Consider the following 144,179-nt stretch of genomic DNA (forward strand, 5'->3'; position numbering starts at 1 on the left):
GTATTCACATTCCCCAAATTCTAGATCAGTGCAGTTCAAGCTCTGTACCATTCAATTCAGGTTCAGTTTGGCATTACTCCAGAGATAAAACTTCAGGAAAGAGAGAACCCTCTGGTTTGAGACCATCAATTGACAATGGCTTTCACATCAGGACTGGACCAAGACATTTTGCTGTTTGAAACAAAGGACTAAATTGTGGAGTTGTCTATTCTGCCATCCATTCAATGTGCAGCAGCTGACTAATGACATCTTATTTCAACACTGGCAATGGGTTGGGTCAAGGAGAGGGCATCTGCAGATAGCCAAGTGAACTGGGGAGTTTTGGAGTGGAAAGCAGGTTGTGGACTACACATGACTCTGTCCTTGAAGGGAAGGGAATGGTCAGGGGGCCTAGGGTGGACAGCTGGGAAAGCTAAAGACAGGACCAGCCCTGTTTCTTGTTAGGAAAAGCAATGCTGCTCCATCTCTGGTCAGGTCCCATTAAAGAAAAGTTCTTAAAATGATGCAGAGCTTACATTAAACACAGAATATACACATCCAAATTTCTGTGAGAGACATCTATATGATGGAATAATCTTCCTTAGGAGAAGGGTGGAAGACTCTGGGGACAACAAAATTCACATACAGCTGAAATTTCCAAAACATCCATCAACTCCAAAGTAGAGTTTCTGCATCTCCCAGTGGATAAATACAGCAATTTTCCTAAAAGTGTTACATCATTTTTAAATGGATCCTTTTCCATTTTTCCTACCTAAAGATTGCTGTCAGACTTTTAAAAAACAGCTGGACAGCCAAGAACATTTCTTTTAAACACCCCATACTATGAACATCAGGGAGACTCACCTGTTTTAAAACTAACCAGCCTGCATGAGGTAATTCATAGATTGACCGGCTGTAAGCCATCACTAATCACTATCTTTTCACTCTTTACTAATCCCTTAGGTCACTAGAAGTCTGAATTCCAGACATGTTTGTGAATTGAAAGCTCCGAATCTGGAACAACAAGTTAAAATTAAATCTTAACTTTTCTTGGGCACAGAGTTTCCATTCCAAGTTGCCTCTTTCCAGTCGGTTCTTATTATCTTTCTCTCACTGCATTTTTGAAAGGATAACCAATCTTCAAACGGTATCTCTCCTACCTCAGCAACCCAATGTTTGGGATTGTTTGGTACAATCAAGGAGGTTCTCGCTTCCTGTAATGAATGGACATTAGTTAACGTGGAACAAATCCTTATTGTGCCACCCTTTGCAGTTTTTTTAAAAAAATACACTGGGAAGTGCCAGGGTCCATAAACTCCCTCTGATTTGTTTAGTTCATAGGCAGTGGTGTGGCTATATGTGTGTATGGCTCCCTTCCCCCCCCCCCCCCCCCTCAGAAACAATGCTCTTCTCAGAAGGCTAGTGGTTCACACTATTGTGTGAGATCCCATCATCTACACAGGAAGAAGCAAGATCCTTATCGACCTCAGGGAGTTTGCTGAACAAGTGAGATCATGCTGTCACCATAAAAACACATTGCCTTTCCCTGTCATAACTGCTGCTGGCTAGAGAAAAACTCATTTCCTTTTCTCTGTTGGATGGTGGAGATGTCTTGTTTTGGGCTTCTGCTCTCATCTGTCACTGATTCCATTACCTGGCATTTGAACAGTCAGATTACATTCAGAAGGAGTGAGACTAAGGCCTCACTACTTAGGTGTGCAGAAGTACACTATATTAGAGATTCAAATAATAATGATTTGTTTCCCACCTAAGAAAGAGATTTCCTGCCACTCAGAAAACCCTGTCGGAGGGGATAAGGTACTCACAGCAGTGATGTGAGATTTTTTGAAACTTGGTATCTATTCATCTGTACAGATATAAGCATGATTTCTCTGTACATGAAGCATATCATAGCACAGCAAAGAGGTTTCCTGCACTGGATAGAACATGAACTGCTCAGGAAACACTGTTTAGGAAACATCTCTTTTTTTTGCACAGAAATGTGTTCTGTTACAAAAAAAAAACCCTATATGTATTTCTATATAGATCTTCTTCCTCTTAATTGCTGTCAAGTCACCTGTGCTGACCTTTTGAAAGAGACCTCAGCAACAGCCATGCTCAGGTCCTTCAAACTCAGAGCTGTAGCTTCCTTCAATTAGTTAAACTACCAGTAATGGGGGTTTCCACCTTTTTATTGCCTTCCACTTTACCAAGAGCTTTTTTTGTAATGAGTCATATAGTACTTGGATGGGAGACTATCAATGAATACGGGACGCTGTAGGCTACGTTTTCAGAGGAAGGAACTGGCAAAGGTAGTGAGGATTCCTTGCCAAAAATACCCAACGAAATTCATTGGGTCAGCGTAATTTGACCGGTGACTTATAGGTGCACACATCCTCTCACGCTCTCTCACACACATGTATTGTCTCTTGTTATATCCAAAGTGTAACACTCTCCGTTTAACTATCTCTCAAGAGTTCAGGTTTGATTTCTTCTTGGGCTCATAGACTTGTCTTTTTGGCTGTCTATGGTATCTTTACAATTCTTCCCCAGTGCTAAATTTCAAACGTGTTGATTTTTCCCCCGTTAGCTTTCTTCATTGTTCAGCTTTCACAACAATACATAGATCAATAGTTCCCAAATTATGAATTGCAGTCAAAAAGTGTGCAGGAATCATTAGGTTTTTTTGTCTAGCAGTTTGAATATTGCAAGAGTTATTTTGTCTGCAAAGACAAAGAGTACAAAGATAAAAATATAGAAGTCTCAGCTTGTCTTCCTTTGGAAAATTCTGAATATCCTTGCTATCATCTACTCTAGCCAACTGGGTTGTCAGCTAATGATAGATTACGTCTGGCGCTAGGATTAAATAAGTAAGTACATTGTCAATGTTTTCATACACATACACACCCTGATTGTTAACTCTGGGTTTTTTTTTGGGGGGGGGGGTTGCAGCACTTTGTAGTAATGCTGCAAAAATTTTAGCAGGGAGTTATGTGTTGCTACATAAAAACTAGAAGTGAAAGTATGAAAATTAAAGAAGAGAATAAGGAAACCAAGCAAGAAGGAGGAGAGACACCTCTCCCCCCCTCAGAGAAATAATGATGATGCCAGTGTCCAATCTCAGTACTGGATTGGTTCAAATTGGACCTGATCATGCTGTCCAGGCTGCCCTGAAGCCCGGAGAAACTCTGAAGTTTCCAGCAAACCTTTTTCTGCTTTTAGCAAACTCACACTGTTCTCTTTCGCCTCTGCCAGAGATTATTTATCAAAATGAGAAGGAGTTCCACCACCATATGGTATGGTCATCACATACAGCCAGCTGCTATTCCAAACATAGTGAACATAAACATCTCAGACCAGACACCCAAATAATGTTGTGTTATAGGGAGGGGGTTCCTATTCTGAGAGAGTTGAACATTATGGTGACAAAAGGAGGTGGGATAAGCCCTTTTCCTGGAGCTCTAGCCCAGGGCTGAACTCAGCATTGACTTGTGTTGCATGGATGGCTTAGTATGATTTATTACCATGACTATGATGTTGAATCCCTCGGGATCTACTGGTGTGCTCTACATTTATAAGACAAAAGAGTTCAAGTTCATAGAATCTGTGAATATTAATGTGTAATTAATTATAATTATTCCAGATATGCTGAATATTCATCACAAAACAAGCAGAAACCATAATAAAAACAACCATGACCCAACTAGCCCACCATTCTTTGTTGGAATCTCAGAACACAATCTGGTGGCCCATCAAATCTCAGTTCCTTGAGATCGTTGGTTAGTCAGTCTTCCAACCACACTTGATATGCTAGTTTCTGGGATTTTGGGCTGCATCAGAGGGAATATAATGTCTAAATCAAGGGAAGTCATGGTGCTTCTCTACTCTGCTTTGGTTAGACCTCACCTGGAATCCAATTTTGGGCACCAAAGTTCAAAAGAGATATTTACAAGCTGGAAGGTGCCAGGAGGGCAACTAAAATAATTAAATAATTAAATAAATAATAAATAAATAATTAAAAGTCTGGAGACCATGCCCTATGAGGAGCATCTTAAAGAACTGGGTATGCTTAGTCTGCAGGAGAAAAGGTTGAGAGAAGACATGATAGCCATATATAAACATGTGAAAGAGTATCATAAGGAAGAGGGAGCAGGTTTATTTTCTATTGCCCTTGAAACTAGGACTTGGAGCAATGGGTTCAAATAACAGGAAAAGAGATTCCACTAGAACATTAGGAAGAAATTCCTGATCGTACGGACTGTTCAATAGTGGAATTCCATGCCTTGGAGTGTGGTGGAAGCTTCTTCCTTGGAAATTTTTAAATGGAGACTGGATGGCCATCTGCCAGGGATATTTTGATTGTGCTTTTCCTGCATGGCAGAGGGTTTGACTAGATGGCCCATGTGGTCTCTTCCAACTCTATTATTCTATGATTCTTTGGACTACTAATATCCAGTACAATATATCATGTATAACTTCCAGGAACTGATATGTGTGTGTATGTTGGTATGTATGTATGTATGTATGTATGTATGTATTTTACAGTATTTATATTCTGCCCTTCTCAACCTGAAGGAGACTCGGAGCAGATCACAGAACACATATACGGCAAACATTCAATGCCATTATATACTGACAAAGCAGACAACTGTACATAGATAGATGTGTGTGTGTGTGTATAGGCTTTCCAATCTTCGGCATCTTGGAGGATGTGTGGAAGTGTGGTTAGAAGAGGCAGGGCATGAGTAATATAATGTGAGCCAAAGTATGAGAAAGAAAAATGAGAACAAAGCAGGATAGTATAAAGGAATCTCGTAGCACTTTTTTGACAAGCGAAAAAAGAAATTTCTGACATTAAGCGTCCGTGAACCAAATCCACAAAATCTTATGCCAGAAATTTATTCTGCCCGCTTATTCTCAGAATTGCTACTCAGAGTTGCCAGTTATCAGGGCTTGGCTTTTCTTCTCCAGATGAAAGGTAAGGAGAACAAATCTCAGGGTGAGAGAGCTGTCCTGAAAAATCTGAGAATAAACCTGCAAAGGTGGTGGAAAATGAACACGCCAAAATACTGTGGGACTTTGGAATCCAGACTGACAAAGTTTTGGAACACAATACACCTGACATCACGATTGTGGAAAAGAAAAAACTTTGGATTATTGATGTCACCATACCAGGTGACAGTCTCATTGAGGAAAAACAACAGGAAAAACTCAGCAGTTATCAGGACCTCAAAATCGAATTGCAAAGGCTCTGACATAAACCAGTACAGGTGGTCCCAATGGTCATCGGCACACTGAGTGCCATGCCAAAAGATCTCAGCTGACATTTGGAAACAATAAACACTGACAAAATCATGATCTGTCAACTGCCATAGGCCACCTTACTTGGATCTGCACGCATCATTCGAAAATACATCACACAGTCCTAGACACTTAGGAAGTATTCGACTTCTGATTTTGTGATACAAAATCTAGCATATATATCTCATTTGCTGTAACACACTGTGTTTTGTGTCAATAAATAATAATAATAATAATAATAATAATAATAATAAGAAGAAGAAGAAGAAGAAGAAGAAGAAGAAGAAGAAGAAATTGTTTTTACCATTGTGTAAGAGTGCTGAGTTTGGAAAAGTTACTTTTCATAACCCTTATCAATACAACCATTATTCTGGGAGATATATATCTGGGAGATATATCAATATTCTGGGAGATATAGTCTTTAAAATGTATCACTTCTAAACTTGATATTCCTTTATAGGCATAATTAACAATGGGTGTCTCCAAATGAGGCAATATTTGTTGCCAAATGTTAAAAACATCCAAGCAACCTTTTTGTTTTTCTGAACTATTTTCTGGCAACTAACTGCACCATTTGCAAAATTTTATTTCCACCTTCAAATTGTTTCCTTTTAAATTCTCATTTATCGGGGGGGGGGGGGGGGGGGGACCCTGCATCTTGCTTTCTTTATTTGCATTTTTAGAGCTATAGTGCTATAGTGCTAGACTATTACTCTTTCTTGTCACAGAAAAACCATTTCAGAGAATGGAATAGCTCCACACAGGGATTTAGCTTTAGGGTGCGAGCAAAATGAGAGCATACCCCCCCCCCCCAAAAAAAAATAATCCTTTCCCCATGAACTATGACTTTTGTCCTCAAATTTTTAACATTGCAGTAAATTAAAGCTTCAACAGATCATTTAAAAACATAGCTGAGGCATCCAAAACAAAGGGAGGCAATGTTTCCAAGGGGAAAATGAACACTGCAAATATAGGTGTGAATGATTTCCAACCTCATTTTCTGCAATGCTAAAAAGGGAGGGGGGGGGGCTTAAAGAAAATTCCATGGGGGGACAGAATCCTTATATGAGGATGCTGCCTTCATTTTGTCTACCTTGACTACATACTGTTTTTTTTTACTAGTAGCACTGGGAGTCATCCATCAAGTAACACCACATGAAGCATTTATTAGTGGTAAGGTGCCACAAGACTAATGTTGCTGAGTTGATGTTAAAAAAGGTGTTCTTGAGTTGCAGTATGCAATTAATTTACTTAGAGGTCTGGCAAAAACGTGCTTCTCCCTTCACTACTTGTATAAAGATATCCGAATAATGAGTTTTTTATGCTGCTTTGAGAACTGAGAAGAATGGCCCCGGGAGTCTGAGGAGGCAACTAGTAAATGGAATGCTATGGTTCAGGCCTACGCAGCATGGGCTCCGTGAAGCTCACTGACTCCGTTTGTTATTTTACCTCATGTCATGCTCACTTTCCACTTTGTAAGGCATTTGTAAAAATAAACTCTGTGTAATTACACCCTGACAGATGCAGAAAAGAAGTTCATTGTCTGCCTGCCTTCTCCCCTGCTCCCTTTGCACACCCAGCTTCAAAGAGCCACCCGGTGCAGGAGCTCCTGGGGCAAGAGAGAAGGCCACGATCAAAAAGGCGGCCTCTTCTCTGAGGGAGTTTTCTCAACAGAAGAGAGATCAGGCCACAAATATACACTGGACGCCTAAGGCTTGAATTCCCATCTCTTTCCCCAACAAATACAATGGCAGCAGTAATGCCTATCAGTCTCTTGGAAACCTGTAAATGATAAGTCCTTTGGCTTTCCATAGCAAAATGTTCCAATGAATAGACAGGTCAGTTCTTGGCAAACTGAAGCAGAGGGGGAAATGGCTTAATCCATGACTCTGCAGAACCTAGGGACTAACCACCATTCACTCTTTGAGATAGTTAATTCACCATTAAAACCACCAATGGAATATGAGATGTTTAAAAATAACTCCAGTCACTAATGTGGTTGTTAACATCCAGAACCACTAGAAAGCCAAGCCATGAGCAGGTTGTCAGGCAACACATTACTCATACAGCATGAAATGTAGGGTCATTTAGTAAAAGGTATGAATTGATGTGAGTTCCTACACTGCACCTCAACAGTTTTCAAACTGCAGGAAGGTGTTTTCCCAGCAGGCAGTGAGGTGGATCTTATTAATATTTGCAGAATCAAAAATGCATTTCAACTCAGCCTTAAAAGAAATGACAACTCCAGGAACTTTCAACCATTATGCCATCCTGTTACTCATGTGCTCAGAGTTTATATCATGATTTACACCTTTTACATTCTGTTTATGTGCCTTCAAGGTGTTTGTCAACTTATGGCCATTCCATGAATTTCTGTTTTCTTGGGCAAGAAGATTCAGATGCAGTTTTGCCAGTAATGTAGCCTACACCACCTGGATTAATTGACAGCATCCAATCCACAATGGTGAAAGGTCTGGAAGCCATGCCCACTGAGGAGCAACTTAGGGCCCTTCCAGTCAGGCCCTATATCCCAGGATCTGATCCCAGGTTTTCTGCTTTAGACCTAATTATATGAGTCCACACTGCCAGATAATCTTGGATAAGCAGAAAACCTAAGATCAGATCCTGGGATATAGGGCTTGTCAGGAAGGGCCATCAGAGAGATAGGTATGTTTAGTTTGGAGAAGAGAAGGTTGAATGGGAAAGCGATAGCTAGGGTATGTTTAAATATTTGAAAGAATGTCATATTGAGGTGGGAGCCAACTTGTTTTCTGCTGCTCTAGGTACTAAAGGTGCATCTACACTGTAGAATTAATGTAGTTTGACATGCCTTGAATTGCCATGGCTCAATGTCATGGAACCATGGGACTTTAGCAAAGTCTTTAGCATACTTTGCCAAAGAGGCCTGGTGCCCCATCAAACTACACATTCCAAGTTTCCATAGCATTGGACCATTAATTACTGCATTAATTCTGCAATGTAGATGCACTTTCAGACACAGAGCAACAATTAAAATGACAGGAAAACCTTCCTCTGATGGGAAGAATTGTTCGATAATGAAATGTGCTGTCCTGGAGTGTGACAGAGATTCTCTGGAGATTTTTAAGCAGAGACTGGATGGATGGGCATTTGTCAGGAGTGCTGTGTGTGTTCCTGCATGACCGGGAGTTGAATTGGATGGTCCTTGTGGAATGTAAATAGTTCTTTGTTGAGAAATGTGTCATGGAGTAGTATTACTCAAGGTGGTGGTGAGAGTCTTCTGATCCACTGGCTGCCAGTCCCTGGAAATTTCCCAAAAAGGAAAAAACTTTTGTGATCACTAGGCACAAATATGGTGTCAGCCCATTACATATTAGAGATAAAATCAGACAGAAACAATGGCCTAGAGGACATCTTATTTCTTACATCCACATTTTCTACTCATTTTACAAAATCATAGTGACCCTATGAACACATACAAATCATTAAAAATGTGTAAGATGAGGGAAACTGTCTCACCAAAATCGACAGCACAGAGTGCAGTGGGACCTTAAAAATTAACATTTTGTTTGGCAGACACGACTGTGGACTTGAACTCACTTCTTCTGATGCACCGCATTAGAGTGAACTTCCAACCATTGTGTAGCTTGCTGTCAACCTTTGCAGCCCGAAAGACAGTTGCATCTGTCAAGTAGGAAATTTAGGTACTGCTTATGCGGGGAGGCTAACTGAACAAATTTACAATGCCATAAAAATCTCCAGCAACCATACAAAAAGAATGAGGAAGTACTCCATCATTGTCACGAATGGATGGTGAAGCGACAGCTCCCCTGGTGGCCAGTACACACTCATGAAAGCTAGAATGTTAAATAGCCTCTGTGTGTCTGTCTATATATGTTGTGTGTCTATGGCATGGAATGTTTACATTGTAATCCGCCCTGAGTCCGTTGCAGGGGGAAAAGGGCGGAATATAAATACTGTAAATAAATAAATAAATAAATAAATAGTGAAGTGGGTTTCTCTCCATGAAAACATTTGCCAAATAAAACTTGTTAGCCTTGAAGACACTTTGTTGCTGTTTAGTAGATGTTTGTAGAAAAGAAGCAGCTTTTAGTTCCATAGTGACATTTTTGAATGAAGTTTCGGGTAAACCAATAAACAAAAACCTCAGTCTAAGGCGCAGCTTGCTATAAGACCACTCACAGTGTGGATCAACCCCAAATCCTTCAAAACAAGAAAGGAAAAAGTTACCCCCAGGCCTCTACGTGCTTCATAAGGGTTTGATTTATTGTTGAATAAACTGAAGGCTTTCATTCAGCTGCTTGTGTTTAAATCAATTTCTTCTTAGGGATCGGCACAGCCCCAGAGACTCAGGAATGAAAGACAGAGCTTACTTAAGGTAAACACCCTTCTGGGGTTCTGACATCGGGTCACAGAAATGGTGCAAGGAATGCTTGAAAGATACAGGCTGGGAGAATTCTGTATATTGTTAAGTCTATTGCATGCAAAGCATAGGAAATTCATATACACATGGCTGAGGATTGAAGTTATATTACCCTGCTGCCAAGTGCAAATTACTATTACAATTTAATCCATTTCTATACCACATCCCATATCTAATGATATCATGAAGTGATGTACAAGTGGTGGTTTCTTCTCTGTTTTCATATTGGGGGGAGTGTTTTGCGATAGAAAGGGGTGAAGGGAAAGGAGAGGTTAGCTCCATTCTTGCCATTCACTTGACTTCCCCCAGTAAACCCCATCCTCATTCCAATTTGCAACTGAAAGGCACACTGTCTGTCAGCCAATGTTTATGTTAACACCCGACTGCTGTTCAACTGAAAGAGAAAGCAGGAGAGAGGATCATTTTTCAAATAACCATTCTGGTGGTAGGCTTTACAATCACCTTACAAACTTTACAGTCACTTTACAAACACAGCTGGCCACTTTAAGCCTTACATGTCCAAACACTTTAAGAGTTTTGATTGCTTTCTGCCTGCTGACCAGTATCAACTTGGGACAATCCAGTTCCTTGGAATCCACCAGTCATATTAGTCTGGTCAGTACCAAAGCTGCATCCATGGTCCACTGTTCAAATCCATTAACCTTCTAACTACATGCAGTATAGTAGAAGTCTTTTTGAATTAGGTGTATTCACTTCAAAGATGGAAATACATGCTGCATACACCTGCTGCATCCAAGGTTGACATTGCAGTCACTTGTCCCCCTCACAAGAGCACTGCTTGGATGTGCCCGCCAGTTTGCAGCTGCAGCAGCCTCTCACAATTGCCATGAAAGATTTGATGGAAAATGTGAGTGGTTCTTCCATTCCTGCGGCTGGTAGGCTCCCTTTGCATTTCAACCAGGCACACAGAGCTCCTTTTTTACATCAGGTGCTTCAGTCATACTATACATCATACTTCTATGGGGCATCTCTGATACATACAACCCGATTGGGAAATGAGAAGTTTCACCAACAAGGCTACTCCAATGTTTCACGACCCAATACTATTCCCATTCTCCAGGTCCATAGCCAAAATTTCTGATTTGGAGTGACCTGAGTATAGAGGATGGCTGGCAGGGTTAAATGAAAAGTAGCTGATGGGCGACATCTTTAAAGACATGATGGCCTGTCAGTATAACTGGTTTTATCCACCAGGAAATAAATATCAGCACAGGCAGGGCAAACATAGGTTGGTGAGACTAACTGCTCATCCTTGTTTCAGAGAGAGGCAGGGTTTCTAAATGATCATGTCTTTGTCCCAATCTAAGCTTGAATGGCTGCACACCTGCCATCCTCCAAAGTATCAGAATAGGGTTGGAATGTTATGATCTGGTATTTCCTGAATCCTTGCTTCCAATGCTTAGTGGCAGAAGAAAGGGGGACACTTCCAGCAAGAAGAAATTCCAGGCTCAGTTGATCAGCAAGATGGTCCCTTTCACCAGGACAAACCCCATCACAAGGACAGTTCCTAGAGAGGTTGGTTTTTATTCAGGAAGAGGAAGGTTGGTCCACAATGGCCCCCCTCCTTTCATGTTCTCCTCTGGCCAAGTGTCTGCTACCAACTCATCTTATGTGGCTACTGCTTGTCTTGGCACCCGGTTCCTCTCTGTGTGCTGCTTGCCTCGGCCTTTTTTGCCACCATCCAGCATGTTTTTGCTCTTGAGGGGGCGGCCTTTGTGCCGCAGTTGGCGATCCCCACACCACACCCTCTCGCAGTACTCCTCCACTCTCTGCAAGTTGGCATAGCCAATAAGGTGCATGATGTCCTTGAACCACATCTTCTGCCCATGGAGCTGGCGGGGATCCAGACCCCGGCAGGGTGGGCGCGGCAGCTCCTCCTCTTGCTCCCTCTGGAAAACCTGTTCCAGTTGCTCACTCTCAATAACTTCCAACATGATTTTGGTGATGGTCTGAGTGAAGCCATGTTCCTGTGCCCTGCAGTAATACGTGCCAGCATCCTGACGGAAAAGCTTCCGGAACAGCAGTCCTTGTTCTGTCTTGATGATCCGGTCATCTGTTTTCACCTGAAAAAAGAGAGGTTATAGGAAAATAAACTAGGAAGATCTATGATACCAGATAATAATGCACCAGGGTTTTTTCAAGGCTTCACACACACACATATAATACAGTGAGGGAACAGATTGCAATTTGTCAGGCAGCATATTAATCCCCTTACCATTGCCATCACCTTTTCCTTGTATGTCCTGCGTTCTTACACTGTAAGCATGAAGGCTGGGAACTATCAAATTAACAACTGTAAACTCTTCGTGCAAAGTGCCATGTACATTGATGGCACTGTATAAATCAATGATGATAATGCAACAGAGCTGCAAATATTGCCACAGAGGTATCCTTTATGGTACTGAGTGAAGAAAAAAAACAGCACGCTAGAAATGATTCATACATTGTGAATAGGAGGGAAGCTAAGCTTGAACAGATGTAAATATTGCTTGACAAATATTCAGAGATGGCACAGGTGTCCATTCGTCTGACAATGTGCAGCAGTGGTAGGCATATTATGCTCACTCCTTCCAAGTGGTTTTTTTTTATACCAACTATAAGGGTTGCTATCCACATGCTGCAACACTCCCATGCCAGGATACAGAATTTCCAGAGATCATGAAGGCATCCTTGCCATCCTCTCTGTCTTCTCCAAAGCTAGAGATGACAGAATAAATAAAGCAAAATTGTTGCTTTTTTGGCATAATTTTTGCAGGTCATTTCATGATTTTCTGATACAGCCTTTTTTTTTAAAATTGAATATACATTCATTGATAGATACTGGAGACATTACAAAAAAACTATAAAGAATGAAGAATTTCTAGAGAATGAGCTAAGTCCTGAAAAATAAAGTCCCTGGAATCTGCACAATGTCATTTCCTGCCTCTAGTGATTTCAGGATAATGTATCTTCATATCTTTTAAATGCCCCCCCCCCCCCCAACCTCTGCTCCCCTGAGCTAGACAAAAAAGCCTGAAGGCCTCATCCTGCAACTGTCCTCATTCATACAACTGAATTACTGGGACCATTACACAAGCCAACAAAATTAAACTTTTTGTAATAATCATAAATAATCAGAAATCAGAAGTTTAAATCAATTTCAATGCTGATTTTAAATATGTCTTTATTTTTTCCCATCACATCAATTTTTAAAAATATGACGAATGGTACATTACAGCAGACTACTGTAAAGTCTGCACATTTCACATCATATTCGTGTAACACAGTGGTTCCCCAGATGTTTTGGCCTTCAACTCCTAGAAATTCTAACAGCTGGTAAACTAATTGTGATTTCTACGAGTTGTTGGCCAAAATACCTGAGGACCCACAGGTTAAGAACCAAGCCAACAAGTATTTTTTATCAAATGTAAATTTAGGTCATTCTTATAGAGCTTTTTGCACTGAATTCAGATCTGTTTTTTATTTTTTCTCTATCATGTGTAGTTTTTATTGGCTTGTGTAACTGGAGGCCCAGAATTTTCTGACACTAAATCAATTACTTTTATTCAAAACTCCCCATCATCACTATCAGGAGAAGTGGATCTAGACCTCCCCTTCTCTTGATAGTCAGCTACTACTTGCTTCCCAATTCAATATGTTCCACTGCTCAGAAAGACTCTTTCCAGGAAAGCAGTATTTGCTTGAACTAGTTGCTTCACCCGAAAAGGGCCACCCAAAAAGCTTTCTTTTTTGTTTTGTTTAACTTTGCACAAAGGAATATTTCTGACAGGCTCTATCTTGAAGGAAACTTTTGTTCCTCTATTGATATCTTTTCACCTGGAAAAATCCACTCTAGTCAAGGCATCTGTCTGACACAAACTTCAATTCCAAAAAGGAAAGCTTTTGCACTGAACATATAAGATGTGGGGTGGAGAAGGATGAAGATACATGAGAATCCCCTGGACTTATTCTGTCTTTTTTCTTGTTGATGAGTGACTTGTATTTATTAGCTTTATATACTGAATAAGCAAATTCCATTGCTCTGTGTGGTCTTTTCAAAAAACTATGAAGGGCTCGGGCAGGGAGAGGGAATGGGGCAATGGAAAGGCCTGACACCACTCCGATCCCTTTATGACACCATTGCTGTCCTCACTAGCAACTGACAGGAATCTACCAGCTGTGTTTACTGGTCAGGCCTGCCTTCTATATCGCTTTCACTCTAGGGAATTCCTCCAAACCTTAGACTGTATTAACACTTCCTTCTCAGCCAAGCTTCCTGGGAATTGCCCTGTCCTTCCAACTATGGGAAAAGAAGGGGTGAGACCTCACACAGTAGGAGCAAAGGTTTCTCTATTTTCAGTTCAATTCAAGAATTTCAAGCAGAGCAAGCAAGACTAAGAAATCAAATAAAAAGAGGCAAGAGAAGAAAGAAGCTAATGGGGACAGTGTGTGTCTAATATATGAGGTTGTTGCCAAAAGAAAATAAAAAGTGGAGGAAGCTAAGGAGTCCAGCAGGATCTGAAAATAGGGAGTCACTTTTGTCAATTCACAAAATCTAGTCCATGCTTGGCAGCACAAAGGTAGACTACACCTGGTTATGTATTGTGGAGAACCATGGGTGCCAGCAAAGACAGGCTAGGTAAGGCATAGGCAAACTTCAGTCCTCCAGGTGTTTTGGATTTCAACTTCCAGAATTCCTAACAGCTGGTAGGCTGTTAGGAATTCTGGGAATTGAAGTCCAAAGCACCTGGAAGGCCAAAGTTTGTCCATGCCTTACCTAACCTGTCTTTGTGCTGCCAAGCATTTATCTTATAAGGTTGTGATTACAACATTCAATATATTACTTGTCACTGTCATGGGTGAGGAATATTCCTGAAGGTTCCCATCATGTTAAAAACATTTACCTACAGATCAGAGTGGAAGGTTTGACCCAATCTCCTTCCTGTTAGGCTCCTTTACCTGCACAAAGAGTTCTGATTCTTCTTTTTTAAATGGATGTGCATTCAGTAATATATGCGCTCTGAAGTTATACAGCAATGTTTTATCCTGTCCTGTATAACATACAAAATAGCTCTTAATATTGAGTTTCATCCCTGGACTGCACAAACCTCTTGTCTTGTCAAGTTTCCAGACTTCAATGAGTAGCTAGACTAAAGATCAGATTAGAGTGAGGGATTCCTCCCCACCCACATTCTGATGCATGTTTCCAAAAAGGGCTTTGTCTTTACTCTTCCTCCCAATGTCTCTTCCCCTTTGATGATGTAGCAATGGAATTCTGCAAGAGAACTTCCTTTTCAAAGGTATTTTTATTGCCCTAGAGTTGACCATGCGGTCTCCACCATTTTCCAGTCTCTTCTGCTTTTCTTTCTACTTACGAGGATGCAAATTTTGCCTCTCTCTAGGCAAAATGTGGCTGCGTGGACTTTTAACTCTTTTACCTCTTTAGAAGATGAGATTTAGTAAACTAGTTAGGTCCAAGACCTTTTCTGTCAAGAATGTATTTCTTTTACTTCAATAAATATTTCTGAACCTAAAGTTCTGACTCTGCAATCCTAAGCCATCCTAAAGGAATAGAAACTTATCCCAGATCATCACATGTAAGTTTCTGCTGGTTATGGTTTACTTCTGATATTCTGCTATATTTATGGTGGAATTACCCCAACTGAGAGTTATTTTGAGCCTAAAAGCTCAGATTCCCCAACACTTAATTGTGTAGTATTTAAACTATTTATGTACCAAGCATCACTGGATTTTACCCACTGTATATTTCTTTGTATTTCAAAATTCCTGATTTTGGTGGTGTAACACAGTCTCCTACAAACTGAAAGTTTGGTGTATATATATGCCTGAGGAAAATGCCTTCCTTCTATGCAATCAAAACAAAAATGAAAAGATGTGGAAATCACCCTGCTAAGCAACTGAGCTAATTGCATGTCATTTAATTCAAATATCTACATGACAGGGTTCAGAATTTTTTAGATTCCAGTTTCTATATTTCCTAATAATTAGTCTCTAAGTATCACTGGATAAGTGACAGATGTAGAGGAATCAGGATTAGAAGAAGCTTGAAGGCAAAACATACAGCCACTACATTGGCACTTTTTTTGCAGACAGGCATTCTATAAATTTAATCAGCACCTAATATGTTAAAGTTTAGCAAGTAATATTCTCCTCCTTGTAGCATAAATGATTTAAGTTGTAGAATCCACAGCTGTTAAACACAGGTACCTCAATAAGGATGAAAATACTTGTCATGATGACTACTTATCTGTATGCATTTGAAGAAAGAAGTTTTTGTTTTAAAAAAAATCTTGATTGATTACGAAGCAAAAGAATGGAAAATGTGGAGAAAGGAGCCTGCCTCACCTCATCTCTTAGCTCCTCAGGAGACCTGTGTACAAACCACTGCACTGCAGCCTGGGGCGACTTGGGGATGCACTCCAAGAAGGTACTGTTGTGCTCGGTCCCATACACCACCTTCTCCTCTGCACTGTCAAAGTCATCCACTGTGGAAATACGAGAGTGCCCATATGAGCCAACAAAAGCCATCTATTCTCCTATGATGAATTCTAGTCCAGGATTGTTGCTGAACAGAGCCTGATTTAAATCTTTGTTCAGCCAGGGATTTATTTGATGGTTCTTTGCCACAAACAGATTTGTTTAACTTCCCCCAAAAAGGGACTCCATTTAAAAAAGTAAAATTCCAACCCTGGTTATTCAAGAGGCTAGTAGATGAGGAGGCCTCTTCTCTATATTCCTTTGTAACGGGGATGAGTATGCTGTCCTCTTTTCAGGTTTGGACCACAAAATGGATGTTGTCCAAAGCAATGCCACTTGAGGATAACTTAATAATATCGCTCCACATAAATGGAAGCTCTAGTGTGACACATCTCTAACAATGCAACAGAAGTTTCAGTCAAGTGTAAGTAACCAAAAAGTTATAATTTTACCCCTCCCCCTCAATGTTTTCAATAGCCTTGAGTATGATATATAACAGATTCCTCCAAAGACGCTCATAGCTTCCCCCTTTTCTTCCACAGTCCATGTCTGTTACAACAAAGGTTGGAAATTTTACTTTTCCTGGACCGCAATTCCTAGAATTGCACACTGGCAGGTTAGAGTCCCAAAACAGGAATCCAAAAACCCAACCAAGCAATTGTTTTCATGTTTCCTCTTACCTGTCAAGTTTTGATCCAGGCACTGGTGCATGGGGTTCCCATTCCGGATGTCCTGTCGGCGGAAGCGACGCTTGCCTGATGCCTGGTACCTGGTACAAGTGAGGCCATCCCAGGCACAGTAGGGGTCCCTCGCCAAGCAACACTCTGCACAAGCTGTCCCATATGTTTCACAGTGATGCAGTTTCACTTGGGCCACTCCCACCCGAGAACCCACATAAAGCATTTGCTGTGTAAACAAGAATAGAGAGTAAGTCTGATTAAGAGTCCTCAGTAGCTAGAAAACATTTTTGTAGCTTTACTCAAGGAAAGGAGCCTTTGACTCCTTCCACATTGCCATATATTCCAGAATATCAAAGCATATAATCCACATTATCTGTTTTGAACTGGATTATATGAGTCTGCAGTGCCATATAATCCAGTTCAAAGCAGATAATCTGAATTTTATATGGCAGTGGAGGAGGGGCCTTTGACAGAGGCTTCCAGAAAATCAGCACTCAGCTTGAATTTGACAATCAGTGCAATAGAACTTTTTTCCCTGCCAACCCCTCAACAGCCCTCCATCAAGCCTCCCCAGAACTGACTCCATGTGGTTACCTAGAACAAGGTTTGAAGGTGCAGTTTGGGAAGAGGTCAGGAAGGAGCAGAAGGAAATCACCTCCTAATTATACTGACTGAAGGAGTTCAATGGGTAGAACCACTCCTTTGGATTACAGTAACATTTTGTACTTTTTAGTTTCCAACAGAAACTCCTCAATAGTCCTTGACAGAAACTTGGGTCTCAATGACTTTCACTATGATAGCTGCTCTTTCAACAAATCTCAACATATTTCAAATTTACTGCTGGCCCAGTAAATAATAACTGCGACTAGTACATTGTTGTTCCAGGGCCAAGTTAAAACTTAGATTTCTATTACAATCTTTGGGTGCCCAAAGATTCCATGCTACTCTCTCCCTCACTCCTCCTTCTCTCTCTCTAGTTTTAACATTTTAAAATAAAGTTAAACAAAGATTTCAACAGACATATTTATGGGCAAACACAATAGAAAGGTAAATAAATAATGTTACAGGCACCACAGTGACTAAGAATAGAATTCAAGGTGAGGAGTGCACAGGTGTGTGAGATAAGGGTTAACATTGTGTAGGATGTGGGCAAGAGGGATGTCTTGCATGTTGTAGTGTGGATGTAATGTGTGTTATGTGTACTGTATGTATTTATCATGTTTGTTGTTGCTTATTCTTGCAGTCGCTTCCGACTCTTAGTGACCACACGGAACAGCCCATGCCAGAGCTTCCTGTCAGCCATCACCACTCCCAGCTCCTTCAAGGTCAAGCCAGTCACTTCAAGGATACCATCCATCCATCTTGCCCTTGATCTGCCCCTCTTCCATTTTCCTTCCATTTTGCCCAGCATCATTATCTTTCCTGTCTTCTCATTGTGTGGACAAATATCCTTTGCCTCTAATATCTTTCTCTCCCGTGAGCAACCAGGCATTATTTCCTGGAGTATGAACTGGTTTGATCTTCTCGCGGTCCAAGGAACTCTTAAAATTTTCCTCCAACACAGCAGTTCAAAAGCATCTATCTTCCTTCGCTCAGGCTTCCTTATGGTCCAGCTCTTGCATTCATAGGTTACTACGAGGAATACCATTGCTTTAACTATACAGACCTTCGTTGCTAGTGTGATGTCTCTACTCTTCACAATTTTATCAACATTGGTCATTGCTCTCCTCCCAAGAAGTAAACGTCTTCTGATTCACGTTTGTAAATTTCAATAAAAAATAATTAAAAATAAAAATGAAGTTTAAAAAATAGTTGTTTTCTTTCTTCTATATGTCATAGGACACAATTTTACATTGTTTTGTAGTATTTTAATTTAAATGAAATTATTTTGACTTTTTAAGGTATAGTTAGAAACTTTAGGTATAGTTTGTGAGAACTAAGCTTATGAACCGCACTGTTTCTGCAAAAAATAAACTCCTATCTGAGAAAGAGAATAAAATCAAAATCAACTTGTAAATCATTACATTGTTAATTAGAATGCTTAATTTTGTTGATTTTTAAAACTTTAAAAAGCTTAAACTAATTTGATTGTATAGTATCCAAAGATCTTATAAAGGGTGGGGTATAATTTTAGTAAATAAAATAAAAGGGGTATTTCAGATAATAAAGTGTAGTGTGTGCTACTTTTTGAAATGGAAATGCAACTTTTAACATGACTTAGCATAATTGAGAAAGTGAAGAACAAAGAAAGTGCAAAAAGCCTCCTGCCAGTTCTGTTAGTTACGAGAACTAAAGATTAGAGGAAGATTAAAGTCAAGGGCACTTTTACAGGTCTAAGCAAATACTACGGAAGTTAAGGAATTCCATTTGTTTTTGAACTACAATAATAAAATTGGCAGTGAAGAAGAGCAAATAAGATGGATTGAGTTAGATAAACATGAATGGATTTCCGCTTGATTAGTCTGTACTCAAACAAGGATCTCCCAGAACTATATTTGATAATGCTTCAGTGTTTCACTTTATTGCCCCATCCGGTCATGACATTTGAATAAATTCCAACCTGAACTCAACTAACACATATTCAACGGCATCTTGCAGTGATGGCTCCTGTTAATTAATTACAAATTCAGAAAAGGAGAACCACCTCTAGAAATGCACTCCCTACTAAACTTATCAACACATGGTATCAACACACATGTCACATCTGTTATTCTGCAGGCACACATTCTGCAGGCCAGAGAGCACAAGGTAGAAAATCTGTGCTTGGACCTCCATATTTTAAATATACATGCATACAATAACATTAATGTGACCGGTAGAGGCTTCAGTTTTGCTTGGAGTAGCAGTGCTGAGAGAAGAGTGATTCAGCTCTTATTGGTCCAACTGGGTTAAAATACATCTAAGTGGATCATGCTGATTTCTAACATAACAACAGAGACAAAATCATAATGTTTTGCAATTTAGGCATAAGACTCCAGCAGCCTTCTTGCACATTTTGCTAAAGCATTTACATCAATCTGTGAAAGAAACAAATCTAAATTGATGATAAAAAATAAGCTTGTTTTGAATAGATTTTCGAAGGTCATAAAATAGCTATTCAATGAAAGGGATCACATTTTGAAGCACCATAGATTATGCTCTATTCTTTATGGGGTGACCTTGCGTACAATTAGATCGGAATGTTTGAATAACTAATTTTATTGTATGTATGTGTACTATTTATTATGTTGGGACACTGTTGGAACATTATCAGTTGTTTGTATAATTTGCAAATCTGTTGTTCTTATACATCCTCAAGCTGACATTGACTTTATCTTAGTGTTTTCTTGGCAAGATTCATTCAGAGGAGGTTTGGCATTGTCTTTCTCTAACAGCATGATTGATCCAAACCCAGTGGATTTCCACAGCTAAGTGGAGATTTGAATTCTGGTATCCCAGAGTAAGTCCTAGTCCAACACTCAAACCATGATGTCATGCTGGCAAGTTTGTTTATTACATTTATTATACCAATGGCCTTTCCTAGTAAATACATGTGTATTTCTGAGATCCAAAGACGTTTTTCTTGTGGAGATTTGTGACTGTAATCAGACTAATAACGCTGAATCTCTCCTTCATCATTGATCAGGGCCTTCTTTCATACATTCCCACCATAGCCTACCAAATTTATGGCCATGTCAGCATTTCTAAGCTCACTTGCATAATGCTTTCTCTACCACCACATTTGTCACGTAAAGAAGCTATTTGTTACTCACTCGTTTGACAGAGATTTCCATCTCAGTAATAGGGACTGGTGCCTGAAGGGAGACAAAGAAATTGTTCCTCAGCTAAAATATAACATAAAATGACCTTTATCCTTTTCCCAAAGCAGCACATTTCTGTCCTGTATTTTCATACATCCATATAGGGTTGTTAAGCTCCCAGCTATTTTTACACAGAGACAAAGATGTATGCATACATGTATATACACACACAAATACATACTTATTGAAGGGGTGGTGTTTCACAAACAAGGTGCCACACAAAGAAGCGTGTTTATTTCTTTTTAATACAAAGCATAAAAGGTAGGGGTATATAGTGCTAAATTATTCACTCCCGCAGACAACAACAAATGCTTTAATACATTTTCTTCCGACTGCCAGACATCTTCAAAAAATTTTGAAAACATCTTAGGAGGAGGGAGTCCCTGGGCAGAAACAGTCCTCTACTGAGATCCATCCCTGGCTTCCACGCACCTCACAGAGAATTAAGGGAAGGAAGGAGCAAAGGAAGGAAAGTGAAAATCAGCAGGCCATTGCCTCACTATCAATTTTTTTTAGCTCAATTTCAATGATGCAGAAACTGATACATTTTGGTGTGTAGCTTTTATAGAGATATGTTTTAATGTGTGCATTTGTGGTGTTTATGTATTTTAATTGCTCCATAACTCTTGAGTCATGAGGAGAGGCAGGTAAGCAATAAAATGATGATGAGGAGGAGGAGGAGGATTATGAAGATGAGAATGATGATGATGTGCTGACTGCTGGAACACTGCCCACCTCACTGGACTGACTTGCTGGATTGGAGTGGGACCAGGAAATGGGTGAAAGAAGGACAGGGGTAGTTAAATGGGAAGAAAATAAGAAAGAGAATTCAGAAAGATTTTCATCATCAGTTTTTGGACAGTTGAAAAACCACTTTCTATAACCCTCTCCCCCAAATCATATGGTGTTGAGAAACTGCCTGAGAAAGCACTCAGCTAGATCCTAGTGAGAATCATGCATGGTGGTGACTGCATTTCATAGCATCCCACAGCACTAGTTATGCAGACCGAGAAAGCAGTCCATTTACAACACCTGGCGGCCCACATAATTCCCATGCCTGGGCTAAACAAATCAATTATCTAACACAGAACAGGCTGCTCTCATCATCCGTTAAATTCTCACATCCTTATCATAGCCATAAGCAATATAAATCTACTTCATAATATAAACTGAACTTTACCTGTGGACTTTTACACGTCTCACTTACCAAGTTATCTAAAACAGAATCTGATACATGCAAATTTATTTGGGGGGGGGGGGGTCAATTTTTCCTATATGATCATAGAGGTATTCTAGGTCTCCAGTTAAGAATGTAGAACAAAACTAACATCACTATATCTACGGCATGAGATAAAATGACAAATCTGTATATTAATTGGGCTGTAACAAATATACTTGTATGACACAAACACAAAGTAGGAGAGGTGGATAAATTACTTCAGTGCTTCTTAAGCTAGCTGATTTGGGACAGGAGGTCTTTCCCAATGTGACATGGACGGGCACCATATTTGTGCCCATTGACTTCCCTCCCTCCCTCCCTCCCTCCCTCCCTCCCTCTCTCTCTCTCTTTCTTTCCTTCCTTCCTTCCTTCCTTCCTTCCTTCCTTCCTGGGAACTTGCCACAGCCTGTCAACCAATAGCTTGCAGACTACCACCAACCCATGGACCACCACTTTGAGCAATACTGTATTCGTCCACAAAAATGCACCCATTGATACACAAAAGGAAAATATGTGGACAAGGAAAAGGAGCATTATAAGCCAGTTGTATGTTGATATGTGGCATGCTCCTAGTACCCATAAGATATGACTGTGTGTGTGTGTGTGTGTGTTTTTTGTTCTATGTGAATGAAGCACATAACTTTACATAAGTGCTGACTTTTTACATCACCTTAAAAACTTGAAGCTCCTCCAAAATGACTTCTTCAGCTGCTGCAAAGTTTCCTCTCTGAAGAGATATGACTTTGAGTATTGAGCCAGTATCTGGAAGGCAGAATGAAGAGAACATGCTGAAAGAAGAAAATATACGCAGCCACATATCACTGGGATGAGGAGGGAAGGAGTGAGACAGGGACGGAAGGGGTGGGAGGGAAGGGAGGGAGGGGGCGTGTCTTACCGGTGGAGGGTGGGAGGAGGGAAGGAGTGAGACAGGGACGGAAGGGGTGGGGGGGAAGGGAGGGAGGGGGCGTGTCTTACCGGTGGAGGGTGGGAGGAGGGAAGGAGTGAGACAGGGACGGAAGGGGTGGGGGGGAAGGGAGGGAGGGGGCGTGTCTTACCGGTGGAGGGTGGGAGGAGGGAAGGAGTGAGACAGGGACGGAAGGGGTGGGGGGGAAGGGAGGGAGGGGGCGTGTCTTACCGGTGGAGGGTGGGAGGAGGGAAGGAGTGAGACAGGGACGGAAGGGGTGGGGGGGGGAAGGGAGGGAAGGGGTGTGTCTTACTGGCGGGGAATGGGAGGAGGGAAGGAGTGACACAGGGAGGGAAGGGGTGGGAGGCGAAGCAAGGGGGCGTGCCTTACCGGTGGGGAGTGTGTGTGCAGCGGGGGGGGGGGGGAGTGAAGGAGTATTGGGTTGGGTGTGTGTGTGCGGCAGGGTGTGTGTGTGTGCGGGAAGCGGCGCAGCGGGGCTTGGAGTGGGCATGGCTTCAACAGATGGAACGTTGGCCAGAAGGCCATGTGCGCGCGCCAGGGAACTTGCAGCTGGTCGCCAATGCGCATGCTCAGTTGTTTTGCCGTTTTGTGATTTTGTTGTTGTTTTGTTTTCCATTTTGAGTAGATATGTTTATACCTTGTGGGTTGTGTTATGGGCATGAGAATTTTGGTTAAGTTTCATTGGGGTTTTTTTTTTTTAGTTTTGTGGCTCCGTTGGATGCCCCTAACAAATTTATATATATATATTGTGATCTTCATTTTGATCCCATTAAATTTCACAAACTTATTGGGATAAAATGAACAAGGATGTCTTCCTCCTTCCCTCCCTAACCTTGGCTTATAAAATACTTTTCTATCTCTTGGACCTAATCAAACAGATATTTTACCTCACTTTGGATAGACTGCATCTCAACAGAAGGCAATGAAATTGCAACATTATTAAGATAGGCTCAAACTGAGCCATAGCAAAACAAATGCTAAGTAGAAGACCCTAAAGACAGTCATATCAGAGGATTCCAGAAAGCAACACTATGAGTGGGAGTGAGCAATTTAGCAAGGAAGAACTAAAGAGAGAAAGCAAATTGAAAGCTTTAGAACTAACTCAGTGAGGGATGAGTCTGCTGATGTCATTAGGTTTTCACCCCACCTGTGACCGAATTAACTTGACCAAAAGCATTATTACTACTCAGAAGCTGGGGGCGGGGGGACGGACCATTTGGATCATAACTTCCAGAATACCTCATCTGATATGGCATCTGACTAGGCAGTTATGAGTAGTCTGTCCCTGAGATTTCAGGTTTCAGAGTCTAAGAATAAGAGACCTGTGACACTAGTACATAGGGTAGACCTATAGGATGTTACAGTCATTAGCAGAAAGAGCAGCATGAAATTTTATGCAACAGTTGCTCAGAATATGCCATTCAAATAAAGACACCATATATAATAAAGAAATAAAATACATAAACACACACTTTTGAAGGCATTTCTATCAGTCTGAGATGTCTGTAAGCTGGAAAAGAAGGGCCAGGAACCCTAATGTTACAGTTCACAAAGTATTGTTTCTGTGCTTTGCCAGTATTCAGTTCTATAGCACCCCCCCCCCCCCCCCCAACCCATACATGTTCACTTTTTATGTTTCTAAACATGTAAACATGTATAGTGTTTCTTTCCACAACAACAACCACATATGGGATTAAGAAGGAGAATATCGTGGGCTAGTGGAGTGCCAAGGGAGTTCCAAGGTCTAACACACCTTGTGATCCATACTGACCTGTGCCAATGAACATCACGTCATACTGCCCATCCTCAGCTTCCACACGGTCCACCACAATCTGTCGCAGGTGGTGCTGCAAGTTAGTTTTCACCAGTACAGGCCGACGGTGGAGTGGATAAACAGATCTGCTCATTAGTGGGTGGGCACGGGCAAAATGCAGCACCTCATCTGGGTAGTCCTTGGTGGAGGAGTACTGCCGGCTTGGCTGGTTGGTCGTTTTGCTGGGACACTGGCAGGGAGAAAAAAGAATACAGCAGCATATCAGCAACAATAGTATGCTTTTTATCTATTTGGCACTAGGTCACCTTGGAAACATCCAACATGAAATGCCTTATAAACTAGAGTTTTAAGAACATGGGACTTGCTTTGGGAGATCATGCCAAGCATACATTTAATTCAGATACACCTTCAAACATCACCAAGAACATCAAGAAATATAATATATGGTTTAGTCAAATGGCAGAAATCTCAGACACACATATATACATATAATCACAAAATAAAACATCACAAAGGAAACCTCATAATAAACTCTATCCATTACACAGTACAAAAAACCTATAACTAAACACAACACTAAACACTACAGGGAGGGATAATATTACTTCCTCTTCCTTAATCAGAAATTGCAACTAATATACCGTATATGTGAACTTACATTATGCTACCATCATTACACTTCTCTATTACCATGCCTATTTATCAGAAGGAAAATGTGAGATATATCCTTATTGAAGTCTCAGTAGAGGATCCTGTGAGGAGTGTATCCTTGCAGTTCAATTTTGCTACATAGCCTTAAATATATCTGATTTACATTAAATCACATGAGAATTACCTGTTCTGATTGGAAAATCCTCATGCAAGTGTCTGAAATCTCTAGCAGGAAATGATGCCACTTTTTATGATAAAGATAGTTGCCTTACACTATATCGGACAACTGCTACAACTAGTAAAGTACCCTCTACAGCAAAAGGTGGAGATTATGTAGCCCTCAAAATGTTATTGAACTGAAAATCCCATCAGTCCTAGGCAGTTTAGATAAAGGTAAGAAATGCTGGGAACTGCAGTTCAACAATGTCTAGAGAGCAACACTTTTGTCTATCCTTGCCCTACACAATTCGGCACTGACTACCCAGGCTTTCAGGCAGGTTTACCTAAGGTTATAAGGGATCTCATCTGGGAAAATGTGTGCTCCACTGCTGAGGTACAAGCCACTGGTTCATCTTGGAATTTGTTCTACAGTCTAGAGTCTGCACGAACTATGCTTTAATCATTTAAGATGTTCTTCTGAGGTGGAAGAGGGGTGTATTTTAGTCATCTACAACCATGCAAATATTTACGACTAGACATCAGGAGTGTCTGCTTCCTGACCAGAATGTTGAGTCTTTGCAAATGTAATCACTTCCAACTTTTCAGCTTGGCATGAGCCCTGACCATGCCCAACCAAGAGAAATAGCTGGTTTTCACATTTTATTTTAAAAGCACAACAATGCTGTGCTTGATCCCTCTAAATGTGCAGGATGTTTTCTTCCTGCAGGGAATTGAAAGTCAGCTCACTTGTTTTGAATTGGCTTTTCAGTTTAAATTGTGCTAATTACAAACTATCAAGTGGTTCATCAGTATGAGAGAATGGCTTGAGGAGGCATATGGATGTATGACATACTGCTGTCAAAGAGCACCTTAAACTGGAGATGAATTTGCATTTTAATTTAGGCTGAGTTTCCTTATAATTTTAAAATCAAGGTAATACTGCTTCTATCAATGACTAAAGATGTGTAAAAAAAGTTTGGAAAAGTTACTTTTTACTATAACTCCAGAACTTCCCTCAACATGTGCTAGAGATTCTGGGAGTTGAAACAAAAAAGTACTATTTTCAAACTTCAGATGATCTTGTAAGTAAAGATAGACTTTGGAGTATTCTTTTTATATGTCTCTATTGTTCTCTTAAAAACATCCAAACAATGTTTTTGTATCCTAGACTATTTTCTGGCAATTCCCAGCACCAGCTATATATTATTTGCACCCCTGAAAGGATTTGTCTTTAATCCCAAGACATATTGGAACAATATGTTCTCCTCTCTTCCTTCATTGCTTTTCTTAAATGTGTCTTTAGGCGCTGTAATGCATAAGTGAAATTGCACTTTCGTACTATAATGCTCAGCTTGGGGAGAATGGGGAAGGAGCCTAAAATCAAAGAGGAGAAATTTTAAACCACAGGACCATTTCAACAGACCATGCCCCCATTACTGTTGTTTTTAAAAAGAACATTTCAGATGAGCTCTAGTACAAATCCAATAAAATCCTTATAAACAGCCACTTAAAAGAATAGAATGAAGAGACACAGAGGTGTCAACAACTGGCAAAACCCAAAAAACTATACCAATAGGACTCATGCTTCTTTAAACTAATCTGGAAGAGCACTATTTGTGGAGTTGATAAAATGATTAGAAATCACATTGTAGTCTAAAAAATGAAATAAAAGATTATAAATGAAATAAGTGGGGAAATTTTCTCCATTCTTCTGTAGTGATCAGTTTTAGGGGAAAGACTTAACCTTAAATTTCTTCACATTTACTCTTGCTATTTAATTTTTTAAACATCACATGTTCACTAATAATGGTATTAATGTTATCTGTACTTAGGTCCCAGTTTAACATTTTGAGCACTGGTTATTTTATGTTTGTTTTTGGTGGGGCAGGACACAGCACTAGGAGTTGAAGGGATGAGCATAATGAATCTTCAAAAACAGAACTGATTTCTAAGAGGCCTTGACTTTGAGTTAAAATGGTAAATACAGTGATAAACGAGTTAATCCATGTCCTGCAATGAATGTATCATGAGAGTATCCATAAAAGATCATCTATTTGCAAATATTTTTAGAAATATAGATTTGAGTTACTCACCACTCCTGGTCTTGGGTAAGGCACTTTGCCTTCATAAGCTGACCACTGGTGGTCTGGACCATCTTTATGTGCAAATGGTCCATTGAAAACCTCCCAGATGTCTGCCATGCGATATACACAGATGGCAAAGCCTTGGAAGACATTGCTGCAATGAAAAGAGGATTTGTCATAATAAAAAGCTATTTGAGGAGAACATTCCCTGAACATCCTGAAATCTTGTGTTATAGGGCAGGAGATTATATATATAATAAATAAATAAACTATCTTAAATCCTCAGCATGACAAATGCACTCAAATAGGAATCCAGTAGTCGTCAGTTGAACAGAAAGAATCAGATTGGTGCTAGAAAGCACAGAGCCCACAGACAAAAGAAGAAACAGGTCTTCCCATGATTATTAATTATTGTATTTTAGTGTTTAATTATTATTGTTGATGTTATACATTCAATCTAAGAACAGCAGATATTTCTAGGGTTGCTGAAAGTCTCTTCCCATGTAATTGAACTGTTACACAAAAAAGGGGCAAAGGGCGAGTTTTGTCCTTTTGGCTTCTAGTGAAAGTTGCTCTCAGTCCCATTTACTCATCTTTTTGGCAGTCTATGGCATCAGAAGAACTCCCTTCCAGCACAAGTTTTAAAATAAGTTGATTCCGTTCCAGCCAGTTTTCTTTGCTGCACAGCTTTCACATCAATATGTATAAATTGGAAATAAGATGGCATGGACGATTTGGTTTTGGTATTTAATAGTATACACTTGAGGGTGTTATCTAGCTCTTCCATAGCTTACCATCCAAGTTTTAGTGGGTGGGAGGTTTTAATTTCTTAATCAAAATTTGCAATTTGATTAATGACTGAGCTGAGATTTAGAAACGCTTTTAGCCAACTAAAAGTACACTTTAGATTAAAGGTCTTACTGCCTTCCAATCATGAAGCCTCAGAAGTGGCATTTCAGCCTTTTGTAGACAGAAAAAACTATACAAAAGTAGAGTGATTGTATCACGAGGAAGGAATGTGACCATCTGCAGAAGTCCAAAGGGTCAAACTGAGATTCTCTATTGCTAGCCTGTGACGAAAGAGGGGACAATGTCAAGAAATACTATGAGTCCCCTTACCCACGAGATAAAAAGCACACCAGAGAGGAAAGAGAGAATGTCACATTTTTTTTCTGTATCCAATCTCTCCATTCTGCCCTCATTGCAATGTTCTTGCAGGCTACAACCATAATTCTGCAGTCAGCAAAAAGAAACATTCTCTTATAAAAAAAATATCACAATGAAAAATAAAGCCATAGTAGACTAAACCAAAATTCCACAAGCAAAAATCTCACCTGATGGTGCTAAACAATGCATAGACCTCGGGGCTTTTCCCATCTTTCGTTCTCAAAAGAAAGACATCCTCTGTTTAAGAAAAGTTTGGTACATATTATTTAATAGATTCTGACCAATATCTTGACAACATGCACATTTCCAAAACATAAAATCCTATTTGGTTATGTCCCTTCATCTTCTGCCTAAAAAATGAATTATTAAGAATGCTACATATGTTTAAGGACATGCTAGTCATTGAATTAAAGGTTTTGTTACCACATAGAAGACTAATAAAAAGGTGTGTGTGGGGGGGGGGGGGGTGCCAGACCTTTTCACGGATCCCAAGCAATCCCAAAATGATTTACAAGGCAAGCATGTGTTTAATTTAGCACTCATTGTTTCCAGCTCTCAATTCTTCAAGGCTAGCAGTAATTAACCACATTGAGTCCCATTATTGGGAGAAATGTGGGGTATAAATGAATAAAATAAAATACTAATATTAATTACATAACAACAACAACAATCACACAGAAGATCCTAGATCAGACCAGTCCTAAAGAATTATACTATAGAGCAACAGTGGCTCCATTTTTTTGTCCCTTTATAGGGCATGTGAATACACATTGGCTAAATATTGCATGGAAATGTGACCCCAAAATGACCAAAGTCATTACAGGTTGGGCATCCCTTATCTGGAATTCAGAAATTCAAAATCTTCCAAAATCCAAAATTATCCACAAGTGGCTGAATGATACCTTTATTTTCTGATGGTTCACTATATGAAACTTTGTCTCGTGCAGAAATTATTAAAATTAACCAATGTATGTGTATAAGGTGTATATGAATTTCCTGTTTAGACTTGGCTCTCATCTCCAAGATATCTCATTATGTAAGTATAGGCAAATTCAAGTCTTTCAAAAAAAATTAAAAACAAAGCATTTTGGATAAAGGATACTTAATCTACATTGATTTTAGTGCCTTAATTCTGAGCTGCTCTTTTCATGTTGGTTTAGTGAGAAAGACAAGCTTTTTCAACATTTTGATGGGCACTATGAGGAACTTTGAGGGTCTTCAAAAAGGGGACTGAAGCTTCACATGCATTTCCCTATCTAATAAAGAGTAATATCTCCATCACCTAATTTGACAGTGTAGATGCACTCTTACACTGAGACCCACAGTGGAGTCAAATTAAGGTAATAATCAAATTCACACTTGCTTAGTTTCAGCACTGCTGAAGAATCAAAAGCTCCCATGTGATGCATTGAGCTCCCTTTCTCACATAGTATAGAAGTAGAACCCAATATTTAGGCACTGACACATAACTGATGTCAGTGCCTAAATACTGGAGATTTTATCTTGTGATCAAAATAGATTCTTCTTACCAAGTTCATCGAAGTATGTGTCAATGCCATCTGGTCCTGGGACAGAACACACCAAACGGGCCTTGTTGAAGGTGCTCCACTTGTTGACTAGCACCCGTTGTCCCCCAGCATCATTCTGAAGGGAAAAGAATAAATGGTGCTCAGAAGTGCAAGCAGCCGATGTTGGGGGTCCAGAGGACCCTTCACTGATCACCTCAAGCTCCTAGAATCCCATGCAGTTTTGCCCAAACTGTATCATTTTTCATGACTTTTCATTCAAAAGTCTTTAAAACATTCAAATATGGAGGTTTCCGATGATTCACCATCTTACTAAAACAACAAGAACCTTCCCATCAAAAATTGGTTGTTCAAAAAGCAACCAGACATGACATGACATTTCCTTTCACCCAGATGGAGGCTGCAGCCTGGCAGAGCTTTGAAAGTGCTGAAATTAAGATTCAATACTGCAATGAACATAAAGTTTAAAATTCAAGAGATATGAATTGGTTTATATTAATAAAAAGGTATATTCATGGCTAAAAAGTTCCACAAATAAAAAGTAGGCTTTCAATGGGAGTATTCTTATCAACACATCTGAAGAAAAAGATCCTTCACAAGATCCTTCACTCTCCTCCCCATCAGGATTACTATCATAATGATCTAATTAGAATAGAATGAGAATACCAAACTTCAGACTAGAAAACAAAAAGGGCAAGGACTTAGTGATTAATATATCCCTACATGTACTTGTAGGTGATGAATATGATCCATGGACTTTAGTTTGTTCCTACCACAATTTTACATCTCACTACGTTAAAACTGTGGATGTGGCTCTTAATGAGACATGTCGCATTATCACGGGATGTTTATTCTCCATACCACTGGAGAATTTACAGTGTTTACCTGGTATCGCACCTGACATCTACCGGGAAGTAACAGCCAGCAATGAAAGGACCAAGGCTTTGACATCTTCGGCCCATTCTCTGTTCGGATATCAGGCAGCATGCCAATGCCTTAACTCAAGAAACACCTTCCTAAGATTTACAGATATACTTGAAGGAACACCTCAGCAAAGATGAGTCCACAAGTGGCAGGCTAAAACCCAGCACCTCAATCAGTGGCTGAGACCAGATGTGAAGCTCCCTCCAGGGCACACAGAAGAGTGAGTGAACTGCTCTGGCACCACGAGATGCAGCTAACCTTTAGAAATGGGGCCACAAACTCAAGTCCACAACATGCAAATATGGAGAAGAGCAAACCACAGACCACCTAACACAATGCAACCTGAGCCACACGCACATTGGAGGACCTTCTCACAGCGACACCAGAGGCGCTCCAAGTGGCCAGCTTCTGGTCACATGACATTAAGCATAATGCCAAGTTTTTAAACTTTGTGTTTTTAAATGCAGTTTAACTGTACCCTCAACTTGCTTTTGATACGATAAATAAAACAAATACCCCAATTATACATCCTTTCAAACTAGAATTGACATTTTTAAAATGGATTTGATCATTAAAACTTTATTGTTGTTTTGGGATCTCTTCATCACCCAAATTTAGGCCAAACTCTAAATACACTCTGATAATGAATACTCATAACATTTCTGCTTTTGAGGAAGTCAAAGATTCCCACAATATTCAGAGAGCCACACAATCCTTCAACTTCATCCTTCAGGGTAAGAATTCATATCTGGCTTTCCTATTTTATGGGATTTTACAAATGTGGGTGGGCTTTTTATACTTTAATTTTCTGTGTTTGCCTCTGCAACGTTTATGTCCTGAAGTTGCAATAGTTTTTAAATTCTCCAGAGACATGTGTTTTGTATCTCCCCACACAAACACCTCAAAAACTGGGCGGAATCTTTTATTTTCTGTACCACACAAGCACAGAATCAAACGGAAAATTCCTGACTTGGGAGCTGAAACTTCATCTTTCCAAAAGAGACTGCTGGGGTTTTGGTTGCTCCTAGTGAGACTGATTTTGTGAGCTCACACCCCTGCTACAATTTGAGACACCCAACCAGAGGCAGACTTTTATTTTTATACACCCACTGCAAGGAGCCTCACACTGAAAATAATACTGCATTTTAATCCCTTTTCTGTTGTTCCATTATTTCATAGTTATCTGTGAATATTCTAACTCTGATATTTTGGGCATATTTAAGTTTATTTTATTTGAGCACATTCTCCTGCCAGACTTTCAAGAGAAATCCACAGCTGCTGACAATAAGGCAAACTGCAAAAAATGATGTAGAGAAATTAAACAACAGGGGGTGGAGGATACCAGAATTTGTTTTCTGACTCCATATGTGCTGAAATTCTGTCCTCAAGGGTCCACAAGAACCTTGTTTTTTTGACCTTCTAGGCATATTGCCAGAGCTCCACCCTAAGTTATGCTTGTGCTGGTTGGAACTGTGAACAAATGAGTGGCCAAATACATGTCATCCTGTCTTCCTTCTCCAAAACTTGAATTCAAGATGTCCTACAAAAAGAAATGATTATGGTTGGCTTAAAAGGAAGACAAAGATGCTTATCAAAAGCATGAAGAAGTCTGATGTGGACTAAAGATGGGCATATTTAGCTTGGGGAAGGAGACACTGGAGAGGAGTAGTTGAGATAGAAAGAAAACATGACAGCACTCTTCAGACTCCTGAACAACTGTCACACGAAACAGTACACAGACTCATTTTCTGATGCTCTAAAGTGCAGGAGGTCTACACAAAATTTATTTATTTATTTATTTATAAATATTTATTTTATAGTTTTTATAGTTTCTATGATTTTTATATGGATTTTACGATGTGTTTTAATTGCTTTTAACTGATATATGTGTATACACACAAACACATATATAGATGGATGGCATCTAATTGTTGCTGATTTGTATGCTGCCCTGAGTCACCTTCGGGCTGAAAAGGGCAGGATAAAAGTGATGTAAATCAATAAATAAAATTTATTGCATTCCTATACCACTTTTCTCACCCTGAGGGGACTCGAAGCAGTTTACAACGTAATAAATGGCAAAATTCAATGCCTCACATATATGTAAAATACATCACATATCTAAAATATAGCATATAACTGTGGATTAATACCATGAAATGAGCTTAAACAACAGAAATGTAAACTCTAGTTCAACATTAGGAGAAATATCTTCACCTTAACAGTCAAGAAAAGAAAGAAATTGAGAAGCAAATGGGTGAGTGACTTCTTTCTTGCTGAATATATTCAGACATATGCTGGGCAGCCATCTGGTAGAGACAGTGTAGGTACTGATTGACTATCTTGAGCAGATTGTCCAACTTATTTAACACTATGAATCAAAGATTGAGGAGCCTATCAAGCCTTCTGGAATAAATATGTTTAACATCAAAAGAGAAAGGCTCAATCTCATCTTCAAGGGCAGGCCATTTCCCTATCTGGACTATATAAAGGTAAAGGCATTCTGTTCTCTCCCTAATCAACTGTATTTCTAATGGTGGTGTGACCAAGTTGTCTCTGAAGATCTGAGAGGATGGACAGGATCACCCTCAATTTGGAAGCTCAAAATATCTGTGAAAGGTCCTGAACTGAATTTCTATTCAGAAAGGAGTGGGATAGACCATAGTGACCCAATGGATATATCCAGACAAGGGTCTCTCTTTGTAACACTCTCACTTAATTCCACTATTCATGTCTTGTATCATTTCACAGTAGAATAAAAAATGGTCCAGCCTGCATTTCTATCATCAGAGACCATCAAGTTCTAGTGGCTGTGCTCATCTTTAAAATACAAAAAAGTGACTCATAAACACGCATGTTTCCCTTACACAAAACCCATGATTTGCAAGCTAAACCCAGTTGCTAACTGAGCTATGACTCATCTAGGCAGAAGCTTTTTGTGTTTTCACACCCGAAAGATCTGGTGGGTGGGTGCAGGAACTTAACTTGCTTGTTGTTGTGTTATTTTCTGCCTGCCAAAGACACTAAAGGAGATAAGACAACAGGCTATCTTGGCTATACTCAGAAGAACATTTCCTTTGACTGATTTGGCAACCTGACAGCCATGGAAGTTAAAACTTCAGCTCTGCTTTCTCCTCTCAAACACAGAATTACTCAATGTGAAGGGATTGATTAATCTAATAAATAACGGTTTCATTTCATAATGTTTATTCCTAGGATTAGGGGGAGAGCAAGGGATTCACAGCCAGCAGAACTGTTGCTTGTATGGAAGGCTGCCATCACTCCTCCTCTCTATCCCCAGCCTGGTGCGTTTTGCTTGGTGCTCGTTCCAGAGAAGCTGAGTGATTGCAGGCAAGCGCTGCTATGATAATTTCCAGCTGACAAATTCTTCTTTCCAATGACTTTCACTTTTCAAGGGGTAGAAACTAAATGGACCTTGGGTAACTCATGCTTCTTTAGTTTCCCATATTCAGGGACTATGAGCTATTAATTTCATGTTCATTTAGTCGTTTTTGGACCCCAGAATTTTAAAAACGACTCCGGTGGGTCCACAAGCAACACCACGTATTTATTTAAGACAGCTTAACTAGTGACTTTTGGTGACTTCTCTGAAACTTATCACAAATTAGAAGAATAGTGTTATCTGTGATTCTCTCTCTTTCTGAACAATACAATTGGAAATCCAAGGTGCTGATTTTCTTAGCTATGTTCCAGTATTCAAGTAAACTCTCTCCTTAGTTAAGCAGACTCTAGGAGAGAGAGAGAAAATCATATTCTGCTAGACTGCAATATCAATGTTCTGTTAATTGTTATAGTGACAGGTTATTTTATGGATTATGCAAAGTGTTGATTTTATTTGCTCTTTATTGTAATCAGGGGAGAAGTTAGTGGAAGAAAAAAAAACACCCATTTTGAACTAGACCTCACGCTACCTTTTTGGACATGAAAAAGTCTACACCACTTTTAGGAAGAGAGTTGTATCCTAACAATGATGCTAGCAACATTGTCTTTAAAAAACAAACAGGTATACCCAACAGTCAAGAGTGGAAGGGGAATGAATTACCCGGTTCCCCAAAAGGAAAAAAAAACAGGAAAACTCAAAATTTTCTTTATTTTCTGGATTGTGGCCTCTTGTTAACATGAATACTCACAGAGAGCAAGTCTACTACTTTAAACTATCTTTCTGGCGGGCCATCAGTATTGCAAGGAAGCATCAACAGACACAGGGCCAGATGACATGGAAAAGTGAAGTCTATTCATCTAGATGTTGATCTGGCAATGTCTATCTGACAGCGCTCACAACAGCTGTTGTATTCCCAGGAAACAAAAGAATAATGAATAATCATATTTTACAGATCCACTATCCAAAAGTACTGGAGTAATCTCAACCAAATGGCACTCCAAGAGAAGGAAAGCTAGGCAGGGGGTAGCTCAACACTGTTTCCATATGGTAGGGATTCTCATCGGCATTCCAAGTGTATGATGTGCTATGATGCATATCCAATACATATTTAGGCATAGGGAGTCTCTCTCAACAAGCAAAAGGAACCCAGATATTTTTACATCCCTCATGTGAACTGAATTCCTGAGAGACTAACTGGCATTTCTTCTCCATTTTGTTTCCCCAAGATCAACCTGCCTTTTTATCGAATGTCAAAGAATATTCAACTGTGATTAGTTCTTTAAAAGAAAAATTATCTTCCCCTATTCATTTTCCATGAAGAATAAAAAAAAATTCAGGGGGATGCATATTTGGCAAAAACACCCCTCGCTATCTTTAAGTAATCGGCATTGTTTTTCTTAAGAACTCGCATAGAGTGTGTTTGGCTTTTACTTCTGTTATCATGATATCGTTTCTGTTATCACTCTGAGGTTTATTGGAGCAGGACATGGTTGTGACATCATGTCTTTGGAGTATATGTATCTTTCCCAAATTTCAGGAAACAAATCGAAGTCTTATCTTATCAGGATTTAGGAAGCCTATAAATGACAACACTGTCTTCTGTATACTATTAATCTTTGGGTTTTAATGTTATAGTATGTTACTGTGCTCATTTATGGATTCTTGCCATTTTAATCTTATTTAAAAACCTGAAAACAATTTTTTAAATAATAAAAACCAGATGGTCAAAATATATGACATAAATATCACCATATTAAGGTGGAATTTCAGTGTATATATAAGAATAAATGCCCAAACTGTGGTTCGTGATGACATTAATTATGATTCTAGAGGATTTTTGTGAATGACCAGTATATATTTCCCCACTTTTTAAATAAAAGGCAGCAAAAAAATCAATCAAATTTAGGTAGTCCTCTGCATTAACCAGTGTAATACTTTGGCTTTTCACACATTCATAAATGTTCTCCAAAACAGTCAAAACTGAGGCAAATGTCAACATTAATCAAATCTGTCATTCACACACACACTTTTAGTTAGACATAAATGTGCATTCATCCCTGAATGTACATTCAGTGTTAATTTATTCAGACTAAATCCTTTGTTTTTGCTAGAATGAATTTATTTACATAGCTTACATAGCAGATTTTTGAGGGCCGGAGCAGATTGCTTTGGTACAAGTGACATTATTATTTTTCTTCCACAGTGTTTGGCTACCTGCAACCTGAGAACTGGAGATGCCAGGCACGGAATTAAGAACCCTCTCCATGGCAAGGTGTATGTTATGTCACTGAGCCATTGCTAACAATGCACAGCTTTAGGGAAAATATCTATCTTGTGTGTAAGCTGTTGAACCTTTCTGCTTAGCACTTACACTAAAGCTATGTTGTCAAATTTCAGGCTGGCTTTATGAAAACAAGCACTAAATCACTCAGCACTAGAGGAGAATTCATTACCTGAGGCTTGTTTAAACAAGGCTTGCCTGAACCTCACTTACAGAAGTTTATTTTTACCCCCAAGAAAGCAATATATTGTTTATCTGAAAGAGACATGAATGGTGTTGATTCATGCAAGTATAATTTTGAAATGTGTGTTTGGTATCACTCTCATTCTACAGCAATGCAGAAGCAGAACAATATCTGACATGGTAAGTAAGCAAGAAACCTGGAGCAAATGCAGATTATTTACAATGAGGACAGAAGTAGGAATAACAATCCAGTTGCACAAAGCATGTGGTTTACTTAATATATTCAGATATAATTGCCTAAATGCTACACTGAAGACTGGCTAGATATCATTTTTGCCCCCAATGTGATTCAATAATGATTGCAAGAGTGAAATGAGAAATACAAAATTCAAATCTCATCTCAGCCACAAACACAATTTCGGTGCAGTTCTGATCCACATTAAGTGCTCCCTTGTCAATATATACTTGCAAAAATGTTGTGAAGATATCCTACAACCACTGGAAAAGCAGGAAGAATCAGCCGACCAAACCCTGAAATACCTGGTCTCACTAAAGATGAATCTGTAAGGCTAGTTACACAAGATGTTAATAACATGGTTTAACCCGGTGGACATTTTTCTCTTAAACTGCACAATACAGTCATGGTCCTGGCTCTTGATAACACCCTGCTCCTCATTCAAAGCAGTTAGAGCATAGATTCAACATTGTGTATTATATCTTTTCTCAATTTTGGATGTAGTTTGAACTGCTAAGGAAATGCACAACTGATTCCAGTTTAGCACTTTAAAAAAGGTCAGGCTGAATATGAAGCCACTACTGAAAGACCATAATACATGATGCATCTTTAGAAGCCAATTTTTTTTCCTTATCCAACTTATGAGTCACTTCTATCTGAAAGCATCCAGGTGGATAGAGACAATATAATTATCTGTCCTGAGTCCCCTTGGGGAAATAGGGCAGAATAAAAATAAAGTTTTATTATTATTGAAGAGGCTAGGTTGGTCTTAGAATCATAGCATCATGGAGTTGGAAGAGATCTCATGGGCTAGCCAGTCCAACCTCCTGCCGAGAAGCAGGAAAATTGCATTCAAAGCACTCCCGAAAGTCCCTTTCTTTATTATTATTATAATTAAGTAACAATGTAGCACTAGATATCAAAACAGGGAAATTGTCTATATCTTATTTTGGAGAATCGGCAGCAATCAACCTAGTTCCAAACCACATTAGACAGTCACAAAAGGGCAGAGGAAAAAACACTACCACCTAAAGCAGTGGTTCTCAACCTGTGTGTCCCCAGGTGTTTTAGCCCACAACTCCAAGAAATCCCAGCCAATTTACCAGCTGTTAGGACTTCTGGAAGGCCAAAACATCTGGGGACCCACAGGTTGAGAACCACTGCCCTAAAGGATCTGGGCATGTGACAGCAACATATGCATCCTTCTTGACAGAAGGTCACAAACTGCATTCTGTCACAACTTGAAAGGGCAATCTCAGAACTGATCTTTTCTCACATCTGCCAATGTATTACTTAATATCCAAGGGCTCACTACAAAGCAAGTAGTTCCTTCATGGATCATGATTCCTATCCTTCACTATGTGCACACCATTTAACTAAATCAGAGCTGGACAACTGTGGTAGGTCCAGGATTCAACTTCCTGCCCAGGAAGCCACATAGACTGCCAAAAACACAAACAACAGCAACAAAGAGGAAGTGATGGTGAAGATTAATATTAAAAATATTGAGGGACAACCATAAACTAAACCTTTAGTTATATTAAGAGGTATAGCTAATGTACTGGAGAAAGTTTCTGGGAGGAAAAGGCAAGTGGAATCAATAAATTTACATGGAATTTTTGGGCAAAGAAACAGTCGTGATAAGACAGCCTGAGGAAGAAAGAAAGGCTGAAATGGAAAGTGAACTGAACTGGAGAGCTTCCATCTGGATGAAAGACCAAAAACCTCAAAGACTCTCTGAAAATACACCCCTTCCCCCACTTTCCCCAGTTTCTTTTGCCAACCATGTTAAAGGGAATCCTCAAAATTGGGGGGGGGGGGGGGGACGACTCTCAGAGCTTTGGCTGAAAAATAAACAATTACATTCACACAGCCTTTGCAAGCCAAGCACTACTGTTGATGAGATCTTGACAGAAGTACTTAAAAACACTGTGTATGCCAGAGAGAATTCCTATACCACCGGGTGCTATACACTAGGAATTTAATTGGGCAGTATATCTGATTTCAAAGCTCAATACAACATAAGCCAGGGCTAAGCCAAAATGGATTTTGCCTCCCACTCCTGCAAAAGCAGGAGTGGTGATTTTGGAGCAGAATATTGTTGCTGCTATCAGTCCTAATTCCATAAAACTCACAGCCTGATCCTCTCCATTTTTTTTTAATCTGGAGACCTTTAATGGGACCTATTCCCAGGTATATAGAGGGCACAATATTACAGTCTTATTGGATAATAAATTCCATGCTGGGTAAAAAGGAATTTATTATCCAATAAGTCTGTAATATTGTGCCCTCTATATACCTGGGAATAGGTCCCATTGAATCCAATTGGGTTCTCATCACAAAAAAAGCGCCCTATGTACTTACCGCACAAATCCTTCCCACACGGCTAAAGATAGCACGCCCTTTGGTCTCTGACTCTGCTGCCTTTTCAGTGAAGAAGAAGTAGACCTTGTCATTATCTCGATCATCATTGTCTGGGATCAGATAAGCAGCAACAAATTTGGGAGCTGGGCAAAAGACAGCATTATATATTAGTAAGAAATCTTCAGAAACAGTTTATGACTTTCATACATCCAAAATTAGAGATGGGAAATCTTGGGCTCTGTGGAAGTGACCACACTACAACCTCCTTTACCACCAGCCATTTTGACTGAAGAAAATGAAAAAATGATCCACCTCATCTGGTGGATCAGTCATTCCTCAACTATGTGCTAAAAGTTGTAAACTCCGGAGACTTAGCTATGGAACAACTGGTAAAGGTAGTAAATGATATTTCCTCCTAGTAAAGGTCAAAATGCAATGAAGCTCACCAGCATTTTCAAGCAGAAATCCCTTTTAATTCTAGCCTTTAACCCACCTCTCATCCTATTCTTAATTCAGTGACTAACACTTCCTTTCTAATTCACCATTGTGTAGAATGAATGTGCTTCATTCATTCACCTTTCCTCTGACCTTTCTATTTGCATGCAATAGACGTTTGCCATGATCTAGAGGCCAAAATATGCAAAGTTATGGCTATTGTATTTTTTTCTGAAAATGCATGTAATTTCCTCTCTGCTTTCATGACTATACACTGACAAGTGCACAACCCTCTCTTTGGTTGAAAGAAACCCAATTTCTTCCTACCATTAAGCAGCCGCTGGTCCATCTCAGTGCGTAGAGAGGAGCGATGGCCCATGGTTCGGAAAATCACAGAGTCCCTGCCCAAGAAATCTGCAGTTAGCCCAGTATACAAGTCTCCACCTAGAAAGAAGCCCCACAGAAACAGCAAGTCATACACAGCATACTTGAAGTTACATGAGTAATAATAACAGCACTGCAAAGATATCTGCCCTATATTAGTAGTATCCTTTAACTAGTAAGATTTGGACTAGGAACCATTTAGGACACAGGTCTCACTCTGGTTTTTCTTTCCTTCTGTTATTGCTATTATTATGCAAACCTATCAAATCATTTCTTGGCATAACAGGAACTGTGGAGCTGTACATCTAAAAAAATTAAAAAATTAAATTTATCTCCTGGAAAAGAGAACATTTTGTATCTGGATTGGTAAGGATGGCAGAAGACATGATATCTGTCCAGCAGTACCATTATTACTGCCCTGCCTCCCCTTGGCCTGTTTCTCCTGTCACTACCTTCTCAGAATAATATCCACAGAGGCTCCTCCTTTCCATAACTGTCCAGGTACAGTGCTACATGGCCATCATATTTCCTTTCTTGAATGTCTCTGAAACTCAGCATAGATATACACATTGGAATGGTGTGAAGATGCACGGGAGAGAAATACAATGATATCTGCATCATCATACCTTATTCAATCCCTCTCTTCATGTTTTACATTGCAAACTGGCTTGGCTATCTTGACAGAAGGGCAATATGTGACTATATAAATGAATAAGGTAGCAAATACAATTTTTCGCTCACAGCTATTATGGTACATGGCCATAGAACCTACCAATGAAAGTGCTTGCAAATGCCCTATTGGGCTCATGAGGACATCTGCCCCGGCCACTTTCTATTGTTGTTGGATCCAAACTGAATACATGCTAGGAAGAGAAGAAGAAAAAAGTATCTATGAGTAATCACAAAAGGAGTAATGAAGCACGGTTGTCATAGATTCAAAGATGATGTGGCTGTTTTCACATAGTTGGAAAGGTGTGAAGAAGGTATGAAGAAGAACCAGCCATTATTGGTGTTGTGTGTTTTCAAGTCATTCCTAATTTATGAACCTATCATGGAAATTTCTTAATAACATTTGCTCAGAGGGAGATTTGTAACAAACCTTTGAAGATCCTATGCAATAGCTAAAATTGGAATTATGTACAATGACTATCAAAATGGCCCAGACTATGACTTTGGATAACGTGGTTAACAGTGAAGGCATTGTTTTAAATGTTTAAATGTTTTAATGTATTTTATCATTCTATTTAAATGTTTATTTTAACTGTACATTGTTTTGGAAGGCATCAAATAGTTGCCTAAGTGTAAGCCGCCTTGAGTCCCCTCCGGAGTGAAGAAAGGCAGGGTAGAAATGTTATAAATAAATGAATTGGCCTCTGTGTTTGCCTTCCTCTTTGACTGATAGAATGGGAATTGCCTAAGGTGGATTTTCGATGGATGAGCAAGGATTTAAACCTTGGTCTGCTAAGTTTTAGTCCAATGCTCAAACCATTACACCAAAAGGAAACAACAGCAGCATTTTCTTTTAGAATGAGAAAAATATGTTGTTGGCATCCTCACTGCTCTGCAAAAAAATGCAAACATATTGTTAAAGCTTAGCTGGACCTCATATATGTACATTTTTATAATTATTTTGAATTGGTCATGTTTTTCAAATAAGGGATACACTTTTTCAATTTTGATTACAAAGAAAATAATTACAATGGTAATCCTTCCAATTGTCTTTGTGAAAATTTAGCCAATCATAATTTAAGGAAGATTAAAACAAACTCCTGAAGATAACAGATGAGAGTTGAACAGAAGAGTAACAGAGTAAATCTGCCAGTACAAAATGAATCTTTTCGGTCAATCAAGCTTTCAGAAAATCTTGGGTCAAGACAACTGTACTGGGTCATTTCTCCAGAGGGTCGGGAAATCTTATAATCCGATGCTTTAACCTAAAGTGAGAAAAGTCAAAACTCTTCAAAATACTTAACTTTTGCCCTCAATCTTAACTTTCATTGAGAGGAAAAGCTTATGGTGAAAACTATCTGCACTATTTCAAATTGTAAAAACCTGTGGCTCCAGTCCTGTGGAACATCATGAGAATGTAAGAAGAGCCCTGCTGGATTAAATCAAAGATCTATGTAATCCAACACTCTCTTTCGCATAACGATCAACCAAATAGCAAAAGGTACCTTTTTGCTCTTGTTTCTCAGAAACTAGTGATCAGGGCAGATTTGCCAAAGTGCAAACTGTAAACAGCTCCTGTACCTTTCACAACTGTGTATCAGAGGGAATTTCAGCAAAGTGTTGCTTGTTACCTGGTTGCATGTCAAGCAACACCTGCTGAAATGCCCTCTTCTACACACATGAAAGGCACCAGAGTCATCTATAATTATTAGTCTAGCAACCTTAATGCAAAAGCATGCTAGCTCTGACTCTGAAGTTTCCAATACTAATTGCCATGAATATAGTCTTATCCTCCGTAAACTTGTCTAATCCTATTCTTTGCAGCTGTCTAAGTTGGTGACCATCACCACATTTTGTGGCAGTGTGAATTATACTGTACATTGTGTGAGGAAGTAATTCCTTTTGTCTGTCCCCAAATCTGTCATCATATCATCATATGGCTTGACTGGTTGTAATTTTATTAAAAGTGGAGAAAAAAACCTCTCTTATTTCAGAGGCTATGTTTATAGAAAACAAACATCCTTCAAAAAGGGGAGCATAGGCAAGACTGCAAGCCCAAGGGTGCTAGTAAGTGCTATTCTTCCTTCCCCTCCTGCTTTGTAATACTGATTGCACTTGTGCAGTTCCTGAGTATCTGCTTGCCTGGCAGTCAGTTATCCTCTTGGCCAAACAAAGCAACCTCTTCAAGCTGTCTAATTATGAGTCTCCATCAATTACACAACTTTCCGCCCACATCCAGGCCAATCGCTATCCCCAATGCAACTTACATACCAAGCCCAAGCTAAGGCCATGCCTTGTTAAAGCATGGAGAAGCTCTAAGGGCAACACAGGCCCTGATTGTCTTTTGCCATGCCTCAGTTAAAATCAGTATGAATGTTGGCTGAGCGAGGGGTGAAGAGCGGTGGCATATACGGTTGTGGAGTGAGAGGTCAAGGAGAGTCTGATCATCCCTTTTCCTCATGATAAACAGCTGTGCTGAAAGGGCCCTTTCTCTCCCACACTCAATAAAACTTTCAGAATTGGCCAGAGTCAGAGAGGTTACAGAGTGAAACTGGAAGACCTCCTCAGTAAGGCTAGTTTGATTTATGACTCCATTGGAAAGCAAAAGGTTGAGGGGGAAAACAAATGCCACCCGCATTTATATATATACATGTTAGTTTAGCTGACAGTTAAAAGTAATTATTTTAAAACCATTAATTGGATTCAGTCCTGATGAGCATCTTTGGAATAAAGGGTTTAAATGTTTTTCTTTCCACATTGGCCCTTATTAATGTTTTGTTACATTGAAGTTTATCATGGAAAAGGAGTTGAAGAAAGCTTCCATTAAAGGATTGTACTCAAAAAGGTGCTATGTAAAATTATGAAACTTCTAAATACCTGCATTTGTGGATATAACATAACAAAACTCACAAAACCTCCTAGCATGACTGCAAGAATATCTGAAGAGATTAGTTCAGAAGCAAGTATACAAATTCAGTTAGTAAATCAGATCTGTGTCTGATAAATTATATTTCTAGCTTAAAGAAAATTTGGCTGTTTTGGACAGTTAACTCTTTTCCTCCTACATCAGTGGATCTTAACCTGTGGGCTGTGGACCACCAGTGGGCCACAAAGATGAAAATCTGGTCTGTGAGCCTCCTTCCTCTTTATTTATTTGATTTTGTATTTATTTTATTGATTTTATTTCTGCTCCTTTCATGCAGCCTGCCATTGACCATGGCATATGTTCTTTATCAGAAACTAGAGCTGATGTGGCCTATCCATTGCAATTTTCTGAAACAGCACCCCAAACCAAATCTAAAGTTGACCAAAAACTGATTTGTAACTCTTTTGGTACTAATGCTGAAGAGTGGTCCCTGGTCAAAGTGGTCCCTGGTCAAAAGAAGGTTGAGAATCACTATCCTACATCCACCCCATTAACAGGGTTTGCAGATTGCATCCGCTATTCTGTAACCTTTGATGTTATGAAGTCAGTCAGTTCACCCATAAGGCAGTCAAACTGTGTATTAAAAAGAGAAACATAACTATTTTAACATGTCTATCCCACTCATCTATTTAACCATTAAAAAAAGACTGAATAATAACCTAGGCAGTCATGTAGATCACCTTATTCTCCCCTTCCTTCTTAATAAATCTCTGCTTCCTTCTTAATACATATTCCTGTTTTCAGCGTTATTTTCGTTAGGTGACCTTTTCACTCTTTCTTCCCTGTAACAGCACCTGATGTTGACAGAATATGCTGAGATTGCATGCTCAAAATGAAATTTCTTTTCTTAAAAGGTAAAAAAAGAAAAAAAGTGATATGGGTTTGGATTATATATGTAGGGGGGAAATGCATCAATTAGCCTGACAACTTAATAGACCCCAAATCCACTTCCTTCCTTGATGCCTGTAAGGTTAGACAAAATCCACAAGACCTGCCCTATTAAGTTCCAGCAATAAGGGAATAATATGCAGTGGATCTCAGACAATGGTTTATTGACCAATAAAGGGCCTTTGTCTGTTTAAGAGAATGGACGCATAAATTGGTCTCTGCTTTTCACATGGCACCAGAAATATATTGCAAGACCAGATTTGACATTGGAAGAAAATAAATCTAAATAGTTCCTGGGCCCATGTTTTGTGGCAAATACTTCCATTCATCCCAAGACAGTATGTTGATTGGATAAGGTCAACTATTACATGCAAGAACATAAAAAGGGTGCTTCTGGATTAAGCTATAGGCCCATCTATTTCAGTATCCTGTTTCCCACAGAAACAACTTTGGTCACTGTGGGAAACAGGATGCTGGATTCCACAAACCTTTGCTCTGCAGCACTTTTGTACAAGACAATTATAGCACTATGATTCCGCTCTAATTGCCGTGGCTGCCTAATATGGAATCCTGCAAACTGTACTGTACTTAAGCACTAGAGAAGCTTTCTCACTGAGAATTTTAAGTATCTTTCCTAAAAGTCCAGACCCCAGGATTCTTGCTAAGGCAGTTAAAAGTGGAATTACTGTAATAGAGCCCCCAATTCAGCAGACTGGTTTTATACATTACTTATTTTACTCATTATCTCTCCCTATTTATTTTTTTATTTATACCCCACCCTTCTCCCCATAGGGACTAAAGATGGTTAACAAACACACAACTTGATCACAAAACAAATATAAAGATTTAAAAACAATTAAATTGTATTGTGTGGATTTAGGTTACAACATAGTTAAAATATAATAAATACAATTAAAATTGCATTTAAAACTCACAATCTCTACCTCCCCTCAGAATCCCATGCACATCCTACCCAGCAGCATGCCCATTCCCCAAATGCCTGATGGAAGAGAAGGCCAGTAGGGATGGGATTTCCCTGGCGTCTCTTGGGAGGGAGTTCCACGATCTGGGAGCAGCCACTGAAAAAGCCCTCTCCCGTGTTCCCACCAAATGTGCTTGAGAGGGTGCTGGGACAGAGTAAAGGCCCTCTCCTGTTGATCATAGATGTCTGACAGATTCATAGAAAGAGATACACTCATTCAGTGTATGTTGTGGGAACAAGCTGGCCTCTCATCATAGACCAAAGCAGCTATCAAAGATGTTGCCAAACACTAGAGTGGATCTGTATCTCAAGGGAAAGAAAGAGGAAGTAAAGTAGAGAATGAAACATAGATGAAAATGAGGAGCTAGAAAGTACTTTACTTTTTTAAGGTAAAGAAGAGAATAACAGTTGCGAGAGTACAACGAAAGTGAAGCCGAATAAAGGACAGGGGGACTAAGTGCCCAAAAGGGACCAGATCCTCTCTGATCTTGGAAGCTAAGCAAAGTTAGGTTTAGTTACTACTCGGATCAGTGACCTGGTGCTGTAAGCTGTATTTCAGAGGAATAAACTGGCAAAATCCCCTGAGTTTTCCTTGCCTAAGAAAACCCTATGAAATTTATGGGGTCGCCACAATTCAAGAACTGACTTGATGGTACATATACACACAAAATAAAGGAAAGGCAGGAACAAAACTAATTAGTCGTGGGATAATCTCCCTATTGGTTACTCCTATAAACTTTGTCCTGCCTTTCTGAGCAATGGGAGGAATGGACCATGCTCATGCTCTTGGAAAATATGGCTAGCCTTCTGCATAGTGATGAAAACAATATTCAGAAATGGTCAGAAAACACTGATGAGGAAAATCCTGGATGGAAAAGAATCTTCAAATTCAGGACTTAGTCTAGGCAAAATCTGCATATACTACTTTTGTGCGTTTTGAACAATACCATTTTATGTGAAAAAAATCCTTTCTTTCTATATAGAAAATACTATAATTAGGGCTTAGTCCACACAGAATTCACAAAAGAAAACAGCATTTTCTGCACAGAAAATAAACTTCTCCATATAAATACTTTTCCTGTGCAAAAAAATTGTTTGCTTTCTGCGCAAAAATACTGCAATTATATTTTGTGTTCAACAAATCCCCAACTACAGCAATTTCTACAAAGGAAATAGCATTTTTTGCTCAGAAAATATTTCTCAACAGAAAATGCCATTTTCTTAACAAAAATACTACATGCAAATTTCTTGAAGAATAAGATTCTAATTGCAAATATTTAATGTCTCCTAGTTTTCATGGATGATCTACCAATCTCCTTCTTGTTTTATGCATTTTTGTTTTAATCCTAGTAGTTATCAATGTCATCTTGAGTATTTGAAAGTTTTCACTATCAATTATCAATCATTAGATTGATCAGCTTTTTTTTCTTCCTGCCTCTTTTTTCCTGCTTACTATGTCTTTCTACAAATTAAGGCTTTGGTGCAGTGTTTCTTTTTTTATTGTTACTTTTATTTTATATCATTAAAATTAGAACAAGTTTTAAAAGAACAAAATAAAAAAAATATGAAAGTCAAAAAGAAAAAATAAGAAAAAAATCCAGCTACCCCTTGTCAGATAATACTGACTGTAAAAAATAATAACAAGTTCATCTTCTTTGAACTTGTTGGGGATATTTCATGCAGATTAACATGAAAATCCTAGAATTATATACATGTTATAAGAATTACACAGCAATGATAGCCAACTTGAGGAATGTTTTTATGTATGGCGTTTCCATATATCAATTGGGCAGCATACAGAATTTGAAACTGCTATTTTGCAGAACAGAACTCCTGGATCAACCAGTTTCCATATCAATGGCCAGACTAGCTCTGTGTTCTGTAAAAGGTAAACTTCCCAATCTCTGGTTATAACAAGAAAATGTTTGAACTTTCATTTCAGAACCCATGAGCTTTATTCATTATCTTCCACAATGAATGAAAAGTGAGTTTATAAATAGCTTGCATAATCTGGGATAACATGGTTTGATTATCACTTCTTACCTCACCCCGAGGTCCCACATAGATGAGAGCACAGATGGGATGGAAAGCTCCAGTCCCACAGGCCAAGAGGTGTGTCCGGTTTAAAGGGTAAAGCACTCTGACGAAATTGGCGCATTCTGTCTGGAAAGGAAATAATGTGTTGCATTAGTTATGCTTTGTCACTGCCTCAGAAATTACTTGAATAACGTGTGTGTATGTATTTGTTGCATATGTGTCGGTGTAATTCTTGGTCAAGGCAGTTAGTGTCACTTTCCAATTATCAGTAATGTCCCTTCAGTCAAAATCAACAGTGTGTGTTCTATTCCCACTGTCCCTTAGACTCAAACTAACAGGAAGCTACATTTCTGAGGTATACCGTAAGTGGTTTCTCATCCTTCAAGGCCCAATATTGTTCTAGGACTCCATTGTCAGACAGAGCAACACAGGACAATACTATTCCCTGAGTCACACAATACTTTTTCATCTCTAGGGTCAGATGCTCTATTCTAATTATTTTGCTGCCACCAATGTCAGTAGGCTGTCCTTGTCATTGGAAACACGAGCAGCAGATTCCTCTTCATTTGAAGGCTGTTTGGCACATAGTCCGCATCCTCTGCCATCCCACTCTACCCAATGCACGTCCTTTTCCATTTCCAATAATACATGGGACTCCATCTGTTTCAGTCCTATTGTCTTTGTCATCTCAGGTCAGGAAGTGAGGTCTTCATATTGCCCTGTGCAGTGATTTCCTGTATTAGCCTACATATTTGCAACGCCATGGTCACAGTGCTGTTAGGACAGCAGAAAACAGGAAGAAAATATCACAATAGCCCCAAAGTAGCATTTTTTAAAAAAGAAATAAATTCCAAGAATCAGAGCTGACAATACTTCATCTGAAAAATAACCAGAGTGCCAAAAAAGCTTTTCAAAACTTTTATTCCTCACATCATCTACTCACTTTACTTGTATTGCAAATCTTTATTTTATTTATTTTATCTGCTTTGTGTGTTTAATCCAAAGCATAGTTGTTGTTAGAGCTACTTTTTTCTTATTGATACTTTACATGTTAGACACTTTGGTGACTAAAAATACACACTCTGGGTTTATTGGAATTGCAAGATTTATATAACAATATTCACCAAAATTGACAAAAGGATAATTATGACCTTCTTCAAAGAATGCAAAAGATTACTCAATGAAGACAAGAAACAGCTGGTTAAGTTCAATGGTGGCCTCTAGAGTAGACACAATAAAATAAACAGGAATCAAGGCTGAAATGAACAAATCCCATTTATTTCACTTGATCTACTCTAGATTGCATTAGTATTGGATTTAGCCAATTGCTTCTACATTCAGAGATTATATATTATATAAACAAAATGCAATAACGAAATGCATAGTACACAGTATTCCTTTACTGCATTTCTATCTCACAAGGGGTCAAAAGTAGATACATGCTTATAATTTAGATCTGCTGAAAGTGGGACTTGTCAAATACCAAGGTTTCGAAAGGTGAGGAGAATGTCTAGGTAACATTTAAAGGTCCATGAACATAAACAATAGGGAATGGTAAAAAAAATCTACATTGATTCACAAAATCAGTCAGCAGTCCCATATGGACTGATATTCACAATTGTGCCCATAATTATTTTTCATAATACTGACATGGTCCAAAGAAAAGGACTGGATTCTGCTTGCAATGAAATCTGACAGTATCATCTTAACCAAAAAGAGAGTAACAAGATCTCTGACGCTATCACTGGCTTTTTTCCCTCTCCTGTATGATTATTAACATCTTTGCCTGATGAAGAAAACAATAAAGATTTGAAAGATTGCAAAATGTATTTTATACTTTAGAGTTGGTAAACAACTGCTGCTTTGTGAAATTTGGATTTTGTTGATGTTTGAAAGGGTGTCCTAACATTGCCTCAGATAATGGAATGACACAATCTATAAACATGTTTTATGCTCAGAATTGTGAACAACAACAACAACAACAGGAGAAGGAGAAGACGTTGGTTATTTTCTACCCACCTCTTCCTGTGGATTGAGACTGGGTACAACAACAAACAGCACAGCATATATAACTCTATTTACCTACATGCACACATGCAGATTATGATTGTGGATGATGTGATCTTAATACTGAATGCAATGTTTTTATATGTTTTAATGTGCATTAATTTTCATTTTAACATAAATGCATTTTAACTGTATGTTATCCAAAGGCATTGAGTAGTTTCCTATATGTAAAGTCACCTTGAGACCACTTCAAGGTAGAGAAAAATGGTTTTATAAATAGGGTAAATAAATAAATAATGTATATCAAAATCCACCAATGAATACATTATTTTGAAATAGTCTGGATAGGCCTGATGGAAGAAACTGGTTTTCATTGCTAACTTTGACAGCATCTCAAGCTGTTGAATTTTTTCTGGTAGGTCATTCCAGAATCTGGGGTGGCTGAAAAAAATGTCTGCAAGTTAACCATCAATCTGGTTTTATGATGGGCCCGTGCTCCTCTTCCAATGAACAAGATTCTCTAATCCCTTGTCAACATCTAATTAACTACCAAAGAAATATCCCTACTCCATTTTTGTCCTCTACTGACTAGATATCCTGGGAATTGTAGTCTAAAAAGAAACTCCCCTCCAACTGTAGAAAAAAATACTGTTAAAAACCCAAAATCAGAAAATTGATTGCCTTGAGATGCCAGTTTCAGCCAAGATTGGGTGAAGGAGGAATGATGAAGTGCAGAAGGGAGGGGGGACAATGCCAGGAAATACAGGAGACAGACAACCTTGATCTGGACAAACTAACCATTGTAAAAGGAAATGTAGTTAGTTATGCAGCAGGATGACAAATGGCCATTCACGAGTCTGACCTGAATTAATTGCTCATTTTCCGGAGCAGAGATTTTGGACAGATAAGCTCAGAGAAGACAGGGAGTCTATTGGAGGCACCTCCAGATTCCAATGTTCTCTGTAGATCTATTCATCTCATGACACACAGAAAGAAGTATCTGCATCCTGCTATGAAACAAAAAGTCACTCCCACTCTTACCCTGCCTTTCTTTTCAGTCTCTCCCTCTGTATCACCTCATCAAATAGAAAACAGTATATTCTACCTCTGAACTCCATGCTAGCTGCACCGTGTGTTATTATTATTAATTGCATGCACTGGCGGAAATGAATGATAGGATATATACCCGCCCCCCTAAAAAAAATAGAAGATTAGGTTCAAATTCGGGCCAAACTTGGTGACTACTTAGTATATGAGTCATAGCAGTGAGCTGTCACAATCAAAACAACAACAATAAAAAGACTAAATGTTCTATTTTTTTCCATTAGGACCCACTATAGAAAACTGATTGAATGAAAAGGATTTATCTTCAGGCTGGCTCATCATTCAACAATTTATATAATGGGTTTAGTAGGGATCAACCAATAAGATTCAGACCTAAATGAACTCAAAAGCAATACATTATTCTAAAAATGCCCTTCTTCTCCTAGAGGTAATCCAGTCTATCCTATTTATTGTTTAGACAGGAGAGCCTCGTTGCAATTCATTTAAAAACCATTATGCGGTTTTTCAATAGGTAATTACACTGCCAACACAACTTTTCATTTAAAAATAGCTGGCTTACTACCAAGAAGATGAGACCCAACCAAGCAAGGCACCAGAGCACCAAGACAGAGTGGCTAAAGATGAGGATTTCTTATGAAAAGAATAATGCAAAGCTTTTAGATCAGAAGATTCCAAAGTGATAGCTGGGTTAACTCAATATAAAAAGGGCAATGGGGTGGTGGTGGGAAGAACTCTAGTAGTAACATTGAGACTGTTCTTGTAGATATTAGTTATTATTATTGTTATTATTATTATCATTATTATTTATTTATATTCCGCCCTATCTCCCCTGAGGGACTCAGGGTGGATTCCAACAAACAAAAAGGCAAATATTCAATGCTTCAATAATGGTAAATACAAATATAATAATCCAAAATAATCCCACATAAAAACAAGCATAACAGCTAAAATTTAAATAAAATATAATCAATTGAAAATTATAATTTAACATAGAACTTGAAAATAAAACATCCGAATTAATATATCAAAACAACACGGAGTACTGGTATACCAATGAAGAGCAACAATACATCCTAGGTACATTGTGAATGTGAATGGGATCATAATGCAATAAGATACAGAAAAATGTTCATTGTGACTCTGGTTTGAAAGAGTAGTATAAGATTCCAAAATGAAATATGCAAATTCCACATGAACTCACAAGAAAAGCCATTTATTTGAACTACTGCACTGTTTACCAATTACATATCTCTGTCTGATTCTCCCCTCTTAATTCCATGGGGGAACAGAAAGTGGATCAATTTAAAAAGATTTATCTTCCATTATTCTTAGAGCTTCAAGTACTTTAACTAAAAACATTTTCTCACAGGTACATTGCATATGCACAGAATTTGCATTTTTCTTATTACATCTCTCATAGCTGAACATTTAAAAAACGATACTACTAAATTAGTTTTCTTTTGACATTTAAAGGGCATTTTAACATATTTTGCCATACAGCACGAGATCTTCATAATTTATGAAATGTAAAAAAGTGATTTTAAAGACAGTTCCATAATTATTCACTCACGAGATTTTTAAACTCAAAATTGGCAAGACCAGAGTAGTATTTCAGCGGTTCTAATATACCTATTGCTATATGTTAAGTAAAAACCAAAATAAGGGAATTTAGTATTAGTATCAAATTACTAAGATCTTAGTCCAGATAAACAAGAAAAATTTGCTACTGATAATCTAATCGCTTTCATACACTCATTTCTCTTCCTCAAATAATAAGAAACTTAGCTTGGCAGCCCATGTTTCCGTTTCTTTAGCAATTACCAGTACTGTTTTTCTAGTGACATGAGGAGTTCTAATGAGTCTATTTAATCCTGTCAACCATGATTAATCTCTGTTTCCATTTAGCTGAATTATGGCGTCTAAAGAAGCCTTCTCTAGTCTTACAAACATACTTCAGGAGCAACTGGTTTTTCTCAGGCAAGAGGGCGCCAGTGTTAAATGGGGAGACCCAACTGGCGCACCTAAAAATAAGCAATACTTCCATCTTCCCATGTACACCTCCTCATTCCCCTGCCTTCTCTTTATGCTAGACAAGAGGTATTTTTATATGGCATAAACTTCCATAGAAGGAAGATGCAAAAGGTTACATGATAACCATTAAGGAATTCTGGGTTGGGGAGCGAATAGGATTAAGTTTGATTTATTTAAATTATTTATAAACTACTTTCCTGCCTGCTATGCTACCTAAACAAACGTACAACACAATCAGGATAAAAAACAAAAGTAAAAACAATTCTTTAAACACAAACTAAACCAATGATAAAATTTAAATACCTGAAGAACTCATTGTTTTGGACATGTAAATTCAGTAAGAGCCAGGTAGAACCACACATACTTTTCTGCAAGGAAGAGGGCTTTTCTATCTCAAGGGCAAAACCCCTTGTCTGTCCTATTATTCCACCAATCTACAGGCAGACTTCCCACTTTGGAAAAATGAGCACCGGTAAAAAATATTTCTCCTCGTGCACCCAACCACAAGAAGCTTCTATACTTGGTGCATTTCCTCTAGAATAGCTTCATTTTAAAATGTGGCATCTATACACATTATCACGTATCAAGAAATGTGTAAGAAAATACTTGCAAGAAAATGAATGCTTTCTTCAACCATGCTTCTGAACTTATTTTTATATAAACTTTATTGATTCTATATGATAAAGCTGACACTGCTTCAGGTCCCATATTTGGAGAAAAGCAGGATATAAATAAAATAATAACTAAATAACTAAATGTTAATGAAAAGATTTTGCAACACCATGAGCCCCTATGGACCCAAGGAATAATGGGCACTTCATTAGCAATGAACATGTCTTTCAATCTATATGGATAATGATGAAAACAAGACATTTTACTTTCATGAGATCTGTGGATTACTAGAAGCTGTAAATTTCTCAGAGTCTGTATAATTCCCAATCCCATTTTTATGTTTTCCAGGATGGCACTACTGAAGTTCTTACTGATGGATGAATACTGCACTACTCATTGAATTGGAGTGAGAGGGATCTATTTTATTTCTGCAAAACCTACCCCCTAAAATAGCAAGGAATGGCAATTTTAGAAGGCTTTCTCAAAAGCCTACAGTCATTGGTGACAGATTGCAAAATAAACACATGGAGGCTGAAATGAGTGACAACCACTCTAGGGAGCAATTACTTTGGGATGGACTGTCAACATGGGGTTCAGATCCCCTCATTGGCCCCCTGCAATTTCCCCATTATCTCAGATTATGTTTTTCAAAACAACTGCATAACTGCTAAGTGAAGTGATATTTAAAGGACAGGAGCTACAAGTCTAAGAAGCAAAATGAATCTTGGAGGAAAAAATTTCCACTTCCTTCAGCAGAAGCATGAATGGGTGGTCAGCCTGAGAGAATTGGATGCCAATGCTGGGTTATCTGTGAGTGAAGTAGGATTGTTTTGGACAAGTCACTACATTTTAGCCTCTACTAGAAATGTAAATAATTGTAAGGAAAAATGCTGGTACTAAGATGAAAAGCAAGACATAATTATACCATATGTGTATTTGTTTTTTTAAAAAAATAAATTATATCTTGCATCTTCTACCAAATAATGTATTTATTGCCCTTTCTAGTAAAGTAGCCAGCAGTAATCCCCTCCACTGAAAAATAATCTTGTGAAATTAAGAAATTCTTGTGCTAGCCTATCATCTTTACATTATCTTTTGTGGGGAAACAACTTTAGCATAAGATCACACTGGTTATTTACATATGCTTAATGTCTCTTTTCTTATCAGATTCTGATGACCCTCCCGATAATGGTGATCATAGCTTATGGGATTTTATTTTCCTTCTAATTTTAAAAACATGATAACTACTTTGCAGTAAGCGACTACTCGAAGACTGCAAGCCACTTGTTTTTTGGTATCCAGATACACAACACTTTGTTCCATCTGTGGCATTCCCAACTATGTTTCAGGTACCTCAAGCTATAGATAATACCTTGTGGCTTTAATTTCTTCCTTGCTCAAGAAACCTTCCCCCATCTGTGACAGAAGGAGCAAGCATAGCTAAGAACAAAACTACTCACTCCACATAGTAGTTATAAGAACCTTGCAACAGTTGAGGGAGATAACAGCAGTGGAAACAGTGGTTTCAGTCTACTTGTAATTGTGAATCTACTGTATTTTAATATGGAGTCATCTAAAGTTCTGAACCCTAGCTTCCTGGATAGTTTCTTTAAAGTTTGGACAAAAATTGAGAACAGATTTACCATCTCATTGGGGGTGGAAGTCAAGAGCTGGGAGAGTACTGGATCACACAGCATTCAATAGAGATGATTACTCAATTTTTTGTTTTGTCTTTATAAGTACATTTAGAAGAAGACATAGGAATCAATCTACTCCAGCTTCTGCAAACTAGCTTGGAGCTATTTTCACTGTCACCTAATACCAGCCATTCTTGAGCCAGGCTATCTAAACTATTTCAACTCTAGTTCATTACTGTATTCCAAGAACTGTAGCCCAAACTTGATGTTCTCTTCCTCCCTTTCCATCCCCTATACCTTGTGTGTCTTGCCTTAAAATCAGTTTGTAAAGCTGAAGACACATAATTATTTTTGCCAGGCACCCTAGGAGTCTTTATATGACTGTATTCTAAAGAATACGGTAGAATTGCCTAAAATAAATACAATCATAGACCAATTTTGTAAGTACTGTTCTAAAAATATGTCTGTAAACTGCTTTTAAATCACAATAAATAATTTATCACATAGAAATGTGGATTTCCATATACATAATAACATTATAACAAAGAGTTTCTGAGCAAGTTTATTTATTTATAAATGCATGTGGTCACCTCTCTGTAAAAACATATATTCAAATGGAATGTAAAAGCTGTAAACAACATCATGTGCTCATATACATAGGAGCACTTCCAAATTCAACTTATAGAAGCAAAACTGTCCCTCAAATTACTCACATTCCCTTGTGGTGAGCTTGACGTTTTTATAGACCAAACACACAAAATTTGTAAAAACGTGATGTCTATGTATGGATACATCAGGGATGTGATGCCTGAAGGGCAGACTACCTCTCTAATGTACTCAAATGTTTTAATATTATTATAATGCATTGAACCAACCAACCACATCCAGTAAGCTCAACCAACCCATTGTTTTACTCTTCTTTCAAAGATATGGCTACTAATCATAAATGATTTATATTCTAGAATAAAAATCATTATTGGTTTTTTTTCTTTTGGCTTTATCAAGTCAAAAGAAAGAAATCCAATAACATTTTACTCCATACTTATTTTTTATTCTATACACACAGCCCACAAACGTATGTTATGTCTGTGATCATCTCTTATCCAAGTTTTTATTGGTTTTTTTTAACAATTTCCATTGTTGTTCTTAGAAATTAAAGCTTAATGTAGTATTAAAATGTCTGTCAGGTATCCTTCTCTCACATAAGTTATTCATCAGGAGTTTGGGGGATCAGGAATGATTGCTGAACCAGATTGTAGCATGAGTAATCTACATAAGTGGAATGGATGTAATAAGGAAGGAAAGCAGGACAAGTTGATTATAACTGCAAAAGATGACTCTATCTGTGCTATTCCAGCACTTGTAAATATGTCATTGCAACAGAACAGAAAAGAAAATCAGCAAATCTATTTTTTACTAGCAAGGTAGTGACTTACCACAGGGTCTTTTCCTTTCCGAAAACATTCTTCTTTCTGACCAGGGAGTGGTGGCCAGTAAATCTGAAACGTAAGGCAGAAACATGAGTGGCAAACATGTTATGGAAATGACATTGGAAATAGCAATTAAAATTAAAATAAATACATAGTTAAGAAAATCCCAGACTTTAGGGACATACTTACTCACATTGAACAAAATACCGTATTTTCTGCTTTGAACTGGAATATACGGCAGTGTGGGCTTGGATAACCCAGTTCAAAGATGTGGGTGAAATATCAGGAGAGAAAACTCACAGCAAAAGCAGATATTGTGGGATTTTCTGCCTTGGGTGATATGGCTGTGTGGAAGGGCCCTCGATGCTATTCTGGAAAATCCTCTAAATTCCTGGTGAAAATGATATGTACAACCAGGAACACACCTGCCTAGAATCAACAGTTGGATTTTCTGTGACAGAAGTTTGGCTAATTTATTTAGAAGTCTTGTCAATCACAAATAATCAATAGCAGTGACTTGGAGTGAGCAGGCATACATGCAGAGCTTGCTTTGAGTGTTATATCTTAATAACTGTACCTAATATCACACTGGCAACGAAGATCTGCATTGTTAAAGCAATTGTATTTCCCCGTAGCAACCTATGGTTGTGAGAACTGGACCATAAGGAAGACTGAGCGAAAGAAGATAGAAGCTTTTGAACTACGGTGCTGAAGGAAAATTCTGAGAGTGCCTTGGACCACAAGAAGATCCAGTCCATACTTCAGAAGATAAAGCCCGACTGCTCACTGGAGGGAAGGATATTAGAGGCAAAGATGAAGTACTTTGGTCACATCATGAGAAGACGGGAAAGCTTGGAGAAGAGAATGATGCTGGGGAAAATGGAAGGAAGAGAGGCCAACCAAGGGCAAGATGGATGGATGATATCCTTGAAGTGACTGCCTTGACTTTGAAGGAGCTGGGGGTGGTGATGACCAACAGGGAGCTCTGGCGTGGGCTGGACCATGAGGTCATGAAGAGTCGGAAGCAACTGAATGAATAAACAACAACAACCTAAAAAAATAGTCCCCAATAGTCCCCAGTTTGAAGAAACAGATTTCCTATGAGAAGACAAACTAAAAAATGTAAAGCTAAAATTAAGTGTCTAATTTAACGGCGCTCCATGCAGTCATGCCGGCCATATGACCTTGGAGGTGTCTACGGACAACGCTGGCTCTTCGGCTTAGAAATGGAGATGAGCACCACACCCCAGAGTCAGACATGACTGGACTTAATGTCAGTGGACTACCTTTACCTTTACCTAATTTAACATAATAACTATACATTATGAAAAGCAACAGCTGTAAAGGAGAAGGTTTAATCAACGATAAAAATTTGTTGAACAGAACACAAAAAAAAACAGGCAGAAAAGGTAGGACAGAAAGATCAAACAATGACAAAAAAAACTCAGAAAGACATAAAAACCATTGTGGAACCAGGTGAAGAACAGCAGTTCAGACAAAAACAACACAGAAAGAAAAGGAATCTGTATATATTCACAAATAATACATTATCTTAAGAGGGGGATGATATGGGACAATAATAATGAAAGAAAAAAAGGGAGTGATCAGGTATAGGAAAGGGTAACTAAATAGGCACAACAGAGAATAAGCACACATAGTAAGATTACAATGCAATCTGCAGTGTATATGTTCCAAGACACAAGCACACACACGTGTGGATACCTGAAGCTTCAAAAAACAGCAAACCTTATGCTTTGACTATCTTTGGGCTGAAAGTATGCAATAGAGCAGTAACATATATACTCATGTCTAAGTTGAACTAATATGTAAGTCAGGGGCAGGTTTAGGTGCCAAAATTTGATATGAATTATTGATAAGAGAAAGCAAAAAGAAAGCAAAGCATTAGTGCCAGCTGCCCCATCCACCATTGCCATTTCCTCACCCAGGCATTCAAACCCACCAGAAGTAGCATCAAGGCAAAGAGAGTAGAGAGATGTCAATGCTTTTTTTAGGTTCTTCGAAGATGGACTAAGCTCAACTTTCACCACTTTACTCAGAGAAAGGGATATCTCCTTTTTTTATTTATAAGAGATAAAGTACAGTACTCACATTGTCCAGAAGGTAAGTAAACCTAAGTTTTGGAGGTTGATCTTTGAAGATGTCTGTCTGTCTGTCTGTCTGTCTGTCTCTCTCTCTCTCTCTCTCTCTCTCTCTCTCTCTCCATCCATCCATCCATCCATCCATCTATCTATCTATCTATGGTAAGAGGAATGAAAGCAGAAGATCTAAGAGGAGAAGAGAAATACCGAGAAAATGGACCAATGACTTTGACTAAAGGATAATAAATATTAAAATCATCCAAGACAGTAACAAGAGGAGAACATGAAAGGCTAAAAGAAAACATTCTTCTGTAGGGAATGAAATAGTATCTTTTTCTGTTGACCTATTAATTGATTTGTCACTCCATTTATTCTTGTAAATGGATATAGGATGCTAGATCAACATTTCAAAAATACAAGAGTCTCCAGAGTTGCTTTATCTGATGAAAGAAGACATCCATTATGTTCCACTGAATTACAGTTTCATAAATTAGAGAATTAAAATTATTCCTTTAAATAAGGCACATCTGGTTAACCCTAACCTGGCCTGACAGCTTGGCTCTTTATCCTAGCAACTGTTTATGCAAGCTAAGAACTGATTTATAAAGTTTATTTTAGAGGCTGATGTGCTGAAGATAATTCTGGAGAAGCATTCATTTTATAAAAGACAAGTAGGGGAGAATTGTCTCCTTTGACCTCCCATTTCCCTTTTGTGGGGTCTCACACCCTCTAAAACATATCAATGTACAAACAACAGTTTGATCTCCTTGCTCCTTCTAAATAAAACTAAAACTTAAAACTCCACTCAGAAGTATTCACATTTCTCCTTCCAAGAATGATTCAAGATGCAAAGCCATATGATTAACAGTAATTGCTCTTATCTCACAGAACATTAAATAGTTCCATCTTGGTGTGTCACATTCTCTCAGGTTATAGGAAGTCAATAGCAAACCTCAACTAAATAAATTTCACTAGGAGAACCCTGTGATAGGGTCGCCACAAGTCAAAGTCAACTTGGAGGCATATAATAGCAACACATTTGTTGCGGAACAAGATCTATGAACAAGATTTTCAGTTGCCGTTTAAAAAAAATCTCTTGGTGGCCAAACACTAAAGAAACAAGCAGATACATTTGATCTGGGTGCTGATCTCCCTCACTCTGCTTTCCAAAACTAAGCCATTTTATGTGGTCTCTAAGTGCACAGAGAAGGAAGGAAAAAGGAAACATGCAGTCCCTGACCTATAAATATTCATCAGAAAATCCTATACAACTATCTTTATGTGATTCAGATTACTTCAGGCTACTCATTTACATGGGAAAGGCCAGCTATATACAGTGAGTTAGAAAGATAGGATTACAGAATCCTAGAGCTGGAAGAGATCATAAGTGCCAACCAGTCAAACCCTCACCATACAGAAATACACAATCAAGGCACTGCCAAGAGATCCAGCCAGCCTCTATTGAAAATTTTCCAAACAAAGAGACTCTGCCACTCTCAACTGTCAATCAGCTCTCATAATCAGAGAATGATTCCTAAAATATAGGTTTGAACCCATTGTTCTATGCCCTATTTCTGTAGCAGCAAGTAAAACAAGTGGCTTCCATCTTCAATGTGACACTCTTTCAACTATGTAGACATGGCTATAATGTCATTGCTTAACCTTCTTTTCTCCAGGCGAAACATACCTAGCTTCCTAAGCCACTCCTCATAAAGTATCATTTCCATACCCTTTTGCCATTTTAGCTGCCCTTCTATAAACACATTCCAATTTGTCAATCTCCAGAATTGTGGTGGCCAAGACTAAACACATTATTCAGTGGAATGATGCCACATTCTATACCACAGAAGTGAATTGGTTTTCCAGATACAATCACCAGTGTCCTTCACTTATAATGGTGAGGAATCGCGGCAGCTGCAGTTAAACATCTTGGAGGGTCACACCTCTTCCGTCCCTGCTGCACTAGATACCTGGTCAGGGACTCTCAGTGGTTCTCAACCTGTGGGTCTCTGGATATTTTAGCCTACAACTCCCAGAAAACCCAGCCAGTTTACCAGCTGTTGGAATTTCTGAGAGTTAAAGGCCAAAATATCTGGGAACCCACAGGTTGAGAACCACTGCAAAGCATTGCTTCTCAGAGTTGTGCTAATGGCTTTCAATCCATGACAAATTTCCACAAAAGAAAGAACCACTTGCTGGTTCCTATCATATTGGGAAAATAACCCTGCCAGCCCCCACACCAGACAGCTTGTAAAGCAGTGCATTGCCTTTATCTTTACAGCCATACTTTCCATAAGTAAAATCATATCATCAGCAAGCTTCTTCACAGAAAGGTTCTAAGAAGGAATGGTATGATTACTGTAAAAAATCATTTGGACACCAAAAAGGTCCTAGAGACATTTGCCCTGTCAAATATTTCATTTCCTGTTATAGTTATGCTAGGTTTTGACCCAGAAATTGATTTTATCATTTAACATCTAGGAAAGGCAGATCATTCTGTAAACTTATATTAATTGCTTATAACCTGATCACTTGTCTAGACTTCCCATGCTTCCAATTACATTTAATTGCAATATAATCTCTTTTTGGCTGGAAACCTCTCTACACAAAATTCCCATTCCACCCTCATCCTGGCTGGTGTCACATTTCTGGCTTCTTTTTTAATAAAGTTTTTTCCCTGGGCTCTAAAGATGCTTATGGCCTAACTTTGCAAAGCTCCTTCTGTTCACTTCAAATTTCAGCTGATATGGAATAAAAGGAGCAGTTTCACTATCCTTTGGGAGGCCACCAAGAAGTGCTGGCTCATAAAACCAAAGCATCAACATGCATCAATGCAGAATCTATTCAGCACTGCAGATGTTGTGATATATGCTGATAGGTTCTAGATAATGCAAACATAGGGCCAATACACAGTATAAAGAGGGGGCCTGGGGTCCATACAACCCCCCCAGGAGACTTTGAAAGGTCACCACTCCAACATAACCTCATCACCCAAAACTAAAACTCTCTAGAGATTTGGGGAACATTTTTCCATGTTTTTAGTCTCCGAGTCCCTGGCCAGTTTAAGCCCAGGAGATGCAATTCTTAAAATACAAAAGATGACTATAAGCATGACTTCCCGCTTACTACTAGTTTTTAAAATGACCTCTAATGAAAATTGCATCCCCCTCCCTCCACCCACTCAACAGACCGCACTCACGAAAGCATAGTGAACATTCTCATGAACCCTCTGATTGAAATTTTAGGGTTAAAAAAGTCCTCCCTCCAGCAAACGTTTTTGATCCCCAGAGGGCACCAGGGCAACAAAAATGGTCCTAGAAGAGAATGCAGTTAACCCTGATGTAAAGGCATTCAAATGTTATGAGTTTTGCCGTAGTCTCTTATGAGATAACATGAAGAACAGCCAGCCCAGAACAAGTCTTCTTCCTGAGCTCTGAAACTCTCTTCCTAGAAAAGTTAAATTGGCATTATCCTAATTATCTTTTTTTTCTCCGGTGTAAGTGCTGATTACACAGGAGTAAAGAGTCATCCATAATGAGCTGTATTGTCTATACTAGGTTTTTATTTTTAATGATCATATTTTTACTTTTTAAAAATCCTAATGATAGTTTAATTACATTTTTATTTTTTTATGTGACATGAATTCTTAGCTATATCTGTTTTATAAAGTGGGATGATGGTGGTGATGGCTATGATGATGATGACAGCAGCCAGAGACGTTTAAGAAGAAAAACATTATAAACAGATGGGAGAAATTGGCAGAACTATCTTTTTATTTTTCTTTCAATAACAGGAGACTGCATTATACCATTGCAACAAGCTAAATAATTCTATGACAATCTCAAACATTAATCCAAAATAAGAGGAACTGGAAGGAATTGAATAAATTGACCTGCTCCCATAAAGATAAATCAACACAATGCTTTTAAAAAAACTGGAATCTTTGTGCGGAATACATGAGTGGGATATTTAAAGATTGGCCTGTAACATTATTTTGTGACTAAAAATCAATGATAGAAAGAACAATATTAAGACACATGTTAGACAACAAAATTATTATTTGTTTACTATTAAGTAATCTCCCCCTCCCCCTTCTTCATTCTTATGATACACTGATGGTTAAGAGCACTGATAATACAACATGCTGTATGATATTATCCTGGGGTAGGGTTGGGGAATTTTCTCCAAAATTTGATATATAGTTTATTACTAGGAGGTTTTACATCATTAGTGTTAAAAACTACATTCTGTGGAGGAGGCAATATCTCAAGGTCTGAAGATCATTGTAATTTAGTAGTAATGAACATTATGCAGTTGCAGGTTTTGGTAGTTTTACATATCATTTTTGTGCTCTATATTGTCTTTTTCTTGAATAATACTTTTCAATGATAGCCATCACCAACAGCAGGTGGTGGATGCAGAGCCACTAGGAGCACGTTGTTTTGTTTTTACAGTAGACCTCCAAGTCCTGGTTTATTTTACATCCTAATTATGCAGCTCGCTTAACTATTATATATCACCAATAAGACCTGTCTATTGAATGTGCAATGAACCTGTACCTAACATCTGTGACATAGTGGAGTGCTTTAATGCATGAGCTGAAAGTCTTCAGCCCCTACTTCAGTTGAACCTTGAACTTTATGAGTGGCCTCAAGAAAGCCAATGCTTCTGAATATCCTTCATCCTGATATTTTTAATTTCTGCCATGAAAAGATACAGGTACATTTGAATGCCACAGAAAAATGCTACATAAGTATATCATATACTGGTAGTATATGTACATATGTATACACTATTACAGCACATAAGACTGCAAAGATTAGATTTGCATATGTCCCAAAAACATTACCTCTTTGGCATCCATGTTGGTTTGATCAAGACGAAGAGAGTAAAGTGTGTCTTTTCCTCCGATGAACAGGCGATCACGATATTCATCTAGGTACAAAGAACGGAAGTCTAAAATTCCTCGGTGCCCAAGAAACAGGACTGACCGGTTAGTGGCCAATAGATCTAGAAGACGGGAATCAAAATGTCAAAAATTATTTGAAGGCTCACAATAACATCCAGATTCTGCATCCCCAGATTCAACCAACCACAGCTTGGTAATAATTTTTTAATCCAGAAATCAAACCTTATTTTGCCATTTTATGCAAAGGACACTATTTTACTACACCACTTTATATGATGAGACGCGAGCACTCAAAGATGTTGATCTCCACAGGAGATCCCAAACTCCTGCATGTACTGAGGGCCCACTATATTTCACTGAAAGTACATTTCTTGTATCTTGAACCAGCTCTAGCATGTGGGCTACTGATATATGGAAAAGTCATGCATAAAAACATATACCTTAAGCTAGCTATCACTTCTGTGTAATTCTCATAACATGTATACGGTTCTAAGAATACAATGTTAATCTGTATGAAATATATCCAAACAGCTTCAAAACAAGCTCAGAATAGATGAACTGGTTATGCATTTTTTGTTTTACAGTCTGTATTATCTAGGGCCAAAACGCAGAATTCTGAGCCAAGGTTGAAGTCAACTACTAATTGTTTCCTGGGCTGCTCGCTTGCATTTTAAAGATGACATGTTTTTTTAAAAATTATCTACACAAAGCACAGGTGGCTCTTCTTGCATTAGCACTACAAGCAGTACATTAGGTGGATCCCACTGGGTTCACACTCATTCATATCCTTGCAGTTACACAGTGGAAAAAGACCAGCATGTGAAAGGAAAAACCACATAGTCCTGCATAAGCCAAAGGCTCCAATGCCAGGTCGGACAGTCTGTGTCAATCCTGAAACATATCAATTTGCCTCCATAGTCTTGATATAAAAGAACCTTGGGGAAAAGATAAATCCACAAATAGTTTGTCAGGCTGGCACAAATGCAGAAATCTCATCTTTCACCCACAAGCACAGTAGAACTTCCATTTCCAAGAGTGGAGTCAGATCTTAGTCATTTTGAATTGTTCCACAGGTGTCATTGAACATGCAATTGCTGAACAGACCCTTGGGGAGCAGCAATCAAAAAGATTCCCTAGGCATCCACCAATTGTTTCCCTCTTTGTCTGGCCGATCTCCACATACTAGTAGAAACAGCACACACTTGTAGCCATAACTTCATGTGAAGCAAGAATGTATGCCTGCAAGCATTTGGTTAAGGAACATCTTCTAAAACATTATTGCATGACAAGGAAGCATTATCCTTTGCACTACAGTTCTCAGAATGCCATCGTCAGCATTCTTAAGATCCCATTGTCAATTCCCTGTACACTGAATTTTCAAACACCTTAGCAGCTGAATCCCAAAATAATTATAGCACATTGAAAAAAAGGTTTTGTGTGTAGTAAATGTAGCACACTGGGTGATGCTGAATGTTGCGATAAAACCCTGAAATGGTATTACTGCTCCACAGAATATAAGCAACCAGCCACCACTGTCCACCATGTGTGTGTATGTGCCTCCCAGCCTGTTGTCTTATGGATCCCATGAAGTTCATAAGCAAAGGATACTCTGAGATGGTTTTGTTAGTTCCTTCCTCTGAAATATCGCCCCCAAAATCTATTACTTATTGTTAATCTAGGACTGGCTCTGCTTAGCTTCCAAATTCATACAGGATCAGGTTCCTTCAGAGTGGGAGGCCCATTGCTCAGACATAGTATAAAACCTCTCTCAATTTGCTATGACATGCTTTTTCTGTATTTGCTTTTGCATTATTTAATTCAATAGGTATGACTAAATACCCTGAAGGCATCAGATGCTCTCTGATCTGCTTAGCACTTAAATAGGAGACTGCTAATGAATATCGGGTGCTGTAGGCCCTAAACAAAAAAGAAAATCACATTTTTTAATAATTATAGTGAAATGCTGAGTGTGTTCTGAATTACGTTTTGATCATGAACTATGGCAGACCACTTTTCAAATCACCCCGGATCACTAGAGCATAGTTTACCTCCCTTATTTCTTCTTCAGATACCACTAATTTATTTCTTGTCCAAGAAAGCATTATGAAAATCTGTGGTCTTGTTAAATCAACAGGCAACAGAAAGTACACACATACACAATTCAGTAAGGAGCTACTCCTCTCTTCCACAGACTAGTCTTTTCTAACCAAAGGGTACCTATTCACTAGAAGAGTTTTGAATTAAGCAGAAATCTAAATCAGAACACTGAAGGAAGGGAGAAATGGGAAGGGATATGGGCGATGCTGCTGAGCAATTATGTCTTGGACGGCCAAGCAAAGTTTTTTTAAAAAAAAAAACCAATAAATCCACATCTGAACATGTTCCCCACATTCCATTATGAGTTCTGGATGAACTAATTTCCCATTCATCATTTAGTCTCAGCTCTTAGTAATTCTGTAACACCCCTTGTCTAGCCTGCAATAAATTTCAGAATTGGCCAGGCAGCAAAAAGCTCCAAAGGTAGCTCCAAAAGATGTGTTGCTTTCAATCTGCTCAACAGATTCAATAGAGGCTTTAAATTTTGTTTGTGAAGGATATAACATCAGAAAGGAACTTCTAGTTATGTGGATAAGGAATAGAATTGCTAAACTATGCTTCAGTGGTCCTGAGTGATTTGAAATGTGGTCTGCCATGATAAAAATATCATTCAGAGCTCACTTACCACTATAATTATAATGAAGATTTTGTTTGTTCATTTCATGTATATGCTGCCTTTCTCCTAGAACATAACTTAAGAGGACCCACAAAAAGAATATTCTAAAAATAACATTTTAAAGATGACTTGGAAGATGACTGGATTCAGTGGGTTGGTAGAAGCTACAGACTGGTAGCATTTATTAGATATATGTATATACTCGAGTATAAGCCTAATTTTTCAGCCCTTTTTTAGGCTGAAAAAGCGGCTTATACTTGAGTCAAAGTTATTTATTATTTTACTCTGTTGTTGTTATTATTATTATTTTACTTTATTATTTTACTTTATTATTGTTGTTATTATTGCATTTATTATTTTACTCTATTACCACTATTACTATTACTATTACATTTCCATTATTTTACTCTATTATTATATTCTATTATTATTATTATTATTATTATTTTACTCTATCATTATCGGAAGGATACGTAAGCAAGTTTTCATTGAAGAAGGTCAGAAAAATGGTTTACCCAGAGTTGGGCAGTCTTATCTTGAATTACAGTTTTATGTAAATATTCAAAAAACATTTAATCTACTGATGCCTCAAATAATGTAAATGTATTGGTATCTATTTTTATTTTGAAATTTACCAGTAGCTGCTGCATTTCTCACCCTCGGCTAATACTCAAGTCAATCCATTTTCCCAGTTTTTTGTGGTAAAATTAGGTGCCTCGGCTTATATTCGGGTAGGCTTATATTTGAGTATATACGGTAATTATTTTGATCGTTTTTATAGAGAAAGGTGATAGCTATACATTCACTTGGGATAAATTAAAAGGATATATTTGCCTTCAAAGAAAAGACTAGTCAAAGCAGCTATTCTAGTTTTCCCTGTAGCACAGGGATTCCCAAATTAAGGCCCACAGGATGAATGCAGCCCTCCAAGGTCATTTACCCAACACCCACCCTAAATTTCCGACTTAGGGTTGCCCTAAGTCTGAAACAACTTGAAGGCACACAACAACAACAACAACAACAACAACAACAACAACAACAAGCCTAATTAACTTGACTATTTCATCAGCCAAAAGCAGGTCCACATTTCCCATTGAAATACTTGTAAGTTTATGTTTGCTGAAATTGTTCTTCATTTTAAATATTATATTGTTATTTCATGTTTTTTGTACTACAAATAAGATATGTGCAGTGTGCATGGGAATTTGTTCATGGTTTTTTTTTCAAGTTATAGTCTGCTTCCCCCTCTCCCCGCCCCAACTGTGTGAGGGGGCCATAAACCGGCCCTTTGCTTAAAAAGTTTGAGGACCACTGTTGTAATGGTCTTTCCATATGTTGCTGAACTGCAGTTCCCAGAAGCCCTACTCTGGATAACCAAATAATGTGGAATGCTAAGAATTGCAATCCAATAACATGTGCAGGGCCATAAGAGCATTGCAGCCCTTAGCAATTCCCATACCACAAAAGCCCTTGAAGTAGAGTCATATTCACATATGCTGTTCATACAGTTGAGCAAAATGGCTAAAGACAAATGCACTTCTGCACTCAAATCCAACTTCATCGCTGTAAATTTCCTTTCCAAAAGTCTTCCCCATGACACCAAATATCTGGATTTGATGTTGACCATTTATTTACTAACTGAAGTTAATGTGCCTGCAGCGTTTCTATTGGAAGCCATGCTTTGCACAGAGACCACCTTGTTTTGCATAGGAAGGAAGCTCACCCAGTAAGAGCAGATATTAGATCCATGCCGCTGCTCAAGCCAGAGTTGTGTTGAATTTAGAAAGTATGTTTTGTTTTAATTGTGGGTTTTTGAGTAGTTCATAAACCTGTAGGATTTTAGTATATAATTGCATTTTATTGTAAATTCTTCTTGTGGACTATGAAGAGATATATTTGTATGAAGGGCAGCATATACAAATACCACAAATAAACAAAAGTTACAGCTGTAGCTAATAAAACAAATACCTTTGGTGTTCTGCCTTTGCTGTCATCTCTCTAGTCTTTTTTTTAGAAGACTCATAAGAAATGTATTAAACCATAAAGCAAAATCATAGTAGCGTGATGGTATGCAGATAGTGGAGCTAAAATGAAATCCATTTGTGGAGTTTAGAAACCATCTGTAGACCTTCTGCTTTATCAGAGTCAGACACATCTTCTGAAGACCATGTTCTATGGACAAGTTGGGAAGAAGCCACACTGTATGGTCGGTTCTCCATGGATGCCCTGCCAGAGCCCACAATTGGAACAGCTGCTCCTGTCTCGCTTGGCTTCCTATCTGTGCAAGTTGCCTTCTTGCTGAACTCAGTTGTTCAACCTTGGGCAGAAAGCAAATATGGGTCATTGTCATGCTCTTCCCCCCATTCCTCAATCCACTAGAATTTTTTCCCACTAATGTGTTTGTATGTGGGCCCCTCTTCCAAGATTTCCTCAGTTATGTTCTCACAGAAAACTGCCCCCTCTTCGCTGCTGCACATCTGGAATGGGTTTGACAGTCTCCACATTCTAATTTCCAATAAAAGGAAAGCTATTTCATGCTTTACTGCCAAGCCTTGTAGGACACGCTGCTCCCCTCCATGGCTGTCAAACCAGAATTAGGATATAACAAGGAGGCGGGCTATCAAAACATCAGAAATGGCAGATGGGTCACAACTCAGTGGGAGCCTCTGCGAACTTGCTTATCAAACTCTCAAATATAGCTATCATAACTATTTTCCATCTATTAAAAACCACAGTGAATTAGACAGAGAGAAAATGTCTGTCACATGCTGTAAAACCCAGTTTCCTTCCTGGGTTAGCAAAAGATTCAGTGCTATCTGACATGTAACTGCCAATTTAAATGCAACCTGACAAGTGAGAAAATAAATAGGATCCAATACATCTGGGAACACCTGCACTGCTCCATCCTATCCTTCATTTAACTATTGCATGAATAGTTTTTAGTACTTTATTTTAATATCTTGCTTTAACTGCCTTGCATCTTGCGCTAGGAGAAAGTCAGGATCAATGAACCTATTGACAGAATACTAACAATGCACAGGGAGCTAGTGTGATATTGTGGTTTGCATACTGCATTAAGATTTCAGGGTGATAGTGAGCAAATCAGACTCTCTCAACGTCAAAGTAATGCAATGGGAAACCCCTTGATGACTTCGTTTCCAACACCCCTCCCCTCCCAGGATTAGATCTCCACAAGTTAGGGTTGCTTTAAAAGCACATAGCAACAACTGACCAAACATGAGAATTACAGCAGATTTTTTTATCATGTCAGAAGCGAACCGAGAATATACTGCAAGTTGCTTTTGGTGTGAGAGAATTGGCCATTTACAAGGACGTTGCCCAGAGGACACCTGGCTATGTTATCGTCCTGTGGAAGGCTTCTCTCATGTCCCCACATGAGAAGCTAAGGTTGACAGACAGGCGCTCACCCCATCTTACAGATCCAAACTGCCAACCTCCAGGTCTTCAGGTCAGCAGTTCAGCTGGCACAAGGATTTAACCTATTGCACCACTGTGGCTCCTATTACAGCAGATGTAAAGCAGAAAGGACCTAAATAGCCTAAAGGTGCATATAAACTCTTATAATGCCATTCAAACAGCATTACATAGCAATGTAGATGGGGCTTTTAAAGTATTCCAGGATTTGGGGGCAGACTGAACCGCTGGATCAGGTCCAATTCTGCCCGTTCCCCTGCTCAGATAGACATTGCTACCATTACCTTTCCCCTGGAAAATGGAAGGCTTGTACCGACATCAATAACACCAACACTCATAGCTGACCACACCTGGATATCGCTTTTCATGTCTGTAATGTCAGAACAGGGCACCTGCACAACCATCAAGAAAGAGGGGAGTTGCTTCTTGCAGGTCATCTGAGCTAAAGGCAGACCAACCTTCCCAGGTGAATCAGCAAAGTGCTGCCCCCTTTTATTGGCATTTCACTCCAGCCTTCACCAACCATCTCCACTTGGGCTCCTCTTCAATCCTCGCCCAAATCCTTCCTTCCATTTCCCTCTCTTTCGCTTTTGGTGGAGTTTATTTTTAAGCCCCCACATCCTCCCCATCCTACATCCCAGTTATGTTTTCTTTAGCAGTGTCATTTGTTTCCAGTTGACTCTTTGCTTATTTGCATTGGGAGGTGTAATTATTTCTCCAGAGAAGCTGGCTGGGATCCGACAGGGCCAAAGTCACCTGATCCTGTGAGAGACCAGAGTCAGAGAAAGTCATTTATAACTCGGCTGGGGATCACAACAAGTATCCTGTCAACACAAGGGCAAACAAGCAGGGATTGGGATGAGGGCAGGGAAGGGGCAGGCAAGAACATAAACAAGAAATGTGGGAAGGAAGAGGAAGGAGAGCCACAAGCAGCAATTCCCAGAAATGGGATGAGACAATAACAACTCTTCAGAATTATGAATAAAAGCAAGGGAGTGTTGACAATGAGGAAGAACGCAACACAAACAGCACAACTTGTTTGGAATCATTTGTGATCCTCTTTCTAGATCTTAAAAATCACCTAAGTTTTTCTACACAAACAGCATTCTGGTTATTTACCTTGAAATATCATTCGTGTTCTATCATTTTTCAAAGGGGTGGTCTTTCAATCAATGTTGCAGAAAAGCAAGAAAGAGTTGTGTGGCTGAAGGACAAAAATATTTATTATAAAGCTTTGCTGGATCACAGCCCACTTTGTAAGATGCCACTACCACTATGTCTGTGCAAACATCAACAGTTTTGTTAATAATCAATGTTAATAATGCCCGCATTATGTTTTGGCTTCATCCCATTCCTAACCATGTCCATTGCAATACATGAGCGGAATCTCTTTTAGGAACCTTTCCATCAAGCTATTTTCACACAACATGGAACTTTATTTTCCTTTCCTGAAATGAATATCTTGGGTTTCTGGCTAAAGCATATTGTAGAATTGCACAGAATGACCTAGAAAACGCCTGGAGAAGTATTCTCTCTAGTAGGTCTCTAGAACAATTCTATAGTCAGTTTCCAATAAAACTTCTGACTGAAGTTTGACTATAAAAGTGTAAAATAAGCCTAGAGGAAACACTTCTCTGGGCATTTCCTAGGTCCTCCAGAATATTTCTGTGGTATTCATAGCTCTTTGTGTATAAATGAAACCACATTTAATGAGCTTGAGTAACTAATGGGTCTATCGTATATCTTTGAACTCTGCAATTATACTCCTTTGTTTTGTAATCTAAGGAACTCCCGGTGGCACAATGGGTTAAACCCTTGTGCCAGCAGGTCTGAAGACCAACAGATCGGAGGTTCGAATCTGGGAAGAGTGTGGATGAGCTCCCTTTGTCAGCTCCAGCTCCCCATGCGGGAACACGAGAGAACAACAAGGATGGTAAAAGATCAAAACATCTGGGCATCTCATGTGCAACATCCTTGCAGATGGCCAATTCTCTCACACCAGAAGCAACTTGCAGTTTCTCAAGTTGCTCCTGACACACATACACAAAAATTGTAATATACAAAAATAAATCTCATTGTCTCAAATATGCCACACAACCCTTTTTTGGTACATTTTAGGAGATCTATAGGCCATCTGACAAAAACAAGCTGCTAGGCAATTTATTTATTTACCCTGAAGAAATATACTGGTGGAAAAAGGCAGGAGAATTGGACAAATATTCCCAGATCCTCAATCCTACTCATTAATTGTCTCATCCATTATCCAAAATAGTGAGATGTTCCCAGAGAAACACAATACTGATTTGTTTCCTTTCAGTGGGAGAGAGCCCTGAAAGGTAAGTTCTGCAATATTTTCTTCATCAACAAACACACAAGCAAAGCATGAATAAAATGGCACTACTATGAAGAACAGCATATTCCCCAAGAGAGAGCTATTTATTCATTTAAGAATTTATTAACTGCTCTGCAGTCTTAGCTCTCAGAAGAGATTACAAATAAAACAATATGGAAGGATAAATCCAATAGAATCCACCCACAAGAGATGATTTAGCACAGCAAATTAAAATACTTGTACATATTTGGGGGGGGGGGGGGTGTATGTGGTACCTCAAAGAATGTGCTGCCAGACACTGTCAGCTTTAAGAATGGGTGTCAGTGTTTGTCTACACATGTGTGTGCACACAATAATAAAACAGACATTTCCCCATCACACATATCCCCACGCCCTTGCTGAGAAATCATATTCACCTTTCACTTCCCTCAATCACAGGCTCTGGTTTCCTCTGCAAAGGAGTCTTGGGTGTTATTTTTCTAACAAGGTTTTATGATGTTTGATTTGCAGACTCGCGATGACCTACAGGAAACCTAAAGGGACTGTGATTTTTCCATTTCCCAGATGCAGCAGAGCTCTGAAAATTATTGGGCTGAATAGCCCTCCCTCTGCCTTGATGACATTGTGCTCCCTGGAATTACTGGTAGTGTCATCTGTAGAAAAGAGCCAGTGTGGCATAGTAGTTTGACGGTTGGACTATGAGCTTGGAGAACAGGGTTCAAGGGCCTGTTCATTGATAAAAACTCACTGGGTGACATACTCTCCACTCCCGAAAACACTGTGATCTTAAGGTCATCATAAGTTGGAAATGATTTGAAAGCACACACCACAACAACAACAACAACAACAACAACATTCCTTTCTTGTAGTTTGCAATACCCACCTAGTGTTCCTTACCACAACATTTAGTTCCAATACATTCCCGGGGGCTTAGAGCTGGTCTGCATGTTATTTATCATAACAGACCTCCTCCATGCAATAGACAGAAAGGGTTGATTGCATCTAAACCACAATTGATGAATTAGGCTCTAGTTCACAGTAGTTGTAAAAGGTATTTTGTTTTCTCTGCCAAATAGTATTGGTGGCTGACTGAACTACAACGACAATTCCAGAGCACTGAGCCAAGGCAGTTAAAGTAGTCAAACTGCAAAATTCTATAGAGTAGATGACTTCTAGACTCCAAAAGATAGATGGATATTAAAATCATGGGTAAAATATATTTCAGCAATCAAGCATACAGTACAAGTGCTCAAGTATACTGTACAAGAAAATCAACATGATATATTGAATTGTTCATGTTCACTCTGAGGCTATGTGAAATTAGGCACATTAAATTTGGCACACATGCACATACTCTTAGTAATATATACCCTGCCTCTGAAAAATCTATTTTCTCTGCCAGGAATAGAAGCACACAAAAAAGGCTGTAACCTTTCCTAATAAACGATGGGCTGATCCCAGGCATTCCCAGAAAGAAAGACTGGCCAACAGCTGCCACCTGCCTGGCGAAGAAGCTCTGGTTCCCCTGCTGCGTCTATATGGCATCCAGTCTCCTTCCTTACATTCATCCAAGTATGAAGGATTATTATTGAAGGGCAGCAGACCAGGGCAAGGGTCTTGCAGCTGTTTCACAAAAGAGACAGAAACCCCTGCCCTTACTTCTAATTCCTATGGTTTCCCACGGAACACACACAGGCATAAATGGAGGGCAAAAAGTGAGAAATATGAACCAGCCTGGGATCTGCATTACTTAAGCATTACATTACTCAATTCATGCAAACCAAGCCTCTGAATACAAATATCCAGCTGTTCATAGAATTGTAACTGGGGGATGGGGTGGGGGGCAGACCCTACAGCACTCAACTATGATGAACCACCACAAAACATGGCCACCTTTTATGAGGAACCTAGCTGGGTACTAGGGAGAAAGCAAATCAGCCTACATGTCACTTGTACAAGGGTTGTTTAGTAAGATCTCCTCTACAGTTCCATTTTGGCAGGAAGCCTTAGCATTGAATGGTTGTGTTGTTAAAGTGCAAATTATGGAACACTGTGCAGACGGTCAGTCAATGCGACTTAAGCAACATGCAGTCATTGAATTCTTGACAGCAGAAGGTGTCACCCCAAAGGAGATTCATCAGAGAATGCAAGCTGTTTGTGGTGATTGTGTTGATGTGAGTACTGTGCATCGTTTGGTGAGTAAGTTTAAAGATGTTGAGGTGGGAACATCTGATTTGCATGACAAACAAAGAGTTGGACGTCCTGCGACAGCAACCACTGAGTTTCACAAGCGAAAGGTTGACAGACATAGAGGGAGACATAGATAGTAAAAGGAAAAGTCTCCTCACTGAATCCAGTGATTCAGGATGACTGTCGTATCACTCAGAGAGAAAATTCAAGCATAATTCAAGTTTAAAGATGTTGAGGTGGGAACATCTGACCTGCATGACAAACGAAGAGTTGGACGTCCTGCGACAGCAACCACTGAGTTTCACAAGCAAAAGGTTGACAGACATAGAGGGAGACATAGATAGTAAAAGGAAAAGTCTCCTCAGTGAATCCAGTGATTCAGGATGACTGTCGTATCACTCAGAGAGAAAATTCAAGCATAATCAACATTTCACAAGAACATGTGGGTCTCGTTATTGCTCTGCTTGGCTATCGGAAGATATGTGCACGATGGTAACCAGGATGAGAGAATTGTGAGATGCTGGTTGCGGAAACAGAGTGTCGACTTCTTCCGTGACAACATCAGAAAACTTGTTCATCATTGGCAGAAATATATCCAATTGTCTGGTGATTATGTGGAAAAGTGAATAGTGGTAGTTAAAGAGCACATTCTATGGATTATTTCTGTGTTTGACTTATTAAAATATTCCCATCCAAACCCAAGTAATGAAGGTGAAGGCATTATTTTTCATTCAACCCTGTATGCTTATGTGCCTTATGATAACTCTGAATTTCGCTTCTTAGACTCAGAGGTGGTTTCCCAGTTCTTTCCTCTGAAATATAGGCTACAGCCCCTGATATTCATTGGTAGTCTCCCACCATACAAACCTTTTTTCCATATAAGCCCCCCCCCTCCCGCATCGAATCCCATGAACATCCATTTAATTCTTATATTAGATAGATGACAGATGGCTTTTTAAAAATTAGTCTATTGACTATTTAAAACATGTAATTATTATATTTGATTGAGTTGTTGCATGTTGCTTTGTTCTCTTGGGAAAGATGATCTTGTAAATGAATGAAACAAATTAGCAGGCCAATTGCTGCTTTCTGCATTTCATGTCTAGTCACTCTACTCAGTTCCAAAACAAACATTATGGTATTTTACTGTAAGCTACAAACAAGACTTAATTGATTTTCCACAATAACTGTGATAAGTGGGGAAGATCTGATTAACTGAACTGATTTGAAAACACACCAAAAACCAAGGAATTGTTAAAAAAAAAACAACCTATGACTATCAATTAACAGTTTCCCTATCTTCAAATTGTTACTCATAACACATTGCTAAATAGGCCATGCCTGGCAATATAGGAAGATACAGGTTTGCCTACAAATCATCACCAATCAGTGGCTGACAGTGGGCATGCAGAAGACTGGGGGACCTGGAAGGCGCTCTGGCACCACAAGATGCAGAGCTAACCTTAAAAAATGGGGCTTCAAAGTGGAGTCCACGACATGCAAGTGTGGAGAAGAGCAAACCATGCAACCTGAGCCCTGCTACATGCACAATGGAGGACCTTCTTACAGCAACACCAGAGGCACTCCAAGTGGCCAGCTTCTGGTCAAAGGAAATTTTGCATAATGCCAAGTGTTTAACTTTGTGGGGTTTTTTTTAATAATATAACTTATTTTCAATTTGTTTCTGACACAATAAATAAATAAATCTCCAAACAACATGATAGGAAGAAAAGGCAATGTCACTCACACAGCAGCATCCAGCGTGTATCTGTAACATTTACAAAATATCTTTCATGTGAAAACCTATGTTAGCAGTGACAATATTAGGGAACATAAAAGGAGAAAAAACTAAGATTTTCTCAGCAAAAGTAAGCTTGCGGTTTGGGTGTTGGGAAACTGAAATATTTCCACCACATAAATGACTCCAGCAACAAATTTATTGCATACTTTATAAACCAATATTCTGAAAAGGACATATGTTATTTAAAACCTAAATAAGGCTATCTTGTTGTTGTTGTGTGCCTTCAAATAAGTTTCTGGCTTAGGGAAATCCTAAGGCAAATTTACTACAGTTTTCTTGGAGAGGTTTGGTCAGATTGGAATTTGCTTTTACTCTCCTCTAAACCTGAGAGAGTGTGAATTGCCCACAGTCACCCAGTGGATTTTTCTGTTCGAATATAATTCAAACCCTGGTTTCCAGAGGTGTAGTCCACCACTCAAGCCACTACACCATTCTAACTCTCAAGGCATCACATCTATCTAGCTCGGTGTTTCTCAACCTTCCTAATGCCACTCCATAACTGTAATTTTGCTACAGTTCTGAATCGTCATGTAAATATCTAATATATATTTTCATTCACTGAACCAAATTTGGCACAAATACCCAATATGTCCAAATTTAAATACTGGTGGGGTTGGGGATTTTGTCATTTGGGAGTTGCAGTTCCTGGAAGGATATTAGAGGCAAAGATGAAGTACTTTGGCCACATAATGAGAAGAAAAAGAAAGCTTAGAGAAGACAATGATGCTGAGGAAAATGGAAGGAAAAAGGAAGAGGGGCCGGCCAAGGGCAAGGTGGATGGATGGTATCCTTGAAGTGACTGGCTTGATTCTGAAGGAGCTGGGGGAGGTGACGGCAGACAGGGGGCTCTAGCGTGGGCTGATCCATAAGGGCACGAAGAGTCAGAAGCGACTGACTGGATAAACAACAGAAACAACATGTCGCTGGAATTTATAGTTTACTTGCAAACAAAGAGCATTCTGAACTCTACCAATGATGGAATTGAACCAAACCTGGCACACAGAAGTCCCATGACCAACTGAAAGTACTGGAAAGGTTTGGTGGGCATTGACCTTGAGTTTTGGAGTTGTGGTTTACCTATATCTAGAGAGCACTGTGGACTCAAACAATAATAGATCTGGACCAAACTTGGCATGAAAACTCAATATGCCCAACTGTGAAAACTGGTGAAGTTTGGGGGAAAATAGACCTTGACATTTGGGAGTTGTAGTTTCTGGGATTTATAGTTCACCTACAATCAAAGAGCATACGGAACCCCACCTATGATAGAATTGTCCTAAACTTCCCACAAAGAACCCCCATGCCTTGAAGGGACTCGCTGGCATGAGCCTCCCTCCAACCTCACATGCTCTCCCTCGCGACCCTCCCAGGGATCTCGACCCCCAGGTTGAAAAATGCTGATCTAGCTAGTCCTGCACTATAACCGGCCTGTCCTCAGTTCCTGCCAGCTTCTGGACCCCCTAGCAATAATAGTTCAAGAAGTGGCTACTTCAAAGGGAACCATCTATTTTTCTATTATTAAAAAGAAATAATGTTTTCCTGTCTCAGAATAGCATTGGCATGGGCTCTTAAGCTTTTGTTGTTTCAGAAAACTTCCCTAGCAAATCTTTCCTTCAATAGGGAGCTCTTATTATTTGTTTTAATTTTGCAAGAGAATTTTCCCTCCTGCTCAAGTGTTGTGGCTGTACAGAAAGAGATTAATGGTAGACGCTGTCAAATGCAACAGTGAGGCTCAGGAATTATGCCCAACTTCCCTGAGAGTGTGATTATAAATCATCAAATCCATTCTGTTAGTGGAATGAATGAATGAATGAATGATTTTTTGCAACATTTTAGAACACTGTAATACTTCTGTCATATATTCATCAGTGAAAGGATCCATTTATAACCAGAGACTTCACTGCAATTAGGCACCCGAACTTTTGAGTCTTGAGAGCTCCTTGAACTCCATTGTTTAGGTCACATTCAGAAAGGGTTTGTCATGCCAAAATTTGCTGCTGCCAAGTTACTCTGTATTCATGTAGTTTCTGGGGCACAAGGGTTTCTACCCAGAACCAATCTAATGTATGTGTTCCTCTCCAGATCTTTGATATTAATTGCTGTTTGTTAAATGCGCTATACCTTTTCTAACATTACTCATAGATGAGGCAATTCCTTTTGTTGGAATTCAGGTGGTGGACTCATTAACTCTAGATATCTCACAATCCAGTCACCTCACATCCAGTAGAAAGTATCTCTGCTGAGATGCCAAGATGGAATTCAAGAGAAAATTTGAAAGGCAGCACAAGACTGCATTTGGACTGTAGGGCTCCCATCAACATGGAGAATTTAAGGCCGAAAGGGACCTTTACTTCTCAAATAATCTTTTCAATAAAGATAATGGTAAAGCATATGTTGGGTTTCATCCCTGACTGCCTTCAATGAGTAGTTAGCCTAGATAGATTAGAATGAGGGATTCCTTCCCCAAATTCCTTGTGCATGCCTACCTCAAGAAGGGGCATAGAAGTGGGGTTGTCTTATTCATCCTGCATGCCACTATCTCCTCCCCTTTGAACACTTAGCAATGTGATCTCTTCATGGAAGACGTAATTTCCTCTTTAAAGGTATTTTATTGCCCTGGGCTGGCCATGCGGCCTGTCTTCATTTTACGTATGTATGTATGTATGTATGTATGTATGTATGTATGTATTTACTGTATTTGTATTCCGCCCCTTTCAGCCCTCAGGCAACTCGAGGTGGTTTACAAAGCAAAATTCAATGCCACAAGAACACAAGTACAATTTAAAAAAAATTAACATCAATAAAATCATAACAACAGCAATAAAACATAAGTCATTTTCTGGGTCTCTCTTGCCTTTGTTCTTCCAGAGTGAGGAGGAATCTTGCCATTGTCCAGACACGATGTAGTAGACATGGCTATTTTGTTATTTTTCCTTTTTCTTCTCCTTAGAAGATATTATACCTCTTCATCACACGGTCAAAAGGAAGTGTCCTAGGACACTTTCTAGACGGAGCCTGTCAAATGCCATCAGATGTCATAAGGAAACTTCTCATGGGGTTCCATACAGGAAGTGTCCTGGCAGCATCCTTAGACAGTTCCCTGAGAACACAGGAAGTTTCCAGTGTTCTATAGGGAAGAATGGGGGGATAGCCAGGTGGCGAGACTTCCTCACATGAGATAAGGTAAGGGGTGCAGCGGGCGATACAGGGCATGGGACAAAGGCTTGAGGACATGCATCTGATGAGGTCCTAGCTCTATCTTTTATCCAGTGATTCTTTTTTTTCAAGATGTTTAATTATAGGCACCCTCCTTGGTTTCCCTTCTTTCTTCCCTTTACAGTTTTCCATTGTTAATGAGCTGTTTGGGGACTTGCACTCCATGCTAAGTCCTCCTCATGAATTGTTTGTCCTTAGCAGATCTTCAGATTTCTGCAAGCCTGTTCATAGTTTTGTTTTGCTTACTTATTCTCTACATATATTCCAAAATATAATATTGTTATGATGTAGTGCAAGACTGACAGACTTGTAATACATTGCCCCTCATGGCTATATTCAGGAGAAAATCTGCTAAAATATTATGCACACCCTAAGACTTGGTGGAGAGGAAGATACTGACATGGTTGCCAAGATGAGGGATGTCTATAGAGTACCTATCCATTGTGTTTTTCTACTGACCATCTCTTAATACATTACTGTGGTGGATTCCTGAAATTAAGGCAGCATCAGAGAAGGCAACCTGCCTTCTTTTGCCATCCCTCTGTTTGAATGGCAGCCACAGTAAAAACCCTCTTTTTGAAGGTGGGTATCTTCTATTTCAGGAGGCATTTAGGAGAAGTCTAATTTAATTGTCCATCCATCCATTCCAAAAGGCATCTCAATGATACATGTGAACAGCAGTGGGTGCATACATTACAAGTAATTCAGGCAGATTTGTGTTTTCTGGTTCTAGAATGTATGCATATGTGTTGTTGTTGTTGTTGTTTGCTGTCAAATTGACTTTGACTTATGGCTACCCTACTGCCTATCCTAATTTATCATCTTTTTCATGATGTCCAAAGCCTTAGTTTAGTCATCTTGGCTTCTACTGAATTTGTTTCATGACCCGTTCATACAGGACAGGTCAATAAACAGTTTGAGATGTTTGATATTGAAATACGACATTTTTATTGCCATCTCTGGCAAAGACTTGTGTACTGTATATCTGATTCAGTTTCCCTCCCTCAAGCAGCTGTTTCCTCCACAGCCGATAAGTGTCAAAGTGCCTTAAAAGATGCCTTATCAGAGGACCATTCACAGCCAGCCAAACAATTAACACACTTCAAGCACTAAAAATCCTCCCTCTTCAACACAGAAATTACCGTGAAGTAAATTTCAAGGAAGGAGCAGCATGAAATTGAGACACCGGAAATATAGTCCTAGCTTGACTACTTCATTCAATGCTTTTATGTTGCACATTTTCAAATTTGCCTGAATGAAATGCAAGGAACTTTCCCAACAGGAATAAAATTGGCCTAGACAATCTTAATTGTCTTACAGAATCAAATGCCATGCCAGGGAATAGCTATTTGGAATAGCTATTGTTTCTTGCATTACAGAGTGTGAGTACATTGAAAATTGTTCACAGCCTGAACTCTATTTGCTGTGCTCACATTCCGTTAATAACTTTCCTTGTCCTTTTCATTTTAATAGGTTTTTATTTGGTTAAATAAGTAAAATATAACAATGTCGCAGTCACCTTTACAAAAAAAACAAACAAACCATTTTTCCATATATTCTTATAACATTCTGATGACCCCTCCTATAATTTACAATTCTATACTTATCAGCTACTTATACCTATCCAATTTCTACCCTTCCTTTTCATTTAGACGCCAAAACTATATTGCTAAATAGCCAGGTGAATTTTTAAATTATTACAATGCTTGAAATTTGGGAACCTAACTGGAGGAAGAACCAACAATTACTTTATACACAGCTAATGTTATGAAATGTCTAGAAAAAGACAATGGAGGCTATTTCCTATTTGGTAATGAAGTTTATCACACCGCCCTAGCTATGATCCCATCCCAAACTTCACACATAGAGCAATTACATCAGAAAGGAGCTCCTTGGTGGCTGTTGACTATTTCCAAGTCTGCTATGAGAGACATGGAGACAAAGGAGATGGGGCAGGGCACCTATAGCTTGAAAACCTGCTAGTTCCTCACATAGCATACAATGCAATGTGAAATTGGTCTTATTATAATGGACTTATTATGAAGGAGTTTTAAGGTTTTGGGGGAGGAGGGTTGGGATTCCCACAGTTTTCAGGAATAATTCAGTCTGGAAAACTGTGGGAATGGTGTCTGGACTGCAGTCCAGACACCAGAAGTAATGGGTTTATCCCACACGCCTTCCTAGAATGTGCGGAATAAGTCCACTATCTAATTAATACACCACAAACCAGGGTTTTCCTAGTTTGTGGCGAATTAATTGTAGGTTGTGCAGAATGTCATTTGGACAGCCCCCTTTTTATTGAGGTAGTTTCTGCAATAAAGGGTTGTCTGGATGCGCCCTCAGTTGCCTTGCTAACAGTTTTCCTGGTTTGTTTGCATTTTCAAAAAAAATGGTGTTGGTTATACCTAATCCTCTGTTCTAACTCATTTGTGAGTAACAAATCATATTGCTGTTGTAATTTAGTCAAAGGAAAATGTTATAAGTGTCATCACAGGCTGGCCAACTACCAGTTATTTCTCTTCTTCTAATTGCATTTATCCTGCTGTAGAGATGGAGGAGGTGTTTGTAGATTTATCTGTCTCAGGTACCAGGATCTGCTGGCTTTATTCAAACAGTAAAATCCCTTCAGTCAACTCTACCTTCTGAGTCCAATTTGGAACAAGAAGGGGATGTTTAGAAAGTTTCAGCTGACAGAGTCTCCCCAAACAAGCAAACAGTGTTGACTTCCATTGACCATGTACAAACAAATAAATGAAGAAGCACACATGGCACAAACAGTTGCTCTTAACAGGGTAAACTCAAAGCTTTCTTAAGTGCATCTACACACAGTGAAAGAAGCTACAAAAATATACAGCAACATCTCTGGAAAACAACATCCAGAAATGCTTACAAGAATTTCAAAGGGTGTGGCAGAATCTTGCCTTTTCCCAGTTAATCCTGCCTGTTGACACATCTTACTTGGAACCACCCCCAGGATTGTCCTACAGTGAGCTCTTGTTCTTCAAAGATTTATCTCCCTCTCTCTTACAGCTGAAGATCTAATCACAATCTCTTAACAGGGAATTTCTGTCCCAATTCACTTCTGGTGGTTTTCTACCTCACACAGGCAGCCTTAACAATCATGAGAGTTCTATGGACTTGTAAATTCAATTCTTCGCTCAGGGAGACCATTAGATACCCATGTGTAATAGCACAAAGCTCCATTTTTGAGTAAGGATGGACAGAGTGGTGTAGCAGTTTGAGCATTTGATCACAATTTTGTAGGTCAAGGTTCAACTCCCTGCTCAGCCATGGAAAACCCACATACTCTCAGCCCTAGAAAATATGTGATGGGTCACCATAAGTCAGAAACTACTTGAAGGAACACAACAGCAATGGTGTACAAGAGTAAATAACTGGAAAATAATGATTCAGCTCCTCACAGAGCACAGCTGAGATTCATTCCCTTATATTTGTGTCCCCAGTCCTTGGGAGTTTACAGCATAATGTTTTATTTTATAATAGAAAAACTCCGGTGGTTAAATAGTCTCAAGACCCTTTCAAGTCATATGGGCAGGGTGGAGAAAATAAAACGGCTGCTTAGTACTTTAGTATAGGAAAGCTGAAGACAATGCAGGGGAAATGAATAAAAGCAAATCCAGCACTGGTTACACTTGCAGCAGGCTTGGGCATTCTCTATCAACGTCTTCAAGACCAGCTGTGTGCATGTGTGTATGATGGTGCGGGAAGAGACCGTAAGTCTGACCGTGAGACTTTTCTCCTCCACAAATAAACAAGAACATAAAGGGAAGATCTGTTTAAAAATAAACTACAAGGGAAAGGAAGCTGAGAGGAAAGCAAGACACTCCAGTGTGTCAAAGGAGAATGGCGAGGATGTTTTGGCCCTGGCTTTTTTCTTTAAACAAACTGAAAGTGGGGGGAGGTCATTTTGAATGTGTGATGGAATAAACAGTGAACCACACAGTGCAGATCTCCAGGAACAAACACCATCCCTCCTTCTTAGTGCAGGCTCTGGTACGGGCCTTCCCAGAGCATCGGGCTGATAATGTTCAATATTCAATTGGATTTGTGCCCAAGACCCAATGCTCTCCCAGATCCCACACAGCTTGGCTTTGTATCCCTGCTGTCAATGGCTCTGTGTAGCAGGTGCTCTTTCTATTCTTATTGAATCTCAAGGAGAAGTTTGGCTGTCTTCCAGAAATCAAGGCAATAAATGAATGTATAATATTGAAAGTAGGTTATGAGAGTTACCAGTTTATTACCAATATCTGCTTTAATCAAAACTTCACAATACAGCTGAAGACACATCTTTGAAATGAAACACACACACACACACACATGACCCTTTCAAAGAACTGCTCTAAAAGTTATATATCGAAAGACTTAAACACCACTATTAATTGCAGTTTCTCAAGCTGCTCCTCACACACACACACACACAAAACTAATTTGGCAGTTTCCAGGGGTGAGGAAGGCAAGTAACACATATGTCTCCAAATGATTTTTTCCCCTTCAGTTCCATAAAATGTCTAGCACTGAAAAAGTAAAACTTCAATGTCTGCATTGCCCTCTTCCTATGCATCGCTATATGGAGAACTACTATGGTGGCTCATAGCCTAAATTAAGTTGACTACTTTTATACTTAATAGTAAGCTTGTATATTTGCCCTCTTCATACCTTTTTTACAAAGCAGAAAGAGATATTTTAAAAGAAGTAAACATGATTATTTATTAAAATATAAAGGGGTAAACTAGGGACACAGGAATCCAGTGGTTTGTTCCTTGACTACAGCACTCAACTAAGTTTCAGAGATAAAATAAAATTTATAGTTCACCAAAAACAAACAAGAAAACAAACCTTGCTTTGATTATGTCACAGTTCACCACCTTCTGCAGGTAAGCAATGTTTATCCCTAGAATTCATTCTCTTTTTCCTACATTTTCTGCAACCAGCATTTGAAAGAATGCAATTAAAGATATAATGCAAGTAACTACAAGTTGTTTCTGCTGTGAGAGAATTGGCCATCTGCAAGGACGTTGCCCAGGGGATGCCCAAATATTTTGATCTTTTGGCATCTGTGTGGGAGGCTTCTCTCATGTCCCCACATCGGGAGATGGAGCCGACAGAGGGAGCTCAGCCAAGCTTTCCCCTGCCAACACAAAGGTCTAACCCGCTGCGCTGCCACAATGGAGGGACTAACCCATATCATCCAGGCTGACAAAAGGACAACACACCCAAATATGTCAGAGGTCTCTGCTGTGACGCAGAAAATGCAAGCAAAAGAGCAAAATGATACTGTTGATGGAAAACCAGAAACACATGGACAAAGATCTACAAATGGCCCATTTCATGCTAAGAATGGCAATTTGCTTGTAATGACAAAGCATAGATCAAAACATCAAGTTAATGATAACAAGCTATTAGTTTCAGAGTATACTACCATCTTTTTGGCCAGATGTCACATACCATCCAAGTGCTGGGATTTAAATCTTAACCTCAGTTGGCAGGAATGGTTGGATGGGTGGATATAAACAGTAAGGACAGGGGAAAGTGAAATCAGACGGTATGGAATTACTTAGTAATTTGCATGTAATTTGTCAGTCTGGAGTTACTTAGAATGTAGTATGGTATTAAGGTACTTAATAAGTGGACATCCTTATATTCATTAACAAAGGTTAAGCCTTTGGAGCTAATTGAACCTATAGAGCTTATCTATAGATCAGTCCTTTTCCAGACGTTTCATCTTTTAACATGTTTTTGAAACATGTTTGCTTAAGACTAACCACCTAATAATGTGTGATAAAAGTGTTAGGTTAAAAAGTTTCTGAATATTGCTGTTTTTTGATGCCAGACTCAAGATGAGTGTAACTGTCTACAAAAGTGCTTCTCAGACAATCTGATGTGGAGGAAGATCCGTCACTTTTTCCCCCCGAATGTGCTAAGGGGCCAGCACCATATTTTAATTTTACTCCTACAAGTACAAAAATAAACATTTTCATCTTTCATTGAAAGCCTGCCATCACAGAGAAAAATGTTTGGTTAGGACAGACCACATGTTATACTGTAAACAGTGTCTTCCACTGTTATTGCTACACCTCTTTTGAGAAATAAACAGAAGATGAGTGAATTGAGTCAGAAGGCACATTAGATATAGAATGAAGATATTTTGGTCGAGGCTGTGATAACCTCTGAATCCACTTCCCTGTATGAAAATGCACTTATTACTGGTTTCACACATTCAGTAGCAGTCACACTACTGAAGTGACGTTTGAATCAAACCTTAGCTGAATGCTTGATTTAGAAAAACAAAAACAAATGTAGGATATTTTGAAAAGCTAGCCCCTAGACCAGTGGGTTTTTTTTTACAAGGGCCTGTTTGACCAGGGATCACTCTCCAACATTAGTACCAAAAGGGGTAGAGCTGGTCAGCTCTGCAGAAAGAAGTGGAAATAAAATAAAATTAATAAAGAGGAAGAAGGTTCACAGACCAGATTTTTGTTCTCATGGCCCACTGCTGGGCCGTGGCCCATAGGTTGAGAACAGAGGGCCCTTCCAGACAGGCCCTATATCCCAGGTTTTCTGTTTATCCCAGATTATCTGGTATTGGGGACTCATATAATCCAGTATAGCACAGCAAACCTGGGATCAGATCTTGGTATATAGGGCCCGAGAGAATTTGTTTGTTTGTTTGTTTTAAAAAATCTGTTTCAGACTAAGACCTGATCCAAAAGAATATCTTCTTTGTCATTTTAGTACCTGAACTAACCAGGGACTAAATTTTGAGGTTTTGATATGAGGTAGACATGTTTCTTGGGGCTCCACTGAGTGACACCAGAGGTTGGGATTCTGTTCCATGCCATCATGGGATTCAAAGGTACAGAGTTTTTTTTTATGACTGCTCCCTTTTTTTCTCTCCTTGAAGCAGCTGGATCTGCAGATATGTCCTAACCACACTCCTGCTTTTCAAAATAAGCATTTCTTTTTATTAAAATTTCAGTGGAGGTGGTCCATGAACTTGTGATACTTGTGGATTCTTACGTTTGCTATGGAGCTTCCTCTCCTTAGGATCCCCTCAGACCCCAACAGACTCAATTTAATGTGTGGGTGGCTATGGTCCTGTGGCACCTTCTTATATACAAGGCTCTTTCCTGTGTCTTCTGTTAGCAAGCAAAGACGGCTGCCCTGCTGGAATCCTGTGCCCATTGTTATCCTGAGCAATTTATTCACATTCTTGGGCACTGCTCCAAGTCGTATCACAAGAATAATTTGTGGCCCAGTTTGCAGTAATCGCTCATATTATTGTTTCTGTGAGCATTCATATGTTTTCTTATAAATTACAGGTATTTGGTTAGAGAAGCTTTTAGAGGAATGGTGAAAGAAAAGCTATTTATAAGTGTCAGTTTTTAAATAGGTCAGGACAATAGCCATTTTGATTTAGAGTCTGTGAAAGTTAGCTTTAAAAATAATTTCTCCAGCCTGTGAATGTAATTAGTAGATATGTTTTTCACAAAATAAATAAGGAATAGATGCAACTGGATGATAACCTCTGTGACACATAAATATTTGCACTAACATCTTACATTTTTAAAGGAGATTCGTTTTACAATACCTCCTTCCTGTAATGAGGCAAATGGCCAGGAGTACAGTGTCCTTATGGATAACTCCACTGGGGATCGTTACCCTTTCCAGCTCTGATCATTTTCCACAACAAGCATTCGTCTGGGCCTTAGCCAGGACCACATCTGTCCTTGGTGAAAGGCTGCATGAGTATTCAATCAAAGCTGGGGCAAACCCAACTCTTCTGTTTTGTGTTTCCGCTATTCTACTAGCTACTCCCAAAAGCAAACTTTACCCTATATCCTTTAGTCTGTTTGAGGTTAAGAAGACTTTGTTTTCTGGCCACAGGCTCTCATTTTGCATTCAGTCAGATCCTGGAACAATGAGGAATATCCAGCTAGAAAGAGAAATTTCTGCCCAAATATGTGCAGATGCTGCTTTAACGATAACAATACTTTTGTGAAGAGCTGTTCTCCAAATTATTTGCAAATAAAGATCCCTGTAACTATTCCCATGAGATCAAAGTGTGGGTTTACCAGTAGCTTCCACAGTGGAAAATGATACGATATATTCTACTTGAATAAAACTACAATTTTTATCCCTCGTTCTTGTCTTGCCTTTTGTACTTTCCTTATTTTTACCAGCCACCAGTGGCGCAGTGGGTTAAACTGTTGAGCTGTTGAACTTGCTGACTGAAAGGTTGCCGGTTTGAATCCAGGGAGCAGGGTGAGCTCCCGCTGTCAGCCCCAGCCTCTGCCAACCTAGCAGTTTGAAAACATGCAAATGTGAATAGATCAATAGGTACCACTCTGGCAGGAAGGTAATGGCAATCCATGTAGTCATGCCGGCCACATGACCTTGGAGGTGTTTATGGACAATGCCAGCTCTTCGGCGTACAAATGGAGACGAGCCTCAATTCCTAGAGTTGGACAGGACTGGACATAATGTCAGGGGAAAACCTTTACCTTTACTTATGAACATTTCAAAAAGATGAGACACCAAAATCCTACATGCGATCCCAGAAGCCCAAGCCACCATGGCAAATGGTTTGGGATGCTGGGAGCTGTAGTCTAACAAAATTATGGTATCAAAGATTGGAACTATTGCCCTACAAGCGAACATAAGTCCAAGAAACTCTATTCCCAAAAGACAATTGTATGTTTTACAGCCATAGTATAAAGTCTCTTTGTGATATGAATTGCCCAAACTGCAGTGTTCAAGTATCTTTTGAGTTTTACTCTTGATGGAACTTGGCCAGGTTTATAGGGTCATAAAATGCTGGGACTTCTTATCTAGAAACATTAGTACACCGCCATCTTCAAGTCCTTTCTCCAAAAGTTCACCGAGCAGTGACACTTTACAGCTGCAAGCATTTTATTCAAAATTTTGTTTTCCTTTGCATGAATTTGGTAGAAACATGGCATTTTGTGACGATGGCTTTTAAATCAGGATGAACATAGCACTCCAACAGGGATGACTTCTCACATTAGTTTTCATGATGAGCGTTTATACTCTGAAAAAACTACCAGAGCAAAAAAAAAATCCCTTTCATCCCACTCAGAAATGCTCTTCCTTTACACAGGCAGCATAAATAACCTCATCTGGGGTACAAAAAAGAAGGAAGAGGCAAGCTGAAGAGCTCATTCAATATGATGCATTTCCTTAGCAAGCAAAGGATACTTGACCATTTTCCCACAGCCATCATGAGGATATCACTAACCCTTTCCTAACTTCAGTTTAAATTCCAGGGATATAATGCTGAATCAGATAGAACAGAGTGAGTTGCATCTTTCAGTTAGTCTCAAAGATGCTACAAGGTCCCCTAGGACTATACCATAAAAAGGAATTTAAACAAATCCTTCAAATTTATAGATAGAGGCAAAGCAAACAAGGCACAAGGAAACAGACTGTTGATATTAATTCCATAGCTTTATCATTGATAAGGAAGCCACAACGGATCTAATAGTTTACCAAGTGAAATGGTAATCAACAATGATAGAGCTCATAAACTTTGCTACTGCAATAAATACATATGCTAACATTAAGGTGTAGATGTATCCTTGGCTTATTTATTTATTTATTTATTTACTACGCTTATATACCGCAATTCTCAGCCTACTGGCGACTCATTGCGGTGTACAACATAGAAAAACAGGTGCAAAATACAAACATAGTGACAAATAATCCGCAGTACATCATTAGCAAAACATCTCATCAAAAACATCAACATTATTACAAAGCCATTACTACAAAGCCATTATTACAAAGCTTAGGCTTCAATACTTGGCACCTGCCATCATTCACATAAATCCTTGACCTTTGTTTAGTAAAAGCAGAAGAATGTAAAGCATCCTCCCCAATATCATCAGAAGCCAACCTTTTGTTAAAACCAGACAGACAGAAACACCACTGACCAATCATTCTGTGGTCACATTTATACTGTATACTGAGCACTCAGATCACGTATCCCCATGATTTGGTCACAGTCATAATTTGAAAACAGAGACAGGGCCTTCTTGGTGGTGGCCACCCATCTGTGAAACTCTCTCCCTAATGAAATCAGATCGATCCCCTCTCTCCTATCCTTTAGGGAAAAACTTATATCATGGTTGTGGGACCAAGCATTCAAGCAGCAGACGCAGTGATAATTTAAATTACTTATGAGACTGACAATGGATAGACCTCGGATTATTACTCTGGATTGGGATTTGGATTTGTTTAATTTTTACAATTTGATGTTTTTAACTAATGTTTTAATTGTGATTTTATTACTATTGTTTGTTTGGCATCTAATGGTTGCCTGAGTCCCCCCGGGGGTGAGAAGGACATGATATAAATGTCTGAAATACATAAATACAACAGGTCAAAGCTCCTGTAACCTCCTATGAGCTCCTATAACCTTTCAATGAAGCAACAGTACACAGATTGACAGAGCAGTCACTTCAATGTGTATGTTGCCTCAACTACATCTAAACCCACTACTAACAGTTACAATCAACCTTATAGTGAGCATGGGTGGGGAAAAAGAGCAGACCATCTGTACATCACAGCCTAGACGAGGCTCTAGCCCTTACTGATCAGCTGCTGAGAGAGTTGAGAACTTTTGAAGTATCTGAGATACCATTCTTGCTACCATTTGTACCATTTATTGTGAGATAGTATAGTCCTTGGATAAAGAAAAATAAAATCCTGGAGGCCAGGTTTCAAATCCCTGCTCAGAGATGGGAACCCACTGGATGACCTTGGGCAAGTCCCACACTCTCAGCCTCAGAGGCTGAAAACCCAGAACCTCAATCAATGGCTGATACCTAATGAAAGACTCCCTCCTGGGCACACAGAAAGCTGGGTGACTTGGAAGGCGCTAAACAAACTGCGCTCTGGCACCACGAGATGCAGAACCAACCTTAATAAATGGGGCTACAAAGTGGAATTCATGGCAGGCGAGTGTGGAGAAGAGCAAACTACAGACCACCTGCTGCAATGCAACCTGAGCCCTGCTACATGCACAATGGGGGACCTTCTTATAGTAACACCAGGGGCGCTCCAAATGGCCAGCTACTGGTCAAAGGACATTTAATCAACTACCAGGCTTGCAAACTTTGTGTTTTGTTTGTTTGTTTTTAATGCAATACAACTGTTTGGTTTGCTCCTGACACAACAAATGAAAGAGGAAGGCTAAGATTCACTGAACAAATCTTCTGAAGAACACACCATAATAAGGATCCCTTAGGATACATGTGCCAAACTCAAGGCCCATGGGCCTAATCCAGCCTGCCATGTCATTTTATGTGGCCCTCCAGGTTCTGGACTACAACTCCTGTATTTCTCATCATTCAACATCATGACTAGAGTTGATGGGAGTTGTGATACTGTAACATACTGGATACTGGAAGGCTGCAATTTGTTCTGTTTAGTCAGGAGAGTGGGGTTTTTAATTTTGATATAAGGCTTGTGGATATGATGTGTGACTTTAAATTGCCCATTATACTTTCCCTAACCTCAGAGCCACAAGTGCTGTTGGGTTGCAATTCCCATTATTTCTAGCCTACATGGGGGTAATCAATAGTGATGAGAGTTGTATTTCAGTAACATCTGGGGACACAAACTAGGGGGGGAAACTAAAGAGCACCAACTCTTATATATATATAAAAGTTGCCCTTCTGTATCCACAGATTCTCCATCCATGGATTCAATGGTTCTTTGAAGGCAACCCAAAGGCTGATGTAGCCATTGATGAAAATGAGTTTGACACCTCACTGTAATTCAGAAATAACAACAAAGAAAAATCCTTGATAATTGAAACAAACAGTTATTTGGGAAACATGGAGACAGAAGGAAGAGGGTACCAGATTTCATCAGAAGAACAGTCTGCACGTAAGAAGCTACCATTACAGCCCCTAATAGGATAGTATCTGGGGATGGCAAGGGCATTGTCTTGCCAATAAGAATTCCATTTCTCCACTTAATTTTTATTTCAGCCCCCAAATTTCAAATATTGCCATGATTTAAAACTTCAGGTGAGCATTTAGAAATGCAATTTAGGCATCTGAAAAAACAGGACAGGCTAAGATGCCAAAAGAATGAAAAAACAGCAAGAGTTCTAGATATGAACAATTCTCATTGGAAGGTGAGAAATATGGGAGTGTGCATGCACGTGTTTCAACTAACTTGTGGACTTATGGTGGTACCATGAATTTCATAGGGTCTTCTCAGGTAAGGAAGCAGTTTGCCAGTTCCTTCCTCTGAAATGTAGCCTACAGCACTTGGTATTGGTTGGTGGTCTCCCATTCAAGTACTAACCAGGGATTGAACCTGCTCAGCTTCCAAAATCAACAGGATCTGGTTCCTTTAGCAGTGGTTCTCAACCTGTGGGTCTCCAGGTGCTTTGGCCTATTACTCCCAGAAACCCCAGCCAGTTTACCAGCTGTTAGGTCAAAATATCTGGGGACCCACAGGCTGAGAGCCATTGCTTTAGGGTGCTTCAGCTGGGAGTATAGCTACTGAATGAAATTTCCATTGTGGGCAAAATATTAATAGAGGGAGAGGGGGAATGTTCTCATTTTGCATCCGTCTCATGGCAACACTCCTAGTTTTTGACATCTCCAAATGAAAGCAACTACAGCCTCAAGGCTCGCTACCTGCAATCTTGGGAAAACACCACTAAAAGTTAAAGTTCACAACATTAGCTCGTGGATGAAGTAGGAGAACCGCTTATTTAAGCTTCAACAACAACAACAACAACAACAACAACAACAACATTTTTATATCCCACCACCATCTCCCCAAAGGGGCTCGGGGTGGCTTACATGGGGACCAAGCCCAACAGAAACAGAAATAAAATATAGCACTAATTAAAATACATAGCATTTCAATAATTAAAACAGCAAAACCAAACAAAAGACATCATAAAAACATAAGAACACAATAACTATCAACATGTAGCCAAGAACATTGGGTGAGTTCAGCTACAGGAGGGCAAAGCAAGGGCTAGTGCAATACAACTGTGAGCATCCTTTGACATTCTCTCGGTGACAGCTTGCTATTTATGTGGGAAAGGGCTTACACAAAACAACTCTGTATTATTTTGTTATATGGATTTGTACACCACCTGCTTGGAGACTGCTTTACAGAGTGGCTTACAGAATCCAGATGCAATCAGTCAAAGCAATAAAATCACAACATAGGAGCTCAACGGTCTTCTGAGAAAGCATACCGAATGGATAAAAAGCAGGAAAGGAAGAATTAAAGTGTGCAAAGGAGAAGCAAGCCTCAATATCGTAATGGAAAATGTAGAAAATGTCAATAAAACCATTCATTGTGTTGTTGAAGGCTTTCATGGCCAGAATCCCTGGGCTACTGTGAGTTTTCTGGGTTCTATGGCTATGTTCCAGAAGCATTCTCTTCTGACGTTTCACCCACACCTATGGCAGACATCCTCAAAGGTTGTGAGATCTGAGCTCATCCTGAAAAAAAAACCTCACAATCTCTAAGGATGCCTACCATAGCTGAGGGGGGGGGGGGAGGGGGCTGAGGCTGTGAGGAATGGTGGGAGTTGGAGTCCAAAACACTTGGAGGGCCCATGTTAGTCCATGCGTGGTCTAGACAAATAAGTTTATTTAGTAGACTAGATTTATAGGACTTTTCCTTTAAAAATAATCAGATCTCAGCCCTCAAATATTATTGCAGGATTTGAAGGTCAATAATGGTTTGAGGATTCAATTACGACTCTGGAGATCAGGGTTCCAGTTCCTACTCAGTCATGAAACCCACTGGAGGCCTTGGGCAAGCCACACTCTCTCAGTTTCAGAGGAAGGCAATGCCAAACTTCTTCTGAAGAGATCTTGCCAAGAAAACCGCCATGATAGGTTCCCCTGAGAATGGACATGGGTCAGAAATGTTTTGAAGGCACACAATACCAAAATAAATCCTGAAGTTTTCAAGCAAAATGTTAGCATGAAAATCTCGTAGTCCACTATTTCTAATCTATCTGGGTTTCAGACGTAAAAGCACTAGGTTGCCGTAAGGAATGAAATGCAAGAAATGTTTGAATTTTACTTCCAACAAATACTACAGATAAATAATGAATGCACGGTATAAAGTGGAGTATATATATCAGGCACAGGATGCATCTGGAATATAGAGTCAATGCTGCTTGACATCTCTTTAATTCTCCTGGCTCAATACTATGGAACCCTGGAAATTGTAGTTTGGTCAGGCACCAACCCTTTTGGGCGGAGAAGGTGAAAGGCCTTGTAAAAACTCCCATAATTCCAGAGCATTGAGACATGGCATTTAAATTGCTGTGAAACTGCACTAATTCAACAGTGTAGAAGTAGCCCAATGTGTGAAAAATTCTGGAAATGTTGACTGAAGAGAAAAGTTTAACATCAGACCGTGAAACACATCATCTCTAGCAGATCAATTCATGCAACACGTGCTCTCTCTCTCTCTTTCTTGTTCTCAATTTTACAGGTAAAAACAGCTGGGATCTCCCTCTAAGTTCCTTATCTGCAATGTTAAGAAGATCACTCTCAGGCTGAATAGAAAACTAAATTCCTTGCTATTTATTTATTGTGTCAGAAATTAATTGAGGATATAGTAGTGATGTATTTTAAAATACAAACAAAATTAAAGGCTTGGCATTATGCTAAATGTCCTTTGATCGGTAGCTAGCAACATGGAGTGCCTTTGGTGTCGCTGCAAAAAGGTTCTCCATTGTGCATGTGGCAAGGCTCAGACTACATCGTAGTAAGTGGTTTGTGGTTTGCTCTTCTCCACACTCGCATGCCATAGTCTCCACTTTGTAACCCCATTTCTTAAAGTTGGATTTGCATCTCGTGGTGCCAGAGCACAACCTGTTCAGAACTTTCTCAGTTGTTTCCTGTGTGCCCAAGAGAGTGTCTCTCATTCACTGTAAGCAATGGATTGAGGATTCCTTGCTATGGACACATAGTAACTCAATGCTATGTCATCCTGGGAGCTGCAGTTTGACAGGTTTGATCTGCTTCTCCACCATCACTCTTCTCCAAGAGTGATGGTGCCTCACCAAATGATAAAGCCAAGGACCTCACAGCATTGAGCCATGACAGTCGAAGTGATGCCAAAGAACATGGATTCTACAGTCAAGGTGCTCCCCAAGAAATTAATGAGGTTGCCATATGCCAGGTGTCCCCATGGGCCAGATGTGGACCCCCAAGGCCATTTACTTGACCCGCAGTCTAAACTTTAAACTTAGGGTCACCCTCACTCTGAAACAACTTGAAGGCACAACAACAACAATCCTAATTGATTTGACTATCTCATCAGCCAAAAGTAGGCCATAACTTTCTATTGAAATATTGGTATGTTGGTTAAAACGGGGTTTCCTCACAGTCTTTGGCCCCTTCCTTTCCCCACTCAGTGGCTTAAGAATGTTAGAATGTTGAGGCTGGCCAATCAGAAACCATATGCAAATTAGTAGTTCAAGGTAGTCCATGTATGGGCCAACTTGGCCCCTCTCTCCTTGTGTTTTGGACTTCAACTCCTAGCATTCCTCAAAGCCTCAGGCCCCTTCTTTCCCCCCCCCCCCTCAGCCACTTAAGAATGTTAGAATATTGAGGCTAGCCAATCAGAAACCACATGCAAATGAGTAGGTCAAGATAGTTCATGCCTGAGCCAACTTGGGCCCTCCAGGTGTTTTGGATTCCAACTCCCACCATTCCTCACAGCCTCCGCCCCCTTCCCTTCCCCCCTCAGCCACTTAGGGATGTTAGAATGTTGAGGCTGGCCAATCAGAAACCACTTGCAAATTAGTAGGTCAAGGTATACCATGCATGGGCCATCTTGAGCCCTCTCTCCTTGTGTTTTGGACTTCAACTCCCACAATTCCTCACAGTTTCAGGCCCTTTCTTTTTCCTCCTCCACCGCTTAAGCGGAGGCTGTTAGGAATGGTGGGAGTTGAAGTCCAAGACACCTGGAGGGACCAAGTTTGCCCATGCCTGATCCAGACACTGGATCCATGCCTCTGCTCAAACTGGAGTGGTGTTGAATTTAGAAAGTATGTTTTAACGGTGGGTTTTTGAGTAGAGGGCTGAGTGCCCATAATCGGGATCCCCGGGCGGGGGGGGGGGGGTCGCATGTGTCACAGGTACCTTTATAGGAGAGGCGAAGGCGGGGCACGCTGCCCTTGGCGGCATCTCCGTGGGCGAAGGAGGTCCAGGCGAAGCCCCACCAAAGGGCCAGGGCAGTGGCAGCAGAGGCAGAGAGGGATCCACCGCTCCCTCCTCCTCCTCCTCCTCCTCCGGGCTGCATGGTCCCCTTCACTGGCCGCCTCTCTCGCCTTGCTCCGGCCAAGAAGACACACTTCCCGGCGCGCTTGCTAGAAACTCTCAGCCAGGAGGAGCTCCGCTGCCGGCCAAAGTTTTATCCAGGCGGGGCTCCAGACACGCCTCCCAGGACTCCCCTTGCAAGGCACCAGCCACTACTAGGCACAGCTCTCGTCGGAGGGGTGTGTGTGTGTGTGTGGGGGGGGGTGCCTACGAAAGGGAAGTCTGGGGGGGGGGGGTCCGCTTTATTCCCCCTCGCTTCTCTGCGCCTCTTGAGTCCCCTTCCCATCTGCCTCCTTCTCCAACCGCAAACCCCAAACGACTCCCTGCTGCAAATCCGCTGACTGATGGAGAAGAAGGACTCGGATGCCCGTGTTTCTCCACCTTCCTAATGCCGACACCTTTTTAATACACTTCCTCATGTTGTGGTGACCTCCAACCATAAAATTATTTTCGTTGATACTTCATCACTGTAATTTTAGTACTGTTCTGAATCGTAATCTAAATATCTGATATGCAGGAATGTATTTTCATTCACTGGACCACATTTGGCACAAATACCCTATACGCCCAAATTTGAATACTGGTGGGGTTCAGAACAGGGATTGATTTTGTCATTTGGGAGTTGTAGCTGCTGGGATTTAGAGTTCACCTACAATCAAAGAGCAATCTGAACTCCACCAACAATGAACCAAACTTGGCACACTGAACTCCCATGACCAACAGAAAATATTGGAAGGGTTTGGTGGGCATTGACCTTGAGTTTTGGAGTTGTAGTTCACCTACATCCAGAAAGCACTGTGGATTCAAACAATGATGGATCTGGGCAAAGCTTGCCACACATACTCAGTATACCCAAATGTGAACACTACTGGAATTTGGGGAAATAGACCTTACATTTGGAAGTTGGAGTTGCTGGGATTTATCACAACAACATTCAAAAAATCTGTTCCTGTTTTGAAAGTATTATTTCCTATTTAATTGTTCAATACTTACTTTGAAAGGAGTTGTTATACTGCCATTTTTAACCTTTATTGTAGACTGCAAAAACAAAAGCATTCCATGCAGACCTGTAGCCAGGATTTTGTTTCGGGGGGGGGGGGTGAGTTTGTTTCGGGTGGGGGCTGAGTCTAAGTGAAAGAGGTTCTACCCTAGCAAACCTTTTGTATTGTTACCCCAATACCCCCATGCATATGGGATATATTGAGTATGGTGATCAGATCATGATATGAATAAACATCGCAGTTTAAATAATGCACCAGTAAGGCCTTCTCGCGGACCACCATCAGAATTTCGGGGGGGGGGCTAAAGCCCCCAAGCCCACCCCCCCCCCCCCCCGGCTACATGCCTGATTCCATGTTCTTATGATAGAACCAATTAGGAAATGACATTCATAATCCAGGAACAAAAATCATGTTACATAGTGTTATTGAGCCATTAGCACTGTGTTAATTCTACAGTGTAGACCAGTGGTTCCTAAGCTTTGATCCATGGACTATTAGTGATCCACAGGAACAAAAATATGGTCTGCAGCCTCACCCTTACTACACTGTTGCTTCAAAACCACACAACAATGAGAGCAACTGGACTCACAAAACCTTCTTATAGTGCCGAGGCAACAGGGATGTTGGGAGGGGAGAGGCTGACTACTCACAAAAGATTACTACTACCACATCGGCTCTAGATTATTAAATATGGCTTTCTGTGGGCAAGCAGATGGTGACTACTGTGTGGCATATGTTCTGTATCATAAACTAGAGCTGACATGGTCTATCCAGTGCAATTTTCTGAATCAGCACCCCAGATAACCAAACCAAAGCTAAAGTTGGTTCCTGGTCAAAGTGGTCCCTGGTTAAAAGAAGGTTGGGGACCACTCAAAGCTCCTCTCCCTGCAAGTGAGTGTCCGTTGTCCAAAATGTTTGGGACCAGAAGTGTTCTGTATTTCAGATGTTTCCCAGTTGTTGTTATTTTTATTTATATCCCACTTTTATCTCTTGATTGAGACACAAAGTATCTCACAGCATTAAAAGACAATACAATTTAAAATCCATTGTATAAAAATATTAAAATGGAATTAAACAATGAGAATAATTTTAAACACTTATAAACAGTTAAAATAATCAAATATCCCAAATTTTGGAATACTTGCTTAGCCATAATAATATATCTAATCTCCTGGAATGTTTTCTTCCTAACTACTCCTGTGTGCCTATAATAGTTTTCCCCCCTTTGAAAGAATGATCTCTTCCAAACCACAATACCACTTTAAAAAAAGACTGTTGATTATGACTACAGCAGAATGGAAAGACACCAGAAGCGAGCTCACTCTCTCTGTGTCAAGGGTCCATGTTTGCTTCTTTTCTATTAATGTCATTTTTATATACATCCAGAAGCCAAAGGATGTGCAAGACCAAAATCAGCAAACAAACACTTAGCACTTAAGATAGGCTTGAGATCAATAAATGTATGGGTCAGACTGGGCTGATTACCATGCTAGAGCAATAGAAAGTTAACAACTGAGCTGTTAAGGCTGTGCACCTGCACAATGAACTTTCCACTTCTGTGCCAACTTGTGACGCCAGGGGCAAAATAATCCTCCTCCCCCCCCCCCCCCCCCTCTCTCTCTATGTGCAAGCTGGCTGTTTCCAATTTCTTCAACTGTAAACAGTTATATTTGTTGTCAAAGGCTTTCATGGCCAGAATAACTGGGTTGCTGTGAGTTTTCTGGGTTGTTTGGCCATGTTCCAGAAGCATTTTCTTCTGACGTTTCGCCCACATCTATGGCAGGCATCCTAATTTCTCGTGCTAAGAGGACTGTAGGAAGAGGCCTGTGCTGTCAGCAGGCCTCTCTGACTTCACATTGGAATAACAGAATTAGGCATCCATACAAGCATCAGGAGAAGACTTTGAAGACCGTATTCATTCTCTAGTTCACAAATTCAAGGGCAGACATAGATGCTTGCAGGCAATAGCGAGGAAAATCTTTTAAACAGATGTCAAAAGCAAGGAGGGAGAATTGAGGGTGGGGGAAAGTCCAGCATGCCATCAATTACAGCCTGTCATGGGAGAGGGAGTGCTAATTGAATTCAATTAGTTCAGGACCTGCCCCAGGATCCCCAAGGAAGAATTTAGGAAGGAGAGAGAGGTAAAAGATGTGTGTTTTAGACAGGAAGAGCAGTAAAGACATCAGAGATGGGGAAAAGACCCAGGCTGGATTAACAACGGGACCACTTCAACCTGAGCCAACAGGCTTTGGCCCTCAAGCAAAGGAAGAAAGTGTGTCGTAATAGTGTGAACAGTCTTATAAATTAACATATTTGTACTTGTCAAATAATCACAAACAGGCTGTTCTGTAATAAGAGTTTCATGTGTGGAACAGAATTGAAAGGGGAAACCTCCGTTTTGGCAATAAAACTCGTAAATGTCTGTGTTAAAGGCTCTGGCAGATACCTTCAGCCCTGTATTCCCAAGGCAAAGTTAAAACAGTACATAAATGAGGAAAGCCACTGCATAAACATGTTCACATTTAACACAAATCTTGTGATGAAAATATCCATACATGTAAAATGCATTTAAAATCTATTTTATATTTATTGGTCTCTTTTCCACCACCAATCTATATAAATAAATGTATTTTATTTTTATATAGTCTTAGGCTGTCACAATAAAGTCACAATAAAAGTAGAATATAAAGTTAAGAAATGAGGATAAGGTAAACATTTGTTTTCCACAAAACATATCACATCAACAGGAAAATGGAGGAATTGCCAGGATCTTGGGGTGCAGCGGGTTGTCGGGGATTCCAAGAGACATTTACAATTGTCCTGTGTCTTTGAGTGATTTCTGAGGCCCTTCCACATAACTATAAAATCCACATTGAATTTGACTATATGGCAGTGTGGACTCAGATAACCCAGTTCAAAGCAGATATTGTGGATCATCTGCCTTGATATTCTTGGTTATGTGGCTGTGTGGAAGGGTCCTGACTTACCACAGTCCTATCGTGCATTTTTCTCTCACAAGAATTGTTCAGAGGGGGTTTGTCACTGCCTTCTTTGTAGAGAATGACTTTCCCAAAATCGGCTTCAATAATACATAATAATAATACACTTTATTTATATTCTGCTCTATCTCCCCAAGGGGACTCAGAGAGGATTACAACATACACAGATAGGCAAAAATTCAGTGCCTTTAATACAGTGAAATAACAATGACACACAAATACACAGGACAAAGGTAAAGGCTTCCCCTTTCATCTCCAGCTTCTGGAGGCAGTGCTCAACTCCGGTCATGGGAGGTGCTCTTTTCCATTTCCAAGTCAAGGAGCCTGTTGTACATAGACACCCCCTGGTCGTGTTGCCTGCATGGCTGCATGGGTGCCTTTATTACCTTCCCACCGAAGTGATACCTATTGATCTACTCACATTTGCATGTTTTCGAACTGCTAGGTTGGCAGGAGCTAGGGCTAACAGTGGGAGCTCATCCCAACCCGCGGCTTCAAACTGCCAACCTTTAGGTCAGCAGACCCAACAATGGTTTAATCTGTTGCACCACTGCGGCCCCTTCAGTGGTTGAATGGATACTAAACTCTGGTTTCTCAAAGTCCTATTCCAACACTCAAACCAGTGCACCATAGTGTCTCAAGAGCCAGATTAAACATCCAAAGGCCACAGGATTCCCACCACTGACAAACATGCTATTCCTCTTCCCTTTTCACATCGTTTTCAGATTATTTCTAGAAGAATTATCTGTTGTTTGTTCATTTTGCTAGGCTCTCCCTTGCTTCCTAAAGTCAAAATTAAACCACATGTTTAGCCCTGCACTACAAAACCAAACCTCCAAGGAGCAGTATTCTACCTCATCTACCTCCATATTGTGAAAAGGAGGTCTTTTTGTATTGATTTAAAGTAGGTTTTCACCACCTTTCAGAAGAAATATATCTCTAAGTAGGCACTTGTCCTCAAAACAAGGTAGGTACAGACTTCAGGCTTATAATATAAGAGGTAAAGGTAAAGGTTTCCCCTGACATTGTCTGGTCATGTCTGACTCTGGGGGTGATGCTCATCTCCCTTTCTAAGCCGAAGAGCCAGCATTGTCCATAGACACCTCCAACGTCATGTGGCCAGTATGACTGCATGAAGAGCCATTACCTTCCCGCAAAAGTGGTACCTATTGATCTACTCCTATTTGGTTGTTTTCGAACTACCAGGTTGGCAGAAGCTGGGCCTAACAGTGGGAGCTCCCTGGATCCCTTTTGGTCAGCAAGTTCAGCAGCTCAGCAGTTTAACCCGCTGCACTACCAGGGGGGCATGTTACTATTTATTTCTTTTCCCAGGTTTCTTCCAGTTCAGGTCCAGGATAGCTTTAAAATGATCAGGTATACTATAATTAGAGAATAATGAAAACAGTTAAATACACCAATATATTAAAACAAAGCATTGGAATTATTTGAAAGCATGTTGAATAGTCTTTTAAAAAAAGAGGAAATTAAGTATTGTTTGGAAAGTCCTTGTACCCAGGATTCTCCTGCACAAAACTGACCCAAAGGGATGCATCCTGTTTATTTTTGTCCCCTCCATCATACACTACTTGATCTCATACCATTAGAGCTGTAATATGGTAACTAAGAATGCTGGCCACCAAAGGGCTTTCTACAGGCTAATCATATCTGGCCTCCCAGCAAGGGAGTGAGATCCCATTTAATTAATCACAGTGTCACTTAAGACAGAGACAACCCTGATGCCGTGGCTCATATGTTCTCCAGCTGGCTCCTTCTTGCCTCCTACCTTTCACCTCCTATTTTCATGCTTTTCTCACTTGGATTCTCCATGGTTTGTTTATTTTCCATTCGAGCTTATGCACATATTCCTGGCCAAGCTCTTAACCCTCTTCCCACAGATCATTTTAATAAAGGCAGCATTAGTTAGCAATAACCAGCCTGGCCTGAATCCCCGCCAAACTTCAGGAATCCCATATAATCTCCTTCCTCTATCCATTTGCTTTGTGCACTAAACTCTGTGGCCCATAGAGCTGAAATGACCTTATCCAGGTTGTCTGGGCACATGTCACCAGATCACCAAGGAGGAGCAGCTTCCCCCAAGTCTTGGGACATAGCAAATATCTGACCTTTGTCCCTTAGCCCTGTTCATTAGTATGCGCCCTGTGCCATCATTCTGCTGATCTCATTTTGCTTTTTGCTAAAGCTTTATGGGAGAGATGGGGATAGGAGTTGTCCAAGCAACCAAGCAGAGGCGGAAGGGAGGAGAAGCCAAAATATGGCTTGGGTTGTAAGATAAATCAAAAGCAGATTCAGTTCCAGGACAAAGTCTCTTATGAACATAATGCCAGTAAAATTGATCAATAGCTTTCCCTCTTGGTGACAACTGCTTAGTAGGACCATCCACCTGTTTTCGATTTAAAGGGTGGTCTCAGGGTGAGGGAGGGAAGCAACTTACATTCTAAGACTAACTTTCAAAGGCAAGTGTGGAGGTAACCATCCTGATATTGTTGGATTTCAACTCCATTGTCCATCGTTTGCAATACTGGCTAGGGTTGGTGGGAAGTACATGCTTACAACATCTGTACAAGTACACATATTCCCTACTCCTCTCACCAAAGAGACAACAGGTAACTTGAGCAGGAGAGACATCTGATTCATAGACAACACTGTAGTCCCTAGCCAACTTGCTATGGTGGCTACAGAGGGTGAGTAATAGATGAGTTCATCACAGAAACTTCCACCTTCTCTTGTTTGAATGATCCTTGCCCTGAGACCCCTTGGAAATAGGATGGAATACACATATTTTAATGCACAAATACATTAATAAAGTGGCAACATTCAGGAAAGTGCTCCTGGGAAGGGACCTCCTGGCAAATGTGAACAAGCAGAATAAGCAGAAGCTTTACTACCGTATTTAAACCAAGATATACCCCGCAGTACAGTAAAATATCACTCAGGCTTGTAAAATAAGTAACAGTAACTTTACTTTAGTTCAAAAATGTAAATAGGGTAACAATATATACATCAGTCTCTTTGAATTCAGGCAGAGAACAGAGGAATAAAATAGTCTTTTAAAATAGTCTTTAAAATAAGCCCCATGCCTTAAAACGATCAGTCTTTAAGATAGCTGGCGGCCAGAAATATCCCTTCACTGTCCAAACTGAGAAATGGGCAAAATGACAGTTAGAACTGTTGGTCTCAGCAGTTAGCCAGAGGCAGCAGCCAATCAGAACTCTGGCTCCTGACATGCTCAGCCAATGAGCTGCTGATACATGCCTCTCCAGTTAACTCACTATATCATAGCGTCCTTTTACAAATCCTCACACCTTTTCTCTATTGAAATGGCAGGAGAAAGGGGGAAAATGTTATTTGTGTGTGCATGTAATGATTCCATGAATTTCATAGTTTTCTTAGGTAAGGAATACTCAGGTGGTTTTGCCAGTTCCTTCTGAAACGTAGCTGCAGATACCTTGGATTAATTGACAGTCTCCCATTCAGGGCTAGCCCTGTTTAAGATCCAAGATTAGATGGAATTTTGTGCCACTTGCTATAAGGTGTTCCTAATGGGCTTCTTTTCCTTTGGAATATATGTGGCAGAGTAGCACCTTTTATTAAAAGGCATGTTTAAAATCCCCTTTAGTTAGGCTGCAGGGAATCAATGGCACGTGTTCATGCGTTTTTTAAAAAAATGTTATTATCATCCCTTGCCTTTCTTCCAATGATCTCAAGTTGATATTAATGGCTTCCTTACAACAATCAGGTGAGCTAATTCAAGCTGTGAGAAGTCTGTGAGTGGGTGGCCCAAAATCATCCAGTGAAATTTAAAGGCCTGTGGGTACTTGATATTAACTACTATATTCTATTAGGAGCCCCTGGTGGCGCAGAGGGTTAAACCCCTGTGCTGGCAAGGACTGAAGACCCACAGGTCGCAGGTTCGAATCCGGGGAGAGCGTGGATGAGCTCCCTCTGTCAGCTCCAGCTTCTCATGCGGAGACATGAGAGAAGCCTCCCACAAGGATGGTAAAAGATCAAAACATCCTGGCGTCCCCTGGGCAACGTCCTTGCAGACGGCTAATTCTCTCACACAACATGACAAAAAAATCGATATTCCATTGCAAATCTTAATTCCTAGCAAGCATCCATTGCATCCACTGCTACCCCCCCCCCCCCCCGGCTGCATTTTTTTTACCCCAATTTGCAAGACACTTCTCCCATTTGCTGAATGTAGGTGACACCTCTAGGATACACTGAACAAAAACTATGAGAAACAGCTCCATACATATATCCTTGTTGGTTATAGATATAACAGGTAGTTGGTTCACATTATATACTATGAATACAAGGTTATGACAACCAGCATGTTGTGGTTTGTGCATTGGACTATGACTCTGGGAACCAGGGTAACAATCCTCTCTAAGCCATGGAAACTGACTGGGTGGTCTTGGACAAGTCACTCTTACTCATTCTCAGAGGAAAGCAAAAACAAACCCACTGTTATCAGATCTTACCTAGGAAAACTCCATGGCAGGTATTTCTTAGGCTGCCATAGTTTGGTAATGATTTGAAGGCACACAACACGAATGGAGAATGAAAGGTAACTGTAATCATTTTTATTCTCTGTGTCTTAATTGCTTTTCTTATCTACTTGTTTTAGCAAGCTGCTTTGTTCATATTGTCTCTTTTTTATATATACTCGTTTTGTGCATATTTACAACCACACAAAAATGTATTTCCTGCTATACCTTTCATTTTCCTACTGTACCCGATGAATACTACCTTCATTTACTGTTCTTACCTTCTCTAGAAAGACAATGCACCCTTTTGCTAGCTACCTGCAAGAAACAGATTGGTTCCTTGGGAGCCACAGGAATGCTTTCCTGGCCCAAGAAAGTTGTTTGGAAAAGGTTCCCCCACGTTCAGCTGGCAGAGATTAATCAGAAGGAAATCAGAAGGTGTGTGCCCTGAGCTTGCAGAATGTGAGGGCCTGCATCCAACCATTCCTTTTCAATCTATAAAATGTATAAACAGATTTTCACAAGTATGCTATAAGCCTCTGCTACTCTTCCAAAGGAAGTCAGCATCTGCAGAGAAGTTAACTCATTTCTAGGAGCTTACGGAAATGGGAGGGAGAATTACTAGTTATTAACCAAGTGCTTCAGTACGGGTTCAATAATGTGCTGGGAATGTCTTCTATTTAAAAACCGTGTCTGCCAGATCTGCTTATTCCTATCACAGAGTACCCTGAAGTCCACCTCCCAGGACCTTGAATTAAAAACTGTGTGTTCAGGTTAGGCTTGAACCTGGGCACCTCCTGCCATATGCATTCAATTCACACCTGTCCTGTTTATTTTATTATTTTATTTCGAGGTTTTATATACCGACCCTCTCACCTTCAAAGAGGGATTCGGACCGGTTCACAACATGTGTTAACATACAAAAAATATACAATAACAACACAATGCCACTTCATTACACGATTAAAATATCAGCACCATACACATTAAAACATTATCATCCCAGTTAAAAGAGCCAAATCGTCCGACACCATCACAATCCCATTCATCATCCTGTTGCACTAGATATTTTTGCAAAGTAAGATAGCTTGACACTATCAGAGGGTTCTGTGAGTTGTGAACTTAGGACATAATAATAATAATAATAATAATAATAATAATAATAATAATAATAATGTATTATGTGCCTTTCCCTGTGACTCGAGGCAGGATACAACATCATTTAAACGAGAGATAAAATACTGTTAAGAGACATACAACAAGATACACACAGTTAAAATAAAAGTTAAAATTCACTAGTGAAATGCAGATTAAAATTCACAACTTAAAATTGACTGGGTAGGCCTGCCAGAAGAGATGGGTCTTCAATTGTGTCTTGAATTCTGACAGCTGATTTTGCTGTTGAAACTATTCTGGCAGGACATTATTTATTTATTTATTTACCACACTTGTACCCCACCCTTCTCATATCGAAGGGAACTCAGAGTGGCCTCACAAAGACAAAATTCAGTGCTGTATATACATATCAGTAAATAGACAACTGCATTAAAATCAATCCAATTAAAAACATACAAATTAAAACAGCAGTTAAAATCACAAAATCCAAATCATATTCCAGGATCAATCTGAGTAATCACAGTAATGGGACGGTCGATGAAAAGGTCCTCTGGGTGATGGTCACCAGCTAGGTTCCAGCTGGTTGGAGTAACTGCCCCCAGATGACCTAAGTGTGCAGGGTGGATTGTATGGGATTGATCACTTGAACCCATTATTCTGCTTCAGTCATCATATCATTGCTAATTAATACATACCACACTCAGTGCCTCTGATAATGCACTGCTCCTCAGTAGCACAATTGTGCTGATTTCACCATTCCATACTCCCACAGTCGTATCTCTGCAACCTCTAGAACCTAATCTTCTTGCACTAATGCAGTTCTTCAGTATTTTTATTTTTAGCACAAAAGCTTACTGGCACAACCTGGGGATCACAACCAGGCACAGTGAAGACATCCGCCCTTGCGCTATGCTACTCTGCTGCTGAGTATGCATGCCCAGTGTGGAACACATCTCACCACACTAAAACAGTGGATGTGGCTCTTAATGAGACATGCCGCATTATCATGGGGTGTCTGCCCTACACCACTGGAGAAATTACACTGCTTAGCCGGTATTGCACCACCTGACATCCGCCAGGAAGTAGCAGCCAATAGTGAAAGGACCAAGGCAGAGACATCTCCAGCTCATCCTTTGTTTGGGCATCAGCCAGCACGTCAACAACTTAAATCAAGACATAGTTTTCTAAGATCTACAGAGACATTCGCTGGAACACCTCAGCAAGCGAGATTCCAAAAGTGGCAGGCTCAAACCCAGAGCCTCAATCAATGGCTGATATCCAATGAGAGACTTCCCCCTGGGCACACAGAAAACTGGGTGACTTGGAAGGCGCTGAACAGACTGCGCTCTTGCACCACGAGATGCAGAGCCAACCTTCAGAAATTGGGCTGCAAAGTGGAATCCACAACATGTGAGTGTGGAGAAGAGCAAACTACAGACCACCTGCTGCAATGCAACCTGAGTCCTGCTACATGCATAATGGAGGACCTTTTTGCGGCAACACTAGAGGCACTCCAAGTGGCCAGATACTGGTCAAAGGACATTTAATCAACTACCAAGCTTGCAAACTCTTTTGTATGTTTGTTTGTTTGTTCTGTCAAAAATGTAATACAACTGTTCGGATGCCTGACACGATAAATAAATTTTTAGCACAATTGCGGTATTTTTAAAAAAGGTAAAGATACAAAATATAAAGTAAAAGGAATATGGCCACATTGGGAGTACCAAGGGAGAGTGGAGAGGGGAGAAGAATCTTGCCCCCGATGTTACAAGACTGTTGGTATCTTGGCACAGGAGCAGAAGCGACCCACTGCACCAAGGTAGGTGACAGAAACATTGGATTGGGAGCTATTTTAAAAGGAGTCATTCAATAATAGTTACGGATGGGCAAACCACGAAGGGCAGGGGAAAGACAAATTGGCACCTGGTGTAGAGTGATAGTGCAGCTGCAGTATCGGTTTGCCTATCTCATGTAAAAAAGTCCTTACAGTGTTGTAAGTAATCTAGATTGTACAACAGTGCTGAAATGATGTGGACAGGGGGTTGCGCTAACTGGTACTGCCCTTTCTTGGAGCCTACATACATAGATTGGTGTAAACTGGGACCTTCAAGATCTGTTGAAGTCCTCACTAAAACCTGACATTCACTGGGCCTGCCATTCATTTTCTCAGCCTGACATATGCACCTCACAGGGTTAGTGTTTTGATCATTGGAAGAGAAGAAAGTTGCCAAATAATTAAACAACACATCCCAACTTACAATGTCCCCTCCGTTTTTACAAGGCATTCTGAGCAACACAAAGTTAGAAAAGAAAGGGATCAATCCTCTTACATTCCCTCCTCATTTGTCCATCCATTCATTTCTTTGCTGTTTGACCACCTGCACAGGATGAGACATTTTGCCCATACCCTTAAAAGATTGATTGAATCCAAACAGCTGTAGCTTACCATACCAAATTGGCCATAAAATAGTGTTGGAATCTTTCCCATCACCTTACAGAATGATTGCATTCACTGCCTTGCAAAATCCTTCTCCCCCTTCTTGCCCCATGGCTGAACCCTGAGGCTAAATCTCTCCCTAATGCAGGCTCAAGGTTAATGGAGAACAGGAAGGGAGGGCAGGGTTAGAGATGCTTTCATGAATCCAGTAATTCAGCACTCAAGCAAAAGAATGCCCATAAAGAGCAGGAGAGTTGACAATATATGAATTTAGTTTATAATAAGTATCAGTGGTAAAGGAGGAAGAGAAGTACTGGTTCATTCAACCATTTATTTCAGATTTAATTTCCGATTGGCATAGTGACAAAGAAGAGCAAGAAGGATGCTATGAAGACATTTCTGAAATCCTCCCTGGGGAGGATGAAAAGAGATAAACATAATAGTAGAAATATGGATAGGAATCATTGACTAATGTGGAAAGCAAGCATCTGTAGTAAATAGTGAATATGGATATCAAATCCCTCTTGTAAGCCTAGAGAAGCATAGGCATCTTAGTAACCTTTGAGTTGCTTTGGACTCCCACAGTCTATGCCTATTGGCTATGCTTGTTCAACTAGCAGGAATTGCAGTCAAGACATTTTGACAGTGCCAAGTCAAGTATGGCTCTCACATTAAGCATAGTGAAGCAACAGATGCCAGAAACAGCAAGTATGATGTTAAAGTAAATAAATGTATGGCACTTGGTTGACTCTGTATCTCCTAAGCTCATCTATAGCCTTCTGGCTGCAGCCTAGTTGTGGCTGTTGACTTCCATTTTGGGCAGTTGCAGAATTCAGGTTTTATGCTAGGGTACCAAAAGGAATAGGGTTCAGCACTCTGGATAGGTCTTTTAAAGTATGGATTTAAAACTATTATACTATATAGTTGTGTATTTATGGGCCTTGAAGGTATCTGTTGACTTATGGTAGTCTCATGAATTTTGTAGTGTTTTCTTAGACAAGGTATTCTCAGAGGTGATTTTGCTAGGTCCTTCCTCTGAAACACAGTCTACAGTAGTGATGGCGAACCTTTTAGAGACCGAGTGCCCAAATGGGTGGGGGGGGGCACTGGGGGATTACAAGTGGAGGGGTGGGATTATTGAGCAGGGGGGCAGCGATGGAGAGAAGGCAAGTGGGGGGGGTAGGTGGGCAAATAGGGGCAGACAATTGACTGGATGAACAAGGGTGAGTGAGCGGGACGGTCAGGTGAGTGGAGAAGCAGGCAATCGGGCATGCAAGTGGATGAGCAGGCAAGCAAGTGAGAGAGGGAGGGAGGAAGCAGGTGAGCGGGAGGGGGGGCAGGATGGAGAGCAGGGGGTGAGCAGGGGGAAGGTGAGTGGGGGCGGGATGGCGAACTGGGGGAAGGTGACAAAGCATGTGCCAGGAGAGGTGATGCTGTATGCCCCTTATGGCACACATGCCATAGGTTCACCACAACCGGTCTACAACAACTGATATCCATTCAAATCTGCTGCCATTAGGGCTACTATACAATAATAGAGCTATTATCCCACTTTTTGGACTGCAGTTCCATCCTATGGAATACTGGAGTTTGTCGTATTATCAGAGGCATCAAAGGCATTGAGAATTCTTAATGCACCTCCCAAAACTGCCAGTCTCAGAATTACATAGGGCAGAACCATGGTAGTTAAAGAGGAATCATAGTGTTATACTCCTGTAGTGTGATGGGCCCTAAGATCTCCTTGTCATGAAAGTCACCAGCCATCATGGACATTGCCCCAACAGCACTGCCGAAAAGGGGTTCATTTTCCAGCCTCTTTTGTATATAGAAGAGAGGCAGCAACAGGATTTGTTCTGGCCCTGCATGAGGTTGCCTACCCCTCATCCTGAGAGAAGCTTATCTGACCTTTTTACTTCAGCAGTGTTGTTCACTATGAAAGTGAAAGCCAACAATTGAAGGCCAAGTGGAGGAGGCGATGGGCAGAGAAAGAAGCCAGGAAAAACTTGGGTATGTAAGTGACACAACTGTTGGAAGTACAGCAAGAAAACAACATTGATTTTCATATAAAGTTCCTGCAGTGGAATTATCTCATAACTGTGCAAAGCTAGATTATGTCATTAACAGCTCAAGAGTGCTAGGTACAAAACTATAAATTGTTTCCATTTTTTGTCCAACTCTTAATATGCAGATCTCAGCAGGACTGTTGAGGGGTCACCATAAGTCAAAATTAACTTGATGGCCATTAACAGCTACAAATGTGATCTATTGTCAAAGTTGTTTGGAAATGTGGCATGTCTTTTAAACATTGATACCTGTTTCTGTGCTCAGGTTGATGATTGTAGGGATGTCTGCATTGATAGCTGAAAAAGTTCATATACTTGAATGGATGTTTCTATCAATTGATGATATTAGAAAGCAGAAAAAACATCTACTTTGCACTCTTAGTTTAAAAAAAGGCCTCAGAGTAAGAAATGAACAGGTGCAATGTATCCAAGCTGCTTAAATGAGATCAGACTGGAGAAATATATCCCACTTCATCACTTCATGCCCAGTTCTGCTGTCTTCTGGTGTTTGCTGCCATCTCAGGGCTTCTCCTCATACTGCTCTGGTAAAGGCAGGAATCATGCAGGAGAATACTACATCAGCATCATCAGTTAATTCTGGTGTGATTCTTCTCCATATAGCTCTGCCCTTCTTTCCATGTTGCATTCCTATGTTACTGAAGGAGCTGTGTGAATCCCCCCCCCCCCCCCCGGTCAAAGGAATAAACCCTGCAAATGTTTTTTCATTGCATCCTACAAGTCACTTAATGAAAAACACTGAATTTGCCAGACTTTGACCTTAAGGTCATAATGTCAGGAGCCAACCATATCACTATATAAGAAGCAGTAACTAGACCTGACTTTATTGTGACTGATCTCCCAGGGAGAGGGAATCCCCTTTAATCCCGGCCTTTTGCATTATAGCTTCAAAGGAGAGCTAGTTTACAAGCTGTGTTACTTCATCTGAAAGAAAAATATATTTCCCCCCTCCCTTGCCTACTCATCCACAAAGTTTTCAGTAGGAGATAAAACTGACTATTTCTAGCCATCCAAAGAAAGATTTTTAGCTTACTTCTCCATTTGGCTTTCCATTTGTTATTTTTCCTCTGTCAAATGATACATCTAAAAAACCTTGAACTACTCTAATGAAACATACACACATTGTGTCCTGAATGGCACACACATTCAGGACATACTGGGTGCATGTTTCATTCTAGTATTTCAATGATGTTGAGAATAGTACACACATTCAAGACACAATTCTAAAATTCACATCTCAATACCAGCCCAAGTCCGTGTCTGATTTCAAAGCGGTAAGGAAAATGCAAGCATATAACGCAAAAAAATCTACAATTAAGGCAGATATAATAGAATGAAAGTTGCTGTGTCTGTTTCAAGTACCAGTCCATATTAAAATCATAAATGCAAACCAAAGATGATCCTTACACCCTTGAATACCCTTTCCTTTGAATATTAAGACATCCAACAGATTATTGGTGTGCTTGTTCAGTTATATTTCTCCATTTATATATGTATGTATGTATGTATGTGTATGCATATGTATATGTGATGAAGGAAGATAGATGCTTTTGAATTGTGGTGTTGGAGGAAAGTTCTGAGAGTGCCTTGGACCGCAAGAAGATCCAACCAGTCCATAATTCAGGAAATAAAGCCTGACAGCTCATTGGAGGGAAGGATTTTAGAGGCAAAGATGAAGTACTTTGGCCACATAATGAGAAGACAGGAAAGCTTAGAGAAGACAATGATACTGGGCAAAATGGAAGGAAAAAGGTAGAGGGGCCGACCAAGGGCAAGATGGATGGATGGTATCCTTGAAGTGACTGGCTTGACCTTGAAGGAGCTGGGGGTGTTGGCGGCCAACAGGAAACTCTGGCATGGGCTGGTCCATGAGGTCACGAAGTGTCAGAAGCAACTGAATGAATAAACAACAACATATACTGATGCATGAAGTGAAGCCTCTCAAACTGTGTTTTATTTGCCAAGCCTTGGCTTGTAGTACTTGTTCTTTGAGTTTGTTCTCACAACTACTATACCATGTGGCAAGCAAAGTTGTGAGGTATTAGAAGCCTTTAGAAGCATGACTTTTCTCAGGATTTCCATTTGCAACCTGTGGATGGGGACCCCAAGCCATGGTAGGATCTGGCTGGATAAGAACGTGGACTTTCTTTGCTGGAGATTGTCAATCTAGTCCCCCCATCAATCATTCCCCTGAGGCATTATTCTTCAGTCAGCATCAATAATGGCTTACCCAGCATTGCTCATTTTGTGTCATGATTTGATTGATGATGTGGTTTAGGTTGTGTCTTGTAACAGAGTACATTCTTTTTATCACAGCTTTAGGTGGTCTTGACATGAGAGCAGAACCAATTTGGGATAAGTAGACCTGCTTGTAATCATCCTTGAATCAGGAGATTTGAAGATGAGGCCTTCAGGAACGTGGCCAGGAGCTCTGAACCTGCCTCATTCTGAACCCCTCATTGGCTTTTCACCCAGATTGAACCCTGATTCTATCACTCTAGATCAATTGCAATAACTGTTGCTGCAGAGCTTCACATCATTTCCAATATATGGCAATCCTATCCTTGGAATTGTGTATTCATTTGTTTGTTTTGCAAAATTTCTTCAGAGCAGGGTTGCCTTTGCCTTCTTCTAGGCTGAGATTGAAAGACTTGTCCAAAGTCACCTAGGTTTTGAGGTGACCTTGGACAAAGAACTTTTGAACCTTTGTTTCTGGGAATTTTAATCCAACACTCAAGCTGCTATGTCACACTGATAAAGCATAATAATTAATAATAAATTATATCCTAATAAGATGAGACAGTTGGCCAAAGGCATTCTACAAATATTGGAAATGTGAGCTGAAATGTTGCATTATGGACAGTCTAAAATGATATTCAATGTTAGTCCCAAAGGCTGCACACATGTTTATGTGAGAGTCAGAAAGTCCTTTGTCGGGATTGGCATTTGTATCAGAAAACATAATAGAATTAAGTCAAAATGACCAAAATTGTCTATTTCTATTTTGCATAATCAATTGTTGGGTCAGTTCCTCTACTAAAACAAGTAGCCAAACTCTTATATACCAGTTATCAATATACTGAATTCATTCACCCAGTCAGTTTTTAACAATGGATTTTAAACTAATGTCTTGGGTTTGCTGTATTTTAATCTTTTGTTTTGTGTGTTTTATGAGATGTGTTTCATAGAAATATGTTTTAATATAGGTATTTTACATAATTTTTCTAATTATTTTTAACTGTGTTGTCCCCCAACACAAGAAGCATGTAAGAAATACACATTGTTATTGTTGTTATTGCCATTTCCCCCTATTTTGTCTCCTTCTGTTCTACTATGCTCTTTATGCAGCACAGTAGTATTGATTCTAGAGAAAACATGTAAGGGTGCAAGTTCTGATTTATCCCCACAACAGCCCAGTAAGTTAGACCTGGCTGTAAGGCACAGATAGGCAAGTCTCTTTAGTATCCCAAAGGGATTTGGACTGAAGTCCCCCTGTTCCAGGGCTAGAGGCAGAACTCTAAGCTACCCCCTCATTGTACCAGCTTTCTCAGGTCAACCCTTGCTATATAAATAGCCTCAATGCTGAAATGCAATGGTAAAGTCTTCTAGATAGACAAGTAATGCCAGAATTAATGTGCATAACATGCAGTTTGCGAACATTAATTTGCACAATATGCAAAAGAGACTCGTTAGATATGGAGAACAAGAATATGGCAAAACTATAACTGTGCTCAGATTTGGTCTGGATTGTCTTACACCTCCATTCATTTCACTCCTCAGACTGAAATATCGCAAAAATACTATATATATACTTATTGCACTGGTCTAGTTATTACTTGGATGATAGGCTTCCAACAACTACCAAGGGCAATGGTACATTGTAAGGCATATAGTATAGGCCAGTGGTTTTCAACCTTTGGTCCTCCGAGTGTTTTGGATGTTCTAGAAGACACATATACTCACACATACTTGAGAAATATTCACTAACTATAGGTTTTCGTACAAAATCTTCAGCTTTTTACAATGAAATAGAAACAAAGACTGACACATTATTTGGTATAAAACATCAGATCATGCCACCAGATTATGCCACAATAGTATTTTAAGCAGGTAATTAGTTAAGTTGAAAGCCTATGAAAAGTAGAGTTTAGCAAAAATAAAAATAAAATAGAGGAGTAAACACATCATGACACTACTTTTCTGTGGAACTGAGATAGCATGCTCCCAAGAGGCAAAGAGGTTTTTCTTTTCTTTTTTTTCCATATCACCACTGCACTTGGTCATTTACAAGTAATTATGTGATTTTAATGTTATATTAAGATGTTTTTAATTCTATGTTTTAATTGTTTAAATGTATGATTATATTATATGTTTAATATTATTTTAATGGTTTAGTTTATAGTTATACAGTAGTGTCTCGCTTATCCAACCTTCGCACATCTAATGTTCTGTATTATCCAACGCAATCTGCCTCCCGTCCGGATCCACAGCTGTTTCAATACATTGCGATGTTTTGGTGCTAAATTGGTAAATACAATAATTACTACATAATATCACCATCTATTGAACTGCTTTTTCTGTTGTTTTGCTGTAAAACATGATGTTTTGGTGCTTAATTTGTAAAATCATAACATAATTTCACGTTTAACAGGCTTTTCCTTCATCCCTACTTATTATCCAACATTTCCACTTATCCAACGTTTTGCTGGTCCGTTTATGTTGGATAAGTGAGTTTCTACTGTATGTTATCATTTTTAGTTGCTATGCTTTGGTTTTGTATATATGTTGGCATTCATTCTTGCCATTACTTGGTGTGCATGGCTTTGAGTACCCCTGGGGATGAGAAAATCAGTATATAAGTACAGTAAATAAACAAAAATAATAATAAAAGAAAAAACAAAACAGTTCTTTGCAATCACACTTACAATCTAATTAAGACATGACACAAAAGAAAAGGGAGATGGCAATGTGGGGTGGGTCTTCTCTTCTCTTCCTCCGAGGGCAGGACAGTGGCCATTGGGATGAAAAAAAGCCTTTCATCTTCTTCTGGACTCACACCTGATGAAGCTGTGCTGGTCTCTTCTTCTCTCTCTCAGAGGCCAAGGTAGTGGCAGTTGGGATAGAGCAGGAGTTCCCAACCTTTTTTTGACCAGGCACTACTTTGACCAGGGACCACTCTCCAACATTAGTACCAAAAGGGTTATAAATCAGTTTTTGGTCGACTTTAGATTCGGTTTGGGGTGCTGATTCAGAAAATTGCATTGGATAGACTACATCAGCTCTAGTTTATGATACAGAACATATGCCATGGTCAGCGACAGGGAAGGAGTGGCAGGAAGTGCAAAAGGAGTGGAAATTTAAATAAATAAAATAAATAAAAAGGAAGGGGGCTCACGGACCAGATTTTCATCCTCACAGCCCACTAGTGGTCCACAGCCCACAAGTTAAGAACCACTGGGATAGAGGATAGCTATTGCATGAGTTACAATGGAGTTTTTACTGGCACCAATTGTTCAGGCTATATTTCTTTTTTCTTAATCATTACAAGGAAACTAAGGCCTTTTATCATTAACAAACAATAATACTAAGATTTATGAATATTTTAAAACACGTTTTTCTTGAAAAAATATGTATGAATGAATACATTTTATACTAGGCTTTGCATTTATGTATGCTTTATGGAATGATTTTTAATCATCGCAACATTCAAAAACATGTAATTGAGAGAAATCTCTTCTACTCAATTTAGTAGAATATCTGCTCCCTCAAAACTGTGCTCGGAAGTGCTCTAATTTGGCTGCAATTGATAGAACACACAATTGAACAGTGTTCGGAAGGTCATATTTTCCCAATCCACCCAGCTAGGTTTAATCTTTTTTTTCAAAATATGCACTTTCTATACAAATATGAGTACATGTATATGTAGCACTCCCTAAAGGCATCACATTCCATCCAATCTTGGAAGATAAGCTGTGTCAGACCTGGTCAGAACCTGGGTGGAGAACTGCCAAGCAATAACAGTGCTGTAGGCTTTAGTTCAAAGAAAAGCAATGGCACATCATCTCTAAGAATTCCTTGCCTAAAAAAACCATATGGAATTCATGGGGTCATCATAAGTTGACAGGCAGTTTGGAAGCACATACACACATACACACATACACAAACCACTCAAATGAAGGATACAATCTAAAATTCTCAAGTGTGTAAATATTTATGTAACTGTCTTGCATTTTCTGTTGCAAATGGCAGCCCAGGCAATGCATATCTGGCAACGTCGGGCACCTTGCTGCAGGGAGGTGTGCATAGTCTAAGTGAACCCATTTCCAGGTTCCATCTTTCAAAATATGTTCCTTTTTTAAAGATACAAGCACTGTGCAAAGTAGTGCAACAACCAAAATGGTGCCTGAGAATACCTGGTGATCATGACTCCAGTAGGAGCAGATAATATAGCTGCATTTCCCTGGACTTTTGTTCAGCGCAATGAGACTGAAACAATAGCAGTGTTATTTTTTAAAATTGTTTTGTTTTTGGAGCTGTGGTATTTTCAGAACTGCTGACCATATTCAACCTTATAATTTTAGGACGTGTCTTGCCACATGAGGCTTGGGGATTGTTCAGGACCCTTTTGGTCTGGTGCCTAGGAATTACAGAATGAGAAAATATGGCCCAAAAGATAGAGGTTGATATCCTGTTGGGGACTTAATACCTTTGTAAGTGGGCTTATATCAGCAAAATTAGAAGTGAGCCATTTCATAATGCCAATATCCAATAAAGGGCTGGTGTTAGTTTACTATGCTAAGGAACCAGTAAAGTGACCAAATGCATGAAGAGACCGATACACATCAGTCTTCTTGCACATTGGGACAAAGGCTATGGGGAATTTGTGCACATCTAGGCACTCTTGCAAGTGTTCATTATGCATCTTTGCATTTTGCTACTTAGGGATGCACATACATTGTAGAATTATTACGGTTTGGCACCACTTTACCTGCCATGGCTCACTTCTATGAATTCATGGGACTTGTAGTTTTACAAGCTCTTTAATCTGTCCACTATGCTCCTAGTTACTAGTTACTGGGCTTTGCTTTTGATACATTTTGATGATGTTTTATACCCTGCTATTTTTAATTGTTTAATTAGATTGTTCTATGTTGTTATGTTTTAAACTCTGTTTTAGGTGTAAATTCTGTTGTTTGCTCTGCACTTGGTCCCATATGTAAGCCGCTACGAGTCCCTTTGGGGAGATGGTGGTGGGGTATAACAATAAAGTTATTATAATATTCTCTAGCAAATAGTGTTGGTGCTTCACCAAACTACAGTCCCATAGCATTGAGTGATGGCAGTTAAAATGGTGTTTAACTCCATTAATTCTAGTGTAGATGCATTCAGGAGTCATTGGTACCTCTGCTCCATAGTTAAGTATCCATGAAGTATCCTACACTGTGATAGAGGATTACAGCCAGAGCAGAGCTAGTTTACAAACGAGTCCTCGAAGCCTGACTCCACTTCAAACATAATTATGAAGTAATGACAAAATATTTTGTTTCTATTGTAACCCAAATGTGACATTCCCATATCTTTGAGTGCATCAGGGACATTTTCATTCCATCCTAACCCTTCTTAGCACACACAAGAATGGAAGTTAGAATTACTCCATGGGCTATTGTACCATGTTAAAACACTGGTCTCCTTATCCAATTGAGTTTTTAAATAATTTTTGAGCAGCAAAACTGTACCACTCATGAATGAGAGAACAGCGTCAGAAGGTTTGGGGCTTGGAGAGCCTATGCTTTGTAAAACCTGAAAGAAAAGGAAAGGAAAAGAAATTAATTTAAGGACAGAGGGGAGGCACTCAAGAATAATTCAATTGGGGCCAAATATACTCAGTAGTCTTAGAAAGTATGAGGTCAGTTAGTGAGGGAAACAGAAAATGTGAAGATGAAGAGCAGAAAGAAAAGCCTGGAAAAGGTTGTGGCAGACTAGTAGACTGACCAGATCCACTCCAAAGTGCAACATTGTGGTGCAAACCCATCTTGTTTTTGTCCATTAATTCTCCACTCATGCTTTCTGGGGGAGAAATAGGTAGCGGAACCTCCAAAGACACTTTTCATTAACACTGCTGGAAATATTTGTAAATAAACATTATAAAGAGATCTGGGTCATGAAAAATAGGGCTGGATAATGTAGTCCCACAATACATGCATTGGAATTTCCCATTTAAATCCAGCTAATTTTCTCACAGCATCAATGGGCTCATTTGTGGGAGCAACCCACCTTTCTATGAAGGAGGGAAATTGGCCACTGTTCATTCACATGAATAAATTACTTGAAATTATGTAAGTGACCCTAATTTCAAGAGCTTTGATGTTGTTATTTCCTTAGCCATGTTCCTAAAGAACATTTGTGAAAAGGAGCAAACTGATTTAATGCTAGACCTGCTTCAGCTGAAAAAGACATGAAAAGAAAAAATAACTAAAGAACCTGATACGAGCTTCTGTTGATATGGCTACACTGGTTTTCTCCATCTGAAGAAGTATATAGAAAATGATATTAGGGGTTCCAGGAGAGACCAAATCCAGTCATTATCTCTCCTTCAGAGAGTTTCTGTGGATCAAACAAGTCTTTTCAACAGAGAAAGTCCCCTCCCCACCAATTCAAAGGGTCCGTAACTTAAACTGATGGGATGGGATGGAATGTACGAGGCCTCAGCATTTAGTGCTGCTGACAAGAGCAGAGGTGGCTTCCTGTAACAACTCTCTCCTCCTTGGCAGCTCAGACATTTTGTTGACAGATTAATTATCACTGAAGCCTCCTTCACAGTTGTATAGTTAATAGTTTCTTCCGTGTCTGTAGAGGTCAGGCACAAAAGGTATGTTGAAGTTTACTATCCAGTGTGGTGATACTGCACTGGGGGCAAAGAAATGATCCATCTACTTATTCTTCACCTTCCTGCTCCAAGCAGGAGGCCTTTTCCATAGCTTTATTATTTTCCTTTCATGGCTGTAGGGTTATCACTGCCTTTCTTTTTGCCAAGGTCTCTGCTTTTCTGGCCTTGGAGGAATTCAGAATATGAAGCATTATCCATCAATTCACTTGCTTAGCGGCAGGACGCCTCCTGAAACAGAATTGCTACCCATGGAACAAAATGAAAAAGCCAAGAGGATCAAGTAGTTAACTTTCTCTAGTGATTGTTTAAGGTCTTAGTTATTTTCTACTAGCAGTGTGGTATAATCTACACATGTTAAATTGCTCATATTTCTCCCTCAAATTGTCATGCTTTTTTTTTCTGAGACTAATTGTGTTTCAGATACAATAATTTCAATAAACAGGTTACATTTCTAACAAGGGTGATAAAATGCTGCCTCGCCTGACTCCCTTGCCAACTGGAAACCCTTCTGTCTCTCCGTTTTCTGTCACCACTCTATCCTTACTGCCCAAAATGGGTGAAATATATCTGTGATGCTTTACCAAAATAAAAGGAGGCTGCATTTGCTGTTCTTGGCCTCAAGCAACAAAATTTGTGGCTGCTTTGATGTCATCATTTGGCATCTCTCCCCATTTAGCACTGGCATGCCCCATGATTTTAGGTTATTTAATGGACAGCTGGCTTCATTCAGATTTCATTCAGAATGAATCGGGTAGTTTTCCCCCTTCTCTGTGTGCTGCCAGGACGGAGCTTGCCGGAGCCTATCAAATGATGCAGGGATACTTCCGGCAGGGCTCCGGGGCTTTGTTGAACAGTGTGCTGAGAGGGAACCCTGAGGAGTTGGGTGACTGACTACCCATCTTCTAATTGAAGAAGCCAGGGACAGCACAGAAGGAAGCTGGGGACAGCACGGAAACATCGTAGGATGGCGGCCCATAGCCCACAATGGTAAGGGGACAAAGCTGGGTGCTGCTCCATGGTTTCCCACGCTGTCCTCAGGATTCTGGAGCTCCATGTGATGAGGTCCCTAGTTGTGTTTTCTCTTGTTACATCCCAATCCTCCAAAGAGGGTCAGATCTTAGATCAAGATAAAGAAAGGCGAAAGTTGTTGGTTTAGTAGTCATTTAATATAGAGATTCAGAATGCAGAAATTCAAAATACAAAACACACGGGCTCCTGGGTGCCATAAAAATATTGGGACATGAAGCAGGGAAATCTGGCACTTTAAATAATGTAGTCTTACACATGTAACTGTTTAGATAGACATACCTGGCCCAATTGCAAGCAGCCACCCAGGTGAATAAGCACAAGCCCCTTGAATGTAACCAATCAACAATGAAGTTACCTAATGTTGCAATACCAAGAACTAGAAGGGAGAAGCATCGTTTCCCAACAGCCAGTCCATTGTAAGCTGACATGTCGACTATCTTGAATGAGAAGGCTGACGTGGCTGTCTTTGTAGGATGAGTTGGCTCCTAAACTCCATATTACATTTTATAGTATCAGTCTAGTTTACCTCACTTCCATGGCCTGTGTCAATCACAACAGGAGCTTGGGGATATGCTCCAAATTTCACTGTCTCGGAGCCCCTACTCTGAAATTTCAGCCACTCTATTCTGCCTCATCTCTTTCTTCACCAAAAGGGAAATTATCGCATCTTACTCCCCTGCCAAGTCAAATACTATCTGAGATCTAAATAGGACAGCCATGAGAATCCAAAATGCCACCAAAAGCCTTCCATTCTCTGTTGCTTATAGGGCTGCAGCCTAAATAAATAACATTTCAGAGGAAGAGAGAGGGGAGAAGGTCTTAACCTACACAGCTGTTTTAAAAACAAGATATTCGTTTCTCCTGATGAAAGATTCCGAAAAGAATGGAAAGTGTGTTTATAAAAAGCTAATAGCTATAGAATTATGTAGAAACTTAGAAATAAAATAAGTGTTTATAAAACACAGAGCTAACCAGAAAATTGACCCCAACCAGAGACTGCAGGAAGGAGTCGAGATGTAACCAAGATAGTTAAACAATCCCATCAATTTTCATTCCTCTTCTTTGGATTATACATCTAACCAGCCTCAAGAGTTCATATAGAGGCTGCTCAGCATTCTCACAAAGAGCATAGACAGGTATCAGTAATTCACCATGTTCAATTTCAGGTATGTATGAGATAGAATTTTACATGTTCCTTCTCTTTGAGATGGAATTGTTGGACCAAAGCAGAGAGTAACGTGGTGATTAGCAGTCATGTGAAGTACTAGTCAAATTATGAGGGGGCCCTGGTTACCGCAGTTCAACACCATGAAAAGAATGGGGATTATTTTACTGCCCAGAGCTTTGAAAAATTACAGTCAGCCCTCCATATTTGGAGAGGTAAAGGCTGATCTTCCATCATGACTCTATAGTCAACTTTCACTAGAAGGTGACTGTAGAATTGCATTGGAGTACCTAGAGATTCCTAGAGAGGTGTTCCTTCAGAAATTCCCGGGTCTTCTAGCATGACTGAAGGAAGTTGACCATAGAATCACACTGGAAGACCTAGAGATTCCTAGAAAGAGTACTGTTAATCAAATATGTGATCGATTAATTCAGCAAAAATCCAAACTGAAAATGTAAAGGATTGACTGTATGTTTTGGACAATAACTCCAATACTGATCAAGGAATTTTGGAACTTGTAATTCAAAAAGTAATGTTTTCCAGCTCTGCTGTTCCGGCACTACCTAATGCCCAGTTCCATCTACAGGAATTAATTGGATTCATACTTGAACCAAACATCAACACAGTTCACTAATGTAGCATAATTAGGCAAAAATGAAAATATGACGATGCAATTGGACAACGATCTTATTAAGGAGACGCTGATGATTTTGTTTTTACAGGTTGTATTGTTTTTATATCACATTTTAAATGTTTTAATTGCTTTATAATTGTTTTTAACTGTGTTTTTATAATTGCTAAGGCACCAAATTGCTGCCAAATGTGAGCCACCTTGAGTCACCTCCAAGCTGAGAAAGGCGGCATACAAATGTGATAAATAAATAAATAAATAGGACAAGAAGGGAAAATAAAACTGGTGTGTTTTTAATTAAGGGTTTTTGGTATGATTGCAGACTGAGCATCCTGTATAGGGAATCCTTTTACCTAAAATACTCTGAATTCTGAAATTGTCCACATGCGTGACTGAGATAGTGACACCTTTGCTTTATGACAATTCAGTGTACACAAACCTTGTTTAGTGCGTGAAATGATTGAAACTATTGTATAAAATATTGGTCAGGCTATGTGTATATAAGATGTATATGAAATACAAAGGAATGTTTGGACATAGGTCCCATCTCCAAAGCATATTATCATTATGCAAATGTCAAGACCCAGGCGGACCAACGAGGCAAAACAGCAGCTTAAGCGTTAACAGAAGGTCTTTAATGTCAAATTAACAGTTCAAAAGGCTCTTAACAGCAGAGCTAGTAAACAAAGGAGGCTGCGGCTGGCAGAAACGTAAACAAAGCCGCAGCCCAGGCAGCCTGAGCTGCAGAAAGGAAAACTGGCAAATAGTTCGCAATAAACACAGAATAAAGACAGTCCAATAAATCACTAGGCAATAAACAGCATGAGGAGCGGTCCAATGATGTCACAGGAGATAGGCAGAAGCGAAGAATGGTCGAGATGGTCCAAGGGTCAGGGCAGGAGACAAGACTCACGATTCCAAGCCAGGCAAAGACGTCAGCACGATAACGAAGGCACGATTCTGGATACAAGGACTCAAGGCAAGAGTTAGCATCAAGAAGCACAGGAACACAACACTTTGAACTCTGCAACAAGATGGACCCAAGGCTACTCCTTAAATCTCATCAGAATCACTAGATTCCCCTCCAGGTGCCTCCAGTTCCACACGTGAACTGCCTTCTCTCCACTGCTGCCAGTCTGCACTCCGAGCTGCATCCTGCGAAGCAGTATCCGAAACCCATGGGTCTGTGAATCCTTGGAACTCATCGCTGGAAGTTGGAGCATTAACCACATCCAAAACCTCCTGAACCCTGGTCCAGTCCAGCTCTTCATCCTCACTGTCAGACTCATCGCTATCTGCTACGTCTTTAAGATGCTTGGAAATGGATTCCTCATCACTGTCTGAGCTGCGTGCTACTCTCTTTACACCACGGTAATCCTCCACCCCCATTTCCTCACGAGTAAACCCCTGAAAGTCTTCCTCATCAGTAGACTCTAAGAACAAGTCCCTAATGCGCTTCAGCTGTTGCTGAGCCTCTTCCTCTTCCAAGCCTCGTTTCCTCTTACTAGTAGATACATGAGGCACACGCTGAGTTACAACACAAATACAGTTATTCCAGAATCTGGGGAAAAAAACTTGGCCCCAAACATTTCAGAGAAGGGATACTCATCCAGTATTAGCTAGATGCTTTTCTGACAGCAGTTTGGCTAACAGCAGAAAAACAACAGAGGGGAAACAAACAGGCACATGAAATCACCCTCAACAAAAGATTCCCCCCAGGTGCTACCAAGCCATTGAATGCAAATCAAGGTGATCAGCTGAAACATCCACAGCTAGCCTCAGCAAACAAAAGTCCTTTGTCACACCCTGGTCATTCCACAGATATATAAACCTAGTTTTTCCTAGTTCCAACAGACCTCATTACCTCTGAGGATGCTTGCCATAGATGCAGGTGAAACGTCAGGAAAAAATTGCCTCCAGAACATGGCCATATAGCCCGGAAAAACCTACAACAACCCATGGATTCCGGCCATGAAAGCCTTCGACAATACAGTTTGGCTAATTGTTGTCTGCTACCACAGAGCTCTTAACCAGCATAGGGTTTTTGCAGAGGAACGAGATAGCAACTCTATTTTCATCTCAGTGGTGGCGGGGGGGGGGGGGGGTTGACAACATATTGAGTTGCAACAGACTTTATGACTGCATTGCCTCCCCTTTTGCTTCCAATTCCACAAAGTCAGAATGGGAAGGTCGTTATAAGTATTGCAAAAAGCTGATGTTCTGCACATATTTGTTTTTGGGCTCAGGAACTGCTTCAACATCTCTCTCTAATCTGAATCCAGATTTGCGGTTTCTGTTGAAGCAGTAAGAATATGATTGTCCATTCATTGACTGAAGTCATTCTTTAGATTCACCAGACTGGAGGCAGATAGGTTTCCAGCTGGAGAGAGTTCTCATACAAAGAATATCTTTTAGTCTGGGCTGTATCACTTTCTAATTTCTTTAATTTACTGTAAAAAGAGGAAGTGGAAGAAGGCCATTTTCAAATGAAATGCACATTCTAGTTAAGATCAACATTTTTGTCTTGTTTTCATTGAAATATCCCCTACATTCAAATTAAAACACCTTCAGAAAACATCAACCCTAGAAAAATAAATGTATCTAGTGTTCATAATGTATAAGACACACACTTGGTGAAGATTAAAATTAAAATTTGTGGCTTCAAAATTAAACTACAATACCATAATAAGTACTTTATCTTGCAGCTGGCCTAAATGAATACTTCGATTCAGAAACTGGAGCATCCCTCTTAATCAATACATGTTTTTGTCAGAAGTCTGATCTCTAGACCATCCTTTCTCATTCTTTGTATTCTAGAGGAAACTGAAATAATTTCCAGATCTCTGAGAACCCCTGCATAAAAATTATAGGTCTCTGAGAAGCCCTGCATAAAAGTTATTTCATATTTATTTATTTAAAACTTTTATATACCGTTCTTCTCTAACCTCCGTAGAGGGACTCAGGACGGTTCAATAATAAATAAATATAATAAAGGTAAAGGTTTTCCCTGACATTAAGTCCAGTCATGTCTGACTCAAGAGGGTGGTGTTCCTTTCCATTTCTAAGCCGAATAGCCAGCATTGTCTGTAGACACCTCCAAGGTCATGTGGCCAGCATGACTGCATGGAGCACCGTTACCTTCCCACATAAACGGTAACTGCATTTGCATGTTTACAAATTGCTAGTTTGGCAGAAACTGGGCCTAATAGCGGGAGCTCACCCCACTCTCCAGATTCGAACCGCCAACCTTTTCGTCAGCAAATTCAGCAGCTCACCAGTTTAACCCACTGCACCACCATATATTTCATATATTTAGCTCAAAAATGTTTATAGTTCAAGAATTACAATCTCTGGTCAAATCGCTAACAAGGATCCCTAGGATTTAAAAAAAAGTGGTTGAGAAATCCCTCTCAAGACTATCAAATACAGTGAGGGAACTTTATATATTAAATAATAGATTGTACTAAAGCACAACCTATGCCACATCAGACAGAAAACAACCCAGGTAATGCTGTGTGTGCTTTTTAAAGGAAGCAACAATGCAGAAATTTCTTCTGTCACACTATCCTGTCCACTCTATTTACCCGCTTCCCCAACTCTTGCATCAAGCAGGACTGTACTTTTATCCTGAAACTGCATGAAAACCAGGGTGAGAAAAGCACTAATCTGACAACTGTATTAAATGTGGGGAATACGTAGCCCTTTACATTTATCTGTTTAGGGCAGTGTTTCTCAAGCTTCCTAATGCCACAACCCCTGAATACAGTTCCTCATGTTGATATCGAGCTGTTTTTAGTGGGGTCTCCTTGAGAGAGAAGCCCGAGGACCGCGCCTAAAGGGCTCTGGGTCCCTTGGTGAGGCCAGCGAGAGCCAATCCAAAGAGTAAAAATATTACAAATAATAATGCCTCATCCAAGTGGAAGAAGTTTTTCAGCAACCGAGGTTTATTGTGATTCAGCTGAGATCAGATGCATTGCAGGAATCATTCCGCTGCAAGCATGCCGGGGTACAGTGATGCAGGCATATTTATACAATTTTTGAAAACCCAGAGTTCAACCCTTCCGCCCCGCTGTGATTGGGTGATGGGCGGACACCTGGGAAGCAGCCCTCCCGCCCCTGGCGCCTCTGTACCAATCAGGAAGCTCCAGTGGTCTGTAGGATCCAATGGGGAGACCTCTGTCACATGGTGGCGACAGCCAATCAGGAGAAATGGGGGCGGGATGAGGGAGCACAAAGGAATCTGGGAAAGGAATTTGCAGACAAAGGAATGCCATGTGCTCAGCGAAACAAAGGAAAAATGTCTCCAGCTGATGCAGCTCGGGGGGGGGGGGGTATGAATGCAAATACAATCTTTTTTTATTCCGAGCGTCCATAAGTCCCCTTATCCCATCAGACATGCTCAGAGAATGGGCAGGGTCCATTATGGCTATGGTTCCATGCAGGGTGAATTAATCAAGGGTGAGTCTTGGGAGATGTAGAGACTCTCCCTCAGGCAGTTCCTGGTCACAGTATTTTGTGGGGCAAGGGTCGAGAGGGCAAGGGTACAAGGGGAATCCATAAGGGTTACATATATGGCATTTTCTTATACATAGTTCATAAGGGGAACCCCATCCCACCCCATAGAGTTTATTACAATATTTGATCTTTATTATGGCACAAACTGGAGGCTTCATAAACTTTGAAAAGGATCCGCAGAAACGGAGGCTGTCAGTATCTCAAGTCAGGCACCAATAGAGAGTTCGTGGTCATAGATATGATGCATAAGTCAGAGAGTCACAAAAAAAGGAAACAGGAACCCAGTTGTGAGCGCTGGGTCAGGCAGCAACAGAATCCATTGTCCGGCCCTTGGCGAACTAGATCTCTCACAAAAGGGCAGAAGCCCCAAGATCCAGCCATTTCCCAAAAAAGCCTCATGGGGTCCTTGTTGTTGTCAGTGCCTTGGCAATGTGGCCAAGACTTAACCCTTGTTGTGTAGTCTGGTGCCCTTGCCCTTTGCAGAACTATAAATCCCTATCCCTTAATTATGAGGGGAGGGTTGGTGCCTGACATCAATGTTGTGGTGACCCTCAACCATAACATTATTTTTGTTGCTAGTCCATAACTGTAATTTTGCTACTGTTGGGAATCGTAATGTAAATATATGATATGCGGGATGTATTTTCATTCACTGGGCCAAATTTGGCACAAATACCCAAAACACCCGAATTTGAATATTAGTGGGGTGGGGGATGGGATTGATTTTGTCATTTGGGAGTTGTAGTTGCTGGGATTTATAGTTCACATACAATCAAAGAGCATTCTGAACTCCACCAATGTTGGAATTGAACCAAACTTGGCATACAGAAACTCCCATGACCAACAGAAAATACTGGAAGGAGTTGGTCGGAGTTGAGTTTGAGTTGAGTTTGGGAGTTGTCATTCACCTACATTCATAGAACACCGTGGACTCAAACAATGAGGGATCTGGACCAAACCTGGCATAAATACTCAATATGCCCAAATGTGAACACTGCTGAAGTTTGGGAAAAATAGACCTTGGCATTTGGAAGTTGTAGTTGTTGGGATTTATAGTTCACCTACAACCAAAGAGCATCCTGAATCCCAACAATGATAGAATTGGGCCAAACTTCCCACACAGAACCCCTATATCTTGAAGGGACTCACTGGAGCGTACGCTCTCCCTCACCCATACATGTGCACCATGTAGCCATGCGCCAAGCATGCTTGCTCTCCCCTTCCCACTTGGAGTCTCAGAAACAGCCCTCCCCTTGGCTGAGAGGCTGGCCAATCACAGCAGGAAGAGGGCTTTTGGTGGGGGGGGGGGGTTCACTGTTTGCTTTCAGAAAGGAAGAGAAGGACATGCAGAGAGATCTTCAGCCTTCTCTATCAATATATGTTTTCTGATGGTCTTTGGTGACCCCTCTGAAACCCACTTGTGACCCCCACCCATCCAGACCCCAAATTGAGATACACTGGTTTAAGGAAAATCAGCATGATGTAGTGATTTAAATGTTAGAGTGTTGGATTAGGACTCTGGAAACCAGGCAGAGTTCCCTTTCAGCCATATAAATCCATTAGGTGACCATATACAAACCACACTCTCTCAGCCTTAGAGGAAGGCAATAGCAACCTCTTCTAAACAAATCTTGCCAAGAAAACGACACAATAGGCTTGTCTTAGGATTGCCATAAGTCAGAAATGGCTGAAAGGGAGACAACATACACAACTTTATTTTGGCCTGTAACCCTCCATCAGTACTAACCAGTATACCTAATGGTGAGAGATGATAGGAGTTCCAGTCCAGCCACATCAGAAGGGGCAACTGTTTCCCATCAGTGCTATCAGCTTGGACTGAATCTAGCAAATACTCCAGATGTGGTTGCTGGGACTCAGCTTCCAGCAGCTCTAAGCAATTGAGCCAGTGGTGAAGAATGCTGCAAGCTGCAATTAAGCAACTTGTGCAGAACCATGCAGCTCCCACCTCTACTATAAATCATGCAGAATTTAACTCTAAATCTGGTTTTTAATGCCATTTGGATTCCAGAGCTTATTCCCGGAATGTGTAACATCGCAGGAAGGGTGGGGTATTGCTCAGAGCACTTACAAAGTACAGTTCCTTCAAGTCCTCCAAGGAAATACGAGTGCAATTTGCACGCACACATCTGAGCATCCACAAGAGGATGTGATATTGAGGAGAGCTTGAACTGTGACATTTTTCATTAGAATTCAAACTGCAACTGGTTAGCAAAGAAAAGGATCCATGTCCTCTCCATTAATATCCCTGTCAAAAGATCAACTGGAAATGCTCCCATTTCTATTCTAGCCATGCATGAGGCCAAACTATTACAATATGTTGCAACACATTTTTAATTGCTCTCATAAAGTTGGAATTTTGTGGTCTGGAGGCGGAAAATGTTCAGAGCCCCAGTACAAGTTATTCAAGTTGTTGCCTTTTTATGTTCAGATTTAAACAGGTATGCAGTTGTTTCCATTTCCGTTTTCAAATTCGGTTAGCTGCTCACATCCTCAATGTGAAAAGCCTTTCCCTCTTAATATACATACACAAATATTTAAACAAATAAATATGATGGGAAATTCTGTTTATCATTCCCCTCTGTCTTGTGTCATCTGTCATTACCAATGTTTGCTCAGGGACCTATAAAAGCTGTTGGCAGAGTCAGTAAGATTTTTATTGCCATGTCCAAAACCAAGAGCAATGCTCCGTGAGAATGGAGGTCAAGTGGTGGGAATCAAGTAAGGCCCCTTCTGCACTGCCAGATAATCCAGGTTATCAAAGCAGAAAATCCACATTATCTTATTTGAACTGATTATCTTAGTCTATACTGCCATATAATCCAGTTCAGAGCAGATAATGCGGGCTTTATATGGCAGTGTAGAAGGGGCCTAAGTCACTGATTAAGTTCACAGCTGATTCTGAAGCTTAACCTTCAAGTGGGCTGGATTACCTTTTCCATGCCTGACACACAGAGAGTTATTGGGCAAGAAGGACCACAATAAGAGCAAGAAACTGAGTTGGAACTCAGTTTAAAATGCACACACACATGAACATACATAATGTATGGTGCCTTCTTATATTAGTCATTTTAATTTTCTTGGAAGACGATTCCATCTTGGATTCCTTTCTTGGAATGATTCCATCAGCATTGCCTCCAAAAGACCCTCCACATCTCTTGGGAAGACAGGTGGACAAATGTCAGTGTGCTGGAAGAAGCAAAGACCACCAGCATTGAAGCGATGCTTCTCCACCATCAACTCCGCTGGACTGGTCACGTTGTCCGAATGCCCGATCACCATCTTCCAAAGCAGTTACTCTACTCCGAACTCAAGAATAGAAAACAGAATGTTGGTGCAGGAAAAAAGATGTAAAGATGGGGTTAAAGCCAACCTAAAAAACTGTGGCATAGACACCGAGAACTGGGAAGCTTGGGCCTTGAGTGCTCTAGCTGGAGATCAACTGTGACCAGCAGTGCTGCTGAATTCGAAGAGGCACAAATGGAGGGTTAAAGGGAGAAACGTGCCAAGAGGAAGGCACATCAAGCCAACCCTGACCAGGACCACCTTCCATCTGGAAAATGATGTTCTCACTGCGGGAGAACACACGGATCAGGAATAGGGCTCCACAGCCATTTACGGACCCACCGCCAAAACACCACATCTGGAAGACAATCATCCTCGAACTATGAGGGATCGCCTAAGTAAGTAAAGTAAGTAGTCATTTTAAGACAGATTTTATAGTTTTCTTGTGAAACAATTTTGTTTTGTGCATTGATGACTATCATACACCAATATCTCACAAAACACTGGGCTCACCTGTGAAGACACAATTCAGGTATGAATAATATAATAATATTCTTTATTTATAATCTGCTCTATCTCCCCAAGGGGACTCAGTGGATTACAGAATACATATATGGCAAACATTCAATCCTGTAATACAATTAACAACAAAGACAGACAGTACATAGACAGAGGCAAAGCTTCACTCTTTTTCATCTCCAGCATCTGGAGGCTATGCTCAACTCGGCCATGGGGAGGTGCTGTTGTTCCATGTTTCCATGTTGAGAAGCCTATTGTCTGTGGACATCTTACTGATCGAATTGCTGGCATGTTTTCAGGAGCATCTTTTAACCTTCCTATTTATTTACTCATACTGCTGTTTTCAAACTGCTAGGTAAGCAGAAGCTAGGGCTGGTGATGGGAGCTCACCCTGACCTGTGGCAAGTCGGTAAGATTTTCTGTAGCTGTCGGTTTAACCCACTGTGCTAACCTTGGCCAGCTCAAGTTTTCTGGGCACAATCATATGTGGAGGTGAGGAGAATTTGATCCAAAATATTCTTCTCAGTATTATCTTCAGCAAATTAGCATGACCAATATTCTATAGAGTTTCTTGGAACAGACCACATGTGTTCTGGTGATGTGAAGTCTGTATTTGAAAAACAAGGAGATTTAATATCGATATTTGGTATAACAGTTGGTGTACTTCAATATTTGTCATCCGTAATGATAGCATATGTCATCATGAAGAATTATTGGTATCAGATGTTACCAACAGGTGATCTACAATAGTTTGTGCTGCCAAATTTATCCAAATCTTGGGAGTCCCTCCGAATCTCTGACAGGCTACTGCAATCTACTGACCTAGATTCTCAACTTTATCACCTCAGCTTGCTTGTCACAATCACATTAATAAGGGGGACAAAACATCCCAGAGTAGGTACACCCATTATTTCCCTGAAAGGAAACATCCTGGGATAGGTACTATCTAAGATCTTCTGGGGAGGCCCTGCTCTCGGTCCCACCACCGTCACAGGCACATTTGGTAGGGACGAGAGACAGGGCCTTCTCAGTGATTGCCCCCTGGTTATGGAACTCCCTTCCTGGCAATATTAGATCAGCCCCTTCCTTCCTGTCCTTCAGAAGGATGGTGAAGACCTGGCTGTGGGACCAAGCCTTTGGGGCAGTGCAATGAGGCAGTAATAGAATGGTGTCCTAAGATGGTTTAAAAGTGGATATAAGTTATTTTAATGTTTGTGTGTATTTATGGTTTTATGTCCCAGCATTGAATGTTTGCTGTATATATGTTGTGCTCTGCCCTGAGTCCCCTGCAGGGTGAGAAGGGTGGAATATAAATGTTTTAAATAAACAGTAATAATTCATCTCAGAATAAATGTGTTTGCACCTCTGCAGTAATACTAAGGCACTGGTTTGATGATCTGCCTTCCCTCTTCCATGCTGCCTCCAATATCCTCCTTCCTATCCTGTGCCCTTCCCAGCCTGCCTTGCAAAGGAGGTCATATTTTACTGCTACAGTAAGACAGAATTTTAAAAAAACCAAACAGAAAACAAACATAGGGGAGGAAAATACCAATTCTGAGAGAAGTAAAAGGGAATGGGAGACAAGAATCTACCCACAGAGGACCCATGACTGCTGGCATATTGGCACAGAAACAGAAAGGATGTATTGCACTGAATTAAATAATGGGAAGGCAGTGTTATGAGGAGGCATTGTTGTGTTTTACCCATCAATAAAAAGAAATGCTACGTTCACAGAGGGAAGGCAAATTGGCTGCAGAGTGCACACAATGTGGCATGATAGCTACCAGGAATGGTTGAAGTTACCCTGTAGCAATTGTGGTTTGCTAGCCTTGGCTAATCATGCCCTCTGTTTTGCATAGCCAATGACCTTCTCCCAAGTGTTCAAGCATGGTAGCTGACCTGCCAGTCTTGATGTCCAGCTGTCAAGAGTCCCAAGAGGAAACACAGGGAGATCATTAAAAGCTTCCAGCCTGCAAGGTTAAAGAGAAGGCAAAGGAAAAACCAGCTTCCATTTCCTTAAAACACTCAAGGCTCCTCTGACCTCTCCCCCTTCTCCGGGGACCCGTCCTCCGGGCCACTGACTTCATGAAAGGCTCATTAATATTTGAGAGGGCCCCCTCCCTCTCCAGCTCCCCCCTCTAGGGTTTCAACCGGGAGGCCTCATTAAAATAAAAGCCAAGAGGATGAGGTTCATGTCTAACCTGGAGTCCACTTTGGATGAATACTGACTGATGGCGTGTCAAACCATCTCCCAGGTGGGTCATCCTAGCAAAAGACTGCTTCTTTCCCCACCACACCCTCCACCATTACCTTGCTCTCACATTTCCTAATATTGCTTTTGTAATCCATCCTAGCCTTACAGCTGCAGGGAGCCCTAAAAATTGCCTCTGATCCTCCTGGCTGGATGGCTATTGCAGAGGATGCCAGGGGCTATAATTTGGAGACAATTTGAAAGGATTTGATGGATGCTGGGAAGTAAGGCAGGTCCAAGATGATAACTGCTTGTTTGCATTTGGGTTTCCATGTGTATGTTATGTTGCTGATTCAGCAAGCTAAAATATGCTTACAGGCTCCTGTTCAGCAAATAGCAACTGATTGAGTCCTTTTTTAAAAAAAAAAACATACAGGGGATATCTCTCCCTGGCACTGGTTATTCTTCCTGGAATATATCAGAGCCTTGACCTGGCTATATTTTTGCATAATTTGCCAGAGTGGTATTAAATTTTCCATAACTTTCACGATCTTTAATGTAAGAGCTTAATGGTCCAAGTAGGACGAAAAAAAGTTGGTTTTTAAGCCAACCTGATGAGGTATTTTTCTCCAGACTGTTCTTATTAATACTATAGGAAAATTCAATTATATTTAAATTAACAAATACAAACATTTTTACGATTTTTACAGGCCAGGTACGATAGAGGGGAGAGATACTGTGCTTTTGATCAAAGTCATTTAAATCACCATTCTTTAGGATGCTCAAACAGTCCAAATTTAAAGCAATTTAACTGGATAATTACAACAATTTGATTCCACATTAACTTTCAATGCTCAATATTAGGGAATTCTAGTTGTAGTTTTGTGTGTATTTAGTGTTCTCTGTCAGAGATCTCTGGTGTAACAACAAACTACAAATCCCGATATGGAATGGAGATGTGGCAAGTGGTGTCAAACTGCTGCAATTCTGCAGTATGAATTGGAAACTATTTAGCAATTATAGCAAAAAGAACTGTAATTTAGCTAGAGTTCTAGAGATGTCTAACAAAGGATTCTAAGTCTGGATCTACATTGTCATATAATCCAGTTTCTGAATCCAGATTGCCCACTTTGAACTGTAGTCTGCACCGCTGCAGCAACAAGTAAAGTAAGAGAAGAGAAAAAGAAAGATAGAAGTGGGAGAAAGAAAGAAAGAAAGAAAGAAAGAAAGAAAGAAAGATCCATATTTAAGAGCTGGATAAGGTTAGGCAAGGATTGGGGTATGGGGAGGGGGGTTTAGAGAATTCGGCTTCCAATCTTCTCCAATGTGGTTGTCTTTGTTGTTCCCTTTCTGGTAATATACTGCTTTCTCCTCTTCTAACTTCTTCTAGAGGACACTGATTTTTTTTCCATTTTCCTTACAAATATACTATCAGTTTTATTTTTTCTTGTGTAATGTGACCAATCCGTTGCTTTCTTCTTCCTCTCTTGATTCCTACTCATCATCTGTGTTAATATGTCCATATTCATTGTATCCCAAATCTTCGAAATCCATTGCTCTTATGTTAGTAATGATGACAAATAAGTTACTTAGAAGTGATCCAGACTTCAGAGTCACTGTGATCCTGATAATTTGAAGCTTGTTTGAATCATCAGTCTTTGGATTTGCAAAAATACAAGGATGCTTATTGAAACCCTCACCTACAAGGAAACAGTTAAAAATGGGTCCCTAAAATGCAGCACACCTCTGTTCAGAATACTAGGCTAGAAGCAAGAAGATGTGGATCCATTTTTTTCATCCTCATCTATCTCTATTCATTATTCAGCTGGGCCAGGTCACTCCTGACATGACAAAAAAAATCAGCTGGGCAGCACACAACCCTGTCATCTGAGTTTTGGCTTCCGTTGGGGGAAGAGGGAGCTTTGACATGAACGAATAGCAGGAGTCCAAAGAATGAGCCTGTTCCTCCTGGTCCGTCTCCCTTAGGACTATCAGAGCAAACATATGTAGAATGCTTCTGAATGCAAGGGCTTCTGCGATACATTTTGGTGAATGCACCTAGGTGTTTGGGAGTGTTTCAGCAAGGCAAAAGGAGCCGAACCCCATTAATCATAAATTGCAGGGGGTATCTCTGGATAATGTCTCTTCTGTCTGAGCTCCAGTTGGATGTGTATCATGTAAAGAAAAAAAGGCCTTGCAGAGAGAAACCTATACATATTGCCAAGGCTGAACAAATTGTACCAGCCAGGCCTCAGACACAAAATGCCTCCCCAATCTACCCCCACATCTCAAGCATCTCCCTCTCCACTCCACCCCACTCCCCGCAACTCTTCTATCAAGAATGAGACTGACCACTGGCTTCACCTCCTCTTTCTCTTATGCAGTATTCAGAACCACAATCAGACTCTGCACTGAATTTGCTACGATTCAATTTAAATCTGATACCCTGCATGTATAAAACATGCATGCATCAACTAATTTAAAATGTGGTGCTGGAAAAACTTTCCACAAATACTGTGGACTTCTAAAAATATAAACAAATGGATCCTAGAGCAAATCAAGCTTGAACATTTGATAGAAGCAAAAAATGAATAAACCGAGCTGCAAGACTTTGGCCATGTCATGAGAAGGCAAGATGCCTTAGGAAAAACAATCATGCTTGGTAAGGATGAAAGCAAAAGGAAAAAAGGAAGACCATATAGAACTAGTGGACAGAGTCAATCAAAGAAGCTATAACTTGACCCTGCAAGACCAAGACTGTTGAGAATTAGGTGACTTGGAGGCTTCTCAGGGTCCTTCCACGCAGCCCTATATCCCAGAATCTCAAGGCAGAAAATCCCACATTATCTGAGTGTGGATTCAGGGCTCGTTCAGACAGGGCCTTTATTGTGGGATCTCCCGCAATAAAAGAGGGGCTGTCCAAACAACGTTCTGGATAGTCCTGAATTAATTTGCTACAAACCAAGAAAACTCTGGTTTGTAGCTAATTAATTTGATAGTGGATTTATTCCACGTCCTCTTGGAAAGCGTGGGATAAAGGCACTATTTCTGCGTCTGGACTGCAGAATACTGCAGTCCAGACAGTATTCCCACAGTTTACCAGGCTAAATAAGCCTGGTAAACTGTGGGAATACCCACCCCTCCCCCCAAGCCCCTAGATCCCTTAGAAAACTAAGAAAAACTTATGTCCCCCTCCAAACTGCCGGGGTTTCAAATGGAGGGCTTGGGTGTCCTCCTGGACTCATCACTAACGCTTGAAGCCCAGGCGTCGGCAGTGGCTGGGAGGGCCTTCGCACAATTAAGACTCGTGCACCAGCTGCAACCGTACCTTGTGAAGTCAGATCTGGCCAGGGTGATCCATGCCTTAGTCACCTCCAGATTGGATTACTGTAATGCACTCTCCGTGGGGCTGCTCTTGGAGACGGCTAGAACATTTCAACTGGTACAACGGGTGGCAGCCAGGCTACTAACTGGAGCAACTTACAGGGAGTGGTCAACCCAGCTGTTTAAAGAGCTCCATTGGCTGCCATTTATTTTCCGGTCCCAATTCAAGGTGTAGGTTCTTACCTACAAAGCCCTGAATGGTTTAGGACCCGCCTACCTGCGTGACTACATTTCTGTGTATGAACACACGCAGATCTATTTGATCATCTGAAGAGGCCCTGCTCTCACTCCCACCCCCTTCGCAGGCACGATTGGTGGGGATGAGAGAGAGGGCCTTCTCAGTGGTGCCCCCCCCCCCCCGACCCTGGAACTCACTTCCTAAGGATATCAGGCAAGCCCCCACATTGGCAGTCTTTAGGAGGAGCCTGAAAACGTAGCTGTTCCAGCGTGCCTTCCCTGAATACGGAAATAATTCCCAGCAAAATGTCCTCAGAAGCACTTTAACTACTAGTTGGATTGCTCTCCCTTCATTTCTTTTCAATCCCTCCTACCAGATACATCCTACCTCTGTTCATGCCCAGCGTTTATTTTTAAAATTTTAAACTATTACATTTGGCCTGGCCATAGGTTTTTAAATCCTTGTGTGTTATTGTTTATATGTGATTTATATTAATTGTTGTTTTTTTTTTGCTTATCGCTTTTCTGTTTTATTGATGTGTTGTCGAGCTTGACCACATGTAAGCCGCTCTGAGTCCCTTGGGGAGATGGTGGCGGGGTATAAATAAAGTATTATTATTATTATTATTATTATTATTATTTCTCCTTTAGTGTATTAAATCCATTTTTATGTATTTGTAATCAAACCCTTAGGGTGTAATTGGAACTGCAAAACAGTTTTATCAAATTGTTTGATTCATCTCAAGTCTTAGAACAGGAAATGGGCTCAGCTGGCTAATGAGTGCAAGTCTGGGTGCCTTTGCCCACCTGTGCCGACACCAAATCAGCATCGGTTGGGTGTATATAGCCACTCCTCCCACTAATGGGGCAGTGTTTCAGTTACATGTGTGGCCACAAAATGCAGCATGAAGCAGCTTTTTAACTGTCACATTTTGGCCTGTGTAGAAGGGCCCATAAGGGATCCAGCTAGTAATGGTCCATTTTGTTTTTTAAATGACATAGTGAACAAATAAAGATAATAGTAACAAGATACAATTCTCCTGAACTAATTTGTATCTACAATGTTTCTAAATTTCATCCATTATGACTTCCTGTTCTTTGCCCATATGTGATGTCCCATTTTAGTTCTTCTAAAAATACATGTCATGTAAAAACCAAGATATATACTCACAAGCATACACACATATATCTTCATAAAGCTAAAATGAGAGCCAGGTTTGATCTTTGGAACTAATGGTCTTGGGAATAAGTGTCAAGATGTTTGCTGACAGTAATGGAGCGAATGAGGTTGAACAAATTCCAGTCAAGACAGAGATGCTCTGTCTGTTGAAAGGCAGATCAGGGAATAGGGATTCAGCCTGTCCTGGATGGTGTTACACTCCTTCAGAAATCTCAGGTTCACAGCTTGGGTGCACTGCTGGTCTTGGATCTGATCCTAGATACTCAGATTTCAGTAGTGGCATGAAGTATATTTTCCAATGTTAAAAGAAAGGTCTCCTGGGCTGGTTGATGTAGATGTCAGATTTGGCTTTTGTGACACACCCCTTGGCTCCATCCTGCCTGGATTATTGTAATGCACTCTATATAGGCCTGCTTTTGGAAATTTCCATCCAGTCCATCGGCTGCGGCGCAGCTAGTTAGTAGCCAGCTGCATTAAATCACTACTGACCAAAACGTCATGAGTTCAAAGCCAGCCCAGGTCGGAGTGAGCTCCCAAACATTAATAGTCTAGCTTGCTGTTGACCTATGCAGTTGTATTTGTCAAGTAGGAAATTTAGGTACTACTTTATGCTGATTTACTAATTTACAACACCATAAAACCTTCCAGCAGGGTGTGTAAGAATGAGGAAATACTTTATCAAGGACTCGGTGTCACAAGTGGACGGTGAAGCAGCATCTCCCCTGTGGCCAGAATGGAGCATACCCTCATGAAGCTGGAAAATTGGAATGTTAAATTGGCTCTGTGTCTATCTATATATGTTGTATGTCTAATGGCATTGAATATTTGCCATTTATATGTGCATTGTAATCCGCCCTGAGTCCCCTGTGGGGTGAGAAGAGAGGAATATAAATATTGTAAATAATAAATAAATACATAAATAAATAAATCTAAAATTCTGCAATCAGACTGCTAAAGGTTACAGGGAACACGTCACTGAAATAGTTCAAGGCAGAATTCAAAGTATGACATATAAGAATCAATGCAGCTTGTAGTCAGAATACACAATAGAGATCATTCATGGTTACTGTCCCAAACTGTGAAATCTGCTCCCAAGGGAAGTTTGGTTGGCTCCCTCTTCGCTATTTCATGGGATATTCTGTGCTTTTTTCTTTTAAAATATATTTTAATGCATTCTAAATTGTTTTAAATTAGTGATTTTAACAGAACTGCTTGTTTAACTATTTTTTAAATGTCTAGATTATTACTTTTTTAGTTGGCTCCCATGCAAGGGAAAAAGTGGAGCATGAACTGAATGAGTAAATAAATAAACAAACACACAAATCAATAATAGATAAATGAGGTCTGTTTATTGTACACCCTCCTCTCCTCCCCCTTTTTTCAGGGAAAAAATGAGCTCTTCAGTTCAAATAAAAGGAAACAGTGTCACATGTACTAAGTTCAATCACACTTGGTAATCGCCCAAAGGATTTCTGAGTACAGCACTGCCGATATAGTTCAAAAGGAGTACTTTTTAAAAAATCAGCTGGAGTTTTTGGATAACTCATACTTCACAGATTTTGCAATATTTGTGAAGTTCTAGACAAAAGCCAAAAGATTCAGAAGCATTTAGTTAAAAAGAAAAGAAAAAACACATTTAAAGTTTGATTTGCGCTTTATTGTCAAAGCGACAATATTTTCCAGTGTTTTGCTTTACTTTGCAAATTTGTTTTTTAACAATTTTTATTTAGAAGACAGGAAACACAGTAAAAAAAAGAAAAGAAATAATAATACAAAAAGAAGCAGAATTTAAAAATATATATTGCTAAATCTATGCCACTATCTAACTAGCTACTACAGCATACTACAAAACTGAATAAAAAAACAAACACATCAACAACATATATGCCTACATTAACATACACACATATACACACACAAACTATACTAAGCAGCAAACAGTGATTTGAGTGTTGCATTAGGACTTTGGGAGACAAGGATTCAGATTTATGCTAAATTACACTATGTAACAATCGGCGTTGACAAAATTACCATCTGCCAGCTGCAGAAGGCCATTTTACTGGGATCTGCACGCATTATTTGCCGATACACCACACAGTCCTAGACACTTGGGAAGTGTCCAACGTGTGATCCAATGCAACAGCCAGCAGAGTGTCTGCTGTGAACTCATCTTATTGTGTTTATAATAATAATAATAATAATAATAATAATAATAATAATAATAATAATAATAATAGAGACCCCAGGGGCCATCCTGTTTGATTTCTTTGTGCCATGCAGGAAAAGCACAATCAAAGCACCCCCTAAGCAGTGGGAAGGAAATAGGGATTTTGTAGCAAGGAAGGCAAAGGGTAAAGGATCTGGGCAGCAAGGAAGACAAGTGCTGGCAAGTGAAGTGAGGAAAAAAGGTTTGGCTGCAAGAAAGGTGGGGAAAAGGCTTTTGGTAGCAAGGGAGGCAAGGAAAAAAGGTTTTGGCCACAAGGGAGGTGGGTAAAAGGCCCTTGGAGACATTGGAAGTGAGGAATACAGGCTTTTGGTGGCAAGGGAGAGGGCGGAGGAGAAGGAAAGTTTGGAAGGGGAAGAGGAGGGAAACATAGAGCCCCTCAGTATGTTTCGTGGAACCCCAACAGGTCCATGGAGCACACTTTAAGAACCGCTGATCTAAACTAAGCAAAAGGGATTTGAATCAAGAGTACACAATTTGATAAGAAATCAGTTCCTGAATTTGGAGATGAACTCATAATGTTAACAGCTATCATTAATCTATCCCAAGCTGTGGTTTTATAGCTAACCCAAAAAAAGATGTTATTGTATGATCTGGAGGACAGAAATGTGATAGCACAAGGAACACTGGACCCAATTGTTCTGGTTAGGAGCAATCACCAAAAGGAAAAGCCCAGTGCTCCTGATATAGTCCGGCATCACCCCTAGCAACTCTTTAGGACTCTCAAATGATTTTCCATCCCATTAAGAGAATCTTGGGACTAGGGAATCAGAGAGGAAACAGAGCTAATGCAGAGTCAGCCATCTCCCAGAGATTTAGTGATACCTTGAGAATGAAGTTATGTCTTGTGAGCATCTTGGCCTGTAGCCATGAATGAATCTCTCCTTCACATATTTATTCAATCATTTTCAGAATTCGGTTAGCCTAACAACCATGTCATTGCTCTTTGAAGTGAGTTTCTCAAAACTGTTGGATGCCATACGAAACAGAACTTTCTCCGTTGTCTATCATAAAGCTGTTTCCTGTTAACTTTGTTACGTGTCCCTTAGCTCTTTTATAAACAAGACCCACGGTTGTTCCTCATTTCTTTTCTCAGCAACACTGATGATCTCATCCATCCTCATCCTCTTCTTCTGCACGCAGTAATAACTCTAAGAGGTTTCTGTAGTTTTATAGAGACCAATGCTGGCAGTTTCTGAATAAACACAGGTACTGTATAATATCTTAATTTTCCATAGAGTTGTCAGACAAAAAACTGGAGAGTGCTCCCGAACCTTTAGTAGTTGTATAGAGGAGGAATTGCAGCAGGTGATAATAAACAACACCTGCTGAAATCTCTTCTTCTACGTAAACATTAAAAGTAAAGGAACACTCTCCAGTTTTCACTCTTACTGTTGTTGTTATTCTTCTAAGGACCTCATGACATGGATGAGATCCAGTGTTGTGATTTACGAGCCTCCATGGCAAATCGGGGTGGCATCACATCAATCCTGGTGTCCTGGCCGGCAGCTGATGCTTCCCCATCACATGGGGGTTTAAGCTGTTTCTTACAGAACACAGAGAGGCTCTCATATTAGTAGCGCACCATCTTACCATGCTGCCATCCCAATTCACTCATGGAGCCCCACCCGAAGTCTGCCTATGTCGTCTGATGGGTAGTGTGGGGCTTCATGAGTGAACTGAGGCAGAAGCATTCTAGGACACATATTTTTTCATGTGTGATAAGGTCATAAGGTGTAAAGTCATTTCTAACTTATGTTGCCCATAAGGCAAATCTACCATGGGGTGGTTTGCCTTTGATGTCCTCTGAGGCTAAGAAAGTGTGACTTGCCTAATGTCACCCAATGGGTTTCCATGGCAAAGCAGAGATTTGAAGGGTGATCTCCAGAGTCCTATTCCAATGCTCAAGCCACTACACCATGTCAATTTGTTTTTCACAATTCTCTTTAATGCAAAAGGATTTTTCAGATAAAATAGACTTCCATCTAGAATAAATGTTGGAACTTATCCAGATCTTGCACAAGTTTGTAGTTCTCATCAAGGTCACCTTTGGGGGAGATTAACCAAGGTATAAATCAAAATAATAATAATAATAATAATAATAATAATAATAATAGATGGGCAGATGAGTTGCCTGGCAGGGAAAGCCCTGTCGGCCATTGCCCCCTTTGTCTGCCTGCCTATCTGTTCTCTCATCCTACTTCTCCTGTTTGTTGTACTGATACTTCTCAGGGCCACACCTCTTTTTCTGAGCACATGGCAAGCTCTCGAGTCCTCCACTTCATGAGCATGGAGAGAGACAAGATGTCTCCCAACAGTTAGATAGCTAAGCCCTTACTAGAAATGTAGTTCTTTCAATAATGTATTTTATTTCATTTAAAGCTTGATTCTGCTCCTGTATTGCTGAAGTTCATTCACTCTCCTGCTATTCTCAAGAAGCTTCTATCTGCTAAACTGCTGCTACTGCTTCACATTTTTAATGCTTTTTCCTTTTTGAAATTACTCGGCACCAGGAAAATTTACTCTGCCAATCTCTTTCTCTCAGTTGCTTTCAAATGTGTTGCACAATCCCTTTGCATAAAAGAAAACTAATGAAGAAAGGAAGAAATGAAGCCAGGAAATTAAATACACGTTCTTAATATTTCAGTTTATTTGAGTTAGGCTGTATTTACGCTGCCATATAATCTAGTTTCAGAATGCAGATTAACTCATCTGAACTGGCTTATCTGAGGGTGCTTCCACACATGACAGAAACATGTGGCAAACTGGGTTTTTAAAACTCTCTTTGGCATACATTTCTGTCCCCACCCCGATCCCCCAAAACCCAGGCTTTCCCGGGAAGTGTCTAGTTGCCATCCAGAAGTCCCCAAAAATAAGCCCTTAAAATTTATGTACCGGGTCATGATTAAAGTGGTCCTTCAGTCCTCCTGGCAAGTAGAAATGATGCGCCAGATGACCGGGGGGGGGGGGGAGGGGAGGAAAACCGCTCCTCACCCCCTCCTCCCGTCTCCTGGTGCATCATTTTTATGTGCCTTACTGGCAGCCTGGTAAATTTTAAAAGCTTATTTGGGGCTTTGGGGGAGGGGTGGATACCTGCTCAGTTTTTCAGGCTCAAATAGCAGATATAGCTATGTGGATAAGGCCCAGGGGTTGCGTGATGTGGCCCTCAGCCCAAACCACACAGGACCCATATCTGTTAAGGCCCGAATCTTACCTAAGATCTGTGTCTTAGCAGGTATCTAATTAATTTGGTTTTATCAGAGGCGTCATTTGGATGCCTCTGGTAAAACCAAGACAGGACTTGCTTTAAAGGTCTGTCTGGATGGTCCCTTAGTCTACACTGCTATATAATCCAGTTCAATGCAGTTAATCTACATTCAGAAACTGGATTATATGGCAGGGTTGGTACAGCCAGTGTCTCAAAGGTGCTACAAAATCCTTTTGCACGCTATCCAGAATAATATGGCTATGTCTTTGAATTCTACCATAAATTTTCTTTTAGTACCTTATATGTAAAAAATCTAACACAGAGCTTTTCAAACTGTATGTTGTGACACTTTAGTGTGTCAGCTACAGTGTGTAAATGTGTTGTGCAAATATAGCGAGAAACCTCTGAGCAAACATTTGTAACATTGACGCCTAAATAAAGCTGAATTCAAACAATACAATGGCCTGACTGGGATGTAAGGATGGGATGGGGAAAGCACAATGAAGACATTGCTTCTCATAAAGAAAGCATTACTGGTAATTAAACAAGTGAGAGATGCCGAGCCTCAGAAACTTAATATTTTGACAGAGATTACGTAGTCTGGAAGCAATTGGTCTTGTTCATAACCTCAGGCAAAACATGTGTTGTGGTGGGAGGTCATAACGGGAAACAAACAATAGCCTAACAAGAATGATTCCTAGTTGGTCGCTTAAGTACAGTTTGGAAGACAACAAAACCACCACCATAGCAACCTAAAACCTGTAGCACGTCTTCCTGCAAATTAAATGAGCAGAGACCTGCTGAATTAAACACCTCTAAATGTAAGCAAAAGGTGCACAACCACAGAATAAGAGCCTTAGGACCCATCCAGACAGGCCCAAACACCAGGATCTGTCTCAGTTTTTACTGGAGACATCTAAATGGCACCTCTGTTAAAAATGAATTAAATTAATTAGATACCCCATTAGACCTGGGCTTTCCTATAAGGCTCAGGTCTAATGGGGCATTGGGCCTGTGGAGACTCACTTCCAAGTAGTCCCGGAACTACTGGGGGTGAGTCTCCACTGCCATCCCACACCTTTCAGCTCCTGGAGCCCAAAAATGTGGGAGTGTCCCCCCCTGAAGCCTCCAAATTGCCACTAAAAGTTTAAAAGGTCCCCAGATTTTCATCCTCCCCCCCCCCCCCCCAGTCTCCTTGCATGTCTTTTTCTCATGCCAGGAGGACTCAAGGGGAGGCTTTATGGCAGCCAGTGATGGGGGTTAGGAGTGACTTCATGCCATCCTGATTTGTCTCAGGATGACATGTAGCTACACACACCCCTGGGAAATCCCGGGGTTTGGGTGAGGAAGTGGGGACAGGAACCCATGCCGAAACAGGGGTCTAAAAATATTAACCAATTCATGTGGCTAGTGTAAAGGCTAGAGATATACCTTTAAGACAGAGGTCATACTACCTAAGAACCAAACAGAAATCAGATGTTTTTCATTCTCAAAATATTTCATTCCCAAAGCAGTCCATAGCTCTCTGAGTTCTAAAGTGGAAGAAAGAAGAAAATGGATAGGCAGTGAACAATAATACCTTTTCTGTCTGGGGGAAAGAAATGGCTTGATTGATACGTAAGAGAAATGTTGAAATATCTGTTCATATGTAAGTGAGAAGTGAGCAAATAATAATATTGGGTCTAGGGTTATTTGTTCATGAAAGGGTATAATGCATAAAAAACTGGGACTCTTTAATCATTCATTGTATGAGTGATTACATCATTCACTTTTTGTACGCCAACACATACATACAAACCAGACAAATCTCATTATCTCAGTGCCTATTGTACAAATCTGATTGTGAATTGTATTTTTGGAAATATTCAAAGCACATCCTTGTG

General features: G+C 40.0%; 1 protein-coding gene across 1 annotated transcript; it reads right to left on the minus strand.

Annotated features, from left to right (window-relative positions):
* Positions 1–9,525: 9,525 nt before the first annotated feature.
* On the minus strand, positions 9,526–95,895 carry SEMA3G (semaphorin 3G). Its single transcript, XM_060765843.2, has 16 exons — positions 95,562–95,895; positions 63,628–63,788; positions 56,686–56,748; positions 47,904–48,023; positions 41,168–41,258; positions 40,339–40,455; positions 39,577–39,719; positions 30,190–30,304; positions 28,828–28,897; positions 27,503–27,647; positions 24,597–24,828; positions 22,571–22,662; positions 20,634–20,675; positions 16,882–17,107; positions 16,070–16,209; positions 9,526–11,787 (listed from the first exon to the last, which is right to left on the minus strand). Exons 1-16 carry the CDS (start codon positions 95,719–95,721, stop codon positions 11,332–11,334), a joined length of 2,373 nt encoding a protein of 790 aa, XP_060621826.2. The 5' UTR covers positions 95,722–95,895; the 3' UTR covers positions 9,526–11,331.
* Between the last annotated feature and the right edge of the window lie 48,284 nt (positions 95,896–144,179).

The sequence above is a fragment of the Anolis sagrei genome, chromosome 2 (assembly GCF_037176765.1).
Source record: "Anolis sagrei isolate rAnoSag1 chromosome 2, rAnoSag1.mat, whole genome shotgun sequence".
Classification (NCBI taxonomy): domain Eukaryota; kingdom Metazoa; phylum Chordata; class Lepidosauria; order Squamata; family Dactyloidae; genus Anolis; species Anolis sagrei.

Coding starts and splice junctions, on each gene's coding strand:
- SEMA3G (XM_060765843.2), bottom strand. CDS start 95,721: ATGCAGCCCGGAGGAGGAGGAGGAGGAGGAGGGAGCGGTGGATCCCTC. Junction 30,305..39,576: donor GTGTGGGAAGGATTTGTGCG/GTAAGTACATAG, acceptor TTTTCCCTTCAG/AATGATGCTGGGGGACAACG. Junction 28,898..30,189: donor CACATACTTCGATGAACTTG/GTAAGAAGAATC, acceptor TTTCTTAAACAG/AGGATGTCTTTCTTTTGAGA.